Source organism: Rutilus rutilus, assembly GCF_951802725.1.
Source record: "Rutilus rutilus genome assembly, chromosome: 18".
In the NCBI taxonomy this organism is placed as follows: domain Eukaryota; kingdom Metazoa; phylum Chordata; class Actinopteri; order Cypriniformes; family Leuciscidae; genus Rutilus; species Rutilus rutilus.
Window position 1 is genome coordinate 29,751,344 of NC_140231.1, and position 131,600 is coordinate 29,882,943.

Here is a 131,600-nt window from a genome sequence, read left to right on the forward strand (position 1 = left end):
ATCACCACCTTGTCCTCCCACATCATGCACCGAAGACATACAAACACACGATTTTAACAAGTTTGGTAAAGTAGGCTATTCAATTCAATTCAGTAGAATTCAAGCATTCTACTCTCTGTCATGGTGCTTATTGGATCAAAACACAGAATACGAAGGGAACATTTAAAGAGCTGGGTGGATACATTTGACTGAAGTCCTTACCAGCAGTTTAGTTGCTCAAGGGACTGGATATCGAGTTCTTGCCTCAAATAATCTTGGATATTTAGGTTAGATATTTCTTTCCTCCCAGTAGCTTTTAAGGTTCTGTAGGCGATTTGTATTAAATACCATTTTTAAATTGTCCTTGTTACCTCACATATGTCACTAATAAGTGTCTCTTATATCACCTGTTTCTGTGATAGCCATATCTCAGTCTGTAAACAGCAAACTAGTCACAGTCAGAGCAACGGGCCGCCGTTTTTTACCCAATCACAAACGCCCTCTGCCTGTCAATCACTGACATGAGCTTTGTAAGATTTTTGTGGGCGGGGTTTTGAAAAATGTGTGTAGTTGATCAATCATGGCGTCATTTTGTAGGCCATTTTCAATACGTTTTTAGGATAGCAGTAGCAGTAGCACTAGCAGTTTTGCATTCATTCTTATAAAGGCTTGTGCTTAACATTAGTCAAAGAGGCTTTCATGTTTTGTTCTACCTAAACTACGCACACATAGCTATTCCTCAAATGTGACCCTGGACAACAAAACCAGTCACATGGGTAAATGATCTGAAATTGATATGTATCTGAAAGCTGAATAAATAAGCTTTCTATTGATGTGTGGTTTGTTAGGATAGGGCAATATCTGTCTAAGATACAATTATTATCTGGAATCCGAGGGTGCAAAAATATCGAAACATTGAGAAAATCGCCTTTAAAGTTGTGCATTTATGTTCGTGATTGTGCTGCATTCACTCACAAAAATGAATATTTTATATATTTACGGTAGGAAATTTACAAAATATCTTCATGGAACATGATCTTTACTTAATATCCTTATGATTTTTGGCATAAAAGAAAAATCTATTTGACCCATACAATGCATTGTTGGCTTTTGCCACAAATATACCTGTGCTACTTGTGACTGGTTTTGTGATCCAGGGTCACAAAGGTTTTGTGACCTTAAAAAATTCACATTTGAGGTAGGCCTATGTGTGTAATTTATGTTGTAGGGGGGAAAATGTTTGTGTTAATCATAAATCAAACTGCTAATCTAAAAACCAAAGTTCCTTTCAAGGAAATTTTGTCCACTCGGCGGCCATATTTCCAACGCCTCCAGGCAGCTATTTCGGGCATCCAAGACCAAGAATGTCTATATTAGTTCGCTTATGTATTAGTAGCGTGCATACGATTAGGATGATAGCTTTTAGTTTATACAGGCATTTGCAATTACCCACATGTATTCAAAATCATCTTTAATGTAATTATGTGTTAAATTAAGAGTTAAACGTCTAAAGATTTCAGTTATAAAAAGAATGTAATGTTCAATTATTCACTAAATAGGCTATTATTATTAATCAACAGTTTATCAAGTGAAATCATTAGCCTAACTGATAGTTGATGAAGACCCAATTTCGAGGGAGGACCCGATTTGACACAGGCTCCTGGCTTTAGGGAACAGCTTTATTCATTGCTAACTCTGGCTGCATTAACGAAATGTCTTAAATCATTTGCTGCACATTAAAAATAATAATAAAAAAGTACTTTGCACTTTGTACTTTTAAATAGCCAATAAAATAGTCTGACTTGTGGTTTAAAAGTTGAAGATATAGCTGATACTTTGTCTTTATTAAAACTGATTCAGATTTTCAAACTGATACAGAGAGTTTTATTCAAATTGATGTTGACATTGTTCAGTAGAAACAGCTGGAGAACTGTTTAAAAGTAAAATATGTCCCTTCTGGCCAACCCTTACCTGTTAATCATCACCTCAACCTGTTTTTACTTGTCTCTATACCAGCAGCTGCAAGGCCCGACCTCTATTGTAAATTAAATTACACTCCCGTGGGGCAAGTTTTAGCCTACTCATACAAAATTTTGGCCTTCTTAAGAGTACTGAGTGAAATTTGATTATTTGCAGGTATTCAACATTAAAAGCATGATCAGTTTTGTTTTTGGGGTGTTGCAGGGTCCGACTCTCTTCACTGGCAGCATGTTCCTCAAGAAAACATTTATTTTCTTTAAATGAAAGACCATTTAAGGAAAATCTACCAGTGCTGGTCCACTTTAACTTAAAAAAAAAAAAAAGATCATCCCTTTGTCTTTCTAGCAAATGTACACACTATAAAAGGCTTGCAAAAATGGCGAACCTAAAAATGAGCTGAACTTGATCTAAATGTGTCTTTTTCAGCCTTCGTGCAATGAACACAATATGATGTGAGAGCCTCTGGTTATTTTAAGTATATGATTGTGTGTTTTTTTCCCCTGAAAGAATTCAAGTTTACTTCAAAACACATAAGTGGGAAAAAATCTGTCTCTGAGTGGTTTTTAAGTAAAACATTTCCCTGTACCTCTTTCATGATCACTGAAAGCTCCAAAGGTGCCTTTCATCATTACAATAGCACACCTGCGGCTAGTAGAACAGGTGTGGCCACTGCGCTCAGCCTCAAGACACATCTGAACATGTTTACCAATGACATCACACCTATTAGGTCATTTCCTGATTTATTACAGAACTATGGGGAGATTGTAACGGGGAAAAACAAACAAAAAAACTTTGTACATTAAGTTCTTCAACGCAAGCACACATAGATTATCATGCTAGATTTTTGCAGTGTAACTCGCATAAAACATTTTCGTGGCCTTTCTTAAAGGCTTTATTTACCCAAAAATGAAAATTCTGTCATTAATTACTCACCCTCATGTCGTTCCAAACCCGTAAGACTTTCGTTCAGCTTCGGAACACAAATGAAGATATTTTTGATGAAATCTGAGAGCTTTCTGTCCCTCCATTAGCTACGCAACTACCACTTTGACGCTTTAAAGAGTTCATAAAGAGATCGTAAAACTGATCAAGTGAGCGGTTTAGTCCAAATTTTCTGAAGTGACACGGTCACTTTATATGATGAACAGATTGAATTTGGTATTTTATTCACATATAAACATTGATCAGCAAACATAAACAAAAGCTCAACCGAACCTGCATGACGCACAAAAACAAACTCTTACTGAAGCTCAAATGTGCTGCGTAACACGAGAATGACCCTAATTGGTTCTGAATACAAATTCAATCTGTTCATCATATAAAACGACAGTCTCTTCAGAAAATTTGGACTAAACCGCTAAATTAATATGGATTAGTTTTATGATCTCTTTATGAGCTTTTTGAAGCGTCACAGTGGTAGTCATCTTTTCATCAAAAAGATCTTCATTTGTATTCTAAAGATGAACGAAAGTCTTACAGGTTTGGAACGACATGAGGTTGAGTAATTAATGACAGAATTGTCTTTTTAGGGTGAACTAACCCTTTAATATAAATGTCATAGTGATAGTGTTTTGATATTATTTTCCCATAATTCAAATGCAAAATTCTGAATCAATTCCTACATTGAATGGGACCTCCCCGTGTATCTAATTAGTTTATTCAGATACTAATAACTAGGCCTACATTATGCAAGAGCACCACTTTACCAACAACAACAACAAAAAAAAAAACCTTTAGACTATTGCACTGATTAAAAGTAAACCCAAAAAATGTTATCTGATTAGAATTGAATTTTGAACTAATAAATAGAATAAAATGTTATCTTAAAGATTAAACACTAACATTCTCCTAGACCTAGACTGTAGGCCTACTGTAGGCTACATGAACCCTTGATCTCATTTGGAGGAAGAGGAGGTTTGAGTTGCCGCATACAACAGGAAAAACATTATGAGTGTTAGAACATACTGAGACCCCAAGAGGGCGCTAAACACACATAGAACACGAATTCATTCCAGTTTTGAACTCTAAAGAGATTTAATAATTGCAGGTTGAAGCATCTTCCATGAGCCAGCACACCATAGTTTCAGTCCTCTTATCAAAAACGTGTTCACTGAAAAACGTGAACACGCACAGAGTTTAATTCAAAATCTGGACTGACCTATAAATGTCTGGGTGGTCTCTTTACACTGTCTAATTTGAAAAGAAACATGTTTTCTAAATGTTTAAAGTGCATAATTAAATTGGGCTTTGATGTTTAATTTGATTAAGATGTTTATGAGTGTGAATAATAAACAGTGGCGCTACAGCAGACTGCTTGTTTTTCCTGTGTTTATGTAATGCACACAACGTTTGCATGCTGAGAAGTGCTGAGAGTTTGCCAGTAAAATAGCATCAGTGTTCAAAAATAAAAGCCATTTCGTAGACACGGTATCGTCTTTCAGTGCCACAATAAACAATATAACAAACAAATACACACACTTATCCTTATTAAACATGCATACATATCTCATGTGTATATACACACGTGAGTAATTATACACATAAAGAGAGAGAGTTGAAATACGTGGATTGACCTCCTCTCTCTTCTTCATATGTGCATGGCCTACACAAAAGTTTGGAATAATTAAGATTTTTTAATGTTTTTGAAAGAAGTATCTAATGATCACCAAGGCTGCATTTATTTGATAAAAAAAAAAAAAAACATTAAAAATAGTATTATTGTGAAATTATATTTCAATTTAAATGTTATGTGAATATATTGTAAAATGTAATTTCCTGTGGTCAAAGCTGAATTTTCAGCAGCATTACTTTATTACATGCGGAAGCGTATTGCATTCACTTGAGGAAAAATAATCTACTCTGTTTTTATGAATTAACGAGTTAATTATCTCAGAATTACGAGATAATTTTTCATGAATAAAAAGTTTTTGCTCTGTTTTTCGGAATTAATGACTTAATTATCTCAAAATTATGAGATACATTTTTCTTGAAATAAAATGTATTTGCTCTGTTTTTCTGAATTATTGAGTTAATTATCTCAGAATTATGAGATGATTTTTCATAAAAAATATTTGCTCTGTTTTTCTGAATTAATGACTTAATTATCTCATAATTCTGAGATAATTAACTCAATAATTCAGAAAAACAGAGCAAAAACTTTTATTCATTAAAAATGATCTCGTAATTCTGAGATAATTAACTCGTTAATTCAGAAAAACAGAACAAAATATTTTTTTTTATGAAAAATGATCTCATAATTCTGAGATAATTAACTCAATAATTCAGAAAAACAGAGCAAATACATTTTATTTCAAGAAAAATGCTCTCATAATTTTGAGATAATTAAGTAATTAATTCAGAAAAACAGAGCAAAAACTTTTTATTCATGAAAAATTATCTCGTAATTCTGAGATAATTAACTCGTTAATTCATAAAAACAGAGTAGATTATTTTTCCTCAAGTGAATGCAATACGCTTCCGTAATACATGATCCTTCAGAAATCATTATAATATGCTGATTTGCTGCACAAGAAACATTTCTGATTATTTAATAATTTAAATAATCGAATAATTGATCTGATTATTAATATTGAAAGCAGTTGTGCTGCTTCATATTTTTGCAGAAATTGTGATACCATTCAAAAGTTTTAAAGAAATGAACACTTGCTTTATAATTGATAATTGTTCAACAATAATCAAGCAACAACTTGTATGATGTGACACTAAAGACTAGAGTATGCTGAAAATTCAGCTTTGCCATCACAAAAGCAAATGACATTTAAAAATAGGCTATATTAAAATCAAATAAAAAACAGTTATCGTAAAAAACATATTACTGTTTTTAATGTATTTTTGATCAAATAAATGCTGCCTTGGTGAGCAGAAGAGACTTGACCTGCATGAGAAAAAACAATCTGCACATGTGGATTTGTGGCCTTCACCCAGATTTGGATCTGCATGTAAACACCGTTATTCAGTGTGTGTAAGCGAGCATGCTGTTTGCTTTCACATCAAAACGAGAGGAAAACAAGATCCTTTCAAATCAAACGGTTTTCTTGTGTTGTCAGGTTTATTGATTAAGCTGATTGCTTTATAATTATCAGCTTGCAGACACAATCAGTGACAAACCCATAGCGGCCAATCACATGGTATAGTTTCAGTGTTCACGTGATCACAGTGTGCTCAATGAGTCCTTACTCAACAAACCCTCCTGAAACCCATCAAGTCAATGAACTTGCTTGCAGTGAAATGATGAAATAGCTGTACATCTTTTTTTTTTTTTTTTTTTTTACTTGGAAATTGCTTCAACGTACCAGATTCTAGTGCATCAATAATGAAATAAGGTATCAAAACTTAAGTAGTCTACATTTTTGCATGGAAGTTCTGCACTCTAAAGTGGTAAAAAAAAACATGCTGGAATTACATAATTAAAGGTACATTTTGCAGTGTAATCTTCTCCCTTTATTGAATAAATGGAGCAGATATAGCTCACTAAAGGCCGTCAGTGCTGTGGGCTTGCTATGTTATCCAGGCTATTTCTGTGGTCTGGCCTTTAATTCACATGCTATCCTTTTATAGCGGGGTCTGTTGAAGGGCAACAGCAGTCATGGGGCAGTATGAGAGAGAGATATGTTTTATTAACCCTTTGAGGTACGCACCATGAAAAAAGCAAAGGAAAAATTATTTCTTTGCATTTTTTATTCAATTATGATAACAATAACAACAATCAAATTTTTTTTTTTAAATTAGACCCTACAGTATTTTAGATACAGTCCTCTACCAAACGGTTGAGATGTCTGTTCATAATAAAAGAACAAAATTCAGAACAAGTCATATTAAGTGCAATTTCTTGACCAATAAAAAATCTGATGGCTGCTATTGATGGCAAGTGTGTGTGTGTGTGTGTGTGTGTGTGTGTGTGTGTGTGTGTGTGTGTGTGTGTAAAACTTCACCCAAGATTTGATTAGTACAGAGCCCCCCTAGTCCCACTTTGTCAAAAAAAGATAGTATCTTGAGGCCATGAGATAGTATCTTAAGGCCACGAGTTACTATCTTGTGGCCACGAGTTACTATCTTGAGGCCACGAGATACTATCTTGAGGCCACGAGTTACTATCTTGAGGCCACGAGATAGTATCCTGAGGCCACGAGATACTATCCTGAGGCCACGAGTTACTATCTTGAGGCCACGAGATAGTATCCTGAGGCCACGAGATACTATCTTGAGGCCACGAGTTACTATCTTGAGGCCACGAGTTACTATCTTGAGGCCACGAGATAGTATCCTGAGGCCACGAGATAGTATCCTGAGGCCACGAGATAGTATCCTGAGGCCACGAGATAGTATCCTGAGGCCACGAGATACTATCTTGAGGCCACGAGATACTATCTTGAGGCCACGAGTTACTATCTTGAGGCCACGAGATAGTATCCTGAGGCCACGAGTTACTATCTTGAGGCCACGAGTTACTATCCTGAGGCCACGAGTTACTATCCTGAGGCCACGAGATAGTATCCTGAGGCCACGAGTTACTATCTTGAGGCCACGAGATACTATCTTGAGGCCACGAGTTACTGTCTTGAGGCCACGAGTTAGTATCCTGAGGCCACGAGATACTATCCTGAGGCCACGAGTTACTATCTTGAGGCCACGAGTTACTATCTTGAGGCCACGAGATAGTATCCTGAGGCCACGAGATACTATCCTGAGGCCACGAGTTACTATCTTGAGGCCACGAGATAGTATCCTGAGGCCACGAGATACTATCCTGAGGCCACGAGTTACTATCCTGAGGCCACGAGATAGTATCCTGAGGCCACGAGTTACTATCTTGAGGCCACGAGATAGTATCCTGAGGCCACGAGATACTATCCTGAGGCCACGAGTTACTATCTTGAGGCCACGAGTTACTATCCTGAGGCCACGAGATAGTATCCTGAGGCCACGAGTTACTATCTTGAGGCCACGAGTTACTATCTTGAGGCCACGAGATAGTATCCTGAGGCCACGAGATACTATCCTGAGGCCACGAGTTACTATCTTGAGGCCACGAGTTACTATCTTGAGGCCACGAGATAGTATCCTGAGGCCACAAGATACTATCCTTAGGCCACGAGTTACTATCTTGAGGCCACGAGCTACTATCTTGAGGCCACGAGTTACTATCTTGAGGCCACGAGATAGTATCCTGAGGCCACGAGTTACTATCTTGAGGCCACGAGATACTATCTTGAGGCCACAATATACTATCTTGAGGCCACGAGTTACTATCTTGAGGCCACGAGATACTATCTTGAGGCCACGAGTTACTATCTTGAGGCCACGAGATACTATCTTGAGGACACGAGATACTATCCTGAGGCCACGAGATACTATCTTGAGGCCACGAGATACTATCTTGAGGCCACGAGATAGTATCCTGAGGCCACGAGTTACTATCTTGAGGCCACGAGATACTATCTTGAGGCCACGAGTTACTATCTTGAGGCCACGAGATACTATCTTGAGGCCACGAGTTACTATCTTGAGGCCACGAGATACTATCTTGAGGCCACAAGATACTATCTTGAGGCCATGAGATACTATCTTGAGGCCACGAGATAGTATCCTGAGGCCACGAGTTACTATCTTGAGGCCACGAGGTACTATCTTGAGGCCACGAGATACTATCTTGAGGCCACGAGTTACTATCTTGAGGCCACGAGTTATTATCTTGAGGCCACGAGTTACTATCTTGAGACCACAAGATAGTTATAATTTTTTTTTTGACAAAGTGGGACTAGGGACTCCGTAATAAATGCCATTATTTTATATGAAAAAGTTAATAATTGTATTTTATTTAGAAAATATTTTAGTCTGTCTTGTATATTTTTTTTATTAGATCAGATAACATTTTAAGCTGTTTTATGGTCATGTTACAATGTGCCCCTCACATGTTACAATGTACCCCACCTATGGGGCATGTTGTCACATTTCACCTCCATTCTTTCGGGGTATCTTCTTTCTTATCAAGAAAAAAGTATATACTGTATTAATAAAACAAAACCACATAATTGTACTAGACATGTGGGAAATTAATGTGGGGAAAAATAAATACTCTGAACCATAAGTAGATTTACACAAACTGAGAAAGTCAAAAAGTGTTACTTTGTGCCCGCTCTCCCAGAAATAGTGAAAAAATTATATTGATCAAATATTTTTCATCAAATATGTAATTAAATAATATTAAATTAATCATTTTAACAACACTAACCCTTTTGTTCATTGTAAATAGCTCATTTTACCAACATTAGCTAATTTTACCAACATTAGCTAACTTCTCTACCATAAAATGACAACTCAACCGTTTGGTAGAGCATGTTTTGAAAAAATTATTTGACCCTTATAAGACTTATTTTTGTTTAATTAAGTTACATAATTCTGTTTAACAACTCCTCTGAAACGATAATATGTCAACAAAATAGTTTTACCTTTAAAAGTCCCGCCGATATGCGTCATCAAAGGATGAGTAAATTTTCGCTGTGTCACGTGCTGTTTGAAGGAACACTGAAAAGGCATGCTGCTCACAGACACAGTGCCATCTAGTGGATTTTTTTAGCATTGCACAACTACACCAAACGATAGAGATGGCTCATTCAGGTTGAGTTAAGCTTGATGCATTTTTCAATAAAATATAGTGACTTAAAGTGTGGTCTACCAAACGGTTGAGTAGTACCTTAAAGGGTTAATAGTCTCAAGTGCAGAGATTTCCATTAAAGCCAGTAATGCTTGAGTGTGTGAGTTTCTATATTGGAGGCACATCAATTTTAATGTGTGTGTGTGTGTTTGTAATTGGGGATAAGCATAAGGGTGATGTAGTTATGGATGTCTTGAAACGGTATATCTGAATTAACACAAATTAGACTTGAGAGCTACAATGGAAGTGTTTTAGCAAATAATAATGTCATTGTTAATGGGGCTATGTATGAATTTCATGTATTCATTATATTTTTGTTGCCAACAGTTTGTAACAACTTAAAAAATGAGACCTTCCCTGACTTCCTAAGTTGTCTAAGAAAGCCTATACTGATTTTCATGTGAAGGACTCGGGACAATTTTGTCAGGAAAATCAAAAGGAGGTGACGTTTATCCTCGCTCCTGAGAGCCTCTCTTCTGTTCAATGACACACAAAATGTTTCTACAATGTTCAGGATAATGCAGAGAGAGCTGTTCTGTACTATGTAATGTCAATGTGTCATGCAAAGAAAAGGGATTCATTCAAACTATAGTTTCACATAGCCACTATATCTATATAGTCTCTTTAGTTTCAAATATACTTAATCATACTATCATAAGTGTAATTTTAATGACCTCTTCTGTCCACATGACGCCGGTGAATCACAGATCTAGTGCAGACATATCCATATCTGATCAGATACTTTCTTAACTGCTGCTTTCTCACCGCTGTCATTATTGTTGAGTTGTGAGGGAAGCGTGCAGCACATGAAATATTTTTTATCTAAACATTGCTCTCAGCATTGTGGACGGCATCTGGATGTTTGTTAACAGTATATCGCTGCAATTTATTTCCAAAAAATGATTACCCTAAGCGAAGAACAAAAAAGAACGTTTATATAATATAAGAATATCAAGGGTTTCTGAATTCTACATGTAGCCTGTTTATGGCCTGTATCATTTTAAATTAGCTATAATATTTGCAGTAGTTTTTTACGGTATGCTAAAGTGTACTTCTTTTTCACAATGGGAGGGTCAATAAATAATAACAGAAGTTCTGGAGTAAACTGTTCCTTTAAACAGTTTTAGTGTTGTGTTGACACCCAGTGCACTTGCTGCAGGGACAGTTCCCCTGGAGCCCAAGGGCACAGTGGGGATTAGGTAACTGAGCAACTCTTCAGTTCATGAATCAACCTTTAGCAGGGTTAGAACGGAGGACCTTTGGGATACAAGGCAGGATTGTTATCCCCTAATTCATCACCAGGCCTATGATAAGACAGACCTAGTCACATAACCATTCAAACATTTTATGTAAGATTTAGTTTTTTTAATGAGTCATTTTATTCAGCAAGGAGGATGCATTAAATTGATCAAAAGTGACAGTAAATATAGTATATTTTAAAATTAATGCTGTTCTTATGAACATTAGATCCTAAATCCTGAAACATTATAATAAGAAATGTTGAGCAGCAAATCTACACAGACTGATTTCTGAAGGATCATGTGACACTGAAACCCGGAGTAATGATGCTGAAAATTCAGCTTTGATCACTGGAATAAATTACATTTTAATATATATCCAAATACAAAACAATTAAATTGTAATAATATTTCACAATTTTATTGTTTTTGCTGTAAAAAAAATTAAAAATAAATGCAGTCTTGATGAGCAGAAGAGACGTCTTTCAATGACATTTAAGAGAGCGATGTGTAAATACTCAAACACAGCCCATAAATCATCTGTGGCTCAAGGTGATCAAGCCCTATACCAGAGATGTATACAGAGGTCAGAGGTCAAACCCTGCAACACAACCTGCACCTTTGCATAGCTCTAAAATGTCATACCTTGTCATATGATACATAAACTCCCCTTTGGCTGTAGCGTATTTAAGTAAGTCCCTTCTCTCTGGTGTCAATTGGCTGTAAATTTGTTTGTCATAGAAACTCACAGGGGAATATAGTGAAGCCTGAAGGGTGTAAATGAGATTTCTATTAAAAGCAATAGCAACTCTTTTTGCTTAACACACACACTTTAACACCTTTAAAATAAACACACTCTAGAGTATCTGAACTGCATATCAACAGAATAATGCAAACTATATTCAAACTCCCCTAATACATAAATTAATACAGATACTATACGCACTCCTTACAAAAAGTGTCATTACCGTACAATTTACCATGGAAAATGTTTTGGATAATACCAGATTTTTTAAAAGTATTTTATAGTGCTTTTTAAGCACCATTGATGAATATGAATATGGCAATCAAACAGTACCATGGTATCACCATTTTTGTAATGGTCAATGTGGACCATCACACCTGATTTTAATACAATATTGTATGCAATGCTTAAAAGAGATATAGATATGTAAACAAATGCTATCAGTTTGCTACTATCTATTCTGTGCTTTGAACTAAACATTTAGCATCATAGCTCATGACTGGAACACTGTATTGACCAATCAGCATCCCATTTTCAGTGGCCATTTTAAAATGTGCATTGAGTCAAACTGAGTTATCCTGAAAATAAAATAAAAAAAGACCCCAAGAAGCTTAAACTAGCCTTGAGTAGTTTGCTGGTCTTCCAGTGTCTAACCAAAAAAATTGACCAGTCTGACCAGTGAAAACAAACTTGGCAGCAAACTATGGGCACTTTATAGGCTGGTTTAAGCTTTTCTTCTGAAAAGATAAACTAGGTCACCGAAAGCTAAACCTGTTTTAGACTAGAGTCAGAAGTCCGTTCTCTCAGAGGAGGGCTGGGATATTCAGAGATGACCCCCTTTCTATCTCTGTCTGGAGCCTCTTCAAAACTCCTTAAGATGACTTAGTGTATTTACTGTCGCAAGGCAGTTTATAAGTTGTTCAACAAAGAATCCTGAAAAACTTTAACAAACATATGAAGCAGCACAACTGTTTTCAACATAATAACCAGAAATGTTTCTTGAGCAGCAGATCATCATATTAGAATGATTTCTGAAGGATCATGTGACACTGAAGACTGGAGTAATGATGCTGAAAATTCAGCTTTGCATCACAGGAATAAATTACATTTTACAGTATATTCACATAGAAAACGGTGAAGATTAATCGCGATTAATCGCATGCAAAAAGTTTGTGTTTACATAATAAATGTGTGAGTACTGTGTATAATTATTTTGTATATATATAAATACACACACATGCATGTATTTATTTAAGAAATATTTGCATGTATATACTTTATATATTTACATATAATTTATATTATATGTAAATATAAATATTTGTATATATAAATAACACATTTTTCTTAAATATATACATGCAAGTGAGTGTATTTATATATACAAAATAATTATACACAGTACTCACACATTTATTATGTAAACACAAACTTTTATTTTGCATGCGATTAATCTTTTCACAGCCCTAGTTTTTACTGCATTTTTGATCAAATAAATAAAGGCTTGGTGAGCAGTAGAGATTTTTTATTTTTTTTACAATAACAATCTTACTGACCCCAAACTGAACAGTTCAGATGTTAAAGATTTCTAGACTGCATTGCATTTGCTTTGACTGGCATTTAACTGTGTAAGCCAACTGGTATTCATTTTTTAGGCCCTGTTATCTCTCTTTTCTAAGTATGTCAGTTTTCTGACCTTAAATTACTTCTCTTTTGGTCAAATTAATCATTTACAGGTCTTTGGTGCACTGACAAACTCCTCTAGATCTGTTTCTATGTCACACACACATGCATAGCAAATTCTCTGAGGGGAAAAAAAAGAATACAAGGAATGAAATGATGTCATGAAGAAGAATATGAAATCTTGCACTGCATATAGAATGTTCCATCACATCCGACTCAAACTTCCTTTGAACCCATAAATGTTTCATGATCCTGTCCGAGGCCAAAGTCACTGTGTGTTTGGGGAGTAAAACAGCAAATAGTGCTGCAGTCGACTGAAGCAAATAAGCTCTGCAATATAACACAGTCAGTGAAGAGGACATGATTCATTTCCCTTTCATTTTCATTAGGAAAGCAACGCTGAGTTTGTGATTATGGTAGTTTATCATATTGTCCGCACGTCAAGGACGCCAAGAATCAAGCCCAACTGTATGTTCAAGACTTGGCCAAGAAAGTATTGATTTGAGCAAGTTTTGACAATTGTGTCGTGCTTCTGTAATCATCTCTTCGACTTGTGCTGGGAAGATAAACACAATTTAATCCAAAAGGAAGATTAGTGTTCCAGTTTACAATTTTAATTATTTTGGTCATGATCTTTACCCTAAGCCATGATGGTTTTGTAAAAGGCTCAGGTAGTGTTTGGGTTGTGCTGGAGGAGACTTTACAGAGTGCCGGACTCTTGCATTGACAATACAAGATCTTGACCAAAAAATGTGTGTGCCTCTTGATGGAAATATATGTTGTGATGTTATTTCCATCAAGAGGTGCATCAATGTTTGGTCAAGATCTTGTATTGTCAATGCAAGAGTCCGGCACTCTGTAAAGTCTCCTCCAGCACATCCCAAACACTTTCAATGAGTTTAAGATCTGAACTCAGAGGAGCCGATTAATGTGTGGAAATGATTCTTCATGTTCCTCACAACCATTCTTTCACAGTTTGAGCCTGATGAATCTTGACATTGTCATCCTGGAATATGGCCATGATGTGTCTTCCTACATGGATGTTTAAGAAATGAAAAGCTACACACTCCATCAGTTAGGGTTAGAAGAACTGTTGGCAAACATATAACATGTAGAAACATCATAATCACTGCAATAATGATCCAATCATAGACTCTTAAATATTTTCTTTTTTTTTATATATATAACAGTATTTTCCTTAAGTGAAAAATGTAAAATACAGTGAGCAACAAATTGTTAATATAATCATTTACTTTATTGAATTAAGTCATTTGCTGAGTGACATTTACTGATTGACAGTTAAACATACGTTTAATGGTCAGAAACAGTATTACACCTGAATTTCACAGAAAAACAAAAACAGCCAACAGACACATAAACATGTTTAGTCAAAAGAGTAAGCAGCAAAGGTTATTCATTTTAAGGCAGTCGTTGTGAAACAATAAAAATATATTAACTTTTTGTATTTTTTTTTTAAATTCATTGCTACCTAAAATAAAAATGCATAAAATCTCTGTAAGGACTAGAGTGTTTAACATGCAGTTGACAGTGATGGCAAACAAAAATAGAATCAAAGGTACAGCAGCCGTTTAGCTTGTGATTTAGACTAGAGAATGGCTGTATGCAAACAGTCCAGGCTGGGATTTGGAAAGAGTAAGCTGATTTTTATGTCAGCATTTAACATATTAGAGTCAGAGTATAAAGGATGCCAAACTGCTACAAAGAAAACCGTGATTTTTGGCTGGTCGATGTTCTGCATTGCTCAAGCAGTTCACAAAGCATTCAAAGCATACTGGACAATCATATCACAGGCCTGAAAGATACTCTATGCAAGTAAGTTAACGCTAAAGTTTCTAGCAATTCTAGCTTAAAAGTGTTCTGAAATGTGTCCGCCAATTAAAAATGCAGTATAACTACACTGTTCTCAGTGTCACCACAAGGGGCGCTATAGCTGGCATTAGTGCAAATGGACTTCTTCTGCATTCAGTTTTCTCTTTTAGATCAAATACTGTCGAGACAGAGCAACACACTTTAAAAATAAAGGTTCCAAAAGGGGGTTTTCACAGCGAAACCTTTCCGGGGATCAGTTCTTAAAATAACAATTTTTTTTCTTAGAGTGAAGAAATGCAGAATAACTACATGTTGTATTCTCACACTGCTTCCGAAATCATTCTGCATAGTATGAATGTCATGTTGTTACAGTCAGTTGACCTACCAGGTCGCTTCACTGCCATTCATAAATCCTCTCCCGTGGCCTCATGGGATAGTAAAGTGTCGAATGCAGACTTCAGAATCTCGCCGGAATTACATTTACATTTATGCATTTGGTAGATGCTTTTATCCAAAGCGACTTACATTGCATTCCAAAGTACACATTTTTACGTTTTTATTAAGTTTTTGCTTTCCCTGGGAATCGAACCCATGACCTTGGTGTTGCACGCGCCAACGCTCTACTGTTTGAGCTACACACTCTAAAAAATGCGGGGTTGTTTTAACCCAATGTTGGGTCAAATATGGACTAACCCAACATTGGGTTAAAAAATGCAGTTTAAAAATGGACAAATTGCATTTTGGACAAAATCAAAAATGGACAAAAATGCAATTAAAAAATGGACAAATTGCATTGGTTACATTAAAAATGTAACCCAACGGCTGGGTTTGTCCATTTTTAAATTGCATTTTTAACCCAACGTTGGGTTAGTCCATATTTGACCCAACATTGGGTTAAAACAACCCAGCATTTTTTAGAGTGCAGGAAAGCCTGTTTAGGAGTATTAGTAAGTCATCCGGGGACTTTTCACCCAATGTTTTTCCCATACTATGCATTCGGACATACTACACTCTATTGGCGTACTGTTTTTCGCATACTATATAGTAGGGAAGTATTCGATTTCGGACACAGTGTCAGGGTCGCCACAAGGGGTGTTAAAGCTGGAAATTAGCACTTATTGACTTCTTCAGCATTCAGTTTTCTCTTTTAGATTAACACTTAACAAGGTTACATTAGTCAAAGTCAACAAGTGCATAGCTAGAAACCTGAATAACAAATTCAGTAATATTTGAAGCAAACTCCACCTGAGAACTGAGGTTTCTTATATGTGCACTAAGACTGCATATTTGCACCAAACATTCATTCATTCATTCATTCAACCAGGCATCTGAGCACTTGCATAGAGTATGTTTCCAGCCTAAAGTTAAATATAAGAGTGAGATCATGAGAAGATCAGTGTGATTGTTGCAACATTAAAGATTAGAATAACACTGCACACACAAAACATTCTCAGAATGGAGATGCACTTCAAAAAAGATGTTTCAGCCTCTGGAAGCATTAGGATTTTTCCCTTATGCATGAAGGAATTTTTTGTGGATTTTCTCAATTTTGGTACACCGCTGTTACAGGATTATAGTTTTCAGTACAGTTGGATATAATCAACACACATATCATTTATTGACGTAAAAAAATGCATATTTGAAATGTTATAATATTATTGCTATAGTAACAGTTCCACAGCCTCATGCTTTATTAAAACAATTCATTAATAATCAATAACATTCTAATATAATCTTACATACTGTAGTGGATTTCAATAATGCACTAAGGATTATTATTGCTGTATAGAGTTGGAAGAAGATAGTATGGCTGCACGATTTTTATTTTGGGGGGGGGGGGGGGGCGACGACGACGACTAATTGCTATATTTGATATAATTTGCGATTGTGACTTAAAATGTAATTAAAAAAAATTCAGGGATGCTGTGCTTGTTAGTAGGACTGCACAATTTGGCCAGAATTGTATGATTTTATATCAATATTGCTACATAACAATAATAATACTAGAATTATTATTATTACTAAATAAAATGATAAAACATACTAATTAAAACAATAAGAAATTAGAGTATTTAGATAAAATTTTACAACTGTAAAATTACAATACTGATATTTATGGCTGTCCTAATTTTTTTTTTTAAAAACATTAAACCAATCATTTATTTTGACGGATCCCCTCAAAGTTTGTCTTTTGTTGAAAAGCGTTTCTCATCACAAGTATGGTAAGACTGGCGCATGTTGCGTTCCCAAAATACATGTTAAAGCGACCCAAACTCAGAGCAGATGCAGAGATGGAGATCATGTGGAGCAGCCATATTGCGGTCATACTGTGATTTCATTTTTTATATTTTTTTATTAATCGTGCAGCCATACAATCTTAAAAATAAAGGTTCTAAAGGGTGGTTTTTGCAGCAATGCCATAGAAGAACCATTCTGGGTTCCTCAAAGAACCTTTTGATGAATGTTTTTTTAGTTTTTTTTTTAGTGCAAAGAACATAATGGAAAGGTTCCATGGATGTTAAGGGTGCTTCATGGAACCATAGATGCCATTAAAGAACCTTTATTTTTAAGAGTGTAGTAGATAATCACCTCTGAGTTCAGCAACATCCCCAGTACTTGTCAAGATAGACTTCTTCATCTTGGCTAGTTAAAAAGAGATAACGGTTTCCACACTCCTCCCAGCGAGAGATCCTTCCATCTTCCACCAGGACGAACTTCCACTCCACCTGGCTCTCCACGGGGAGGGTGATCGTGTTGGCCCAGAACCCGTCCTTGGCTCTGTGGAGTGGAACGAAACTCTCCCAGGCCCCCAACTCCTGCAGGCTCCCGGTAACAGCCACCAGCTGGCTAGGAGAGTACGTGATGTAGTGAATCCTGAAGGTTACGTTAACCACTTGCGCTAAAGGCGGAACAGTCGCTACTCTTTTATTCGCCGGTTCTTCGTCCTCTTTGGCTAAACCAGTCTTGACTTGGCCTTCTTTTTCCAGCTGCGTCTGTTTTTCTTCGGTGCTGGTTGCGGTTGGCGTAAGCCAGGGAAGATCTCTGAACTCTGATGCACCTACGATTAGCCACTCGTTATTGTCCATGATGGCGTCCATGATGCTGATCTCATTCTTTTCATGATTCTCCTCAATTGACGCATTTTCTTCATTGGTTTTCTTCTCACCAGACTCGCGTGAGAGGCTCACCTGTGTTGAAGACCCAACGAGGAAGGTATTATCAGTGTGGAAACCCAAGTAGTTGTGGAAGTCAAACCTGTTGCTGTGGTTCACCATAGTCTTATTGTCATAGCAACAGCAATCGAAGTTATTTGTTCGTGGAAAACGGCAGTCATGGTGATCTTCAAACTTCTTGCTGGCTTCCTCCACCGCTGACGACTTGTTGTTTTCCTCTAATCGGATCTTACCAGGATTGGATTGTTTAACCGCTTGGTCTGAAGAAGTGACTTGATGATGTCTCTGATAAATGAACTCCTGAGCGCTTTCAGTTTCAGATGGTTCATCGGTGTCTGCACTCAGTCCCGTCTCAGATTTGTCGAGATATTCCGCAATTTCCTCACTCTGGCAATCTAACTGCGTCGATCGCACACTCACATCGGCCACAACCTCATGTCCACCATCATCATCCTCATGCTGAATATGATCCTCACATTCGGTGTTTTCATCAGCATCCATTTCTACCCACTGATCCAGATCGGAATCCGTTTTGTCTCGCATTTCAGGTTCTAAGTCTGTCAGAAGCTCATCTGTAATTTCCTCCAAGTCCTTGAGAGTGCTTTCATTCAGGTCTTTCTCTGATATCTCAGTGGGAAGGAGCATGTTGTCTGTGTCTGAGAGGTTACCGGATTCGCTGCAACGCTTTCCATCCTGACATTCACCTAAAAAGAGAACGAAAATGCATTAGCAGCGTCACATGTGCTTTCAACTGATCAAAAATTTATATGGGAATTCTTTTAGGAAAGAATCTCTTCTCACTCTTTCCATCTTTTTTACTCAAAATGTTATATTGTGGTTGTTGAACACAATTTTTGTAAGTGAAAAATGATTGGTTAATGGGAAAAGTGCACGTCAAAATAGTCAATGTCAATATGACCTTTGGCTAGAAGTAGGTTACTTACTGATAGACCTTGCACAATGTTTAATCATCTATTAATAAATCAATCGAAATTCCTCAGTAATCGAGCAACAATGTAACCGAGCAAATGTCAAACATTTGTAAAGTCACAGCTAAAAAACATGACATGCGAATGCTAGAGCACTGAAAACAACGATTCATATCAGTGGGAATGAGCTTGTGACTTCAGAACTTGGTGTATTAACTAGATTTGCATTTCTAGAAAGAAATACCATTGCTTACAGTGAGAGTGCTCTTACAAAAGAGTGCTGTTTAAGTTTACCTTTCAGGCTTTGGCTCTTTGAAATGAAATGCTGCATCAGAGCTGCTTTTAACTTTGCACTTTCTCATGACATTCAGTTCATCTTGTATTTTGGCAGCTGAACAAGAGAGTCACTGTCAAACTTTCAACAAGACTGTGGAATATCCTAGCCAGCAAAGGATGTTACGCAAACATTCGGACAAGGTTTTTTTTTTTTTTTTTTACCTATATATACTACAAGCAAAGGCAAAAATGATCAGGTTTTAGACATATTCAAGATATAGGCTTCTTTGCTAAAGAATGGTATAGGCCTAGATGATTTAATAAATGCAAGAAAGAAAAGACTAGTCACAAATCATTATGCAAATAAATGCAAGAAAAAACATCTCATATTGACATCTTACAGTAGCTGAATTCAAAGAACACAAACCCAAGAGCTGCAGGTTTGCGGGAAGATACACAGTAGACAGATAGTAGCCTACCGTTCAAAAAATACCTGTCTGTAAAATGCTTTACATTTTTTTTGCATTTATTTGATCAAAAATACAGCAAAAATAGTGCTACTTGTGAATTGCTAAATTTCAGCATCATTACTCCAGTGTCCGGTGTCACATGATCCGAAATCATTCTAATATGCTGATTTTCTGCTCAATAAATATTTCTTAAGATTATCAATGTTGTCAGCAGTTGTGCTGCTTGAAATTTTTGTGAATTTTTTTGTCTTAAAAATTACTGACCGCAAACCTTTAAATGGCCTAGTGTATATTTACACATTTTTGGTGATGAAAAAAAAAAACAACAAAAAAATTACTATTATTCTTTTTTTGTGCCTACCTGTGGTTTTATTGGAACGTTTTAGACATAGCATGACATTTTTTTTAATGTCATTAATTATTTATTAAAAACAGAAGCCTTAAAGCATGACATCATATCCTGTTTGTTGCCGTGTCCAAAGAAATGTTGCATGCTCAAAGTAGAGTGTGACCTAGATTTAAGGCTAAAATTATTTCCAAACATGATTATATAACAATTAATAGCATAATCCATCTACAAAACCCCGCCCTCCACAATTTTTTTTATTATTTTTTTTTAAAGAAAATGAGTAACGTTTCTGATTGGCTAAGTTTTCTGACCGGCCGCTCGCGCTGTTTCTTCGAGACAGCTTTTCGCCGTTTAACCGTCAATGGCTGTCACGTGTGATTTATTTTCCCATTACCGTGATATCTGACAGATAATAGTGATATTTTATGTGTGGTATCCCCCCTCCCAAAAAAAGTCTCACACATGTGCGCACCAATATTTAGCCTACTATGCTTCAACAATTGTCCGTTTTTACCTGTTGACTCGGTAGGTCGATCATCCCTCTCTCTTCTCCTCCTCCGAGCCGAGCTCGCTTCTTCTCCCGCCGTTTCGCTCCCGTTATTCTCGTCAGTCTTCCTGCGCTGACCTCTAAAGGATCGGTAAATGAAGAACGCGGCGCACACCGACAGCATGGCAATGATCCCCACGGCGACTACGGCACCGGAGCCGCCGATCAGATCCAGCAGGGAATGAATATCGCGCCGGTCCAGAGCAATCGGTTTGCTCTTCTTCATGGTCATGCTGTGGGTGCGAACTGAAAGCTTCAGTGTAGATGTAACCGTGCAGGTGTCGCGATCACTTCATCCTCGGCGCCGCGGGCGAAATGACCCTTTGATGCGGCAGAAGATGAAAAGAAGCCCCGCAATCAGGTGAACACACTGCCAATAGGCTCTCTCTCTCTCTCTCTCTCTCTCTCTCTCTCTCTCTCTCCCTCTATTCAATTCAAATGAGCTTTACTGGCATGACCTGTACAGTATTGCCAAAGCATTGGCCATTACATTACATGATTACATTAAGAAAATAATGATTATAATACATAAACAAAATGTGAATAAATCAATAAAAAAATACAAGAATACATTTTTATAAATCAGCAACATTAGTTTTATATAGGCTACTTTAGTATATATGAATTTTCTTTTCATTTTAAATTAATTAATCATTTAATATATATATATATTGACATAAGTAAATACAGCTATGATATTAAATATATATATATATAGCCTATATACATTTATTTAGCCTTTCTTTTCTGCACACCAACCCCCCTTTTTTTGTTTTGCCACCAAATTTCAAATATATTTTTATTTATTTTCTTTTATTTCATAATTATTTTTGTTATATTTTGTTTTTGTATTTTTTTTGGTATTCTTACTTTTGTGTATTTTTTTTAATAATTTCTTTATATTTGTACTTTTATATAATTTTTTGTTTGTTTTGATCCCATTTTTTTCTCCATATATATATATATATATATATATATATTCTTTTTACATTGCAGTTCATGGCTTCTGTAGTGTTACATCTAATATTGTTCAAACTATGCATTTGAATTAAATATATTTATGAATTACATTTTCCTTTTTATGGCTATATATATATATATATATATATATATATATATATATATATATATATATATATGTATGTGTGTGTGTGTGTGTGTTTGTGTGTGTATATTGTGTGTATATATATAATTTTTATTTTGGTAATTTTAGCAAGAAATGTAGAGCTACATCAGAGAAACACAGAACTCCAGCTCTGTCACTAATGTCACGGTCAGTGCTGCTGATATTTTGGGTCTTTCGCTCTGAATGGGACTAAGTCAGTTTAGTCAAAGTTCAGTTATTGATTAAACAGGGAACTCACTTTAGATTTGAATAAAGCAACACAAACATTTCCGATAACCTCTAATTGATAAGACTGTAGTTTGCTTTGGTTTTTTGTGATTGAATAAGAGACAAACACAAGACATTTTTAGCAACTCATGTGATTGCTGTAATAACAGGTGTTTAGTATTAATGTCATGTCAAATGCACAAGAGCAGATTTGAGCACAAACATACATAAACGTAATGATCATTTGATCGTTGTCCCCTTTGATGAAAACTTTTGATATTTTTTACAGCAGTTTTTACTTTACCCGTTTGTTGACCTGCTGATTATTATCCATGAGGCTAATCAATAAGCACTGTCAATCATCATGAGGGTTTAAAGATGAAGATTGTCACTTGAAGCCAGTTTTGTTCAGTTGTTCAGCTTGTAGTTTCTATTTTCTGGTGACTTCTCTGATATACGATAAGACTTTACTACCAATAACAAATGCAATTAATACATTAATACTGTGACAATGTATACAACATAATTATGAAATCAAAAAACAAATTTTGCATTAAGCTGTTTGATGTCAAGCAGATGCAGTGTTATTTTGGTAAAAATATAATCTGCTGCCACCTGCTGATCAATGATGCTAAATGCAGTTTTACACTTTATTTAAACCACTGTTATACAGTACAACAGTGCCAAAAGAAAGTTATTATTATTATTTTGCAATATATCTTTTGAAGTTATTTTGAAGTTATTTAGCATTACTCCAAACTTGATTTCAGAAATTGCCTTGTTTAGTAAAGTATACCAATTTATAAAACATTTATTTACATGTTTCAGCCTCTTCTCTCAGCTTTAGCAGAGGCCCGTCACAAAGGGATTTAATAGCACATCTTTTTGCAGTCCATGTGATTTGAGTAAATTTTGGAGAGCTTGGTTAATCAGGCCAATAAGATATTATTAACTGAAGCGCTTCCTTTTTATTGTACAAATGTGACATTTCAAAGTATCTACTATTTATATATATTTTTACTTTTAAAAAACGTATAAAGACACTGGTTTATGGGTTTACAGTGGGGCTGTGAATATTTGGGTAGACAGAGAATCGACTTGATTCATGATCCATGGGTCTTCGATTCAGGAACAATTTTTGACGATTCAATTTGAAATGATTCACAATAAAATGTGATGCCGATTCGATTAACTATTCGATTCTGCATTTTTTAAAGGTGCATTCACAGGATTATTTAAATGTTTCCCCTAATGTACTAGTCTGGGTGCGAATGAGCCTACACATCGGCCTTCGTGTGGGGCCAAAAAAAACAAAAAACTTTTGTCCATTTTTATATGTTATTTCTTAATGACTCTTATTTTAATCATTTACATAAGGCAAAATTTAAAAAGGCTTTAAAAGTATTGTTAGTTCATGTTAACTATTGTGTAGGAACTTATTACAGTGTTCCAGGTACATAAACATGCACTGCTTCCATTATTATTTTTTATTATTATAAAAAAATATATTGAATGTAGTCTCTCATTCACGGCTATAGAACTTGACCCAACTATGACGACTTCCGCTTCTGAGAAACCCGTAAATGTGAAAGGGTCTATTGTGAGAGAGCTGTCATCTGCTCATGTGTTAGGCCTAGTCCCTGTCCCAAATGACACACTTCATGCGCACTTGCGTCTTGTGGACTGACAGCCGCATACGTGTCCATTAAGTCCACAAGACTGTAGGGTGTCCCATTTGTTAATGATAGGTTTCAGAAGGGTGCTTGCTTGAGCCCCCCTTGCAGGATTTGTAATTGATGCATCAAGAAAACGCGTGAATCTTTACACCCCTAGTTCACAGAGATTATCGTCCGCTAGCCGCTAGCCATCAAAATTTCAAAACGGTTATGATGTAACAAAGTCTCGTTTACTGAAATCATGTGACTTTGGCAGTTTGATTTGAGCCCCGAATCACTGGTTCAAAACGTTTCGCAAAGGTTTCAAAGCTGCACAAAGTGTGTTTAGAAAGCGTCAGTCACTATCGCCTGCCGTCTCATTTGCTCTAGTCTGTGACAGCATCAGAATCGAGGTGAAGCTGATAACTGGTGAATATGCAAATTGGCCCTGCCTCCTTTTCACTAATTTTATGTTTTAAAAATAAATCCAGAAACAATTGCAAAGGTGATCATTACATTTTATTTCAGTGATCGTTACATTTTGTTTAATATTTCATAAAATGTATATATATTTCCTTCAACTAATCAGATTTTGTATATTGTATTAAGTTCCTCACACCAGATCAAATCTTGTACTGATGAAAACACGAGCTATATATTCAGTAAAGAGTGTCTGATTGTAGAATGTGAAGATCTGCTGTATTCAGTGCATCATGAAGTAGGAGAGCAGAGAACAGCAGAGGAACAGGAAGCTCTGGGTGACACTCTGAGCCCCTTTACACAGGTTCCCCGCACAACTTGTTGGGACGCTCGGGGTGACACTCTGAGCCCCATTACACAGGTTCCCCGCACAACATGTGACATTCCCAATGTTCCCAATGCCAAGACTACTAATAAGACTACTAACTGATGTTGCGGCATCACAAAATGATTTAGAGAGACAGCCTTTTACAGCCACTGTCTGACTTGCCACAGTCCCTGATGGAAAAAAAAAGAAAACGGAAGTGGATTCATGAATGAAAGCTGAGGTGTCTAAGCTGGTTATTGGTAGGATGAAAACTGTATCAAATAAGATTTAATTATTTTTTTTAAATCACTTCATCTTCTAACCTGTTGCTGTAGCGCAGCGGTCTTGAATCCCTGAACAGTTCAATACTTTTGAGCAGTTCCTCTGTTCATCACAATAGTAACATTTGTTTCCATTCGGGGCATTAGAGGGATCTACAGGAAGAAGAAGAAAAACAAGCTTTCTTTACCTTGTTCTGGTCTAATTGTGCACACAACATACTCTAGGTGCTCATTTTTCCAATGAAAAGTTGTGTCCTCATAATCTTTTGTAAAACTGGAATAACTGGCTTCTATGTTTAGATGTCTTTGGCCCGTGTTGCATTCATATTTCAGTCGAGCCTCAGCAGAGTTGGTTTGGCGTGGTTCATGTCTGCGGTCTCAGAGGTCTGGTTGTTTGGCACGAGTGTTCAGACGGCAGCATTCACTATGAAGGTAATATGATGTCAAAAAGAATTGCATGCGCAGGGTAAGATTTGTGAAAGTTTACATAAGATTGCAAGCGTAAATTAAAATTGCATGCGCAAGAGAAGATTTTGTAAAGGTGTAAATCGCCTTTCAAGTGTCAGAAAAAAATATTTGCAGCATTTACTGTTAGTCGTAAGTGTAATGCATGTATTGTGAAACTGCAGCTTCGTGCTAACGCAAAATAAATAGGATCTGTATTCTTCTGACTTCCATTTTTTCGCGCTTACACTTTTGGCACGAAGAGGAAGGCGGGTCCACCTTCATGTAGCCAATCAAATGAGCTTATTTCAAATATTTTGCGTTAGCACGAAGCTGCAGTTTCACAATACATGCATAACACTTATGAATAACAGTAAATGCTGCAAATATTTTTTTCTTACACTTGAAAGGTGATTTACACCTTTACAAATCGTATCTTGCGCATGCAAATTTAATTTACGCTTGCAATCTTATGTAAACTTTCACAAATCTTTCCCTGCGCATGCGATTCTTTATGACATCATATTACCTTCATAGTTCACACTTATTCAAATAAACCGCACTAATAGAGCAATTGCACCAGGGGTTTGTTTTAATTGAACCAAACCTGATAAGTGTGAACAAACCCAAATTCCCTTCCGGCTGACGTCACAGTCCCCAATAGAAAGTCCCATGACAAGTATTTCTTGGTTAATGTTATATGACTGTAAACTGTTGACTGTAAGTACAATACCTGAAGCATCTTGAACATTACACAGGTCTGTGTTACAGCAGGAAGAAGAGAACTTTAAACTGCCGATGTTGACGGACCCAGTTAAACAGGCACTTGCTGGCAAACACAGTTTACTTGTCACTGGAGAAGTATTTGGCCCTGCAAAGACAAACTTTGTAATATAATATGACCATTAAATAAAAAATTTTTCTCATTTGAAAAATGTTTAAAATTTAAATATTATATTATGGAATAATGATTTGAGGGAAAGCTAAATTAATTTCAGTATATTATATAGAATATTTTATGCATGCAGTTGTAAATTCTGTCCAGAAAAGTAGTAGCCGTTCTGTGACAACTGACAAGTTCAACATATATTTACATTTTGCAGCACCAATAAATTACAGCAAATTATATAATCTGTTTGAAACATCTGTTTACTTTATACATTTTTGTGTATTGCTTTATTGTATTTAAATGTTCAGTTCTTTTTGTTATAAGAAATACAATAATTAAACCTCCTATATTATGACTATGACAACACTTTTTTGCAACTTATTTAATATCATGATAATACCGTCTGATAAACGCTTCAGCAATTATCGCAACATGAAAATTTTATACTGTCACATGCCTAAATCCAGACTGGACTTACCAGCATATGTCATACTGAGGCAGCTGGCATTTAAACTGGGGCATGTCTTCAGCAGTTCACAAGCGCCCACCTGACACACAAAACAGCTGAGAGAGTGTCCTTTAGTAGAGAGAGAGAGAGAGAGAGAGAGACCAATGATCTGTATTTGTATTCAGTAATATTAAAAACAAACATAATTTGTCTCTGTACCTGCAGTGAACAGCATGAATAGAAGAAAAACTGAGATTTGCAGATCCATCTTTGATCAGGAGGAGAATGTAATAACTTACCTGTTTCAGCACCCATTTTATAGTTCCTCAAAAGAGGAGGATCTTCATGAGAAAATGAAAGTTTAACACAAAGACAATGAAGTAAAAACAGTAGATATGAAATTATTTACTTGCAATATTACTACTTGGACCCAATTCTGGTTCTCTATGTACATACTATTTACTTAGTATAGTAATTACAATAAGTGGGTAATAGGTACTAACCCTGAACCTACCTCTAGACTAACCCTAACCCATGTAGTTACCTTGTATGACCTAGTTACTTTAGTTAAAGTGCACATCATACTGTAAAATAAAGTGCAATCCATAATATCTTTTGTGTTCTGCAGATGAAAGAAAGTTATACACATTTGAAACAACATGAGGGTGTGTAAATGATGACAGAAATTTCATTTTTGGAGTAAACTATCCCTTTAAAGGCCTCTTCACAATAAAATGTGAAAACTATAACAAGTCCTGTAAATTGTTCTAAATATAAACTATAACAAAAAGAAAATATATCATTGGAATCAAGTTCAGAATGATTTTTTCCAACTGATGAATGATAAAAAACATTGACAGCCAATCAGAATCCATCCTGCTTTAAGATTGAGCTCAGCAGAGGACATAAGCGTGCGCTTAGAATAAAAATATTGTTTGCTGTTGTGGACATTAATATAGTAATCTATAGTTATCGTTTCTGGTGTGAAAGGGCCTTAAGGAACTTATGTGTTCACAATGTGACAAGAACAATGTAAAACTTAAAATAATGTTTTCCTTTAGAAATGATAAATGGACCAAAATGTTCAGTATGTGCTGGTGTTGATTTCCTTCCACATTAAACTACTGTGCTCAAAGTTCCATATGTTTTATATATATATTTGTTTTATATTAAGATCTTTAGTTAGAGAGAAAAACACATTTTGTTTTCAGATGGAGAACCTTAAACCATGCCTTAAACCAGTTAAAAACTGCCTGAACAAGGAATCATACAATCCAGACAGGCTTGTTTTGGTTTTGTTTTTCAGTAGAAGGTATTTGTGCTTGCTAATCTTTGGATCTGACTTTCACACACATAATAATGTTTAATAATGTTATTGAGAAACCAGTCTACGAATAGTTCATATTCTCTTTTTACTCAAAGAGACTGTTTGTCTCGCAACTGTACCATGTTAAATAATACATTTAAGCATTAAAATGATTCAACACTGTTTGACATAACATGGAAGTATTATTTTGGGGGTATTTGTACTTTACTCGAGTCTGAGTTCAATTTAAACTGAACTCTTAATTACCTAATTACATTTTCAAAGAATCTTTTTTTTTTTTTTTTACACCTGACAGACTTGATGAATAAGTCTAAAAATGTTCCAACCAGAGGCGATGTTGATGTCGAAAACAACAACAAAACATTTCATTCTAGCTTCATGCATTATTTTTTATCAACACTGTGGGTATATCTCATAAAAAAGCTATTAAAAGTATATCTCATAAAAAAAGCTATTAAAATCTATTAAAGCTGCCGTCTGCAACATTTTTTTGATCATATTCAGTGAAATCGACACTATAATCCGACAGAACAACATAAATAAGGTGGTTTTAGAAAAAAAAACGAGCTTCTAACTCCACCTGGAGCGTATTATTTGTTTTGCAAAAATCCACCGCTCCTGGATCATCGGGTCCAATCAGCGCAGGGGGGTGTGAGATCTGACTGTCAATCACAGGTCGTGCACACGCCACAGATCCTACTCCCCCTCGCGCACGTTACAATCACATGCACACGCCTGAAGTTCGCAAGTGTGTAGTGTGTTGGATTGTACGAAGCGTGATGGCGGAGAGAAAATCTACTAACAAGCTTCCAATTCCTCGGTTATTGCTATCTATCTATGGATAGATTAGCCAGGGCAGCCTACCTCCGAGTCCGTGGTGTTGATCGATGCTGAAGAGACGGACGCGTTCACATAAAATCTGGTGCACACGCACTGACGAGCTCGATGGGAGGGTGCTCGCTGGTAGTGGGGGAGGGGCATGAGAGTTGTAAACATTCAAAATTTTGGCTAAGTCGACCCAATCTGCCAGACTTGCCTACTGCAGCTTTAACTTCAAATAATAGCCCGCGCTTTTATTTTCCCACATCGCTGAACTGCACCGGCTTGTATTTGAGACAGGCGTCTAACGTTATATGAGACAGGCCTTTAATTTAGTGTTGAGACTTCACCCTGTGCTGCAATATACATTTAGTTTTACATTCATTTACAGAAATCAGCTGGTTGAATGAAAATTGCTGATGTTATCGGATTTTCAGGTGATATTCTCAATTCATTCAGTTAACGGACGCTCTGAGGTAAAGTGAATTCAGACTGCAGACTAAGCAACGATTGTATTTAATTGTACAGTACAATCATAACATAGTACAGACATGATCTTAATTCCATAATGTCCTTAAACGTACTTGGTTACTTACGTAACCTCGGTTCCCTTAGAGATAAGGGAACGAGTACTGCGTTGAAAACGCTGTGGGAAAACTCCTTTTCTCGAGAATATTGAAGCCTTTATTTTAAAATGCATTGCAGCTGCACAGTGAGAGCATCCTAGCTCGCACGAGCGAGCTGATTGCAAACGCCGTGGGAACCCAATTTAAAACGCCGTGCTATTCGCCTGTGACTACTCTGAGAATCCAGGGAGCCCCGGGACTATGACAGAGTAGTCTGAATATCACAGACCAGAACGTCGGGAGTGTCTGAGTTATACACTGGCCTGGGTCCATAGAGCCAGGGCCTAGATGGAGAGAACTCGTGCCTGCAGAGCAGGGACCTCTACGTTATAAACCCTTGCAAATGTGGACGGAGCGGACCAGCCGGCCGCCGCACAAATGTCTTCGATAGGAACTCCACTGGACCTTGCCCAAGAGGAAACCATGCATCTTGTGGAGTGAGCTCTTACACCTATGGGACACGGGAGGCCCAGTGAGGTGTATGCCAGAGCAATAGCATCCACTATCCATCTAGATAGCGTGAGTTTCGTGGCCGGCAGCCCTTTGGTGCGGCCCCTCGAAACAGACAAAGAGCTGTTCAGACTGTCTGAAAGAGGCCGAACGCTCAAAATATATTCTCAGAGCTCTGACGGGGCAGAGCGTGAGAGCATCACTATCTTCTCCCGAAACTGGGAGAGCTGATAGAGAGATAACCTGGGCTCTGAATGGTGTTGAGAGCACCTTAGGTACATATCCGTGTCTTGGCCTAAGGAAGACTTTAGAGTCGTTAGGTCCAAACTCAAGATGGGAAGCGCTCATGGAGAGCGCTTGTAAGTCCCCTACTCTTTTTACTGACGCCAGTGCTAACAGCAGAGCGGTTTTAAGAGAGAGAGGTCTTAAATCAGCCGACTGAAGTGGCTCAAAGGGGGGTCCCTTAAGAGCCCGTAGAACCAGAGAAAGGTCCCAAGCCGGTACTGAAGGTGGTCGAGGCGGGTTAAGCCTTCTTGCTCCTTTAAGGAAGCGAACTATGAGGTCGCTTTTACCTAAAGAAGAGCCGGCCACCTGCACATGGATGGTTGCGATAGCTGCCACGTACACTTTGAGCATGGAGGGGGAGCGTCCCGCGTCCAGCAGCTCTTGGAGAAAGGAAAGTACCGTTGGTACTTCGCAAGTGTGTGGGTCGAGGTTCCGAGCTAAACACCAGCTGGAGAACACTGACCATTTAAGGTGGTAGAGGCGCCTAGTAGACGGTAGGGTTGGGCGATATATCTCATGACATTGTTAGGCGCATCTCGTCAGTAAAGCCGGTTCCTTGATTAGTAGTAAATCGCCATCACCTGCTTTCAGATGGAGTGGCATTCACAACAAAGAGCCGTACGTATCGCCTGCGATAATTAATTCGATATGGCTCAGCTTGTCAGTTAACTACGGCTCTTTGTAGTGAATGCCGCTCCATCTGAAAGCAGGTGATGGCGATTTACTACTAATCAAGGAACCGGCTTTACTGACGAGATGCGCCTAACAATGTCATGAGATATATCGCCCAACCCTAGTAGACGGAGCTCTAGCCTCCATAATGGTATTCAGGACACCTTCTGGGAGGTCCTGGGGTACCCGTTGAGTGGCCATGCATGGAGGGCCCACAAGTCGGGACGGGGTGCCAGATAGCCCTGTTTGCCTGCGCAAGGTGGTCGCTCCTTAGCGGGATTGGCAACGGAGCTATCACAGACAGCTGCATCAGCTCTGGGAACCAAATCTGGGTTCGCCAGAGGGGGGCTACAAGGAGGACTGCGCAATTGGTGTTCCTGATCTGTTCGATGGCCTAGGGGAGCATCGAGATCGGAGGAAACGCATAAAGGGGCCACATGTGGACCAGCGCATCCCTACTCTTTGAAAAGAAGATTGGGCAGTGACAGTTGTCTTCTGAGACGAGGAGGTCTACCTCTGCCTTCCCGATGACCTCCCATAACAGGAGAACCGTCTGCGGGTGGAGCGACCATTCTTCTGGGGGAACATTGCCCCGAGAAAGCATGTCTGCTCCTATGTTCATCATGCCCGGCACGTGAGCTGCCCTGAGTGAGCGCAGGTTGGCTTGAGCCCATAGCAGTAGCTGTGTGGCTATGGCGAACAGGTTGTGAGACCTGAGGCCGCCCTGGCGATTTGTGTAGGAGACCACTGACATGTTGTCCGTGCAGACCAAGACGTGGTGTCCCGCCAGATATGGGAGGAAGGTTTTTAGGGCTAGAAAAAACACTCTCATCTCGAGGCAGTTGATGTGTAGGCGTTTCTCCGAGCTCGACCAGAGGCCGGAGGCAGGCCTGCCCTCGCACAGGGCTCCCCAACCGGAGTTGGAAGAGTCTGTTGAAATGACCCTTCTCTCTGAAACCAGACCCATGCTCACACCCTGCTGGTACCAGCTGGTGTTTTTCCAGGGGTCCAGGGCTTGATACAGCGCTGGTCCACCCGGATGTTCTGAAGGGGGGCGCATAGGCCTAGTTGGAGTACTGACGATGCAGAGGCCATAAGGCCCAGCGCCCTTTGAAACGTTCTGAAGGGCGCGAGAGAGCCCACTTTGAACGAGGCAGCGAGACGCTGGATTGAGAGAGCCCAGTCTGGTGAGGGGCATGCTCTCATATGTACGGAGTCGAGAACTGTTCCCAGGAATGTGATCCGTTGGCTGGGGGACAGCATACTCTTGGCAAGGTTCACTCTGAGCCCAAGGCGTTCTAGATGGCAGAGGAGCCAGTCTTTGTGAGTAAGAGACTCCGCCTCTGACTGAGTCAGTATGAGCCAGTCGTTGAGGCAATTCAGAATGCGCATTCCCCGCTGTCTCAGGGAGGAGAGAGCCACATCCATGTTTTTGGGACCCGGCCGTCCGGCCGGCTTGTGAGACTGTTGAAACAGTGTTTGAGTGTAGGGGTGCGGGGTCAATTTGAGCCCGACCAACCCCATTTTCGGACGTTGCCAAAGAGAGTGAGTCATGCGGGGCGGGGCCGGCACGAGCTCGTTCGATTCAGCGCAGCCGAGATTCAAACTCGGGTCTCCAGCGCGAGAATCTCAAATTCCACCACTGAGCCACAGAAGGGGTGTAAATTAGTTTGTTTCTGTAAAATGTGAGTCACGCGGGGCGGGTAAAAAAAATCCTGTTCGATTTTTGAGACATAATTGTTTATTGAATCGATTGTAAAATCGATTTTCCATGTCTAAAGACGTTTCCATTTATAAAGACTTTCTTTATAAAAGGGACATAAGGATTTTCCATGTCTAAAGACGTTTCCAAATATAGGCAAATCCACGGACAACTAACAGGCATTAGGACGAACGTAAAGAGGGCACTTGAGACGCGCACAAGTCAGCAATATTTCGGATGATTTATTGGCGTGAAGTTTCGTGCACAATGACAAACAGGAGTGCAACGTTCTCGAAAAACACTAGGCAGAGTGGACTGCCATAACATCAATGAAAAACATTACTGCAGGCTTCAACATGGCTGTGTTTACAATTAGAAATGTCAAACAAATTTCACCTACGTAGGTGATTGTAGACCGTAGCCCGAATCTGCGTCTGTATGCATGGGACTGTCTGAATACCGGCAGAATTCACATTTTTGTAGTAAAAAGAGACACATTATGCAGAAGTAGAATTTGCTGTTATGTGTCCCAGACAGCATGGTAACATTGATTCAATGTTGAGTTTTGATCCAAACCATAATTTTGGTTGACATCAAAATTTCAATGTTTAAAGTGTGTTGGATCGGCATTGAAATTTTGATGAAAGGGAACAGCACACATGGGTGAAGACAGTGACACTGAACTAACAGTGAGTCTTAGTTTATGAGCACAAGATCTTGCAGGCATTTATCTGTGCAAAACACTGCTGGGTGTATCCCAATCAGTGGGGCGTTTCAGTTCATGATGGGCACTTTCAATGGTGTTACCTCATTTGCTCTAATACACTTGGGGTTTGGTTTAGGGGTGGGCCCTCATGATTTTAGCAAGTCTTTTGAAAAATGGTTGAAAAACACCAATTGTAGTTTGAAAATTGAATTTTCTCAGCACACATGGGTGGAGACAGTGACATTGAACTAACAGTGATTTGTAGATGATGAGCACAAGATCATTCAGGCATGTATCTCTGCAGAACACTAGTGGGTTTTTCTCTATCAGTGGGGCGTTTTCAAACTACAATGGGCATTTTCAACCGCTTTACCTGATTTGCTCTAATCCACTGGGGGCTTGGTTTAGGGGTGGGGTGGTTTAGCAAGTCTGTTGAAAAATGGTTGAAAAACATTTATTGTAGTTTGAAATTGGCCACTGATTAGTAAACGCCCATTTTGGTTTTGCATGCGCTCTTCTCTGTAGTCTAATGCGTCCTCATTAGAGAGAAAACATAGGTGAATCCTATACAGAAGTCTTGTTTGTTGAAGCACCTGACATACTTACATGACTTCTCTAGCACAGTTTCAAACAATGGTGCATCTACATTCTTAAAAAATGCACATTGCTTTAGTAAAGTTTATTACGAATTTCCTGAATAAAGTTCTAACGTCATTTAACACATTTCTTGAAGTGCAGGAGACATGAACATGAGCAAGAAAGTTACACAGCAAACATAGCCCATGTCTTGCATCCGTCAGTGCTTGCATGCAGAGCACATTGCTCCTTTAGTAGAAGATAAAAAAAAAGAAAAAAAAGAAGCACCCTCCTGAGTTGTTCAGCCCGAAATGAAAATTCTGTCATCATTTATTCACGCTCAAGTTGTTCCAAACCTGTATGAATTTCTTTCTTCTACTGCACACAAAAGAAGATAGACTGAAGAATGTTGGCATCCAGACAGTTGAATGGTAGCCATTGACTTCCATGGTATTTATTTTCTACTATGGAAATCAATGGCCATCGTCAACTTTCTGGTTACCAACATTCTTTAAAAAATCAGAAGAAAGAAACTCATACAGGTTTGGAACAACTTGAGGGTGAGTAAATGATGACAGAATTTTCATTTCTGTAAAATGTGAGTCACGCGGGGCGGGTAAAAAAAATCCTGTTCGATTTTTGAGACATAATTGTTTATTGAATCGATTGTAAAATCGATTTTCCATGTCTAAAGACGTTTCCATTTATAAAGACTTTCTTTATAAAAGGGACATAAGGATTTTCCATGTCTAAAGACGTTTCCAAATATAGGCAAATCCACGGACAACTAACAGGCATTAGGACGAACGTAAAGAGGGCACTTGAGACGCGCACAAGTCAGCAATATTTCGGATGATTTATTGGCGTGAAGTTTCGTGCACAATGACAAACAGGAGTGCAACGTTCTCGAAAAACACTAGGCAGAGTGGACTGCCATAACATCAATGAAAAACATTACTGCAGGCTTCAACATGGCTGTGTTTACAATTAGAAATGTCAAACAAATTTCACCTACGTAGGTGATTGTAGACCGTAGCCCGAATCTGCGTCTGTATGCATGGGACTGTCTGAATACCGGCAGAATTCACATTTTTGTAGTAAAAAGAGACACATTATGCAGAAGTAGAATTTGCTGTTATGTGTCCCAGACAGCATGGTAACATTGATTCAATGTTGAGTTTTGATCCAAACCATCATTTTGGTTGACATCAAAATTTCAATGTTTAAAGTGTGTTGGATCGGCATTGAAATTTTGATGAAAGGGAACAGCACACATGGGTGAAGACAGTGACACTGAACTAACAGTGAGTCTTAGTTTATGAGCACAAGATCTTGCAGGCATGTATCTGTGCAAAACACTACTGGGTGTTTCCCAATCAGTGGGGCGTTTCAGTTCATGATGGGCACTTTCAATGGTGTTACCTCATTTGCTCTAATACACTTGGGGTTTGGTTTAGGGGTGGGCCCTCATGATTTTAGCAAGTCTTTTGAAAAATGGTTGAAAAACACCAATTGTAGTTTGAAAATTGAATTTGCTCAGCACACATGGGTGGAGACAGTGACATTGAACTAACAGTGATTTGTAGATGATGAGCACAAGATCATTCAGGCATGTATCTCTGCAGAACACTAGTGGGTTTTTCTCTATCAGTGGGGCGTTTTCAAACCACAATGGGCATTTTCAACCGCTTTACCTGATTTGCTCTAATCCACTGGGGGCTTGGTTTAGGGGTGGGGTGGTTTAGCAAGTCTGTTGAAAAATGGTTGAAAAACATTTATTGTAGTTTGAAATTGGCCACTGATTAGTAAACGCCCATTTTGGTTTTGCATGCGCACTTCTCAGTAGTCTAATGCGTCCTCATTAGAGAGAAAACATAGGTGCATCCTATACAGAAGTCTTGTTTGTTGAAGCACCTGACATACTTACATGACTTCTCTAGCACAGTTTCAAACAATGGTGCATCTACATTCTTAAAAAATGCACATTGCTTTAGTAAAGTTTATTACGAATTTCCTGAATAAAGTTCTAACGTCATTTAACACATTTCTTGAAGTGCAGGAGACATGAACATGAGCAAGAAAGTTACACAGCAAACATAGCCCATGTCTTGCATCCGTCAGTGCTTGCATGCAGAGCACATTGCTCCTTTAGTAGAAGATAAAAAAAAAGAAAAAAAAGAAGCACCCTCCTGAGTTGTTCAGCCCGAAATGAACATTCTGTCATCATTTATTCATGCTCAAGTTGTTCCAAACCTGTATGAATTTCTTTCTTCTGCTGCACACAAAAGAAGATAGACTGAAGAATGTTGGCATCCAGACAGTTGAATGGTAGCCATTGACTTCCATGGTATTTATTTTCTACTATGGAAATCAATGGCCATCGTCAACTTTCTGGTTACCAACATTCTTTAAAAAATCAGAAGAAAGAAACTCATACAGGTTTGGAACAACTTGAGGGTGAGTAAATGATGACAGAATTTTCATTTCGGGCTGAACCATCCCTTTAAAGAAATTTTCATTGAAAAAACCTAAGGTAAGATAAACTTGTTACTTGAATGCTATGTAGTTTCACAGAAAATGAACTGAGATATAGTTAATGGCTACAGCTCAGAGGTGTTTGTTCCTCTTCATGAAGAGTTTAGCTCCAACACCTGCCTGGAAGTGTGAAATTATTTCTGTTAATTTCAGAGTTGATTCAACAGCAGTGATGTAGATTCAACATCATAGTGTAACGTTGATTCAACAATATTACTATTGATTATTTCTGTTAATTTCAGAGTTGATTCAACAGCAGTGATGTAGATTCAACATCATAGTGTAACGTTGATTCAACAATATTACTATTGATTATTTCTGTTAATTTCAGAGTTGATTCAACAGCAGTGATGTAGATTCAACATCTTAGGGTAACGTTGATTCAATATTACCATTGATTATTTTAGTTAATTTCAGTATTGATTCAGCCTTGGTGATTTACATTTACATTTACATTTACATGTACATCACCATTTACATGGTGATGTAGAATCAATCATAGTGTATTGTTGATTCAGTAGCATTACTATTGATTTTTTGTTCAACAGTTTCAACATTAACTGAGGGTGCAAAGTTGTGTGTAATGTTGAATCAATACTATTACCGTTGATTTTTGGTTGAAATCTCAACATTGCTTCACCATTAACTGAGGTTGCAAGATTGATGCAAAAACAACATTACTTTGTAATGTTGAAGCAATATTAACACCATTGATTTGTGATTGAAATCTGAACATTATTTCAATATTAACTGAGGGTGCAAAAGTGACGTTGAAACAACATCACTTTGTAATGTTGAAGCAATATTAACACTATTGATTTGTGGTTGAAATCTGAACATTATTTCAATATTAACCGAGGGTGCAAGAGTGATGCTAAAGCAACATCACTTTATAACGTCATTTCAATGTAATCAGCATTGATGCATCAACACTGACTCAACATTGTTTCAATGGTTACATGCTATCTGGGGTGTTTGTCAGAGCCTGCAGTTGCTGTGTGACGCGTGTTTGCGTGTATCGTGACGAGCTGGTTGCGCTCCGAGAGAAGGCCGTTAAAATCGATTCCCTATTTTCGTTTTCGAAACTTGTGTTGGTTGGTCCGATCGATTGTGCAATCGATTTTCGAACGTAAAGTGACAGCTCTACTTGTTAATGCTGATGGTGAGGAATTACAGTTAAAACATCTCATAATGTACCTCAAACTCATCCTTGCGATGGAGGTTCGGGTTCAATAACTAGTTCTTCTTGTTACATCATCAGACCCGCGCTTGACCATTGATATGGTAAATTTGACTCCATTGTTACTGTCTTTACAGTGTGTACCATTGCTAACCGGTAGAACAATCACAACAGACCTGGCCATCTGGCCAATCAGAGTAGAGTAGGCTTGTGGAAAGGAAAGATTTAGAGAGATTGATTCATCCGTCAAGTCGTTTGAGAATCGTTGAAAAATATGGTGATGTGCAATGAGAAAATTAAAGTGTTTTTTTTTTTTTTTTTTACCTCTGATGCATGTAAACCTGTTGTAAGAGACCTGAGACCTCCAAAATGAAATCAGGACCCTTTGAAATAGCATAATGAGGCCCTTTAAGGAGTAAAGTATTCTTGCAGCAGAACTTCGTTTGTATGTGTGACGGAGGGATTCCTGACGCTGATTTGACTCCTTAACACATTTTATAAGCTCTTCATGAGTCCTCAGCTCCATCATATACCATTATGTTCGTCAAGTCACCTTTATTTATATAGCGCTTTTTACAATACAGATCGTTTCAAAGCAACTTTACAGTGATAACAGGAAAACACAGTAGCTCTAGAAGAAAATACTGTCATTGCTCAGCTGAAGTCAGTTCAGTGTTGATTCATCTCCATTGTAAAAATCATTAGTTATCAATTTAGTTAATTTATCTATACAGCAGCTCTGGAGAAAACTCAGTTCAGTTCTCATACAATGTTGTAAAAGCAGGCAGATCAGTAATATTTTTGAATATTAAGTGTCCCTGACTAAGCAACCCAGAGGCGACAGTGGCAAGGAACTAAAACTCCATCAGAAAACAGAATTGAGAAAAAAACCTTGGGAGAAACCAGGCTGAGTCATACATACAAGTCAAGTCAAGTCATCTTCATTTATATAGAACTTTTAACAATGTAGATTGATGTAAAGCAGCTTTACATTGATAATAGGAAATTAAAGTAACAGAGATTGTTTTGGCTTTGTAGCAGCTCTAGAGTAAAGTTATTGTCCAGCTAAAGTTAGTTTGATTGATTCACTTCCGTCGCAACAATCATTAGTATTAACTTAGGGGCTGCTCACACGACACCGTTTTAAGTTCTTTCTGCGCAAACTTCAAAACGCGAACCAGTGAGAACGCAGATGGCATGGATATGCACATTACGAGTTCAGTCTATAGGTATGCGTGTTTGAATATATGTGCGCAGGCGTGTAGTCCTTCTGTACAAATCAACCCTCAACATACTACTTGTCTGGCCTTAAAATTTATAATACAGAATTTTTTTCGCTTCCACCTAGCCATGCGAACCGGAATTATCCCGACAACGCTTTATCTGTAGATAGGTAAAGGGAGGGGAGGGAGGCCTTCACAGGGGAGAGACTAGGTGACATTTCACGACTGCGCTGTCGTCGTGTCCAGGCGCAGGTCCTTCATCAGATCTGAATACGGCCTGGATCCGGCGGACTGCGGTAAACTTTGGGATAAACAGAGAGACTAATAGTAGCGTAGACGCCATTCTTCTTATGATGTAACGACTCACATCAGGATTTATGGGAAGTGTTCCCGGTTCTGGCTGACCTAATCTATGCAGCCTAACATTGAATTATAAAAGTCTATAATGTGTTATGTGTATGCTAGGTCAAAGAGATGTGTTTTTAGTCTAGCTTTGAACTGACAGAGTGTGTCTGCTTTCCGGACAATGTTAGGAAGACTGTTCCAAAGTTTTGGTGCTAAATAGGAAAAGGATCTACCGCCAGCAGTCGATTTTGAGATCGCAATAGACGTGAAGGACTATAATGCGTTAAGAGCTCGCTCAAGTACTGCGGAGCTAAACCATTTAGTGCTTTGTAAGTAATCATTTATACAATGTTTAATAGGGAGCCAATGCAGTGTTGACAGAACAGGGCTAATATGGTCATACTTCCTGGGTCTGGTAAGAACTCGAGCTGCTGCATTTTGGACCAGCTGTAATTTGTTTATTAAGCGTGCAGGGCAACCACCCATAATAGCATTACAATAATCTAGCATTGATGTCATGAACGCATGGACTAATTGTTCCGCATTTGTCAATGAGAGCATATGACGTAATATAGATATAGTTTTAAGATGGAAAAATGCGGTTTTACAGATACTAGACACGTGACTTTCAAATGAAAGATTGGTATCAAAGAGCACACCCAGGTTTCTAACCGACGACGAAGACTTGACAGACCAGCCATCAAGTGTTAGACAGTATTCTAGATTATTACGTGAGGACGTTTTTTGTCCTATAATTAGAATCTCTGTTTTTTCAGAATTAAGTTGTTAAATTACTAGTCATCCAATTTTTTATATCACCTATGCATTCAGTTAATTTTGTGAATTGGTAAGTTTCGTCAGGGCGTGAAGAAATATAGAGCTGAGTATCGTCAGCACAACAGTGAAAACTAATGCCATGCTTCCTAATGATATCTCCTAAGGGTAGCATGTACAGAGTGAAAAGCAACGGTCCTAGTACTGAGCCTTGTGGTACGCCATACTGAACTTGTGATCGATAAGACATCTCTTCATTTACTGCTTCAAACTGATAACGGTCAGATAAGTATGATTTAAACCATGCTAATGCAATTCCACTAATTCCAACATAATTTTCGAGTCTATTTAAAAGAATGTTGTGGTCGATAGTATCAAATGCAGCACTAAGATTGAGTAACACTAATAGAGAGATACAACCACGATCGGATGATAAGAGCAAATCATTTGTAACTCTAATGAGAGCAGTCTCAGTACTATGGTACGATCTAAATCCTGACTGAAAATACTCGCAGATATCATTTCTTTCTAAAAAGGAACATAGTTGTGAGGATACCGCCTTTTCTAGTATCTTTGACAGAAAAGGTAGATTCGAGATCGGCCTGTAATTGACTAATTCTGTACGATCAAGTTGCATTTTTTTAACAAGCGGTTTAATCATAGCCAGCTTTAAAGTTTTTGGTACGTATCCTAATGACAAAGATGAATTAATGATATTTAGAAGAGGATCTATGACCTCTGGATGTCAGAGTTCTGTCACTTCTGTTTGGGTTACATCTTGGGTTGGTGACAGAGCTCTGGCATTCCCAGTTTGTCCTGTGTTTATGTTTAGTTTGGTTTATTGTGAGCACATGGCTTGTCTTGTATTCCTTGTGCCATGTGCTCTCCTGTCAATTGTCTAGCCCCTCCCATCTTGTTACCTGTTAATTGATTAATCTTCCCCACCAGCTTTGTTCATTACCCTCTTTTGTTTGCTTCCTATTTAGTCTCCCTGTGTTTGCAGTCCTGTGCTGGTTCGTTGTCTCTGTTTCCCTAGTGTTATGTTCCTGACTGTTGCCTGTCTAGTTTTTCCCCATAGGGAGGTTTTTGTTTATAGTTCTGTTTTGTTTATTTATTTATTTAATAAATATCCTTATCTGCATTTGAATCCTCGCTTTTCTTTTTGACCGTCCGTGACAGAACGAACCAGCCAATAGAGGATTCAGCAGAAGAATGGGCATCTTCCTTTTCCCATCTCCCTGCCCCTCCGCTCAACAGATGGAGCAACATGGCAAACTTCTTTTTCTCCATCAAGGGAGTTCGCTCACCAGTTTCTGTTTGTAGCGGAGGGGCTCAACATCAGCGACGCAGTGCTAAAGGACACTTTTAACACCAGCCTTAATGAGCCTGTGCCTGCCTGGGAGATGGGAATGCTGGGGATTCTATCATTCTGGCAGTTTGTGGGGTATGTTTACCATTGCGGATGGGAGGGTGGTCTTCCGCCTCTTGGCCCACCTCCCATTTACCTCACAAACTGCCAAGTCCCCGGTCCTCCGATGACCCCTTCGGGGAGAGGGAGGAGGAAGAAAAGGTCTGAACCATCTGCCTCCTATCCTGGGGTGGAGGAAGGAGCTGCAGAGACCCTAGAGGTGGTTATTCCCACACCGCCTCGCACTCGCCAGCGCAGGAGGAGGAGGGCTCCTGTTGCTTCCCCAAGCCCGGTGGTCCAGGGGGACCCGATTTCGGTGGTTCCAAGCCTGGTGGTCCAGGAGGACCCAACTTCGGTGGTCCCAGGCCCGATTTTGGTGGTCCCAAGCCCGGTGGTCCAGGAGGACCTGACTTCGGTGGTCCCTGACCCAGTTGTCCCAGAGATTTCCACCAACAGTCCTGCCATGGCCAAGAGGGCTCTCTTCACGTTTTATGCATTGGCAGTCCTGCATGCATGGAGAAAGTACATGGGTTCTGCCGATCCAGAGACTGTTCACGTCACGTCTGCCGATCCAGAGACCGTTTCTGATATGGAATCAGAAATTTGTGATATGGTGAATATTCTCATTTGTGATATGGAAGATTTTAGTCAACTGCCTTTTTTTATTTGATATAATATTACTAATCTGGAATATTAAGAATCACAATAGTAACTGGGCTGCACATTTACATTGTGAATCCCCTTTCTGTTCACATAATCCCCTTCATTGAGGCCTTGATGGCAGTCTATGGCAGCCTATAGTCTATGGTACCAATCACGTTAGTGAAGCCTGAGTGACATATCTGTAATCGTCATGGTCATGATTGTATGATCTTCATAAATTATGATAGCCAAAAAAAAACAAAAAAAAACTGCTTTAGCCTACAACATTGGGTCTTAAGTGGCTTGGAAATGCCACAAAAAAAAAAAATATATCTCAGAAAGAGAAAAATAAAAAATATATATCTCAGAAAGAGAGTGCACTATCGCGCTGAGCTGGACTTCCCGTATCAGCTCCGCTTATGAAGCCGGGATCTAATCCTGTTAACATGAAATAAGCCTGCTCCCGAGCAGGTTTAAGTTTGCGCACGTTTCTATGACAGCAAGTCCAGGATGAGCGTTGAAGTACCAAACAATCCAAGATCATGCCAAATCGCCAACAATCAAATCCAGCTAAGTGAGTTAGCGACGTACGAAGAACGAGCCCCTGGACTTGCTGTCATAGCAACAGGTGCGCAAGCTTAAACCTGCTCGGGAGCAGGCTTATTTCATGTAAACCGGATTAGATCGCGGCTTTATAAGCGGAGCTGATATGGGAAGTCCAGCGCAGCGCGATAGTGCACTTTCTGAGATGTATATTTTTTCTCGTGACTCGTGAGATTTTCGTTTACATTATTAAATTGTTGGAAACGCACATTTATTTTCGACTTGTCGGAGTCTGGCTTTAACTACAGCACAAACTGTTTGCATTGCCCTAAGATTATTTGCGAGTGGCTCTTTCCTTTACACTATTGGAGATGCGGAGAACTTGATGGAAAGTGCTGTCTGTCGTGTCATTCGGAGTTTACCTGCCGCTTTTAGGTTTAAAAAACGGTTTTAGGTTTTTTTTTTTTTTGGCATTTCCAAGCCACTTAAGACCCAATGTTGTAAAGCAGTTTTTTTTTAAAGCAGTTTTTTTCTCTTTTTTGGCTATCATAATTTTTTATGAAGATCATGCAATCATGACCATGCCGATTACAGTATATGTCACTCAGGCTTCACTAACGTGATTGGTACCATAGACTATAGGCTGCCATAGACTGCCATCAAGGCCTCAATGAAGGGGATTATGTGAACAGAAAGGGGGTTCACAATGTAAATGTGCAGCCCAGTTACTATTGTGATTCTTAATATTCCAGATTAATAATATTATATCAAAAAAAAAAAAAAAAAGGCAGTTGACTAAAATCTTCCATATCACAAATGTGAAAGCAAAATGGTCAGGATCTGTGCATGACTTAAGAATTTCAGAGATTCACATTTATGCACATTATTTGAAAGTGGTAAGAAAAGTTCCACAATTAAATATCAAGCTCACAGTATTACATACACTTATGCTTATCCTAACAGAACTGCATTTTTTTTCATAGGTGATTATGACATGTTCCTGCAGACAGGTGTTTTATGACCCCATTCCCTGACCCAAACCAGTTACAATGCAGCTCTAGCCAGGACAAGGGCACACAATGAAATGAACTTTGGCTAACTAAAGGTCTGAGGGTTGCACACCTGACAGGGCCTGTGACATTGTTGCATGTGCCATATTACACAACATTGCCAAAAAAAAACCCACTTTTCATTAAATGTTTAATAAAAGACAAATATGCTTAGTTCCTTGAGTTTTATTTCAATTGTTCTTTGTAAAGAAAAGCCAGTGGTCAAGTGCCTGCAACAAGAGATATTAGACACATCCCTCATGCAACAAATAAAAAGGAAAAGTTGGCTATACACTGCCCACCTGTAGGCCTATGTCTCCTCTGTCTGTGCAGACTCTTCTGTAGGCCTTTCTGTACATGTGGAATCCTGCAACTTATATTGCAGCCATAAAGCATACAAGTATAAATTAAGTAAAGTTATTTATGCACTTACAGGTAGTTCCTCCATATGACAGTTATCTGAGAGGGTTTATTCACTGTCCAGTGCAATGGAAACAAATGGACATTACAAAGTCTTATACTCTCTTTCCTTTGGAAAGTTAGAAAATGTCCACTTACTGCACATATTTCAGCCACCACTTTCTTGGGAACAGATACAAGTGTGTATTATGTAAAAGTGCACAAAAGAGGAAAACACAATGTCATTACAATGAACTACACTCAGGAAAAATGTGATCAATAACTCATGGGAAAATATTTTTACATTAACATAAGTTTATCAGTTTTCACTTTCACAAGTCAAAGCAATTCATCATTACTCAAGATTTAACAGTTGAAACGACTATACGGCCTTAATTTAATGCAGCAAAAATTATTTTACAGTGTAGGCTACTAAGATCTTTTTTTTTTGTGTGCCTTTTTCTTGGTTGCTTTTATAAACAGACAACCATTTATTTAACAGTGCCTTTTATAAAAGAGACTATAATATAACAAAAAATTACCATTATGTAGAATATTTTGGTACTTCACTTTTATTTGTTCCCATGTTCTAGTGTGGTGACTCTGACATTACAATGAACAAAGTAATTATGCAATTATTAAAATACAAAAATATTGGCTAATAAGTGATAAAAACTTCTAACGGATTTAAATTGTCTGCTACTTTTTGCCAGCCCTCTCTCCTGGCTTTTGCAGACTTTGAGGTGTTCCCTGGCGTTTTGATTAAACATTAAAATTCCGAATAAACTTCGACTATTAGTTCTTGCTCTGCTGAGGAGAAAAACTGTGCGCGCTCTTTGGCCACGCCGAGCAGCCAAGCAGTGTTGCTGATCAATGTTTCTACTATCGATACATATCCCCTTTTATACCAGCGCATGAACGCGCAATTATCTCAGATAACTCAATCCAGCGATACTAATCATAAACAACAGGTGTGTTCGAAGAACCCAATTAGCCGGATCATGATTCGCACGATGATATCATCTTGGATGTCTCATTTGATCTCGGATGTTTTAAGCAACGTACGAAGAACGGGCCCCAGGACTAATGTATAATTTTCTTTTTTTTGGTCCGAACCAAGAGAACCAAACTATAAGTCAACAACATCTTGATTTTAGAAGCATCGAATGTTGTGTAAAGAGACATTCTTGGAGACCAACCCAAAGAACAGCCTGGGGCTGGATTCATGAAAATCTTCTTAAGGAAGAAGTTTGAGAATGCTAAATATTCATATCCTTGTTCTTAAGGCTTTATCTGTAGATAGGTTAAGGGAGGGGGGGGAGGCCTTCACAGGGGAGAGACTATAGGTGACATAGGCTGACCTTATCTATGCAGCCTAATATTGAATTATAAAAGTCTATAATGTGTTATGTGTATGCTAGGTCAAAGAGATGTGTTTTTAGTCGAGTTACAATATGGTCATACTTCCTGGTTCTGGTAAGAACTCGAGCTGCTGCGTTTTGGACCAGCTGTAATTTGTTTATTAAGCATGCAGGGCAACCACCCATAATAGCATTACAATAATCTAGCCTTGATGTCATGAACGCATGGACTAATTGTTCCGCATTTGTCAATGAGAGCATATGACGTAATTTAGATATATTTTTACGATGGAAAAATGCGGTTTTACAGATACTAGACACGTGACTTTCAAATGAAAGATATCAAAGAGCACAGGTTTCTAACCGACGACGAAGACTTGACAGAGCAGTCATCAAGTGTTAGACAGTATTCTAGATTATTACGTGAGGACGTTTTTTGTCCTATAATTAGAAACTCTGTTTTTTCAGAATTAAGTTGTTAAATTACTAGTCATCCAATTTTTTATATCAGCTATGCATTCTGTTAATTTACCAAAATTATTAAAATACCAAAAGTACAATTGGAGGGTATTTATATTACGTACATAAATATGTAAATGTATTAATTCGCTTTTCACAGCCTCGTTGTGTTTATAATGGCGCTCTTGCAAACTATTATAACTCAAACTTTCAGGGAAAATGTTGTTGGAAGCTGAGTGATATTGTCGTTGAAAGTCATGCAATCGTATGGTTTGTTTATAGTTTAGCTATTGACTTCTGCCAAATTTATTTGTGCTTCAAAATTCATAAACGTTGTGTTCATTTGTGAAGATTATCATGATGAACAAAACAGTATAAGAATCATAAACTTTTTTAGTCGTATACCTTATTTTCTGCAATAATCTAAAAATCCTATTGGGTTTTTTGTTGTGGGAACCAGGGTGATGCGAACTTCCGGGTTAGCCTACGAAAATACGTCATCACTGCAGCTCTCTATTATCACTGCCTCCGTAATAATCTTCTGATACGTGCAGCATGATTAAGTTCAAATTGCTGCATAAGGGATACATCTATTAATGAGAGCGCTTGAAGCTTATTTCCACCATGGAATAAAAAAAAACAATAAACAACCATAAATAAACAACTTTTTGTCTCTCAATTCAACTTTTTTTCCTGGCAATTCTGAGTTAACATCTTGCAATTATGATTTATCACCCTCAGCATGAGGGGAAAAAAGGTAATTGTGACTTTTTTTCTCTCGAAATTATTCAAAAAGTCAGAATTGCAAGATATAAACTCAAAATTGCAAGAAATAAACTCGCAATGTTGAGAAAAAAGTCAGAATTTCGAGATATAAAGTCTGTAAATGTGGAGGATTATATAAAACACAACAACAAAACTGAAAGCCTTTGAATAATACACTTGTGAAGATTCACTCAGTTGTTATAAATGGTCAAAGGGGTTTCAGCTAAACATCATTTGTGTTTTGAGAATTTCTGTTCCAAAAGCAGATACACCCTTTAATGTTTTTAAAAGAGTGTGTAATTCAAGTAATTCCAGTCTGATTGATGAGATTACGCAGAATCTGGTGTGGAAGAATGTGACAGGCGTGTGTAGGTGTGATTAGGTGTTTGCATGCTTTTGTCCCTGGTGTAATTGTATGGTGTCAGCATGAGGAAAGCACATGAAAGGTTGAGTATACCCTTGAGGAAAATGTATGAATGCATCACGGGACCTCGGTAACAAAACAAATAACAAAATAACCATAACAAAACTTTGTACTTTTCATCAATCATCAATGTCATCAATCATATGTCATTAAGTCAACAATCTGGTGCACTTTGAGAGTTAAACATTAAAGGAGAAGTTCACTTTTAAAATGAAAATTCTGTCATCATATACTCACCCTCATGTTGTTTCAAAGCTGTATGAATTTCTTTCTTCTGCTGAACAGAAAGGAAGATATTTAGAAGAATATCAGTAACCAGACAGTTTTTGGGTCCCAATGACTTCCATAGTATATTTTTTTCCTACTATGGAAGTCATTGGGACCCAAAAACTGTCTGGTTACTGATATTCTTCTAAATATCTTCCTTTCTGTTCAGCAGAAGAAAGAAATTCATACAGCTTTGAAACAACATGAGGGTGAGTATATGATGACAGAATTTTCATTTTAAAAGTGAACTTCTCCTTTAAGAGCTTCAACCCATAGTCAGTGCATTGACTTGTACATGAACTTTAAAGGGGAATCAAACCTCTATTGAGTTGTGATATAGTGTCTCAGTCTACATTACACTACATACTACTACTAATAATAATAATGTTATAATATTATTCCTGTCAGTAATAGCCATATACTGTAAAACAAATACAATAAAAATAAATGAAACTTTTATAATTAGTTTTGTCCTAATTTCTATACATGCAAGTGATAAACCTGTGAACTTTTATTTTGATGGAAACTACAGTCGAGCTTTTATTTTTAGCGGAAAACGAGTTTACAAATGCGTCTCATTACAAATCTAGTGAAATGATTTTAATTGAGCACCAGATGTGTGGCTGGACAGATCTCCTTCTAGCTATATAAGCCACCATTAACATTATTGAGGAGTTTTGTCAATTTTTAAGCATGGTTGGTTGAAGCATGTTAACGAGATTCAGTTTTACTGGGTTAAAACTAATGGATAGACTTTTCATTACTCACCACTAATGTTTCAATTTCTGCAACAACACCATTGACAGATCATTGACATATTGCCAATTAATTTTGACTGCAACAATAAAACATACCTTTAGGAAAGACTTTTTGAAAATTTAATGCGGAACTATTAAAGGATAAAGATTCTTGTTGTCAAATAAGAAATTTGATTATTGAGATTAAAGATGACTTCACCTTAACTTCTAATGGGAATAAATGGGAGTATTTTAAATTTAAATTCGGTTTAATAAACAACAAAGCAAAGAACAGAAGCAGAGGGAGTTAAGTTTAGTTCAAGAATGTAATACACAAACAATGACTCAAGATGTTGATATTTATGATTATTTTCTCTTCAAGCTAAATTAGATCATTTGTATTTAATGGAACAAGGAGCTTTTTTAAGGTCTCTTGCAAGATGGTTGGAAGGAGAGAAGAATACGGCATATTTTTGTCAGTTAGAAAAGAGGAGACAGAAGCAATGCAGTTCATAGTTTAATTATTAATGATTGGTTTATCGCAGACCCGAAATTAATATCAGAGGAAATATCCTCATTTTATAGTGATAACTTTACAATAAGTAAATCCACTTCACCAGCTAATTACTCCTCGACAGCGATGCCGTTGAAATACACAGCAAAAATATGACCGCAAAATCGGAAGTTCAAAGACAATATTCTAAAGATGGCTGCGCGCTTGTTTCTCTGGCGCATAAGGTCTATACTGGCAGGAAATCACTGAGGTGCCCTTGAGCAAGGCACCTAACCCCCAATCACTCCCCGGGCGCCACAACAAAATGGCTGCCCACTGCTCCGGGTGTGTGTCCATGGTTTGGTGTGTGTGTGTGTGTGTTCACTACTCTACTTTAATGTGTGCACTGTGCACTAACTTGGATGGGTTAAATGCAGAGGACAAAATCTGAGTATGCATACTTGGCCTTCACATGTCACTTAAGTGTAAGACCACTAGTGAAAATGTTAGTTCATACCAGAGCCGTTAAATATGAGAGTTGCGACACTCTGTGATCTCGCCGCCACGCGGTCACGTGGTTCATGTATCTCTACATAGTTCCAAACAAATCCACATTGCCAATGATTTTAAGCGGGGCAGACAGCAGCAGCTATATTTGCAGCAATTATCGGTATTGACGCATAATGTACATTGATTATTACGTTGACACTTAAATGACTTACATACAATGTCATTTTTTTTTCTTCTGGGGAGTAGCAGAAACACAGCATTAATACGTTTTTGTGTTTAATTTTGGAAGGAAATTGGGTGCTCCCATAATGTAGAATACACCATTTACACCAACGACCATTTGCAGCAGATTTCAGTAATGATGGAGAGACGACATTAATGTTAGCAGTGTGGTCAATTGAAATGAAACTGGAGAAATGGTTAATGAGTGGAAAAACTATGTTCATAACATTAACGTTACTGTTAACGGGATTCATTTCAGTATACATTTACATGTAAACATACTGTACACAGTATAGCCTACATCGTATGCATGTTTTTGTGTGTGTTCTGCTGAATGGTTTGAAAGGATCTAGGGGTACATTAGCCATACTAAAATGAATCCTTTAACAGTATCATTAATGTTATGGATCGTATTTAGGAACATAGTTATTTCATTCAGTAACCATCTCTCCAGTTACACACACACACACACACACACACACACACACACACACACACACACACACACACACACACACACACACACACACACACACACACACACGTGTATATGTTTGTATATAATAATAATATACTGTATATAGATACATACATACATACATACATACATACTCTACCAGCCAAAAGTTTTGTATCAGTAAGATTTTTAATGGTTTTAAAATAAGTCATCTCTTCTGCTCACCAAGGCTGCATTTATTTGATTAAAAAAAAAAAAAAAAAAAAATATTATGACAGTTTAAAATAACTATTTTCTATTTTAATATAAAATAATATAATATATATAAAGTGTAATTTATTCCTGTGATCAAAGCTGAATTTTCAGCATCATTACTCCAGTCTTCAGAGTCACATGATCCTTCAGAAATCATTCTAATATGATGATTCAATGTTGAAAACAGTTGTGTATTTATTCTTTTTTTCAGGATTCTTTGATGAATAGAAAGTTCAAAAGAACAGTGTAACTTTTTATCAATTTAATTCATCCTTGAAGAATAAAAGTATTGATTTATTTTATTTCTTTCTATTCATCACACTCAAAAAAATGCTATGTTGGCTTTAATTAACTTTTTTTTATGTCAACAGGTCCCACATAACTAGGTTACGTTGGATTTATGTAACATTATTTATTTCAATTAACTTAAGTTAATTACATAAGGTTAATCCAATGCCGTTTAGTTGAATAAGGTTAACAGTCTTAATTTTGTCTAAAACAATTAAGTTAATTAAGTTCAATTATCCTAAAATTTATATTTTTACATTCAACCAAAACAAATAATCCAGTATCACACAGCAAAAACTCCAGTGCTAAATGAACTCTCCTGGGAGTTTATATGGCTCCAGACTCAATAGTGTTAAAGTGTTAAAATATGAGTGTTAAATTAACACTCAAGAGTGTTAAAGTTAATGAGCTAATTAAGTGATTCATTGAGTGATGATTGACCATTATTGAAGACACCTGATGTTAACAAGCAGAATCACCAAAGGAGAAAATCAACATTTTTAAGACACCGTTATGGTGATCAGTGTTTGCTTTAGTTGGGCTCTTGACCCTTACATCATTAACATTAGATTTTGTTTGGCTGTTGCATCTGAGTTGTAACTCTCAGATGAACAAAGAGAAACGTTGATCAGGTGGTGTTGGTTATGTTTTGACATATTCATAATGACCTGAATCACTGAACTCATTTAGAGTCTAATCTCTGACTTAAATGTATATTGTTGATTACAGCATCACTGTGATTCTACAGCATAAGATCCAGAATTTTCTAAATAATCTAAAGAATTTCTTAAAAGTTCTTTCTTTTTCTATTTTTAGTCCCCGACTAAAAATCTTTATCCATCTTTTTCGACGACAACAGTCACTAACGTTACTCGTTCCTGCTCGCTCAGCGCTCACGGCGCCCGCGCCCACTCGCGATTTTTAAATTATTATTTAATTCCTAGTTTTAACAACATGAAAAAGACTATTCAAACATGACATTAAAATATAAATATAAAAAATTACAGACATTTCTTGGGGGTGCTGGGCAGGTGCTATGGCTATTATAGGGGGAGCTACAGCACTAGCTCCTCCCTGGCGCCGCCACTGGCCCATACATATTGAAAGCCTATAGTTATCCTTCTTAACCAGCTTAGAAAAGCGCCACGTTTTATTTTGTGTCACCATACTTGGTCGTATAACTACTCGTGCACGCACTGAGATGAGAGAGGTATGTATCAACTCGTCTTAGTTAAGGGAATAATATCCCTTTAAAGCATTTTCACTAACACTTTTCAATAAGGTTCCATTTGTTAACTTTAGCTAAAATGAATTAACAATGAAAATACTTCTAAAGCATTTAATTACCTTGTTAATTAATTGTTCATTTCAACATGTGCTACTACATTATTTATATTTATGTATCTGTTAATATTATTTAATGGACTTGAGCTGACATGAACTAACAACAATGTTGAATTTGTATGAACCAGAGCTGTTGAAAAACAGAGTTACGACACTCCCATAGACTACCAGGGGAACTTTGGAATGCGGATGTAACGCGTGTCGTGGAGCAGCCGATAGTTCCAAACACTGATAGTTCCACACAGAACCCCATTAATTTTCAGCGTTTCCGAAGTACGCTCGCTGGTAAGTTGATGAAATTACTGTATTTGGGACATTTGAACGCATTAGGCGGCCTCTCATGAATCTAATCTAGTCAGTAGTTGTAATTTATGTAGCCAACTTTAGTTAATGTTTATTGGAAGAGAATAGTTAATTGCGGCAAGCTTACGACCAACACTTCACTACCGTTAGCTACCAGTCAGAAATGTGTAAATTCAATACTGAGGTCATAGTTAAATGTGATCTCGCACTACATTGTATTCAGAGTTTTTTTGTTTTTTTTGTTGTCAACCCTATTTACATGACGTGGTCAGAATATTAGAAATACATCTGGATATAAAGCAAATAAGTACAGCAGCAGCACCCCCACAAATAAGACCTCAATGCTAAAATGTGTAAATTAATGTACACCTCTATGACAGTATAAAAAAATCTAAACATTATAGAAAAGCAGAATTTATGGCTGAGCTTTGTACGGTATGTACCTAATGCAATAAAAATATAATTTGTTGGATGAGCAAAATAATCATCCAGCGTCTTCCATAATGTTATTGTGTAAGAATAACCATTTGAATAACAATATTGGTTTATATATATATATATATATATAATTTTTGTTCTCATTTAATTTCAAATTATGTACAAGAGTACAGAGTCATAATTATAGAAATCATGACAAATGTCCAAATAGATATGTACCTAACAGTAGTACTCTCACTTCTATAATCTTAACCTCATGAAAATGTTTAGGAAACATAATGTATGGCGGAATAGCACTTTGGGGAGTACTTCGACTCGGCGCAGTAAAAAGTCACGTTTGTTCTATTGACAGAAGTGAGAGGAAGAGGATCAGGCGTGACTTTTTACTGCGCCGAGTCCAAGTACTCCCAAAAGTGCTATTCCGCCATACATTATAGTTATCCTTTTTAACCCGCTTAGAAAAGCGCCACGTTTTATTTAGTGTCTCCATACTTGGTCGTATAACTACTCGTGTAACTGTTTTTAAATAGGGAAAACGTTGATGTGTTTGGTCACTTCTAAATTCATTGCTGTTAGATACCATTGAATATACTGGGCTAAGCGCTTTCAAAGTGTCGCCGCGCGGCAGAACGATTGAGTGCACGCACTGAGATGAGAGAGGTATGTATCAACTCATCTTAGTTAAGGGAATAACATAGTTTAATATGAAAAAACGGTGGAGTATCCCTTTAAATTTATGGTTTTTCTAATTTCAAACAAATTTCTAATTATTTTATCAGAATAACAATTTCAGCAAAAATAACTGTATATCGAACATTCCATGCTTGCATTTGTAAATTGCAAAAGAAGAAATTGCACAGAAAAAGAGTAGTTCTGTGACGAGTTGAACATCATTTACAGTAACACTGACACAGCATCAATAAATTATAGCATTCTATTTCAATCCATCATACTGGACTGATCAACATCTAGTGTTGCACCTATAGCAGTTGGAGAATCCATTGGAGCGGTTTGTTACCTGGTCACATGAGCTCGTCAGACTTGCACACTCATAACAGTTGAGAGAGTGTCCTTTGGTAATTAAAGAGAGAGAAAGATATCAATGATCTGTATTTGTACTCAGTAACATTACAAACACTTTGTAAAATATATATATATATATATATATATATATAAGAATGAACAGAAGACAAACTGAGATTTGCAGATCCATCTTTGATGAGAAGGTGAATGAATTAATGTCTGTTTAAGCGCCCATTTCATAGATGTAAAAGAGCACACACAATCCTTATTTTAATATAAAATTGCAATGGAATGGTAAAAGGGTGTTGGTACCCGACAGGAGGGCCTCCACTCGAGGATAGAATATGATGAACAAGTCTAAAAATGTAAAATGCACAAGAGCAGGTTTAAGCACAGACATACTGTCACGGATCTATGAAGGAGGACTCAAATGCAGAACGAGTGTTAACAGGTTTATTGACAAACAGTTGACAGATGACAAGATGTGGTCAATTCGTTCTGTCAGAACGAGAGTCGCAGATCCAAACGCAAGCAAGCAGTTTATTGCAGACAAGCAGAAACAGGGGTTATACTCAAAACACCACATATAGCAGGCGGGCAACCAGGATAAACAATCTCAGGAGAGGAAGAGTGACATGGATAAACCCAGCGCGGGTGCAAACTGGAACTGGATGACGAAATTCCAAACGACCTCCAGAAGCCTGGATACACAGACGAGATTGAGGAAATAACTCCACAAGGAAACTCAGGTACAGGAACTGGGTAAGAGAGCACAGACAAGAGTGACGAACCGACACCAAACAATGTAACACAGTAGCACAACATCTAACGAACTGGCAACACATGAGGGAAAGAGCACACATATAAAGGCAGCTAAGAACAAGAGGAACAGGTGAGCACACTCAGGTAAATGAGGACTCAAACAAGGGAGCAGAAAACATGAGGAACAGGCAACAACACCCAGACAAGCGAGGACTCAACTAGACAAGAGGGCGTGGTACAGGGAAACAAGGAGGCAGGAACAGAGAAGCACATGGCCAACACAAACAAAGACAAAGCCATGCGTTTAAGCACAACACAAGCAACACAGACAAAACTGACAGGGCAGAACCCTGACACGTACATAAACGTAATAATCATTTGATCTTTGTCCCATCTGATGAAAACTTTTGACATTTATTACAGCAATTTTTACCCGTTTGTTGACCTGCTTATTATTATCAATGATGCTCTAATCAATAAGCACAATGGGACAATGGCGGAGCGGACGCGGAGTCTGGCAGGTGCTGCTGGAGTTTGCTCAGCCAAAACCAAATATAAGTACAATACTACCTTCAATAAGAATGGTTTTTGTTGCAAATCAAACTTCAAACCGAGAACTGGAACCGGATTAAAGCAATTTACTGGAAATATGGCGTATCGAGGCGGAATGATTATTTACAGCTTAGCTCTCCTGCTGCTTTCGCTCCGTTGCTGCTGGCCTGGTCGAGCTGGCGGTGTTGCGCGGGGAAGCGTTGTTGTCTTCGCTCAGCTGAGGCATCAAGCTGTAGGCCTATATCAAAATATCCTGAGCAATGGAACGGCTAACTTACCAACTACTGTCCGGCCACGCTCTAGGATGAAATCTTCAAGCCCAAACTACAAGCTAACCAGCTACCTGCTAATCACGATCTTACTGGCAGGTGACGTTCATTCAAACCCGGGACCAGTTTGCAAAGTTGAACGAAAGCCATTTTTGCCGGATAGCGTTACACCTCAGCTTGTAAACGCCACTGAACTGCATCAAGGAAGTGACAATCGATCTGTAAGTCCGATCGCAACTCCACAAAACACTATTCTTAACCTGAATGGCTGTAAAGAACATTTAAATAGAATGACGAATAAAAGGAAGTTTGAACTTTTTCAACCAGTAAACCAGTTTAAAGTATTGTGGGATAAAAGACTAAAACCCAAAGGCCTGCTCGGCGGACATTTGAATATAAGAAGTATTGTATCAAAGACAGAGCAAATTGAGGGTCTGCTGATGGATTCGAATTTGGACTTTCTTTTTCTCTCGGAATCATGGCTAACTGAGTTATCACCAAAGACTGCTTTTGCTGTACAGGGATATCATGTTTTTTGGAAGGATAGAAAATCAGGTAGAGGAGGAGTCCTTCTGTATGTTCGTAATCATTTTAAATGTGTGGAGGTTCATCTTAATTCAACGCAAGATCTAGAATGTATTATTGTTACTATTGTGTCTTATCTCCTCAAATGTCTTTTACTGTGGTTGGATTATACAGACCCCCTAATTCTACAAAGACATTTTATGATCAATTGAAATCTGTACAAAAAAGGAATTAATTGTTTTAGGTGATTTTAATACAATCTGGGCGGAAAAAGCTAAGAGATATCAACTTAAAAGTATATCAGATCAGTTGAATCTTACACAAATGATCCTTGGCCCAACTAGGATCACTCAATCAACACAAACTCAGATAGATTTAATTTTTACTAATAAACCTGAAAGAATTACAAAATCATTTAATTTGGTAACAGGTATGTCAGACCACAACCTGACCTTAATTGTAAGAAAGTTGACCAAAAAAAAGGTTTTTATACAGACAAGAAGGCAAAATCTTTTTTAATATTATACCAAAATCCCTAATTGGCCAATTCAGGGAGAAATGAAAGCACCTGGACTGGAATGATGTTATGCAGTCTGGTGATATAGAACAAGCATTTATCTATATGATGGATAGAGTTAATACGACTAAAAATGAATTTAGTAAAATATATATCTTACTGGAGTAAAGTACATCTACCATGGCTAAATGAACAGCTCTGGAAGCTAATGAAGCAGAGAGACTTGGCATTAAAGGCTGCTCTTAAATCTAAATTACCACATGATAAGAGAAAATTTCTGAATTTGCGAAATAAAGTAGTAAAAGAATTAAGACAGGCCAAAGCTAATTATTTTATTAAATTAATTGAGGATTCTAAAGGAAATAGTAAATTAATTTGGAAAAATATTGATCAAATTACAAAGAAGGAGAATAAATCAGTTCAAAATTGGATTATACGGGACCAATCGAAACTAATAGAAGATAAAGAAAAAATAGCTACAATTTTTAATTCCTTCTTCTTGAACTCTGTACAGTGTCTGGCTAGGAAATTTGGTGCTATATCTGGAGTACTAGAACCCATAAACAATGAAACGCCTGTCTTCACTATTGAAAATGTCTCAGAATCTATTGTATTGAAAATAATTGATAATTTAAAAGGATCTAGGTCAGAAGATGTTTATGATACCGATGCACGATTTTCTAAAACTTATAAATAAATTCTTTGCAAACCTCTAACACACTTGACAAATCTGTCAATAACAAACTCCTATTTTCCAAATTGCTGGAAGGCGGCAGTAGTGACACCTATTTTTAAAGCAGGTGATAGGACTCTTCCATCAAATTATAGACCCATAAGTATCCTTCCAATAGCATCAAAAATTGCAGAAAGAGTAGTTTGTGATCAATTAGTTTCTTATTTAAACGAAAGTGAAGTGAATCTACACCCAATGCAATTTGGGTTTCGGAAAAATTATTCTACTGAAACTGCTAATTGTTATTTTCTCGAACAAATTAGAAGTCAACTTGACAAAGGTGGTGTTGTTGGAGCTGTGTTTTTAGACTTAGCAAAGGCATTTGACACAGTGAATCATAACTGTTTAATGTCAAAACTTCAGAATTTTCATTTATCAGATGCTGCCTTGATGTGGATGAAATCATACCTCAGTAATAGAAGTCAATGCACAAGAGTGGCTGATAAATGCTCTTCATTTGCTAGCTGTCCTACCGGGGGTTCCTCAGGGGTCAGTTTTAGGACCGATTTTATTTAGTATTTATATTAATGATCTGCCTCAAGTATGTCCAGGTGTAAATGTTATAATGTATGCAGATGATACTGTGCTTTTTACTCATGCAAGAACTAAAGAACTAGCTGCAAACAAACTGTCATCTGCAATGGTGAAAGTCTCAAATTGGTTGAATGAGTCTTGTTTGTCTCTAAATGTAAGTAAAACTGTATGCACGTATTTCACTGCACGAAAACAAAACTCTGTGAATCCAGATATCATATTTAATGGTGAAGCAATCAGATTTGTGACACATGTTAAATATTTAGGAATAATAATAGACCAACACCTGTCTTTTAAAAAGCAAGTAAAAAGGGTTATAAATAATGTTCAATTCAATTTGAATAATTTTAAAAACATCAGGCACCAGCTCTCTGAATCAGCTGCACTTCTTTTAGTACATACTCTGATTCTCCCTCACTTGTCGTATTGTATAACAACTTGGTCACAAGCAGATGCAACTACACTTAAGCCTGTGTACTCCCTTCATAAACAAATCATGAAAGTGTTAGATAAAAAAAACCAAGGGACTACCATCATTGCACTATTTTGAAAAGGTTACATTTTTTTAAGTTTTAATCATTTTGTATTTTATACTGATGTGTGCCTGATGTACAAAATTATTCACAATCTTGCTCCACCCCCTCTTCAGGGATGCGTGACCCATAACGGAAGTGCAGGTAGGACTCACTAGAGCATCTGTCAGGGGAGATTTGGTACCGCAGTACAGAAAAACAGCCTTTGGGCAAAAAGCTTTGGGGTTGTGGAATTCCTTGCCTACAAACATTCCAAGCCTCAATAGCTTCTCAATTTTTAAAAATAAGCTTAAGTACTGGCTACTATATCACAACAGATCTGCAACCACCAATGACTGTGTTGTACATTATCTGTTTTATATTCTGGTTTTAAATGTTATATTCCTGGACCTGTATGTATTGTGATGTTTTATGTGGTGTATATGTAATGTATGTTATTTTATTTGTTTACCTGCCCAGGGACAGCAGATGTAAACTAGCTATTAGCTAATTCTGGTGCAATTACTTTTAATTGTGCATTGTCCCTGTAAAAATAAACAATAAAATGAAATGAAAGCAATGTCAATCATCATGGGGGTTTAAAGATGAAGATTGTCACTTGAAGCCAGTTTTGTTCAGTTGTTCAGCTTGTAGTTTCTATTTTCTGGTGACTTCTCTGATATATGATAAGACTTTACTACCAACATTACATAATTGTGAAATTAAAAACAACACATTTTGCATTAAGCTGTTTGATGTCAAGCAGATGCAGTGTTATATTGGTAAAAATATAATCTGCTGCCCCCTGCTGATCAATGATGCTAAATGCAGTTTTACTCTTTATTTAAACCACTGTTAGTACAGTACAACAGTGCCAAAAGAAAATTATTATTATTATTTTGCAATATATCTTTTGAAGTTATTTTGAAGTTCTTTAGCATTACTCCAAACTTGATTTCAGAAATTGCCTTGTTTAGTAAAGTATACCAATTTATAAAACATTTATTTACATGTTACAGCCTCTTCTCTCAGCTTTAGCAGAGGCCGGTCACAAAGGGATTTAATAGCACATCTTTTTGCAGTCCATGTGATTTGAGTAAATTTTGGATAGCTTAATCAGGCCAATAAGATATTAGTAACTGAATCTCTTCCTTTTTATTGTACAAATGTGACATTTCAAAGTATCTACTATATATATATATTTTTTTTTACTTTTAAAAAACCATAAAGACACTGGTTTATGGGTTTACAGTGGGGCTGTGAATATTTGGGTAGACAGAGAATCGACTTGATTCACGATCCATGGGTCTTCGATTCAAGAACAATTTTTTTCTAATTCAGAACGATTCAATTTGAAATGATTCACAATAAAATTTGATGCCGATTCGATTAACTATTTGATTCTGCGTTTTTTAAAAGTGCATTCACAGGATTATTTAAATGTTTCCCCTAATGTACTAGTCTGGGTGTGAATTAGCCTACACATCGGCCTTCGTGTGGGGCCAAAAAAACTAAAAACTTTTGTCCATTTTTATATGTTATTTCTTAATGACTCTTATTTTAATCATTTACATAAGGCAAAATTTAAAAAGGCTTTAAAAGTATTGTTAGTTCATTTTAACTATTGTGCAGGAACTTATTACTGTGTTCCAGGTACATAAACATGCACTGCTTCCATTATTATTTAATGTAGTCTCTCATTCACGGCTATAGAACTGGACCCAACTATGACGACTTCTGCTTCTGAGAAACCCGTAAATGTGAAAGGGTCTATTGTGAGAGAGCTGTCATCTGCTCATGTGTTAGGCCCTGTCCCAAATGACACACGTCATGCCCACTTGCGTCTTGTGGACTGACAGCTGCAAACGTGTCCATTAAGTCCACAAGACCGTAGGGTGTCCCATTTGTTAATTCTAGGTTTCTTGCTTGAAGGGTGCTTGCTTGTAGCCTGGTTCTACCAGACTCTCGTACATTTCATTTGTACAGAGAGTCTGGCCTCTCTCCATTGAGAAACGTTTACTTCCTTGTAGGCGGGTTCTCTGTTAAAGTTCAAAACTATTGGATCTGCCCAGAGTCACTCAGGATCTGCCATAGCCAATCGCTAACGTGTGGTCGTAACGTATGTCATGCGCCGAAACCGGCCGGAAACAACAAGTCCGAATGATCAGAGGATTATGTTTAGAATAAGATGTCTGTCTTTTATAAAGTTTATAAAGCGACGAGAATACTTTTTGTGCGCAAGAACAAACAAAAATAACGACTTTATTCCACTATTCATTTCCTTCTCGCTGTGCCTCGAGTCTTTTTTAACGTAGTTTGATAGAGCAGCGCGTCGGTGTTGTACGTCACACGTTGGCTCACTATTGGCCGACGCTAGTCATGTGTGTGATCACATCAACGTCATCGTTCTCAGCCACTCCCTCTGTTCGCTGATTGGTCCTACAAAAAATTGATTTCTGGAAACCTAAGAATATACAGCAGTCCCAGACGTAGTACTGAAGGAAAATGAAATTGAGCGGAAGTGCGTAGGAGGGCGCAGCCAGGCTAGCTTGCTTGAGCCCCCCTTGCAGGATTTGTAATCGATGCATCAAGAAAATCCTTACACCCCTAGTTCACAGAGATTATCGTCCGCTAGCCGCTAGCCATCAAAATTTCAAAACGGTTATGATGTAACAAAGTCTCGTTTACTGAAATCATGTGACTTTGGCAGTTTGATTTGAGCCCCGAATCACTGGTTCAAAACGTTTCGCAAAGGTTTCAAAGCTGCACAAAGTGTGTTTAGAAAGCGTCAGTCACTATCGCCTGCCGTCTCATTTGCTCTAGTCTGTGACAGCTATCAGAATCGAGGTGAAGCTGATAACTGGTGAATATGCAAATTAGCCCTGCCTCCTTTTCACTAATTTTATGTTTTAAAAATAAACATTTTCGTTACATGATCGTTACATTTTGTTTAATATTTCATAAAATCCATATATATTTCCTTCAATTAATCAGATTGTATATTGTTTTAAGTTCCTCACACCAGGTCAAATCTTGTACAGATAAAAACACAAGCTATATATTCAGTAAAGAGTGTCTGATTGTAGAATGTGAAGATCTGCTGTATTCAGTGCATCATGAAGTAGGAGAGCAGAGAACAGCTGAGGAACAGGAAGCTCTGGGTGACACTCTGAGCCCCGTTACACAGGTTTCCTGCACAACATGTGACGTTCCCAATGGCAAGACTAACTGATGTTGCGGCGTCACAAATAGATTTAGAGACACAGCCTTTTACAACCACTGTCTGACTTGCCACAGTCACTGATGGAAAAAAAGAAAGAAAACGGAAGTGGATTCATGAATGAAAGCTGAGGTGTCTAAGTGGGTTATTGGTATATGAAAACTGTATCAAATGCATAAGATTAAAGAAGATTTTTTAAAAATCACTTCATCTTCTCACATGTTGATGTAGTGCAGCGGTCTTGAATCCCTGAACAGTTCAATACTTTTGAGCAGTTCCTCTGTTCATCACAATAGTAACATTTGTTTCCATTCGGGGCATTAGAGGGATCTACAGGAAGAAGAAGAAAACAAGCTTTCTTTACCTTGTTCTGGTCTAATTGTGCACACAACATACTCTAGGTGCTCATTTTTCCAATGAAAAGTTGTGTCCTCATAATCTTTTGTAAAACTGGAATAACTGGCTTCTGTGTTTAGATGTCTTTGGCCCGTGTTGCATTCATATTTCAGTCGAGCCTCAGCAGAGTTGGTTTGGCGTGGTTCATGTCTGCGGTCTCAGAGGTCTGGTTGTTTGGCACGAGTGTTCAGACGGCAGCATTCACTATGAAGGTAATATGATGTCAAGAATCGCATGCGCAGGGTAAGATTTGTGAAAGTTTACATAAGATTGCAAGCGTAAATTAAATTTGCATGCGCAAGAGAAGATTTTGTAAAGGTGTAAATCGCCTTTCAAGTGTAAGAAAAAAATATTTGCAGCATTTACTGTTAGTCGTAAGTGTAATGCATGTATTGTGAAACTGCAGCTTCGTGCTAACGCAAAATAAATAGGATCTCTATTCTTCTGACTTCCATTTTTCCGCTCTTACACTTTTGGCACGTTTTTTTCGCACAAATACGGCCAAAAGCACTGCACTGTGAACAGCAAAACAGATTATTTGCGTAAAATCAAACTTTGTGTAAAAAATAAGCTGTTGCAAATGTCTAAATTACTGGTGTGCAGGGGGCAAAAAAAGTTCCCGAAATAACCCGATTTGTACAGTTGCGTCTTTCTTTTACCTGCGCTTCCAGTTTTGGCACGATTCTCTCACTCATTGAGTTTTGCAAGTGCGAAGAGGAGGGCGGGTCCACCTTCATGTAGCCAATCAAATGAGCTTTTTATTTTGTGATAAAAAAAATCGAATATTTTGCGTTAGCACGAAGCTGCAGTTTCACAATACATGTGTGGCGAGCAGGACGAGGCTGAGGGCCGTGGGCACGAGGCCGGTGGAGTGATTAATGATGAACCACACCTGCACGACGCACCGGTCTCGTATCTCTCACGGAAGAGCGGAAGCACAAAGGAGGAGCGACGACAGTGAAGAGCGAGAGAGGACAGGCCTGAACTTGTGTTGTGTTTTGTTTTATTTTATTGTGACTGCAGTCGTCCGTGAGGGGCTGCTGTCTTTTACTTTCGTTTTGTATTTGTGTTATTTTGAATCATTAAATGTGTTTGAATGTTCGCCGGTTCCCACCTCCTTCTTCCCATAACATCTGAACTGCGTTACACTGGTGCCGAAACCCGGGAGGAAGGAGGGACACGCTGTCGGAGAGCCCTCGCTGCTGAGGGGGATCGCGGTGCTGAGGAGGTCGGGCAGCACGAGGGAGCGATGGCCACCGATTGCTGCCCGAGGCGATGGTGCTGGAGCGATGGAAGATCATGTGGGACGGAGAGCTCGCTGCCATGCTCCTGGGTCGAGGAGGGGTGGCTGCTGTCCGAGAGGGAGCGGAGGAGTCCTGTTTTATTTTATTGTGACTGCAGTCGTCCGTGAGGGGCTGCTGTCTTTTACTTTCGTTTTGTATTTGTGTTATTTTTATCTTTAAATATGTTTGAATGTTCGCCGGTTCCCGCCTCCTTCTTCCCATAACATCTGAACTGCGTTACAACATGCATTACACTTACGGATAACAGTAAAATGATGCAAATATTTTTTTCTTACACTTGAAAGGTGATTTACACCTTTACAAATCGTATCTTGCGCATGCAAATATAATTTACGCTTGCAATCTTATGTAAACTTTCACAAATCTTACCCTGCGCATGCGATTCTTTATGACATCATATTACCTTCATAGTTCACACTTATTCAAATGAACCGCACTAATAGAGCAATTGCACCAGGGTTTGTTTTAATTGAACCAAACCTGACAAGTGTGAACAAACTCAAATTCCCTTCTGGCACGTCACAGTCCCCAATAGAAAGTCCCATGACAAGTATTTCTTGGTTAATGTTTTATGACTGTAAGTACAATACCTGAAGCATCTTGAACATTACACAGGTCTGTGTTACAGCAGGAAGAAGAGTACTTTAAACTGCCGATGTTGACGGACCCAGTTGTACAGGCACTTGCTGGAAAACACTGTTTACTTGTCGCTGGAGAAGTATCAGTTGGCCCTGCAAAGACAAACTTTGTAATATAATATGACCATTAAATCATTTTTTTTTTCTCATTTGAAAAATATTTAAAATTTAAATATTATATTATGGAATAATGATTTGAGGGAAAACTAAATTAATTTCAGTATATTATATAGAACATTTTATGCATGCAGTTTTAAATTCTGTCTAGAAAAGTAGTAGTCGTTCGTGACAAGTTCAACAATTTTGCATCATCAATAAATTATAACAAATTATATAATCTGTTTGAAACATCTGTTTACTTTATACATTTTTGTGTATTGCTTTATTGTATTTAAATGTTCAGTTCTTTTTGTTATAAGAAATACATTTATTAAAACTCCTATAGTATGACTATGACATAACACTTTTTTGCAACTTATTTAATATCATGATAATACCATATACTGTGATAAAAGCTTCAGCAATTATCGCAACATGAAAATTTTATACTGTCACATGCCTAAATCCACACTGGACTTACCAGCATATGTCATACTGAGACAGTTACTTCCACTGGGGCATGTCTTCAGTTCACAAGCACCCGACTGACAATCAAAACAGCTGAGAGAGTGTCCTTTAGTAGAGAGAGAGAGAGAGAGAGAGAGAGAGAGAGAGAAAGAGAGACATCAATGATCTGTATTTGTATTCAATAATGTTAAAAACAAACATAATTTGTCTCTGTACCTGCAGTGAACAGAATGAACAGAAGAAAAACTGAGATTTGCAGATCCATCTTTGATCAGGAGGAGAATGTAATAACTTACCCGTTTCAGCACCCATTTTATAGTTCCTCAAAAGAGGAGGATCTTCATGAGAAAATGAAAGTTTAGCACAAAGACAATGAAGGAAAAACAGTAGATATTAAATTATTTACTTGCAATATTACGACTTCAGCAGAGCTCTAGTATGGAAATTAATCTGGCTCTTTAAGTATACTTAATGGATAGTTAATCTCCAAAACCCAAAAAAATAATAATTCTATCATCATTTACTCACCCTCATGTCATTTCCAAACCTGAAGATATTTGGCCAGGGGGAATATTGCCAATGGTTCAATGTTATTTTGGACCCAAATCCATTCATATTATGGTAGCATTTTATGGTAACACTTTATTTTACAGTGTTCATATGTTACATGTACTTACCATAGTAATAACAGTAAATTATGCATAGTTACATGCAACTAATCCTCAACAAAATCCTAATCCTACCCTAACTCTATAGTAAATGTACCATAGTTGCATAATTTTACTCAGTACTTAAATATATAATTACACTGTAAAAATAACACCTTAAAATAAAGTGTAACCCACTTTATTTTACTTTCCTATTCTCCATGTACATACTATTTATTTACTATAGTAATTAGAATAATTGGGTAATAGGTTCTAACCCGGAACCTACCTCCAACCCTAACCCATGTAGTTACCTTATATTACCTAGTTACCTACATGTAAGTGCACATACTGTAAAATAAAGTGCAATCCATAATATCTTTTGTGTTCTGCAGATGAAAGAAAGTTATACACATTTGGAACAACATGAGGGTGTGTAAATGATGACAGAAATTTCATTTTGGGACAATAATATATAACATCTTAATAAAAACATCTTCACAATAAAAGATATAGATATACAATAAAAGATATAGTCCTATAAATTGTTCTAAATGTAAAAGAATAGCAGAGTTCACACAACTAACGACAAACTATCATTGGAATCAAGTTCAGAATGATTTTTTTCCAACTGATGAATGATAAAATGATAACATTCTCATTCACATGCTAGTGGAATGCTCTCCCCACCGGATTGCAGAATCCCTGGCAACTTTCAAAAGACAGCTGAAAACCCATCTCTTCCGTGAGCACTTAACCTCATTTAAAAAAAAAAATTCTCTCCTTTTTCCTTTAAATCCTCGCTTATCGGGCTTATGCTACTCTGAACAATGCCTGAACTTCGTATTTTGAGCACTTCTTGCGTTGTTTCTTGCCTCTTCACGATGACTCGCTTAATTTAGTCCTAATTTATAAGTCGCTTTGGACGAAAGCGTCTGCTAAATGTAAATGTAATGTAAAATAAAAACACTGACAGCCAATCAGAATCCATCCTGTTTTAAGATTGAGCTCGAGCATTTCAAACAGCAGAGGACATAAGCGTGCGCTTAGAATAAAAATATTGTTTGCTGTTGGGGACATTAATATAGTAATCTTTAGTTATGGTTTCTGGTGTGAAAGGGCCTTAAGGAACTTATGTGTTCACAATGTGACAAGAACTTGTAAAAAAAATTTACATACAGTAACTTAAAATAATGATTTCCTTTGGAAATGATAAATGGACCAGCAAGTTCAGTATGTGCTGGTGTTGATTTCCTTCCACAATAAACTACTGTGCTCAAAGTTCTTTGTTTTATATATTTTTGTTTTAAGATCTTTAGTTAGAAAGAAAAGCACATTTCGTTTTCAGATGGAGAACAGCAAAGTTGGTCCACCAGTAGACCATGCCTTAAACCAGTTAAAAACTGCCTGAACAAGGATTCATCCGATTCAGACAGGGCAGACGAGGCTTGTTTTGGTTTTGTTTTCAGTAGAAGGTATTTGTGCTTGCTAAGTCTTTGGAACGGACTGTCACACACATAATAATGCTTAAGGTACAACTGATGTTATGAAAAAAATGTTATTGAGAAACCAGTCTACGAATAGTTCACATTCTCTTTTCACTCAGAGAGACTGTTTGTCTCACAACTGTAGCCAAACACGTCAAGTGATACAGTACATTTAAGCATTAAAATGATGATGTGATAACGTGACTGATAACATACTGTAATGTACTTTACTTGAGTCATTGAGTTCAATTTAAACTGAAAACTTGTGCTTTTACTTAAGTACATTTTCAAAGATATATTTTAATTTTTTTACACTTTTCAATTTCATTTTGACTACAAGTACTCTACATTTTTGCAGTGGTGTTCCCAGGATTTACGGTCAGGTCGTTATAATTTAACAAAGTTTTTTTGGGTTACTGTATATTGCCTAGCTGAGAAATAAAGTGCAACAGTATGGTTCTGGAAGTAAAAACACAATTAAAAAAACTCCATAAAGAAAATAAATGTAAAATAGCATGTATAAACCTTTTAAGACAGACCATTTATGAGCTCCGAGGTTAAGAAATATGCTTCTGTAGAAGTCAGTATGACTTATTTTTTAACACTAAAATCAATTGGTCATTTTTATTGATATAAAAATTCTTATTTTGATGCCCACTATTAAATGATTTTTATGAAATGTTATAAACCTAAAAAAACAGTTGCCATTTAAATAAACAGGTGTAATTACACTCACCTAAAGGATTATTAGGAACTAGTGTTGTCACGATACCAAAATTATTGTTTCGATACCGATACCATGTCAAGTATTGCGATTTCGATACTTTTTCGATACTTTTCCTGAAAAGGGAGAAACACTCTCAAATATGATTGCTGTGCTTTATTTTAAAACCGGGACAACATTCTAATCATATAACACACTAATAAATGAACATATGAACAGCAGATATATTAAACATTTGAACAAAATATGAAATATCAAAATAGAAAAAATAAATTAGAGCAATGACATTCAAGGTAAAAAAATAAATAAATTTAGCAGCATTATCTCATTTATCATAAGAAAAATAAGAGTTACCAGTAATAACTTTATCTTGATTCTGAACTTTGAATAAAAATATGAACAGCGATTATATTAAACAGTGTTTAATATTGGTAACATATGATAAGCCTCATTGGTGATATATTGACATATGGGGATAGAGTTGTGGAAGGCCTATACTTCATGTTAAACATAAATATATAGCAGCAAAGACAACGTAGGCAGCGTTGACGGCAAAATAGGCTACAGAATTTGGCTACTACACTTGTAAATGAGATATTTATCTCAATGTGATATTTCCCTGGTTAAATAAAGGTTTAAAAAAAAAATAAAAAATATTTCGTTCTGTATTGAGAGGTGCAATATTGGAAAATCGATAATATTTTTTAAATCACATTTATATTGTATTTATGTCAAAACCTAGAGACTTTCAAACATCAAAATGTCATTTATTAATATGTATTCGTGTCAAAATGACATAGAAACATCTTTTCCTATTCTATTTTGCCTGGAAACGCTTCCAACACGCTTGTGTGTCGCGTGAAAAATAGGCGTCAGTTCTATTTCTAGAATGCACGCGTTTTCCGCGCGCGCTCGAGCTGCGCCTGAGTCAGTTAACATGGGAGCCGAAATAAAAACGGACACGCCACGCAGCCAGTGTGTCGCCGGTCTCAAATCTGGAACGCGGTCATTCTTAGAAGTATCGATACTAATACATTTAGGAATCGTAACGATTTTAATTTCCGATTTACTTTTGAAGTATCGGTGCACCGTGCAACAGAGCAAGGTAGGCAAAGTACTTCCATATGTCACTCCTCGCGCCATCTTTTTCTACGAGTCGTGGACCACTAGTGCTCGCACGCAGCCATCTCGCTGTAGTGTTTTGTCACATGACACTGACAGCGGCAGCTTCTTTGCTGGGTGCGTCAGAACACAGACGTCCATAGGGAGGCGTTTAAAAAAAAAAAAAAAATTTTTAAGTATCGATACTGATATATTTAGGTATCGTGACGTTTTTAATTTCCGAGTATCGCGATACTTTTGAAGTATCGGTACACCGTGCAACACTATTAGGAACACCATACTAATACTGTGTTTGACCCCCTTTCGCCTTCAGAACTGCCTTAATTCTACGTGGCATTGATTCAACAAGGTGCTGAAAGCATTCTTTAGAAATGTTGGCCCATATTGATAGGATAGCATCTTGCAGTTGATGGAGATTTGTGGGATGCACATCCAGGGCACGAAGCTCCCGTTCCACCACATCCCAAAGATGCTCTATTGGGTTGAGATCTGGTGACTGTGGGGGCCATTTTAGTACAGTGAACTCATTGTCATGTTCAAGAAACCAATTTGAAATGATTCGAGCTTTGTGACATGGTGCATTATCCTGCTGGAAGTAGCCATCAGAGGATGGGTACATGGTGGTCATAAAGGGATGGACATGGTCAGAAACAATGCTCAGGTAGGCCGTGGCATTTAAACGATGCCCAATTGGCACTAAGGGGCCTAAAGTGTGACAAGAAAACATCCCCCACACCATTACACCACCACCACCAGCCTGCACAGTGGTAACAAGGCATGATGGATCCATGTTCTCATTCTGTTTACGCCAAATTCTGACTCTACCATCTGAATGTCTCAACAGAAATCGAGACTCATCAGACCAGGCAACATTTTTCCAGTCTTCAACCGTCCAATTTTGGTGAGCTCATGCAAATTGTAGCCTCTTTTTCCTATTTGTAGTGGAGATGAGTTGTACCCGGTGGGGTCTTCTGCTGTTGTAGCCCATCCGCCTCAAGGTTGTGCGTGTTGTGGCTTCACAAATGCTTTGCTGCATACCTCGGTTGTAACGAGTGGTTATTTCAGTCAAAGTTGCTCTTCTATCAGCTTGAATCAGTCGGCCCATTCTCCTCTGACCTCTAGCATCAACAAGGCATTTTCGCCCATAGGACTGCCGCATACTGGATGTTTTTCCCTTTTCACACCATTCTTTGTAAACCCTAGAAATGGTTGTGCGTGAAAATCCCAGTAACTGAGCAGATTGTGAAATACTCAGACCGGCCCGTCTGGCACCAACAACCATGCCACGCTCAAAATGGCTTAAATCACCTTTCTTTCCCATTCTGACATTCAGTTTGGAGTTCAGGAGATTGTCTTGACCAGGACCACACCCCTAAATGCATTGAAGCAACTGCCATGTGATTGGTTGATTAGATAATTGCATTAATGAGAAATTGAACAGGTGTTCCTAATAATCCTTTAGGTGAGTGTATGTGTACATTTACTTTGTAAATATATTGATGTTCTAAGTTGTATTGTAATTATATTACAGTCAATAAATATTAAATTGAATATTAATTAGGGCTGTCAATTAGTTAATTTTTTATAAATTTGAATTACTTGTTAATTAGTCGCATTCAACATTTGCAGAGAAAAACAACCAAATGCCTCAAATAAATGAAATTTTCACACTGAAACAAAGACATTTCTTTATCACTGAATCACTGAATAGGCATAAAAAAGTAGCTTTAGTAGATTTAGGGGTTGTATTATATCTGGAATAAATTATGAAACATGAAAACCCCAAAAGGGGAGGAGCCTGATAAAATAATTTAGAGTACCGTTTCTATGGTAACGCAAAGTCCAATTTTGAATAACATTATATTTAAGAGGATACTATATATATATTATACTTTTTAGAGGATAATATTATTTTATAATTGTATGTGACAAATACTAGATTACATGTTTAAGAAGTTTTAGCATGAAAACCAAAGTTTCAATTATTAAAAGTGTGTGCGTCGACTTTTTGTGACAAAGGTCAAAACTCCTGTATGATGTAGATTTTTTGAGGTGCACTCTTGTCATAAATTCATCTATTACTATTCCTAAATAATTTGTAACAAAAAACAGTGGTAAAATATATTATGGAGTCTCAGACCTTTCCAATGATATACAGTTTGTCAAGATTAGATTAGGATTTAATTGTAATATAGTGAAGTAAACTTCGGCTTCCCGCTAGCGGGACGGTGACAGTTAAGAGAGAAATTCCTCTCACTTTTTTATTTTGCTAGGTTACTTCTACTTTTTTAGCATTTGAGTATAATTGTAAAGTTTGAATGTTTTTGGCTAGATACTTGGACTTTTAATTCAGTATCCATATTTTCATTTAAGTATAATCAAGTGCTTTTTACACCGCTGGTTCTTCTCACCTTATTGATGAAAAGGAAATGCAGTCTGATGAATGTAGTCAAAACCCAGAAATGAGTTCCATCGTTATGAATGTTTTTTTTTAAACTTATGCATTTTATAATTAAACTTTTTTAGTATTTCTTTATTGCACACTGCACATCTTAATAGTAAGCCTAAAATGTGTTTAATATCACTATTAGTAAGAATAGTATGATCACTGTATAATATCCAGAGTGAAAAAAAAAAATACTAAATTGTATTTGAAATACATTTATTTTGTGCCAAGTATACTACAAACACATTTAAATATTGATGTACTTAATAAAAATACCCTTGTACTTTTGGTATACTAAATTGGTGTACTTAAAGTCTGCTAAATTGGAACAACTCATTTTGTACCAAAAGTACAATTGGAGGGTATTTATATTAAGTACATAAATATGTAAATGGTTTTGTAGTATACTTGGCATAAAATAAATGTATTTCAAATACATTTTTGTATATATATATATATTTGTTTATTTTTTACTAGGGAAGGAACACAAGCTCAAGATCAGTAATACCATCTTATGATTTTTTAAAAAGCTTTCACTTGTCTTGTAAAAGGCAGTTGCTAACAAGTGGCTAAACTGGGACATAGAAAGTCATCAGCCGAACAGATAAACTCATCTACTCATTCGCTTTCACAGCCTCGTTGTGTTTATAATCATACTCTCGCAAACAATTATAACTCAAACTTTCAGGAAAAATGTTTTTAAACAAAGACTGAAAGAGTTGTTGGAAGCTGAGTGATGGTGGCGCTGAAAGTCATGCGGTCATATAGTTTGTTTATAGCCTACGTTTAGCTTTTGACTTCTGCCAAATGTATTTGTGCTTCAAAACAGTCTTTTCATCATAATAGTAACATGTCTTTCCAATGGTACCAAAGAAACAACATGTTGTTTTTCTAATCTTTCATCGATATGTTTGCCTGTAAAGCAACATTCATTTTCATCTGACATCATAATCAGATTCCACCCTTATTTTTTTTCTTGTTAAATGTTATCTAAACTGTAGACTGTAAAGTACAATACGCATCTTGGGCATTACACTGGTCTGTGTCACAGCAGGAAGAAGAGACTTTTCCAATGCCGAGGTTGATGGAACCAGTTGGACAGCCAACTGATAAAGCACATCTTTTCACCTTCACTAGTCTAGTAGTGTTGACTGAAAAACGTCTCAGGTTACGTATGTAACCCTGGTTCCCTGATAGGGAACGAGACGCTGCGTTTGAGACGCTGTGGGAACGCCCTGCATGATTGCGTCGTAAAGCACGTGTATAATCAGTCCAATGGAAAGACGAGACGTCATAGGCGGGTGACTTCATCGACCAGGAAACTATAAAGCACCCCTGAAACCAGAACATGTTAGCTTCTGGTAAGCCGGAAGCAAGTCGATCAGGGCACCTATCAGGGAACCAGGGTTACATACGTAACCTGAGACGTTCCCTTTCAAGGGAACGAACTCTAGCTGCGTTTGAGATGCTGTGGGAACCCCATACCCACTAAGCCATAATACCAAATGCTCGTACTGTGTGAAGTCCTTGCGCACACCAAGAAGCAAGCAACCTAGCCCCAGGAGTGAAGAGGTCTAGATCATAAAATCTGACAAATGTATGTGGTGAGGACCAGCCCGCCGCATTACAAATATCCTGAAGAGAAACTCCCGAAATTAAAGCCTTAGAGGCAGCCATACTCCTTGTAGAATGGGCCCGAACAGCCAAGGCTGAAGGCTGTCCGGCCGCTTCATAAGCAAGTGAGACAGCCTCAACTACCCACTTGTTCATTACCTGTTTAGATGCAGGGCAACCTTTCTTAGGTGACCCGAAGCAGACAAATAACTGCTCTGATTTACGCCACAGGGCAGCTCTGTGAACGTAAGCATCCAAAGCCCGAACGGGACATAACAGATTAAGTTTTTCCTGATGTGGGGTATTAAATGGTGGAGGATAAAAGGCCTGCAGCACTATTGGGCCCGCAACATTAGTAGGGACCTTAGGGATGTAACCCGGTCTAGGGTGAAGAAATGCCTTCACCATACCAGGTGCAAATTCCAAACATGAAGGATCAACCGACAAGGCTTGCAAATCTCCAATTCTCTTGATAGAAGAAATTAGGGATGTCCCGATCAGGTTTTTTTGCCCTCGAGTCCGAGTCCGAGTCCGAGTCATTTGATTTTGAGTATCTGCCGATACCGAGTCCCGATCCGATACTTAATACATAAAAAAAAAAGAATAAAGAAGAGCGAAAAAACAGATCCAGGATGTTCCTTATTTTTTATTTAATTCACCTTATTTTAACATTCAACAACTCTGTTAACAAACAGAGCACTTCTGTGAGGTAGCTTGAACAATCTAGTAATAAATAAATTCTTCACTTTTGGACTTTAGTGCAACAGCAAATATAAAAAAAGTCTAATATATAAACAAATAGCACCTCAACTTAAAATACCCGGCAGGTATGTAAACAAATAAAAAATAAAAAATAAAAGTGCTACAGTGTTTGCAAAGCCAGTAATGTGCTTTTAGGAACTGCACTCCTAACTCTTACGCCGGTTTCACACTGCACTGTTAGCAGAGCGTGCAGTGCGTATTTTTTCGCCGCCCATGTTAACAGATTAAACCAGGCTTTAGAGCATTCACACTGCGCGCGGAGGCGGCGCGGCAGTGAGTAGCAGAGCAGAAGTGCCGCGATCGTTTCGGCGCCGAGTCTATTTTTGCTGCGCCGCTTTTGCTGAATTAAAGTGACAATACATTGATCATGGCCAAAATACACCGCAGTTTTATCCAAAAAGTGCATTGATGATATCTATTGTGTTTTAAACAGTCAATCAAATGACCAACAGCAATTTAAAAAGAAAACAAATGTCCAAAAACAAACTTGTTGCCATAACAATAAAAACAAAGATGAACCAAAAGTTATATAAATGAAACTATTAATAAAATAAGCTTCTTGACAAGTCTTTTCTCTTAAATGTATTTGAAAACGAAATAAAGCAATGCCAACTTATCCATTATAGAGTACTCTGTCTGTAGCCTACACAACCCGCGGTTCAGCCGCGCGTGACAAACGCTGCCAGTGTGAAAGCAAAACGCGCGTGTCCTGCTCCTGCTCACCATACACACTGCTCCTGCGCTGCTTATGCTCTGCTAACGCGTGCAGTGTGAAAACGGCGTAACTCTGTGCCACCGCATAACTATACATGTGTTAAAAAATAATGAGAATATATATACATATATATCCGAGTCCTGATCGGGAGGTAACGTCCGATTCCGATCGAGTCTGAAAACACGTGATCGGGCCCGATTTCCGATTTCCGATCACGAGATCGGATCGGGACATCCCTAGAAGAAATAGCGAGAAGAAATAAAGTTTTTAGAGTGAGGAACTTTTCTGAAACCTCTTCAATGGGCTCGAAGGGAGCCAAAGCCAGACCCTCAAGTACAATGGCCAAATCCCAAGCCGGTGCTCTAGAGTGCAATGCAGGTCTCAACCTCAATGTACCATGGAGAAAATGAATAATCAGAGGATCTCTCCCAAGAGAAGTGCCCCCCAGAGGGGTGTGGTAGGCCGATATAGCCGCCACATATACCTTTAAAGTAGAAGGAGATAATCCAGCAGAGAAACGGTCTTGCAAGAAATCAAGAACTGTACCAACAGGGCAGTTAACAGGATCTAGGTGACGTTCACCACACCAGGCAGAGAATAATTTCCATTTAAGTTTTCTCGTAGAAGGTGCTCTGGAATGGAGAAAGTCGAGAGACCGGATTCTATAAGCCGGGCTCCCTCAGAGGCCAGGCCCACAGTTTCCACAACTCCGGATGAGGGTGAAATATACCCGTGATGTAACGGGGGCAGGGAACAACACAACGCTTGAAGTCTTGCTTGCTCGCCATTATAGTGATATATATTGAACTTGACAGACAACAATAAATATGACAAGGACAGATATACAGAGAGTGCTTGCTGAAGGCACAGAAGCTAACGCAGTCTGGTTTCAGGGGTGCTTTATAGTTTCCTGGTCGATGACGTCACCAGCCTATGACGTCTCGTCTATGACGTCAGGGCGTTCCCACAGCGTCTCAAACGCAGCTGGAGTTCCCTTGAAAGGGAACATAAATGATACAGGCATGCGCAGTTAAATATTGTTATGGAACATTTATTTATATATGTCAAAGTAGAAAATGATTGTCTATCCAATAATGTATAGACTCACAACTGCAAAGCGGAAGAGAAAATACAAACAAAATCTCCTATATTTATACAGTGAGGTCCAAATAATGTGAGGTCCAGGAGCAGTCGTGGCCTAATGGTTGGAGAGTCAGACTGGTAACCTGAAGGCTGCGGGATTCCTTATAGACCTTATGTAGCCCCTTTTCAGCGCTGTTGTCTCTCGTTGTCTTTTGTCTTCCGGTTTTCACTGCGATCTTACGTATTCTATTTATGAATGAATAGCTCGTTTTAAAATCTTCCCGGTCTACTGACATTTGTTAAGACATCTGCTTTAAACATTACAATCCTCATGATAACTTTCGTTAACTCTACAATAAGTAAATCCACTTCACCAGCTAATTACTCCTCAACAGCGATGCCATTGGAATGCACAGAGCGACCGCAAAAATGGAACTTAAAAGACAATATTCTAAAGATGGCTGCGCGCTTGTTTCTCAGGCGCATAAGGTCTATACTGGCAGGAAATCACTGAGGTGCCCTTGAGCAAGGCACCTAACCCCCAATCACTCCCCGGGCGCCACAGCAAAATGGCTGCCCACTGCTCCGGGTGTGTGTCCATGGTTTGGTGTGTGTGTTCATTACTCACTACTCTACTCTAATGTGTGCACTGTGCACTAACTTGGATGGGTTAAATGCAGAGGACAAAATCTGAGTATGCATACTTGGCCTTCACATGTCACTTAAGTGTAAGACCCCTAGAGAAAATGTTAGTTAATAAAAATTCCACATTATTGTTAGTTCATGTCAGCTCAGGTCCATTAAATAATATTACCAGATACAATCTGATATAAATAATGTAGTAGTACATGTTGAAATTAACAATTAATTAACAAGGTAATTAAATGCTTTAGAAGTATTTTCATTGTTAATTCATTTTAGCTTATAGTTAACTTATGTAAATGGAACCTTATTGTAAAGTGTTAGTGAAAGTGCTTTAAATTTATCTATTAGTTTTTCTAATTTCAAACAAATTTCAAATTATTTGATCAGAATAACAATTTCAGCTCAAATAATTGTATATCGAACATTCCATGCTTGCAATTGTAAATTGCAAAAGAAGAAATTGCACAGAAAAAGAGTAGTTCTGTGACGAGTTGAACATTATTTACATTAACACTGTCACAGCATCAATAAATTATAGCATTATATTTCAATCCATCATACTGGACTGATCAACATCTAGCACCTATAGCAGTTGGAGAATCCATTGGAGTGGTTTGTTACCTGGTCACATGAGCTCGTCAGACTTGCACACTCATAACAGTTGAGAGAGTGTCCTTTGGTAATTAAAGAGAGAGAAAGATGTCAATGATCTGTATTTGTACCCAGTAACATTACAAACACTTTTTGTAAAAATATATATATATTTTTGTACCTCCAGTGAAAAGAATGAACAGAAGACAAACTGAGATTTGCAGATCTATCTTTGATGAGAAGGTGAATGAATTAATGTCTGTTTAAGCGCCCATTTCATAGATGTAATAGAGTACACACAATCCTTATTTTAATATAGAATTGCAATGGAATTGTAAAAGGGTGTTGGTACCCGACAGGAGGGCCTCCACTCAAGTCTAAATGTTCCACGTATGCGGTTGTTAGTTCATTTATCTATACAGCAGCTCTGGAGAAAACAATGTCATCGACCAGCTCAGTTCAGTTCTCATACAATGTTGTCAATGCAGTCAGATCAGTAATATTTTAATATTAAGAGTCCCCTACTAAGCAAGCCAGAGGCGACAGTGGAAAGGAACCCAAACTCTATCAGGAGACAGAATGGAGAGAAAAAAACCCCAAAAAGGTCCAGACCAAAAGAACAAAGAGAACCAAAAAGTGTGAACCCAACCTTAGAAACAACATGATTTTAGAAGCATGGAATGTTATGTAGAAATATGTCATTCTTGTAGATCAACTCAAAGAACAGCGGGGCCGGATTCATGAAAATCTTCTTAAGGAAGAAGTCTGAGAATGATGAAAATGAAAATGATGAAAATCTCAACGCCAGCATTTTTGATAATTTTCACAGAACTTTCATGGCCCACAGAATGTTTTGTTGTATGAATATCTGAACAAACAATATCAAAAGAAAGAAAAGCCTCTGCTTTTAAACAACAACAACAAAACCTTTTATTCTACCTTCATGCATTCTTTTGTATCAACACGGTGGGTATATCTCATAAAAAAGCTACATTTTTAACAAAAAGCTGAGAAAATCATGTCCAGGTGTTGTGCTGAATTCTGACCCTTGCCATGCAGTTTATCACAAGGTTTTGTATTATTTACGGTACTAAATTTAGGATTGGTGGTGTTAAGATTAGGCCAACTGGTAGCGGCTTCAACGAGGGGGCTAATAATTTGGCAGGGAGTCGAAATTTGGCACTCCTGTTGGGATTCAAAAGATAGCTCGAGTCCATCGACACCCCCAAAGCTTGCACAGTCCCATTCCTCTTTATGGGTTTGACATTTCATCCGGTAAGGTTAGGCAGTGTCACAGTGAGGCTCTGTGATTAGAGACTCTTATTATGAAAATGACTCTTATTTTGACACTGGACTGTGAACATACATGCACTTCTCATTGTAACATCATAACATACTGTTCGAATCATAACATCTGTTTTGCACAAATTTGAACACCAGTTAACACAGATGTTTGTCACTGATCATGTGCGTTGTTTAATGTCGATCTTGTCCCCATCATGCCATTTGCTCCTCAGTGTAATGTTTAATGATTTGTAAATTGCACTATGTTGATTTATGTATTGTGTTATGTTTAATGTTTACATATAACCATTTACATATTATTATCAGTGCAGTTTTTGTAGGCTGCTCATTGCTTCTCCCTCTGTGAAAGATTGGGTCTTCTCTTGTTTTAAATTTCCCTCCAGTTTTCCTACAGGTTTGTGTTGTCCTCTATGTTGAATATTTGGGTTTAAAAACAAAAAAAGGCTGTATTTTCCTGAGTTCACTTCTGTATATGGTAGGGTACAACAGGGCTAAAGGCGCTCTGGGGTGAAGGCGCCTTTGATTTTATGTTCCTCTAAACGGCTAAATTTACTTTCCTTTTCTTTTTGAGAGGAAAAGATTTTCCCCACGCAGATTCCAAAATGGGTTCAAGTTAGTTACACCGTGTTGACCAACAGAAAGCTGCTTGTAAGTGACGAACTGTGTCAGCTGTGCTTATTACATTGCTCCTGTTGACAATAGGCAATGGACCTTTATGCCTGCAACATTTCCAAATGTAACCATATATTTACATGTTTTATCCATCAGAGTCAACGGAACCAACTATCCAAACATCAACACCAGATCACGACACTCCGCATAATCGATAATTATCACCTGAAATCTGATAACCTGCACCTCATCATCACACACCCTTTATATTTCACCGATCCATTCCCTTCAGTGACTGGTCTCGTCTATGACAAGCGCCTCAGACTGCTCTCTCGAGTTATCTTCATTGTTGTCTACTTACTCGAAGTCCTTTTCTTCCCGTCATTGCCGATCTTCATCACCCTGGTTCGACTCGTCCTCTTCAGCCTGCAAAGACATTCATCATTCCGTTCAGCTAAGTCTTCACTATATCAACGATCTGTTATCATCGCATCTGCATTCCTTCCCTGCATTACTCTCCCTCTGCACTATAATAAACTTGTTATATTCACCTAAACCTTGTCTGTCCTCTTCTGTTTGTGACATTATGACTGTAAACTGCTCTATGGCAGTAAAGTAATACATGGAGCATCTTGGGCATTACAAAGATCTGTATTACAGCACAAAGAAGATACTTTTCTAATACCAAGATTCATGGACTCATTTGCACAGCCAGTTGGTGAAGAATTAGCCTGGCAAGTAACTCGATCACCATTGGCACGGCTCAATCCGAGGGGCGGGATAAACGGTTGTCTTTCAAATTCCATCTGCACGCAATAGGATAGCGCTACAACCAACCAGAGCGTTTTCCCACCTAGTTGATAGATTAAACTTTTGCCGTATCTGGTCGGCAAAACTCCGAACACATCTTCCTTTTTTTAAGAATGACTTAAGTGCCTTTCTTTGTTCTTTTCTCAAAGAAAATCTTAACTCCAAGTCTTCCAGAGTCGCGGCCAAAGCCAATTCGAAAGACCGCTGTTCGCCAGCAGCAGCAGCCATTCTTTGTTTTCAAGTAGCAGGGAATTCACACGGAACCGTCACAACTCTGTCGTCATTATGTTAAGCCCGCCCCACCGACTCTATACACGATTTGATTGGCCTGACTAGAGTTTGGTCTTTCCAGCACAAAAGTCAACGGAGCTGGTAAGTCCCGCCCCCTTCGCTAACCCCGCTGGACCTCTAGGTTGAAAAATCGTCAATGCAAGTGAATGGGAGAAAATAATTATTTTCTGGTCCCGTTTGAATTGTGCCATGAATGTGAACATATGTTGTCTGTGAATTTTTTATATAATCTTTCGTGTGAAGAATGCTACAATTTAGCGGGTAGAAGTTTGATACGGTTAGACTTTGTGTGAGAGCACTTTGTGGACTAGGCCTACAACTCTTCGCTGCTTCGACGCGTTTGAAACGTCACCACCATTCGCACACGGACACTAGCTCACGGATCCCGCTAAACATGACTGTGTCTTTGGTGCACTTCACCGCCTTCTTTCAGGGAGAGGACAAAATCGTTGAGGTTGGCGAAAACCACGGGTAAGTCAACTTTATGGGGTGACGTCACATAGGCGACATGTAGTCTTTCTCGTTATGTCTCTTCCACAACTGCAAGCCGAAGAATCATACCATATACTGTCAAACTCGTAACATGAAAGATTATATAAAAAATTCACATACAACATATATGTTCACATTCATGGCACAATTCAAACGGGACCAGAAAATAATTATTTTCTCCCAATTCAACCTAGAGGTCCAGCGGGGTTTTACGGAAGGGGCGGGACTTACCAGCTCTATAGCCTAGAAATCTAGACGCACCCTAGCAGCAGCAAAATTTATTTCTGGAAAAACCAAACTCTAGTCAGGCCAATCAAATCGTGTATAGAGTCGGTGGGCGGGCTTAACATAATGACGACAGAATTGTGAGTGACGGTTCCGTGTGAATTCCCTGCTACTTGAAAACAAAGAATGGCTGCTGCTGCTGGCGAACAGCGGTCTTTCGAATTGGCTTTGGCCGCGACTCTGGAGGACTTGGAGTTAAGATTTTCTTTGAGAAAAGAAAAAAAGAACAGGACTTAAATCATTCTTAAAAAAGGAAGATTCGTTGTTCGTAATTTTGCCGGCCAGATACGGCAAAAGTTTAATCTAACTAGCTCCGCTGGTGGGAAAACGCTCTGGTTGGTTGTAGCGCTATCCTATTGCGTGCAGAGAGAATTTGAAAGACAACCCTTTATCCCGCCCCTCGGATTGAGCCGTGCCAATGGTGAGTTACCAGACCTAACATCTTGATGCTAGCTAGACTACCCTGGCTGCAAAATAAATTTTGCTGCTGCTAGGGTGCGTCTAGATTTCTAGGCTAGTGAAGAATACCTAACAAACACAAATGATAATGGAATAACCAGTTCAACTGCACATTCTTGTGTACATTTTTATTCATAAATATAACTAGAAAGTGTTTGTCTTTCCAATAATGTATCAACTCACAGATGCAAAACAGAAGAGAAATGACAAACCTTTCAATATAAAATATGAGCTCCGATATTTACAGTGAGGTCCAAAAGTCTGAGACCACAAGTGAAAATGCTTTCAATTTAGCGTTTTTCTATTTTCAAGCAAATATTTAAATTACAAATTATATTATTAGAATAACAGTGAGGTCTATCTTTAAGTAATCAAAAAGTAGTCCTAAAATGTGTAATGTATTAGATTACGTTACTATACAGTTTTCATCATGTAATTTGAATTCAGTAATGAGAACTTAAGTTAAAATGTCTAAAAAAAGCATATCAGTCTTGTGTAATTTCAACATCATTTACATTAACAGTCGCAGCACCAGTAAATAATACCTGCATCTTCATCAGTAAATTATAATAATACATTTCAATATTGTATACTGTAGCAGTTGTAAAATCTACTAGCATGTTGTCTGTTCACAAGAGAACTGTGCACTCTTACAGTTGAAAGAGTGTCCTTTAGTAATACAACAGAGAGTTTACCTTTTAATGATAAACCCTCTCATTATTCTGTCTGGTACAGGTGAGTTTTAAGTTTTTACAAGCAATAACATTATTTTTTAACATACAAATGCAGCTAATAGATTATTAATACAACATCAACATATTAATACAACACAATTAAACGCCAAAATAATTTTGCATTAAGCTGTGATCTCCAGTAGCCTTCGTGTTTGATGTAAGCAAATGCAAAACTAGGTCTGGGCCCACACAAGATCTTCTGCTGCCACCTGCTGATAAATGATGCTAAATGCAATTTTAAACTTTATTTAAAGGACTTTGAAACATTTTCCAGTTTCAAAAGAAAAAGGAAGTTGCAAGTAGAGTGAACTATGTTCCCATATAACATTCATTTATCAGTAGCAGAAATGTCTAATTGAATGGCTCTCAGTATGGTCAATTTATTATTATTTGCCTATTATTATTGTTACATGTTGTTTTGGTCTATTCGATAGCCTCTCGGTTCTTAAAAGCTGTGGATCGGTCTTTTGTATTAGTTTAGCAAAATACGATACTGGTTCTCATTAAAATGAACAAAATGAACATTTTGTTATGACTTACTCACCCTCAAGTTGTTCCAAACCTGTATGAGTTTCTTTGAACACAAAAGAAGATATGCCTATTTTAAAGAATGTTGTTAACCATACAGTTGACGGGATGTGACGGTGAGGAAATGTTCCCACCGGTTAATTGACGTGTGGATTTTTCCCGTTTTGCATCTCGCTTTTAAAACGCTCATTTGTAAATAAAATACTCAAGGCTGCATGGGCATTCATAACGAATCCGTGTATCATTCGTTCAGTCGTTTTTTGATTTAACATTGAAAGTAGAAAAATGAGAAAACAGTTCCTATTCCGTTTTTTTTTTTTTTTTTTTTACGAAAAACAAGAATTCAGCTTGATTTTTCGTTTTTCATTCTGAGGTAGAAAAATGAATAAACAGTTAGAATATTCGATTTCTACATGTGGGCGGGAATGAAACGCCCCTTTCCTCTGATTTGTCAGCCGAAGATCAGACTGTCGGTTCTTCCTCAGTTGAGAGTCATAAGAGTCCTCTGCTGTGTGGATTTATTGCATTTATTGCAACTTCATTTCATCATTTTTTCCATCAACCAGACTAACGAATGGCTCGACACAACCCGTACTACTTTTGTAATACTTTTGTAAATACAAAAAAATACAGAATTTTCCAAAATTACATTTTAATAGTATTTTCGTGCAGTGAAAGTGGGAGCGGGAACATGTGTGACGTAGCCATGCACACTTACTAGACCGTTGCTGCGTTCCAGTCCACTTTTAGACACGCACTTGCGAACTTCCCTAAGCACTTCCCCTTGGAGGAATCCCTGCCGCCATTTTGAAGTGCGTTCCACTTCGTGAAGTGGACGAGGGAAGTTTATATGGACAGACCCTCGTTCCCTCGATTTTGACCGAGGGAGCGAGTCTGCTTCAAATGTACACTTCAGGCACCTATATGTCCCACAATGCAGTACGATTGTGACGTCACCACATATCTCATCTAATCACCACCACAACAGACAACTCTATGATATATTAATTATATATATTTTTTTGTTTAAAACAACCCAAACACACATAAACATTTGGATGCTGCATTAAACAAATTCTTAAAGGAAAAAAAAATGTAAATAATAAATCAACTCCACAGCTGATTCCAAGTGATCAAGGGCTTAGGACGTTCCAGTTCAGCCCATTGCAGTTTCCGCCAGTAGTGGGCACTCGCAATGACGTACATCCGAGTGAACGAGACGGAGGGAAGTTTGCGAGTGAAGGGCATGACAGTTTTGGACTGGAACGCAGCACGTCTCATTCTAGCGTTTAATTGCTGAGGAGTCGTCTAGCCTACAAGCCTCAGAAGGACTGGAATAAGAAGGATGCAGTCTTCCATTTGAGAAACACCCTAAATATACACAGGCAAACAAACTGAGCAAAATGAAATGCAGGTGAAACTAATCAGTAACTATGGAAACAAACTGGCACACACTAGGAAACTATAGGTCAATTAACAAAGACAGGAAACACAGGTAAACAGAAACAGAACCAATAGGGATGCACAATATATCAGCCACCATATTGGTATCGGCCGATATATTTGTATTTTTAATGTTATCGTTATCGGCCCGATAAGAAAATTTGGCCGATATATTAAAGCCGATAAATAATGGATTATTTCCTTCAGCTGAGACACTTCAGATGCACACTGTTCAACATGATGGTTTTGAATTGCTTGAAATATGATTGGAATCCCTTTGAAAAGGAAAATATCCTCCTGGGACCCAGAAAAAAAAAGGTTTTTGAATTTAGTTTTTTTCCATGTCATCACACTGTTTAGAGCACAATAAACAAATGGTAAAAAAACATTTTTGAAAAATAATATTTTATTCATACGTTATGCTATGTCCTCTGTAGTGGACGCCAGGACTAAGTTGTTTAAAAAATAAAATGACATGAAATTATATGTATAGGCAAAAACAATGGGATTTTTTTTCAATCACCAATAAATTTGGGGGTTTCAGGATTTTTTCAACCAAAATTTGTATAAAGATGATTCTCAACTATGTTATGAAAGAAATAACGGAATGAATCGATACACCATTTTACTTTATGCAATATGTGGGTAAAATGTCCATAAATTAATATTCCCATTCAATGCAATGTATATATAAACTGTATCTAATTTGCACCTTAATGTGTTCTTGGAGCAACATTTAATGAAAAAAGAAGTGTAATAATTGGAGTAATAATTGGCAACATTTTAATAATAATATCTAATATTTCATAGGAATATTGATGTATAATTTATTTCCATATTCACTTGTTGTGTCTCACAAAATGCCTGATAAACATGATTTAAGTCCTGGTGTCCTCTACAGTGGACACGTATGAAATCAATGCCCTGTTCTGTAACAGAAAGTCATTTTTTTATTTGAAACCCCTTAACATTTTCCTGAGATGTTGTTTTATGAAATACAATTTGAAAAGTAGTCCAATTTAAATTATAATTACAATATATTATCATATTTCCATAAGAAGGCTACATTTGATCACTAAATTAATGTCAGACATTTTTAAAGACCAAGGAGAAGTTGTTTTCATGGTGAAACCTCCAAACATTTGGTATCTCTGAAAAGTCCTGAATGTGCTCTTTATAGGACACCCAGGTTGTGTCATGTGACATGTATGATGTCAGAGAAATTCACTAAAATATAATGTCCACTACAGTGGACAAAAGTCTATTCTTGGGTCCCAGGAGGATATAGTTAAGAGCAACATGTCAAATAGGCTTCATAAAATTATAATGAGAACATCATTATATGTGTGATTAGGACATGAGACTTTTGTTTTTGTAATCAGGCACTCAAAAATTGTATAAATTTGGATTTAGACTTATCGTCCAATATATCGGTGATCACCTTTCAAATATAAAGAATTATCGGTAATTGTTATTGTCCAAAATGTTGATATCAGTGCATCCCTAAGAACCAAACCATGATGAAACTAAACCTAAACAGAACCTAACTGTGACAGTGACTTCCTCCATTTAATAGGGAGAAGAAGAATTTCAAGAGTAATTTATGTAACTTTATTTGAAAGAAGGAAAGGAGCAGTTTAATGTCTATCCTTGTATTGTTCACCTGGCTGCGGTTGATATGGGATTTGGAAAGTGATTTGGTAAAAAAGAATGCAATACTTTTTAGAGAGAGTAATTAGTACAGTCTAATTACACTAATAATAACTTTTTTCCTAGAGTAACTTATCCAACACTGATCATTTCTGATTATTATCTTTAGTATTTCTGATCAGTAACAGTGAACAGGAAAATCCTGATTGTGGAAATGTAAATATTGTCCGTACAAAGTCCTGTAAAACTTTTGAAAAATTAAATAATGATCAGTGCTGGGTAGTAACTGATTACATGTCATCTGGATTACGTAATCAGATTCCCAAAATGAAGTAGGCTACTTGTATTACGTTTTAAAATACTCCTAATCAGACTAGTTATTTTTCTATTGATACTGTTTTATGGTGCGTAATTTTAAACACCTTTTACCTTATTTTCATTATTCTCAGGTTAGGTAAAGTAAGTCAAATCTGTCTTAAATGATAAGCATTTGAATTTCCATATACAATATTTAGACCACAGAAGACTTCTCCGTGGTTAGTTCAGCTCAATCTTTTGTAAAACAGAGAGTTATGGCAGTCGAGCTTCTTAATTTCAATTATATATATTTTTTATTAAATACAGGTTAACTAGTTAACATAAAAGGTACTAATATACAAAACAAAAATAAAAGTAAATCAAAACCAAATCATTTACAAGCTTTAACTGCAGGGGGCGCAATAGCAAGGCATCCAACACCGGAGACGTCCTTTACGGGTCAGTGTCTTCCAGTCCTTTTATAGTCCATCATACTTTTTGATATTTGGAAACCCCCTCAGCATGCATTCAGTCCTTTACAGACAATCTGTCCAATCTGAAGTCTTGAACTGTCATAAGTTCTGGACATTCCTTTCAGACCTGTCTATATAATGCCTTTCGCCTCTTCGTCCTCCTTCTTCGGACCTTTTCTTTGTTGCATTCTGTGCCTCGTCCGCAACACATACGACGTTGGACGGTAATGCTTGCATTTTTCTTCTTTCTTAAGCAAAGATCTTTCTAATACATGTTTTGTTCCTCACTATGCTTTTTAATAAATGCTTAAAACATTAAGTGTGCTATGTTTTTCTTTAGAAACCACTTTCTCAATAAACCATTTTACAAAAACAATTGCAGTGTTTTACTTTACTAACCATTTTCCTTATCGATTTACAACAACAATTTACAGTGTTTTTCTTCATAAACCTATTTCTTCATAAAGTTACAATGATTATTACAAGTGTCTTTCTTTATATAACACTTCCTTAATAAATCGCTTAACAACTTCTGGTGTCTTGCTTTATAAAAAACACTTTCATTATGTTACAATTATGGTTTACAATAGGCTACATAAGTGCTTCATACATAAAAAGGCAAAATTATAATATATATATATAACTTTTTAATTCTTTAATATGTATAAAAAAATTCATATATTTATTTAGCCTTTTGTTTTGACAATCTATTTTTATTTGTTTTATTTTCTTTCATAACATATAACATAACATACGTGTGTCCATTAAGTCCAAAAGACTGTAGGGTGTCCCATTTGTTATAGATTTCAGAAGGGTGCTTGCTTGAGCCCCCCTTGTAGGATTTGTAATCGATGCATCAATAAAACGCGTGAATCTTTACACCCCTAGTTCACAGAGATTATCGTCCGCTAGCCATCAAAATTTCAAAACGGTTATGATGTAACAAAGTTTCGTTTACTGAAATCATGTGACTTTGGCAGTTTGATTTGAGCCCAGAATCACTGGTTCAAAACGTTTCGCAAAGGTTTCAAAGCTGCACAAAGCGTGTTTAGAAAGCGTCAGTCACTATCGCCTGCCGTCTCATTTGCTCTAGTCTGTGACAGCATCAGAATCGAGGTGAAGCTGATAACTGGTGAATATGCAAATTAGCCCTGCCTCCTTTTCACTAATTTTATGTTTTAAAAATAAACCCAGAAACAAATGCAAAGGTGATCAGTACATTTTATTTCAGTGATCGTTACATTTTGTTTAATATTTCATAAAATGTATATATATTTCCTTCAACGAATCAGATTTTGTATATTGTATTAAGTTCCTCACACCAGATCAAATCTTGTACAGATGAAAACACGAGCTATATATTCAGTAAAGAGTGTCTGATTGTAGAATGTGAAGATCTGCTGTATTCAGTGCATCATGAAGTAGGAGAGCAGAGAACAGCTGAGGAACAGGAAGCTCTGGGTGACACTCTGAGCCCCGTTACACAGGTTCCCCTCACAACTTGTTGGGACGCTCTAGGTGACACTCTGAGCCCCGTTACACAGGTTCCCCTCACAACTTGTTGGGACGCTCTAGGTGACACTCTGAGCCCCGTTACACTGGTTCCCCTCACAACTTGTTGGGACGCTCTAGGTGACACTCTGAGCCCCGTTACACAGGTTCCCCTCACAACTTGTTGGGACGCTCTGGGTGACACTCTGAGCCCCGTTACACAGGTTCCCCTCACAACTTGTTGGGACGCTCTGGGTGACACTCTGAGCCCCGTTACACAGGTTCCCCTCACAACTTGTTGGGACGCTCTGGGTGACACTCTGAGCCCCGTTACACAGGTTCCCCGCACAACATGTGACTTTCCCAATGCCAAGACTACTAACTGATGTTGTGGCGTCACAAATAGATTTAGAGACACAGCCTTTTACAGCCATTGTCTGATTTGCCACAGTCCCTGATGGAAAAAAGAAAAGAAAACAGAAGTGGATTCATGAATGAAAGCTGAGGTGTCTAAGCGGGTTATTGGTATATGAAAACTGTATCAAATGAATAAGATTAAAATATATATTTTTAAATCACTTCATCTTCTCACCTGTTGATGTAATGCAGCGGTCTTGATTTCCTGAACAGTTCAATACTTTTGAGCAGTTCTGCTGTTCATCACAATAGTAACATTTGTTTCCATTCGGGGCAGTAGGCGGATCTACAGGATGAAAAAAAATTGCTTTCTTTACATTGTTCTGGTCTTATTGTGCATTCAACATACTGTAGGTGCTCATTGTTCCATTGAAAAGTTGTGTCCTCATAATTTTTTGTAAAATTGGAATAACTTTCCAACGTGTTCACACTTGAAGTTCGGTTCTCTTGGTTCTTTTTGTCTAGACCAAAAAATGATACATTTAGTTCTGGTTCGCTTAGCATTCACTTTCTTAGCACCACTTTTCTACCGACACGGACATGGTTCCGGTGCAGGTTTCCGGCCTGTGTCCATTCTTGAACCGTTCTGCGCATTTCTACAACAGAAAAGGGGTTTCTGGGCTGGCCCGGAAAGATCAATTTCAACTCGGTTAAAAACTTGCTGGTCTTGAACAGAGCCAGGGGCCGGAGAAATGCTGTCACTGTCCCTATGGCATTCTCAATGAACAATGTAATAGCTTTGCACTACATTGCTCTTGTGACATCACTTCCTGTTTTTGGCTTAGATCAGGGTTCACCAATCTTGGTCCTGGAGGGCCGCTGTCCTGCAGAGTTTAGCTCCAACCCCAATTAAACACAATTGAACCAGCTAATCAAGGTCTCATAGGCATACTAGAAATTTCAAACAGGTGTGTTGGAGCTGGTTGGAGCTAAACTCTGCAGGGACAGCGGCCCTCCAGGACCGAGATTGGTGAACCCTGGCTTAGATGTTTACATGTGTTTGGCCCGTGTTGAAAAAAAAAAAAAAAAAAAACCTTGCCCTTTGAAACATCTCTTATCAGGCTTATGCTACTCTGAAAAATGCCTGAACTTTGTATTCTGAGCACTTCTTGCGTTGTTGTTGTTTTTGCCTCTTCATGATGACTCGCTTAATTTAGTCCTAATTTGTAAGTCGCTTTGGATAAAAGCATCTGCTAAATGACTAAATGTAAATGTAAATGTGTTGCATTCATATTTCATTCGAGCCTCTCCAGAGTTGGTTTGGTGTGGTTTATTTCAGCAGTCTCGGTCCGCTTGTTTGGCACAAGTGTTCAGATGGCAGCGTTCACACTTATTCAAATGAACCGCACTAATAGAGCAATTGCACCAGGGTTTGTTTTAACTGAACCGAACCTGATAAGTGTGAACAAATCCAAATACCCTTCTGGCTGACGTCACAGTCCCCAATAGAAATTCCCACTACAATTATTTCTTGGTAAATATTATATGACTGTAAACTGTTGACTTTAAGTACAATACCTGGAGCATCTTGACCATTACACAGGTCTGTGTTACAGCAGGAAGAAGAGTACTTTAAACTGCCCATGTTTAAGGACCCAGTTGCACAGTCATTTGCTGTAACGCATAGTTTAAACTTCCCTGAAGGACTAGCGCCTGTACCTGCAAAGCAGGATGAAAAGACAAACTTTGTAATATATGACCACTAATTATTATTTTTTCTCATTTCAATTATTTTTTTAAATTTACAAATTATATAATGGAATAATAATTAGAGGGAAAACAAAATTAATACTTTGGTATTTTATATAGAACATTTAAAGCATGCAATTGTAAATTCTGTCCAGAAAAGAATTAGCCGTTCTGTGACAACATATGAGTTCAACAACATATATTTACATTTTGTAGCACCAATAAATTATAGCGTTATCTCCATCAGTCAGTTATAACAATACATTTCAATCTATCATACTGGACTTACCAACATATGTCATACTGAGGCAGTTGGTATTTCCACTGGGGCATGTCATCTGTTCACAAGTGCCAAACAGACACTGATAACAGCTGAGAGAGTGTCCTTTAGTAATTAAAGAGAGAGATAGAGAGAGAGAGACATCAATTATCTGTATTTGTATTCAATAATATTGAAAACAAACACTATTTGTCTCTGTACCTGCAGTGAACAGCATGAAGAGAAGGAAAACTGAGATTTGCAGATCCATCTTTGATCAGGAGGAGAATGTAATAACTTATCCGTTTCAGCGCGTATTTTATAGCTTATCAGAAGGGGAGGGTCTTCATGAGAAAATGAAAGTTTAACACAAAGACAATTGTGATGAGGTTCAGATATTAAATAGCAAGGAAGGAAGAAGACAGGGGTCGGTTGAACTGGGACTCTCGTTTTATTCACGTGTTGTTATAAAAAAAATTGTTTTAACTGTGTAGGACTACAGATGGAAATTAGCATAGTGCTAAATCTGGTGCAGCCATCTTTTTAATGTAACTGCACATTGTCCTGATATAAATAAACTAAACTAAACTAAACTAAACTAAACTAAACTAAACTAAACTAAACTAAAACTAAACTAAAAAGAAAAGGTGCGCACAGAGCGCGTTCAACGTGCACAAGCACAGCCACAAAACAATCAATAATTCAGAATATTAAATCGGTGATCTTTCTCAGGAAGGCATCAGCAACAGCCCACGAGGTCCCAGTCCGTCTCTCTCTCCACTCTTCTTCTGGTGTTTATTGCCGGATTGGCAGACCAACATAAATGGTGCATTCCCGTCACCTACTGATCTGGAGTGGGGAGTATACTTGGCTTTGGAAGAAATGATAAAAAAAATAAAAACATTAATTCTATTTAAATATTAATTCATGAATTCTTGATTGTCTTGACCCATTTCCTAACAATACTTTTATTGAAATTGTATCAACTTCCATCCATCCATCGTAACTCGAATTAACTGTTGTCTCTCCCTTTCATATGCTGCACTCACAGCAAACACATTTACGTTGTGGCAACGTCTCTGGCACATTGTATTTCTGCTATGGCAACTACGCTGTCCACGTGCTCGCAACATTGTAACAACGTAGAAATGTAAGACGTGACAGGGCTGTAGCAACGTTGTTGCGCGACATTCAGCAACTGAGAGACGACGTTCTGACAATATTTTTATATGGTGTATTTTGTTAGATAATTATATACTTTTTATCGTTTATTGTTTATCTATATTATTATTTAATGGGGCTATCAACACCTGCAAGTGTAGCCAACACTTTGAAGAGTAAAAATGACAGAAGGTTTCGTTAATTCAACTTTATTAAAACTGCATATAATCAAATTGCACTTCCAAAAGTCATAGGCTACATTTGTGAAAAAATAAATAAATAAATAAACGAATATACAAATTTATTTTAAGTATAATAAATAAAACATAAAAAGCAAAGGCAGATCAGAACATTTAAAGTCCCTGTAAAGGCAATTCTACAAAAAAATTCTAAACACATTATAAGTGCTAGAAATGTATTGCTAAAACATGTTACAAAGACTGAGAACTGTGAAGTACTAAATTGTGGAGTTAGACCGTTTAACAGTTTTTCACCCTTGCTGTGAGCCTGATTTTTTGGGCGGGGCTAAAACGGGGGCTCGATGACGCACTGCGACCCCCTGAGCTTGATTGGGCCCCTACTTGATGACGCACGGAGTCACTAAGCCTATCGCTCAATCGCGAGTTACTATCAGACAGCCTACAGTTTGCTAGCTACTATGCCCACGGCTCTGGCTATGCCTTCGTCATGTAAATGCGTATTCCCTGGATGCAATCACTTAGAAAACAGATCGGTGTCCTTATTTAAATTTCCGAAAAATGATCATATCAAGAAGAGGTGGATTTATCTTGTGAAGAGCTAACGTTACCTTGATGGAGAGCTGATGATCACCACCACACCCGCCTCTGTAGAGATCAGGATAGTTTACTTTCGTTGGAGACAACTGGAATTCACTGATAATCCGCTGTTACTGGTGAATGGGGCCGAACCGACTATCTCCCGCTGTCCGCTTCGGCCTTCATCCTCCCGTCGCGCCGACATGCACGAGCTGAGCGCGAGTCATATTTCCCGCGAGTGGGCGTGGTTTCAGCGCAGCCAGCGGACACGCCCCCAGCGTTTGAGAGCTGAGACTACTGCTCATTTTTTCGAGATTTTGATAGCTTATTTTATTTACTTGGCGGCTTTTTTAATCATTGAAATTGGGCTGGGTGCACTGTAAAAAAAAATCCCGTAAAAAAACGGTAAATCTCTGGCAGCAAAGTTTCCAGACGGGTTCCGTTAAATTACAGCAAATAACCATTTCACAAAATTACAGGCAAAAACCGTAAAAATACAGAATTGACTTTACGGTCAAAATTAATTAAATTACAGTACATTACTGTTAATAATGGCTTATTAAACCGTGGAAAAACAGATAAATTATGTCAAATTACATAAAAAGAACATTTAACTTAAAAGGTTAAACTGTAAATTTAGGGTTTTATAAATTTATTTTATAATAATGCTCTGTCTATCTACAGTAATTATCTTTTAATACATAGTTTTTCTGTGTAAAATAACTATGAAGTTATGTATAAAAATGTAATAAGTACATAAATTCAAATACAAAGTTTGTATATTTACAGTTTTATTTTTTTGCAGATCCAGTTTCACAACTTTGACCAATCTCTAATTAAGTACTTAATAATAGCAAATGTAGTCAATTTCTGTTAAATTAACTAAACGTACAAGTACGGAATACCTGCACATTTACAGTATTACTCATTAAACAAACACTGAACATCAAGATACGTGAATGATAGGAAATACAGGCTTAGTATATCATTTAGAACATGTAACAATATCCACATTAAAAGACAATTGCTGTATGCCTTTATACTCTAATATAACTTATTTCAAATATTTACAATTAATTTTATCCAAAGTGACTTAAAATTAAGAGAACAATAGAAGCAACAAGTGCAGCGACAAGTCCCAGTTAGTGTAGCACAGTACACAAGTTCATTTATTTATTATTAAAACAAAGATTTGGTATTATTGGGTCAAGTGTTTATGAAAAGATGGATCTTTAGCAGTTTCTTGAAAATGTGTTAAGTTGGGCAGGTCATCCCACCAGCAGGGAACAGTCCAGGGAAAGGTCAGTGAAAGTGATTTTGTGTCTCTTTGGGATGATGGCACCACAGGGCGCCGTTCACTTGCAGAACACAAGCTTCTGGAGACACACAGATCTGAAGCAGTGAGTTTAGGTCTTGCTGCAGCATCTGGATCAGTTGCAGAGGTTTGACTGATGCTGGAAGAGCTAACAGGAGAGCATTACAATAGTCCAGTTTGGATAGAACAAGAGCTTAGACAAGGAGTTATGTGGCTCCGATAGGAAGGGCCAGATCTTTCTGATGTTGTATAAGGCAAATCAGCAGGATCGCATGGTTTGGCTGAAACCATAAGCAGTTCTGTCTTGGCAAGGTTGAGTTGAAGGTGAAGGAAGAATTTTCCATCAGGTAGGCTGAGATGCGAGCAGCAACCGTCAGATCCTCTGGCTGGAATGAAAGGTAGAGATATGTGTCATTAAGTGATAGGAAAAGTCATGTTTCTAAATGACAGAGCCTAGTTACACTACAAAAAATAAAAATAAAAATATTAATAAATAAATAGATGGGTGGAATCTAACACAATCATGGTCTTACTGTAGTAAAACCAAACCTTGTGCAGCTCCAGTGGCCTCACAAGGATCAAATGAATATTTACATGGGAAAATATTAAATAAAACAAATTAAATGTTCTGCCACTTTTAGTGCAATCATATGGAATCAGAAGACTTGGCCATTACAATATTTTAAATTAGCCTACTTCTTCCCATACCTTGTTTGCCATGATCATTCTGCTTTCCACTTGACCTGAAATCACAAAAAAACAAAAACAATTTTTAACAACTCAGTATTACATTCACACATGTCAGAATATGTTCCACTGGGACAATGCAAAACCACAACTGACTATGATCTGGAAGCTGAGCAGGAAAGGCTAACAGTGATGTTTTGAGCTGAGACACCTAAAGTTAGGGGTGTAACTGTCTGTTCATCTGGATCAATGCAATTTTCATAACCAATGATCAAAAGTATCCTATGAAAAAGGCTACTATGATGACCCCAGGTCATCCAAAATGTAGATAAGTTCATTTCTTCATCAGAACACAAACATTCTTCATCAGAACACAAACATTCTATCAACTTTTATTTTATAAGCCTAATATATGCACATGTATGCATTCTATAGCTAACGTTACGTGTTGGCAAGCAGATGCAGCCAGAATATGCCATTTATCATGTTGTGTTCATATTCTAGTCTCATGTGCCTTCCTGTATCATCAAATACAGTATTTACTGAATTCGTTTTCTTAACAGTCTTGATAGCCACGTTAACCCTTACGAAAATTAACCACAAAGAAAAAACAAAAAAACAAACATGGTAGGCCTATTTGTAGTATAACTGTGGTTATTAAAAATGGTAATAAAAATCCGCCAAAAACGTGGTTACTATAATTTTACTATAATTAAAACCAAGGATATTTTTAAGAGAAGAGTTTTCAGCTTCCAGACAGTGTTTCAAAATGTCCCGCCATTTAAGAGATTGATTTACTGACAGATAGGTCTACTATCGCGTATTAACGAAGATTTTATAGACAATTAAACGGACTTTGATATGTATAACATGTCTACGAAAGCTCGTTTTAGGTCTTTTGAGGTGTGGGTTCAACTGATCTTTCTTAAAACAGATGGAAAATGTAAAGACGCATGCTAACGTTACATTTTCAGTGTTTTGGCCTCCAGCTCTCGCCAGTTAACTGAACATCATTTAAGAATGCTAACATTAGCTTGAAAACTGTAAACTTAACACAAATGTAATATAAAATATCGTTCACATGTAACTTAGTATAATGAGACTCTTACCTCAGCCGGTGATCGGTAGGCATGATGTCCGCTCGCTGTGACGAACAAGGCTCACTGAAAAGGGCGTTATTTCCGAAGAATCCAAACGGACTGACTGACGAGCTCCTGCTCACGGCTGCTCTTGATGAATACGATTGCTTTGAACCACTGTTGATCTCACAATCCACTTCACGAGAGCAGACTGAATTCAAATCTCCCGCTTGCCCAAACTCGACTGATCAGCTAACGTTAACCGTTGTGGGCGGGAGTAAACAGCGGAAATGAATTTGAATCTGCGTCATCGCGCGCGCGCACTCAAACACACACACACACACACACACACACACACACACACACAAAGCCCTGAATGTGAAGCATCGGAGATTTGGAAAAATATTTATAAAATATACATGAAATTATGGGAGAATTAGATTGTTTATTATTATACTGTACTATACTAGATTATTATACTGAGAATAATAATGATCAAAATGAGTATAAAATAAAATGTGAAATAAAAAAATAATTCAGGCCTACTGTAGCCTATGTAGGGTACTGTATGTACAAATCACAGTCTATGGTACAAATACTTTTATTTAACCTTAAAAAAAAAAACTCACTTTAACCCCCACATGCTTAATAATCTGTCTGTAAGGAAAACATATTGAATAGATGCTGATTTCCGCAGTTATACCTTCTTTTCTTTGTTTTCTAATTTCACAGAAGAAATCTGTAAAATCTTACTTAATTTCTGTAAAATTACACATAACTCTGTAAAAATACAGACAAGTTCCTTTTAAAAAACGTAAAATTGCTGTAAAACCAAAATACAAGCAATTACCTGTAAATTTAACAATGGACCTTTAAATTACAGCAAATGCCTTTTATTTTACAGATATTTGCTGTATAATGACAAAACGGTAAAATTCTGTAAAAAAATACAGACAATTACCTGTAAAATTACACTTTTTTTTTACAGTGTGGCTAATAACACATTTTTCGGTGGTATGACAAACTCAGAACACATACTTAATTTTGACTTTACAGGTACTTTAATGAACAAAACCGCGGGTCTGTAGGCCTATATGGCGGACAGTAGCCGAAAGCAGGAGGTGTCACCGGGGAAACATCCACAAATCCAGAGGAGCAAAGAAACGAATGAGACTAAATAGCGGAAAGATCAACCGAAAAACTAAACAGTGCGAGCGATGCAACATTAATCAAATTAGAAATTAAAGTTGTAGGTTGTGTTTGATAGCTGAGGTAGGCTAAACGCAATACTCACGTATCCTTGCTCGATGATGAATGAGAACACAATGAGCCCAACAGGTGGTTGGAATTTAAAAGTCTGATTTTCGCGCTTCAGGGCAGTGACGAGTACATTATGTAGTCCAGTGGTTGTCAAGACACCCTAGGCACAACCTTAAGCAATGGCCCTGAACGGTGGTTCAATGTCAACATTGTGACAACGTTGTAACAACCTTCACCACACAACGTAGTTATAGCAACCTTTTGGCCATGTTGTTAAAACGTTGTTAGAAGGTTGGCTACGTTGCGCCAACGTTCTGTGTTTGCTGGGCTGTTTCTAAATCCCCGCAATTATCACAGTTTCCTGTATCATGCTTCCCTATTTTATAAAGACTATAATTTAATGCAGTGTGACCAATTCTTAACCTTGTAATAATGACATATTTTTTCCTATTTCCATATCTTTTCCTCTCATTTCCAACCCGTTCCTGAATTTGATAAAGATGTCTTCCTTTAGAGTCACTATTCCATATCTTTTGCCATCTTTTACTAATTTCAATTGCTATTAATCTCTTGATTTCTGATTTACTTAATGATACATTAATTTCTATTTGTGGATCTCCACTCTCTCTCTCACTCCGGTTTATAGGGTAGAGTGGGGGAAAACGCCCCCCTGGGGTAAAACGCCCCCCACCTGTTTTTCCCAAAATAACCACTAAAAGTAGTCAATATAGGTTTTTACTGTTGCTATGCACTACGTTGATAACGGGGATATACAAATCTCTACGGAGAAGCTGACACCAGCGACACATTTGAAGAGAAGAGGATTACATGGTAAATGCTATAATTTTCAGATATTAGTAAATAAGTGTTTAAGAGAATATTGTTCTGCAGGATATCGCAGTGATGTATGATAGATGAATAGTGAAGTCTGTAGTTTGAGATCATATATTATTTATAAGGAATATAATTATATATTAATTTTTTTTTTTTTTTTTTTTTTAAACTCATAGCTTGTGGGGTACAACGCCCCCTACGCTGAGGGGTAAAACGCCCCTCCTGGGGGCATAGTTTCTCTATCATAATTACTATAATAACATATTTCTGTCTATCAAATCCTTTGTTTTACACTTAATGCAGTATAACTAGGTGGTAAAATCTAAATATTTGAACAAAACATGAAAAAATTACCTCAAGTGAGCATTAACTAGCTAGCTTGCTAGCACAGTTAGCTCACTGATGGAAGGTAGTTAAATTTGGCTATTTTGGACATTTCTGAAATAAATATTAATATATATACATGTTGATACATTACTTGCCTTTTACCTTTAGAGATTAAAAACTATTGTCTGTTAATTTTGCTGTTGATCTATGAAGCAAACTGGTTGGTAAGAAAGGGGGCATTTTACCCCACCTTGGGGGGCGTTTTACCCCACCGCTGGGGCAAAACGCCCCCTTTGTACAAAAATATTTTCAGTGAAAATACTAATTAATTATGAAGGCTGAGCAATTTTAATATTTGGTGAATAACTCCTGCCATAGTCACTCAAAACCGGGATGGCAATTCTAGTCACATTTATGTTTTGTTTCACTGTAATGTCACATTTTCCTTAAGGGGGGCGTTTTCCCCCACTCTACCCTATCCGGTCTCTCCACGCCAGTTACTGAAACCAGACACAGGTGTTCATCATCTACACTTGACCTACTTACTCCCCGCTCTGTTCCGTCCTCTCTCTCCCGCTACAGACTCCGCAAAACCACGCCCTCATTAAATGTGAGTGAATGTTTGACTATTCTTTTTTAATTCTTTACTGAAAATAATGTCAGAGTCAGTTAGAATAACATTTTTTTTTTTGCATAGTTTACAATTTATTATGTCAGGTAAATGTATCATGCCAATTTCATAATCAGTTCAAAGATAATAGATACAAAACATCAAATGCTCTGGAATAAAGAGAGAAGATGCAAACCTTGACATTATAAAATACATGATGCGAAGTGTTTTGCATACCAGGGGCGTAGCCAGAATTTTATTTTTGGGGGAGCCCATCTTAAAATGAGGGGGCAACTAATATATATATAGCCTAGGCTATAGCAGCCATGATGTAGCTCGGTGATTATTATCTTTTACATGAGTCTACAAGGGCGATTATAAAAAGTGTCAATGATGTCATCTTACTCCGCAAATATATGAAGAGTTTGGTTCCAAAGCTCGACAAACGTTATATATATATTTAGTTCCCGCTAAAAATCTGTATTGTATCTGGTCGGTGTTGAAAAGTCCATTTTTAATGTTACGTAAAATGCGATATCCGCCGTGTTATTCTGTCATGTTTTCTCCCTTTCCGTTTCCCTTTCTCTGCAGAATGCGATACGCTCAACTAATCACAGCGCAGTCAGCGCACCATTCCACGCTTTGTAAACCGTAACGACGGCGCTTTGAATAAACCCGGCATCCTAGTTTTCCTTCTACTTTGTGATCCACACTTTAAAAAAAAAAAAATAATAATAATAATTTTGACGGCATTGGTGACCCTGTGGTGGTTTTTGCGGTGGGGAAGAAACGTAAGCCATCGAAATCTAATCATTTTAGGCTACTTGAGAAGATTAAGAAGATGAGGCACGCGGGAGGAGGAAAAATGCCGCCTGTTGCTTGTTCTCACACGACAGCATCAAACTTATGTCACGCTGACACTTTGACCCCAGGGGATCTTTTGAAAAACTTTCAATTGTTTTACTCAAAGTCAACGAAAACCGAGCAGGACCAAGCCATTTTACAGCTGATCGCCGTAAAAAAAAGTTCAGGAGGTATTTCTTAGCGATGGTGATTTAATGTCGGTTATTTTTAGTCCAGTGCCTGTAAGTTATATAAGATTAGTATTGACCAAGTTCAAAGGTTGTCATATGTGGATCAACTTACTTTGTTGTGTATTTTCAACAGTTAAAATATGAAAAATAACTTTTATGAATTTATTGCATTTTGGGGGGAAACTAATCCTTTTTTATAATAAATATTTGAAAATCAAAATCTGGATTTGAAATTTTTATGTTATTATAACCTAAATATGCTATGTGAAAGTTTGAAACAAAAAATAGTGGTTTTAATCTTTCCACTATTGGTAATAAGAAAACACATTAAATCATAATGGATTTATCGGCGTTTTGAAACCAAACTCTTCATACACAACAGATATAGGCTATACAGGAAATGTGGTCATCACTGGTTGTGAAGGCGGTTCATCAATTGCAAACAAGTCATTGCGCATTGTGCCGAATTCTATCCATAACCGTGAGTAGGCTACCCGCCGTTACTATTTCCAAAAAAAAAAAGAAAAATCTCGGAAACGCTCAATTTGTCGTTTCCCTCTCAAACGTGATTGGATTGTGCAGGCGCCACTGATTGGGACAGCCTATCAGCAATCATCTTCAGCTTTCCACCAAAGTCAACTCCATGGTCAGATTTAGATAAGAGACGAAACAGTGGACGAAACAGTGGATGAAGACGCAGCAGGTCCATCCCGGGAATGTGCCAACCCTTGGCCCCACCTCGCCAGACTATTTCAATTTTCTGAACAAGTTAATGATAGTTTTCGCTTCAAGTGTTTGCTGTGTTTACCAATGTAAGCACTGTGGCAGTAGTAATGCAATATTTAGAAAATGTACTCTTGTAACTCAAGTACTTTTAAAAACAAGTACTTCAGTACTTTTACTTAAGTAGACATATGACTGTAGTACTTTTACTTGTACTTGAGTAAAATTTAGCAAGGGGTATCTGTACTTTTACTCAAGTAATGAAGCTGTGTACTCTGTCCGCCTCTGGTTATATTCACCTAAACCTTGTCTGTCCTCTTCTGTTTGTGACATTATGACTGTAAACTGCTCTATGGCAGTAAAGTAATACATGGAGCATCTTGGGCATTACAAAGATCTGTATTACAGCACAAAGAAGATACTTTTCTAATACCAAGATTCATGGACTCAGTTGGTGAAGAATTAGCCTGGCAAGCCAGACCTACATCAAGATGTTAGGTCTGGTAACTCACCATTGGCACGGCTCAATCCGAGGGGCGGGATAAACGGTTGTCTTTCAAATTCCCTCTGCACGCAATAGGATAGCGCTACAACCAACCAGAGCGTTTTCCCACCTAGTTGATAGATTAAACTTTTGCCGTATCTGGTCGGCAAAACTCCGAACACATCTTCCTTTTTTTAAGAATGACTTAAGTGCCTTTCTTTGTTCTTTTCTCAAAGAAAAGCTTAACTCCAAGTCTTCCAGAGTCGCGGCCAAAGCCAATTCGAAAGACCGCTGTTCGCCAGCAGCAGCAGCCATTCTTTGTTTTCAAGTAGCAGGGAATTCACACGGAACCGTCACAACTCTGTCGTCATTATGTTAAGCCCGCCCACCGACTCTATACACGATTTGATTGGCCTGACTAGAGTTTGGTCTTTCCAGCACAAAAGTCAAGGAGAGTTGCTAGACTATAGCCTAGAAATCTAGACGCACCCTAGCAGCAGCAAAATTTATTTCTGGAAAAACCAAACTCTAGTCAGGCCAATCAAATCGTGTATAGAGTCGGTGGGCGGGCTTAACATAATGACGACAGAATTGTGAGTGTGACGGTTCCGCGTGAATTCCCTGCTACTTGAAAACAAAGAATGGTGGCTGCTGCTGGCGAACAGCGGTCTTTCGAATTGGCTTTGGCCGCGACTCTGGAGGACTTGGAGTTACGATTTTCTTTGAGAAAAGAAAAAAAAGAACAGCACTTAAGTCATTCTTAAAAAAGGAAGATTCGTTGTTCGTAGTTTTGCCGGCCAGATACGGTAAGTTTAATCTATCAACTAGCTCCGCTGGTGGGAAAACGCTCTGGGGTGCGTTTCCCGAAAGCATCGTTGGCCAACTATGGTCGCAAGTTCCGTCGTTACCAATAGAGTTCAATGGACATTGCGATGAACTTGCGACCATAGTTGGCCAACGATGCTTTCGGGAAACGCACCCCAGGTTGGTTGTAGCTAGCTAGACTACCCTGGCTGCAAAATAAATTTTGCTGCTGCTAGGGTGCGTCTAGATTTCTAGGCTAGTGAATAATACCTAACAAACACAAATGATAATGGAATAACCAGTTCAACTGCACATTCTTGTGTACATTTTTATTCATAAATATAACTAGAAAGTGTTTGTCTTTCCAATAATGTATCAACTCACATACACAAAACAGAAGAGAAATGACAAACCTTTCAATATAAAATATGATCTCTGATATTTATACAGTGAGGTCCAAAAGTCTGAGACCACTAGTGAAAATGCTTTCAATTTAACGTTTTTCTAATTTCAAGAAAATATTTAAATTACAAATTATATTATTAGAATAACAGTGAGGTCTATCTTTAATCAAAAAGTAGTCCTAAAATGTGTAATGTATTAGATTACGTTACTATACAGTTTTCATCATGTAATTTGAATTCAGTAATGAGAACTTAAGTTAAAATGTCTAAAAAAAGCATATCAGTCTTGTGTAATTTCAGCATCATTTAGGCTACATTAACAGTCGCAGCACCAGTAAATAATACCTGCATTTTCATCAGTAAATTATAATAATACATTTCAATATCGTACTGGACTTACTATCATATAATTTTACACTATAGCAGTTGTAAAATCCACTATAGCATGTTGTCTGTTCACAAGAGAACTGTGCACTCTTAACAGTTGAAAGAGTGTCCTTTAGTAATACAACAGAGAGTTTACCTTTTAATGATAAACCCTCTCATTATTCTGTCTGGTACAGGTGAGTTTTAAGTTTTTACAAGCAATAACATTATTTTTTAACATACAAATGCAACTAATAGATTATTAATACAACATCAACATATTAATACAACGCCAAAATAATTTTGCATTAAGATATGATCTCCAGTAGCCTTCGTGTTTGATGTAAGCAAATGCAAAACTAGGTCTGGGCCCACACAAGATCTTCTGCTGCCACCTGCTGATAAATGATGCTAAATGCAATTTTAAACTTTATTTAAAGCGCTTTGAAACATTTTCCAGTTTCAAAAAGAAAAAGGAAGTTGCAAGAAGAGTGAACTATGTTCCCATATAACATTAATTTATCAGCAGCAGAAATGTTTAATTGAATGGCTCTCAGTATGGTCAGTTTATTATTATTTCCCTATTATTATTGTTATATGTTGTTTTGGTCTATTCGATAGCCTCGGTTCTTAAAAGCTGTGGATCGGTCTTTTCTGTATTAGTTTAGCAAAATACGATATAGGCTACTGGTTCTCATTAAAATGAACAAAATGAACATTTTGTTATGACTTACTCACCCTCAAGTTGTTCCAAACCTGTATGAGTTTCTTCTTCTGTTGAACACAAAAGAAGATATGCCTATTTTAAAGAATGTTGTTAACCACACAGTTGTTGACGGGATGTGACGGTCACGGTGAGGAAATTTTCCCACTGGTTAATTGACGTGTGGATTTTTCCCGTTTTGCATCTCGCTTTTAAAACGCTCATTTGTAAATAAAATGCTCAAGGCTGCGTGGGCATTCATAACAAATCCGTGTATCATTCGTTCAGTCGTTTTTTGATTTAATATTGAAAGTAGAAAAATGAGAAAACAGTTCCTATTCCGGTTTTTTTGTCTTTCTTTTTTTCCAAAAAAACGAAAAACAAGAATTCAGCTTGATTTTTCGTTTTTCATTCTGAGGTAGAGAAAAATTAACAAACAGGGGGGAATGAACGCCCCTTTCCTCTGATTTGTCAGCCGAAGATCAAACTGTCCCGTCATCGACAAAACGTTGCACAACGTTTTTTAAACAGAAACGGTGATGCGTTGAACACACTGTTCTGATGACGCAAGAGTTGCAACTATGGCAGCTGAGAAGGCCATTCTTTGTGTTCTTTGTAAATAATTTTCTGAGCCTGATGAAGTCGGTGTAAATATGAGTTTAATACTACAAAATATGCCCGATGTTACAGTTACTGCACTTGCCGCCCAGAACAAAAGAGAACATCCCAATCGAGTGAAGGGATTGCTGAAACTGAAATGGAAGCACACATCTTACCTAATTCAGACTAAAACACATCTATTTAGCCTCACATACTGACTTTATTTGTAGTTCATGCTGTTTTAATACCCTGTATTTTCTTTCTCATTTTTAGGAAAAGCACTTAATTACCATTGTTTATTTCTATACCAAATGTCATACACTTTTAATGAAGCTAAAAATATAAACAACTACATCATTATGTTGATATCCTATTTTTTTACAATAAAACTTACGACAAACATGTCTTCTAATATCCTCAGTTGTTGCGTATACCGAGCTGCATCGAACACATTTGTAAATTACTTTCCTTGAACCCATTGTGCGAGTTCACTTTAATACCGCGTGCTTTACATGTTGCTGCTGATTGGACTGCAGTTCTGACACACCCACCAAACAAGAGAAAACCTATCTCAAACCCCATTGCACACCGGTGCACGCCGTTTCCAGGAAACATGACGTTCAACCCGGAAACCGTAGCAAAACGTTGCGCACCGTTTTGAACTTGAACGTGCCCCAGTTCTTCCTCAGTTCTGCACTGCTGAATAAGAGTCCTCCGCTGTGCGGATTCTTAAAGGGTAACTAAACCCCTGGTCAAAGCATGACTCCACCCACTGGCAATATTTGAAAAATTCTGGAAAAATGGGCAGAGCCCAGCGGAGGGGGGCGTGCACCTGGAGTCTCTCTGTAGGCAAGGGCGTGGTTAGCTGTTACCCTCTGACGTCACAGGGTACCACAACTTCCAATAGGAAAATTCAACTGCAGTAGCCACTGTTCAACCTGAAGAGGGCAGCAGTCAGACGTTTTTACACCATATATTGTAAAATTAAAACACTTTAAACCTAAATGTCAAAAAAATTACTTGAATCAATGAACAGCATTAATAAAGCCCCATTTACAGATCATTAACTAAAAAAAATTGTTTTAGGGTTTAGTTATCCTTTAACCATTTATTGCAACTTCATTTCATCTTTTTTTCCATCAACCAGACTAACGAATGGCTCGACACAACCCGTACTACGTCTCATTCTAGCGTTTAATTGCTGAGGAGTTGTCTAGCTTACAAGCCTCAGAAGGACTGGACTAAAAAGGACGCAGTCTCGGTAGGATGCAGCCTTCCATTTGAGAAACACCCTAAATATACACAGGCAAACAGACTGAGCAAAATGAAATGCAGGTGAAACTAATCAGTAACTATGGAAACAAACTGGCACACACTAAACTATAGGTCAGTTAACAATGACAGGAAACACAGGTAAACAGAAACAGAACCAATAGGGATGCACAATATATCAGCCACCATATTGGTATCGGCCGATATATTTTTATTTTTAATGTTATCGTTATCGGCCTGATAAGAAAATTTGGCCGATATATTAAAGCCGATAAATAATGGATTATTTCCTTCAGCTGAGACACTTCAGATACACACTGTTCAACATGATGGTTTTGAATTGCTTGAGTTGAAATATGATTGGAATCACTTTGAAAAGGAAAATATAGTTAAGAGCAACATGTCAAATAGGCTACATAAAATTGTAATGAGAACATCATTATATGTGTGATTAGGACATGAGACTTTTGTTTTTATAATCAGGCACTCAAAAATTGTATAAAAAATTTGGATTTAGACTTATCGTCCAATATATCGGTGATCACCTTTAAAATAAGAATAATCGGTTATTGTTATCGTCCAAAATGTTGATATCAGTGAACCAAACCACAATGAAACTAAACCTAAACAGAACCTAACTGTGACAGTGACTTCCTCCATTTAATAGGGAGAAGAAGAATTTCAAGAGTAATTTATGTAACTTTATTTGAAAGAAGGAAAGGAGCAGTTTAATGTCTATCCTTGTATTGTTCACCTGGTTGCGGTTGATATGGGATTTGGAAAGTGATTTGGTAAAAAATAATGGAATACTTTTTAGAGAGAGTAATTAGTACAGTATAATTACACTGGTAATTAGTAACTTTTTTCTAGAGTAACTTATCCAACACTGATCATATCTGATTATTATCTTTAGTCTTTCTGATCAGTAACAGTGAACAGGAAAATCCTGATTGAGGAAATGTAAATATTGTCCGAACAAAGTCCTTTAAAACTTTTGAATAATTAAATAATGATCAGTGCTGGGTAGTAACTGATTACATCTGGATTATGTAATCAGATTCCCAAAAATTAAGTACTTATATTAACTGTTAAAATACTCGTTATCAGACTACAGTTATTTTTTCTATTGATATTGTTTTATGGTGCGTAATTTTAAACACCTTTTACCTTATTTTAATTATTCTCAGGTTAGGTAAAGTAAGTCAAATCTGTCTTAAATGATAAGCATTTGAATTTCCATATACAATATTTAGACCACAGAAGACCTCTCTGTGGTTAGTTCAGCTCAATCTTTTGTAAAACAGAGACTTAAGGCAGTTGAGCTTCTTAATTTCAATTATATATTTTTTTTATTAAATGCAGGTTAACTAGTTAACATAAAAGGTACTAATATATAAAACAAAAATAAAAGTAAATCAAAACCAACACCAGAGATGTCCTTTACGGGTCAGTGTCTACCTTATAATAATAATAATAATAATAATAATAATAATACATTTTATTTATAATGCGCCTTTCACATACTCAAAGCGCTACAGCATACAGAACGAAATAGTCAAACAATCAAACATTGCAGTAAAAAAAGAAGTATAAAAAAATACACAGTTTATAAATTAAAAGCTTGACTAAAAAGATGTGTCTTAAGAATAACGCCACTTCTCCAACGCTAACTTGACCGCCAACAACTCTCTGTTACCAATGATATACAATGATAACACAATGAGTAACCACACCCACACACATCAGAAATGAGACAGCCGATTCATGAACCGTGACACAGGCAGAGTACACATATTTAGATTGACATAGTCATTAGGCTGATGCCATGTTTCACAGAGGCATAAGAAGTCAAGTTTTTTTATCCAAAACAATGTCACAAAGTGAAGCCGCTTTGTTGTTAAAGGAGAACTTGGTAGCTTTTTTAACTTAATAAAACTGTCTAGAAATCATTTGGATGGTTAAACAACCTGTTCTGGTGATATTGGTGACTTTCCCCGCTCCCCCCAGCGTTCCCAGGCGGAAAACCAACCTTGCAACTTGTTCACTACCGTCCCGGCAAGATAGAAATTGGAAGTCTCGTGAGAAGCGAGAACTAGAACGAGAACGAGCGCGAAACACAAATTGCTTTACGGCAATTCGACATAAACACACACGCATGTATGATGTATTACCAGATTACCCACCTCGGTAGACATAGCTCCACGCGATACAGTTGGCTTGCTCCGATCAAAACAAACGCACATGAGCAGCGGTAGAGAAGGGGAGGAGGCCGCCGCAAGTGAGTTTTTTACGACCGTGTTGTGAAATATACGCCCCACCACAGCTGTAGGGGGAGCTCGTGGGGAAAACATGCGACAACAAAAGGGAAAATCAGCGAAGAAGTGACTAGAGTTCGCTAGAGTTGCCGAGTTCGGCTTTAATAGAGCGAGTGTTCAGATGTGCAAACCTGATTGTGTCAAGACGGACACCACAGCTGGATGGAGTAGTCGAGTAGACTTCTGGAGGTAGGAGAAATTAGCAGAGCAGACATGACGCGAAGATAAATGACGACGATCCAGACGCCTCTGAGACCAAACTGTGTTTATATCTGCTCCGCTAGAATGCAGGTTCCGGCGGGAGCCACGATGAACGTACTTTGGCCGTCGGAAAAGTTGTAACGATCGCAGTTGTATTTCCAAAACACCAGTGGCAGGGGCAGAAAATGACGAAGCTGTAAAAGTTCCGTGGCACAGTATTTTATCATGCAGTCCGGGAGGTATAAGTGAATCTTGCCGTAGACCCCAAATAATGCCAGTATAAAAACAAATAAAATCCAGCAAAGCTGCATATTAGCAGATATCAGCCGATATAAAACCAGTCAGCAGCACCTTAAAATAAACAATTTAACGCGGTGATGGAGAAGGGCAGCCACAGTGCGCCAGCGTCCTCTCACACCAACCAATGAGGTCATGTTTGAATGTTTGACATTCTTTTCCAGTCCTTTTATAGTCTATCATACTTTTTGACATTTGGAAACCCCTTCAGCATGCATTCAGTCCTTTACAGACAATCTGTCCAATCTGAAGTCTTAAACTGTCATAAGTTCTTCTGGACATTCCTTTCGGACCTGTCTATATAATGCCTTTCGCCTCTTCGTCCTCCTTCTTCTGACCTTTAATTTGTTGCATTCTGTGCCTCGTCCGCAACACATACGACGGTAATGCTTACATTTTTTTTTCTTTCTTCAGCAAAGCTCTTTCTAATATGTTTTGTTCCTCACTATGCTTTTTAATAAATGCTTAAAACATTAAGTGTGCTATGTTTTTCTTTAGAAACCACTTTCTCAATAAAACATTTTACAAAAACAATTGCAGTGTTTTACTTTATAAACCATTTTCCTTACAAAGTTACAATGATTATTACAAGTGTCTTTCTTTATATATCACTTCCTTAATAAATTGCTTAACAACAACTTCTGGTGTCTTGCTTTATAAAAACACTTTCATTATATAAGTTACAATTATGGTTGACAAAAGGCTACATAAGTGCTTCATTCATAAAAAGTCAAAATTATAATATATATATTATAATTTTATTATATATATATATATATATATATATATATATATATATATATATATAATATAACTTTTTAATTCTTTAATATATATAAATAAATTCATATAATTATTTAGCCTTTTATTTTGCCCATAAATTTCAAATCTATTTTTATTTGTTTTATTTTCTTTCAGAACTATTTTTGTTAGAATTAGTTTTTACAATTGGTTTATATTTTTACTTATATATCATTTTTAATTCAACTTTTGGGCGTTTTTTTTTTTTTTTTTTTTTTTTTACATTGCAGTTCCTGGCTTCTGTAGCGTTGCGTCTAATATTGTTACTACCTCTAAAAGAAAAAGAATGCATTCGAATTAAATATATTTATGAACTACATTTTCTTTTTGCCAATATATAGGCTATATATATATATATATATATATATATATATATATGAATACATACTGTACATACATACACACTGTCACGTTTTTCATGGACTTTTAGTTTGTTTTCATCTGTTCTGTCTAGTCTAGTTTGTCTTATTAGTTCATTCTGTTCCCTTGGTTACCCTCATTAGTTCAGTTCTATCACCTGTGTCTTGTTAATTAGTATATCAGCGTCTAGTTAGTCATTATCTTCATCACCTGTTTTGCATTAATTTTCTCTGTGTATTTAAGTTCCTGGTTTTCACTCTTTCAGTTGCCGGTTATTGTTTGTGTAAAGTGCACTCTGTTTGTGCATAGCACACTGTTTCGTGTATTCGCCTGTTGGAATCTATTGTGAGAATTAAACCTTTGTTATTATTTGTATCTTCGTGTTTGCCGCCTTCTTCATCTACCTGGAGACGTTACACACACACACACACACACACACACACACACACACACACACACACGCACACACGCACATATACATATATATATAATTTGGAGACTATGAGCATATGAACCGTTGTGCCATGCAGCTTATATTTATATGAGCATATGAACCGTTGTGCCATGCAGCTTATATTTATCACGCAGTAAAAATGCCCAAAGTCAATCAGTCAGTCTGTGGATGAGAGTCCTAAGTACTTGTTGGAAATGTGTCCTGCTCCACTTCACACACTCTGAGGGAAAGGAGAATTATAGAATGACGGGACACTCGTTTATTTGACACTTTATTCAACAGGAAGAAAAGCTCATTCCTCACGTCATTACGCTATTTTACATCATTGCAAATGCGCAATCCTTTCAGTTTCGGTTTTCAATCCGATCAAGTGTTTACATGTCCTCTCGATCAGATTAGTAAAGGAATAAACCACCCCTTTCAATCCGATCGAAATTTAATTCGGATCGAGCTCAATCGAGTTGAGCCGTCAATCATTTGGTTGCATGTCGTAGCCAATGTTTGTGAAAAACGCCATGCAAATTAATGCGAATTGAATTGAATTTGATCACACACTCAGCTGCTTTGAAACAATGTGTATTGTGAAAAATGCTAAACAAATAAATGTGAATTGAATTGAATAAAAATTATTAGATTTTGATTAGTTTAGCCTGTTGTCATGAGACTGCTCGATAGATCCTTGGCTTAGATCATGCAGAGAACATCAATATCAATTTTGCCATAATTGACCAAACTTCATGTCTGCCTTTGGGATTGAATAGAAATCCTACTTTTTCAAACTCCTCTTAGACCGTTAATTGGTCTGATGAAAAACACTATAGCCTACAAATAAATTTGAATTGAATTTGCTCGCATACTCATAACTGTACAACTTAACTGTATTTTTTGAAGTGATTCCAATCTTTAAGCTTTAATATATCAGCCAAATTTTCTTATCAGGCCGATAACAATGACATTAAAAATATGGTGGCCGATATCGTGCATCCCTATGTCTTAGTCTGTGTGTGAATTACACAGCAACCTTCGCATAGCCCCAAACCAAATTTCAGTTTCCAAAATTTCTAAACGATTATGATGTAACAAAGTCTGGTTTACTGAAATCATGTGACTTTGGCAGTTTGATTTGAGCCCAGAATCACTGGTTCAAAATGTTTCGCAAAGGTTTCGAAGCTGCACAAAGCGTGTTTAGAAAGCGTCAGTCACTATCGCCTGCCGTCTCATTTGCTCTGTCTGTGACAGCTATCAGAATCGAGGTGAAGCTGATAGCAGTGGTGAATATGCAAATTAGCCCTGCCTCCTTTTCACTAATTTTATGTTTTAAAAATAAATCCAGAAACAAATGCAAAGTTGATCATTAGATTTTATTTCAGTGATTGTTACATTTTGTTTAATATTTCATAAAATGTATATATATTTCCTTCAATTAATCAGATTGTATATTGTTTTAAGTTCCTCACACCAGATCAAATCTTGTACAGATGAAAACACGAGCTATATATTCAGTAAAGAGTGTCTGATTGTAGAATGTGAAGATCTGCTGTATTCAGTGCATCATGAAGTAGGAGAGCAGAGAACAGCAGAGGAACAGGAAGCTCTGGGTGACACTCTGAGCCCCATTACACAGGTTCCCCGCACAACATGTGACGTTCCCAAAGCCAAGACTACTAACTGATGTTGTGGCGTCACAAAATGATTTAGAGACACAGCCTTTTACAACCTCTGTCTGATTTCCCACAGTCCCTGATGAAAAGAATAGAAAATGGAAGTGGATTCATGAATGAAAGCTGAGGTGTCTAAGTGGGTTATTGGTATATGAAAATCAAATGCATAAGATTAAAAAAGATATGTAACGCTGAGGTTGAAGCAGAGGCAGAAGCCAGATCCACTTTATTAAATAAACTCAAAACTTCACAGATTCAGACATAGGCTCGGACATGGAACAGAACAACATACAAAGTCAAGAACCCACAAACACTGACACTAGACACAGGGTTTAAGTACAGAGGCAGACAAGCTTAACAAGATAACAAGAGGGTGTGGGTATAGGAAACATCTGTGGAGACTAATAGACATTAAACATGATGGGGAACTAAATATGGAAAAAAACAGGGGAACACAGACAGGAATCATAACACTTCTCACCTGTTATTGTAATGCAGCGGTCTTGACTCCCTGAACAGCTCAATACTTTTGAGCAGTTCTTCTGTTCATCACAATAGTAACATTTGTTTCCATTCGGGGCATTAGAGGGATCTACAGGAAGAAGAAGAAAACAAGCTCTCTTTACCTTGTTCTGGCTGACGTCACAGTCCCCAATAGAAAGTCCCATGACAATTATTTATTGGTAATGTTTTATGACTGTAAACTGTTGATTGTAAGTACAATACCTTGAGCATCTTGAACATTACACAGGTCTGTGTTACAGCAGTAAGTAGAGAACTTATAACTGCCGATGTTGAAGGACCCAGTTGTACAGTCACTTGCTGGAACACACAGTTTAATTGTTGATGAAGAAGTATCGGTTGGACCTGCAAAGTAGGACGAAAAGACAAACTTTGTAATATAATATGACCATTACATCACTTTTTTCTCATTTAAAAAATGTTTAAAATGTACAGAATATTATGGAATAATGATTTGAGGATAAAGTAAATTATTTCAGTATATTATATAGAATATTTTATGCATGCAGTTGTAAATTCTGTCTTGACAAGTAGCCGTTCTGTGACGACTGACAAATTCTAGCAAATTATATAATCTGTTTAAAAAAACTTGTTTACTTTATACATTTTTGTGTATTGTTTTATTGTATTTAAATGTTCAGTTATTTTTGTTATAAGAAATACAATATATTAAACCTCCTATATTATGACTATGACAACACTTTTTTTGCAACTTATTTTCAATATCATGATAATAGCGTACACTGTGATAAAAGCTTCTGCAATTATCGCAACATGAATATTTGATACCGTCACATGCCTAAATCCATACTGGACTTACCAGCATATATCGAACTGAGGCAGTTATTTCCACTGGGGCATGTCTTCTGTCCACAAGAGCCCAACAGACACTCATAACAGCTGAGAGAGTGTCCTTTAGTAGAGAGAGAGAGAGAGAGAGAGAGAGAGAGAGAGAGAGAGACACATCAATGATCTGTATTTGTATTCAATAATATTAAAAACAAACATAATTTGTCTCTGTACCTGCAGTGAACAGAATGAACAGAAGAAAAACTGAGATTTGCAGATCCATCTTTGATCAGGAGGAGAATAATAACTTACCTGTTTCAGCACACATTTTATAGTTCCTCAAAAGAGGAGGATCTTCATGAGAAAATGAAAGTTTAACACAAAGACAATGAAGGAAAAACAATAGATATTAAATTATTTACTTGCAATATTACTATTTCAGCAGAGGGCTCTAGTATGGAAATTAATCTAAAATGGTAGCACTTTATTTTACTTTCCTGTTCTCCCTTTATATACTGTTTACTTACTATAGTAATTAGAATAACTGGGTCATAGGTACTAACCCTGAACCTACGTCTAACCCTAACCCTAACCCATGTAGTTACCTTATATTACCAAGTTACCTCAGTTAAAGTGCATGTACTGTAAAATAAAGTGCAACCCATTATATCTTTTGCGTTCTACAGATGAAAGAAAGTTATACACATTTGGAACAACATGTGAGTAAAGGATGACAGAATTTTCATTCTTGGAGTAAACTATCCCTTTAAAGGCCTCTTCACAATAAAAGGCAAAAACTATATCGATTTGTCCTGTAAATTTTTCTAAATGTAAAAGAATAGCAGAGTTCACACAACTGTAACGACAAGAAACTACAGTATATCATTGTAATCAAGTTCAGGATTATTTTTTTCCAAATGATGAATGATAAAAACATTGACAGCTGTAAGCCCGACTCAGTCGGCCCAATGGAGGCATCCGATCAGCGGGGAAGGTCTCTGCGCGTTACTGTCTTTCCTCGTGGCAAAGTAATTTGATTAAATGAAATAAATTTTTTCATATGTATTATCTCGTTATTTCATCTGACTCAAGGTTATAATGATATCTGTGCATCATTAAATGTGAGTGCATGTTTGACTATTCTTTTTTAATTCTTTACTGAAAATAATGTCAGAGTCAGTTAGAATAAAATCAATTTTTTAGCATAGTTTACAATTTATTATGTCAGGTAAATGTATCATGCCAATTTCATAATCAGTTCAAAGATAATAGATACAAAACATCAAATGCTCTGGAATAAAAAGAGAAGATGCAAACCTTGACTTTATAAAATACATGATGCGAAGTGTTTTGCATACACTTCACATCACGGGCTGGTCTGGGTTACAGAATCATGCTGAGCCTCTTGTTGCAATTCATTATATACCCAAACCAAGATAGAAACTCCTTTCACATGGAAACATTTGCTAACAATGGGAATTTGCATTCAAAGTTTACTTTGAGAGCAGGAGGCCATTTACCTGGAAGACGCACCCTCCTCTTTATGCAAGTTATCTCTAAACTCTTAAAAACTTTATTACCTTTTGTTTTACTTCTTTGGGAATGAGACCTTTGTACCAGTCGCACAGAGACATTTCAAATGATACCAAACATGTGTAATACTATATGATAATTATTCACATTAAACTATATAGATTCTTGGGTGAATTTTGGTGATCTCAGCATGAGAGAGAAGGAATGGGGAAGAGGGCAAGAGATGTAGATTAGGATGATTCTGAGGTGAGACTTGCGTCTCGAATGGTCAACGTGATCTCATGAGAATACGTGTGTATTTTTACGTAAAGTGTAATTCTACCATATGTACATTTACTTACGTTTTATACACACAGAAACGTATAATACTGACGTATTTACAGCACTAAAACGTAAAATATTTACGTATTAACAGCACAAAAACGTAAATTATTTACGTATGAATAACTCTACCGACGTATTCTTATTTATGCATATTAAAATCGTGGCATTAATGTTTTGACTCTATTGCATTCAAATGTCTTATCAATTACGTTTTCAGTCGCATTTAAATGCAGTTTACTCAAGAAATAGGCTAATAACAGTTCGTGCCTTCTGCTGCAAACTCGTTTCGGAGGATTAGATACACTTTAAAACCTTAAAAATACCTTATTTAATCGTTTAACCATTTTGCAATATTTAGTTTATTTACAGTGAGACACAAAATGCGTTTTGTCCAATAGAACAATAATACACCAAAACCCAACATAAATTCACAAAAGACATCAATTTTATTAGCTTGATATAATCCAAATCTTTAGAATCCATACGTTTGCAAGAAAGATATCCACATTCAGCCCTTTATCCAGCGAGTGATCTTCATCTCCATTTCACAGGCTATCACAGCAGCGCAGTCCGTAACTGTCAAATCCCGCGCTCGTGATGAATTCAAATTCAAAAATTGCGCCCTCAAGAAGCGTTACGACATGTTTTACGGCAGTGATATCAAACGCTCATTGGCTCTGGCCTATGTTCGTCACAGATTGCTACATGCCGTATTTCAGTCGGTAAACTACATTTGAAATGGAGAAGCGCGCGCGCCTTCACACAGAGCGAAGCCGGATTAACATTTTCATGGATTAATAACTTAAATTCTGCTCTGTGCCTCATTCAAAACTATTATATACTGACAGAGAGGACTGTGACTGCAACACATCGTCATGTGAACGACTTTTGGTACCGGTTTTGACATTTTCGCAATAAATAAATTATTGTGATTACACGTAGTAGGCTATGTTGTTTTTCTTCATAATTGTAGCCTATGTAGTTTAAAGAAATTGTTATGGGTAGGTTTAGGGGTAGGAGTAGGATTAGCTGCTAAAAAAATATTTGAATGCTATATTGTTAATAAAATTGCCATTTCCTTACACATCTCTGTACGTTTTATCCTTTTTATATTCAGTATAAAATTGGTAACGTTATGTTTAGGTTGGGAGTAGGGTTAAGGGATCTTCCATTTATCTATAAAACAGTAAAAGGTCAATTATACAGATATCTTAATGATATGAAAGATTCGTACATATTTTACGTTTTGTAGCTGTAAAAACGTAATAATGTTACGTTTAATTGTTGCAAATACGTCCATATCATACGTTTCAGCATCTATCCAAAACGTACAAAACGTACGTTTGCTATCTTTGGAAATGACGTATTAATACTATGTATTAACAATGAGACCAGGCTGGAATGGTGCACAAGAGTGAGTTCAAATGTTAATTTCATTTGTTCTCTCAGAGAGTTGCCCTCTCTTCCAGTTCTTCCAGTTTCTCCAGTCTTACACAGCCAATCAGAATCCATCCTGTGTTAAGATTGAGCTCGAGCATTTCAAACAGCAGAGGACATAAGCATACATTAAGAATAAAAAAATTGTTTGCTGTTGTGGACATTAATATAGTCATCTTTAGTTATCGTTCCTGGTGTGAAAGGGTTAAAGGGTGAAAGTTAAGTAACTTAAGTGTTCACAATGTGACAAGAACAATGTACATAACTTAAAATAATTATTTCCTTTGGAAATGATACATGAAATAGCAAGTACAGTATGTGCTGGTGTTGATTTCCTCCCACTATAAACTGTGCTCAAAGATCCATATGTTTTAAGATCTTTAGTTAGAAAGAAAAGCAAATTTTGTTTTCAAATGGTGAACAGCAAAGTTGATCCACCAGTAGACCATGCCTTAAACCAGTTAAAAACTGCCTGAACAAGGATTCATACGATCCAGACAGGGCAGACGAGGCTTGTTTTTGTTTTTTGTTTTTTTCAGTAGAAGGTATTTGTGCTTGCTTAATCTTTGGAACGGACTGTCACACACATAATAATGCTTAAGGTACAACTGATGTTATGAAAAATGTCATTGAGTCTACGAATAGTTCACATTCTCTTTTCACTCAAAGAGACTGTTTGTCTGACAACTAGCCAAACACGTCAAGTGATACAATACATTTAAGCATTAAAATGATGATGTGATTACGTGACTGATGATAACATGGGAGTATTATTTTGGTGTATTTGTACTTTACTTGAGTCTGAGTTCAGTTTAAACTGAAAACTTGTGCTTTTACTTAAAGCTGCAGTCCGTAGTTTTTCCTCTTTGTCGCCATCTCTGTTCGAAATCTGCAATTGCAGTTATTCGCGGAATTATCAACTTTACGTGGGTTGTGCCTCGGCATGGCACAGCGCGGATGAATCTAATGTTTTGAGGAGAATGTGCGGCTGTCAGTCGGTGTGGAGACTGACATTCGGAATCACAGATTCAACTTTTGGAAGTATGACCAACATAAGAATTTTCACCTTAAAATGTCGTCTGAACAAGTAACATCCACTTTTGTTCTGACCAACCAAGGGGAAAAAAAGCATTGTGTAAATCGCGCTGATTAAATCTAACGATCACTTATCATATCACGTCAAACTGTGCAAATTATACTTTGTTCTCAAATTGTTAATGTTAACAACATCAGCATTGCGTGACTACACTTAATGTGTATTAAGGCTACCTCTAGTTCAGTTTCCATTTCTGTGCAGTCTAATTTCTAATTGTCCTACCGTAAAACTTCAAATAATAGCCGAGTCCCAAATAGACACCTGTCTCTTTTACACGCCTGGTGTGACTACAGGTTTGGATTAATAAAGGCCTGTCTCAAATATAGGCCCGGTCTGTTTTTTAGTTTCGGGTTGTATTTAATCTTCTAAAACCCATCAGATCGTCTGTTTAAGCCGGTTCTATGGTGCAGATTGCACACGCAAGAGAGCCCTGCGCATCTGGGTGAGAGCTGTTAGCGCAAGCAAGGCAGGCAGAGTTAGCGGAGGCCGGAGAGGGAGAAGTGGAGGAGAGCGAAGAGGAGGAGGAATTTGTCAATGAACTTGTAGTTGAGGATTGCGGTGATGATGATAGTGATGAATAGGGTCCTTTTGTATGCCATGATTGCAGTTGTTTTACAGGATAGCCTTCATTCTTTCTTGTTGATGTGTTTCAGGCAACTAGTTCAAGCAGTAGCAACTAGTAGAAGCAGCGCTGCGTCGCGTCTATGATAACTCGAGGTATCGCACACTGGACGCGCACTTTGTCAGTTTATGGCCAGCAATATTGTTATGTTTAAGGATATTATGCAATTAAGATCATGTCTGTACTATGTTATGATTGTACTGTACAATTAAATACAATTGTTGCAGCAGTCTGAATTCACTTTACCTCAGAGCGTCCGTTAACTGCATGAATTGAGAATATCACCTGAAAATCCGATACATCAGCAATTTTCATTCAAGCAGCTGATTTCTGTAAATGAATGTAAAACTGAATGTATATTGCAGCACAGGGTGAAGTCAGTATACATTAATGACGATTTGAGACAATGTACACTCATAGAGAATAATGTTTTGGAATTTGAAAGATGTGGCACTGCGCTTCTCGTCTGGTGTGCGACCCCCTTTATAGACATACGGAAATATAGTAGGCTAATTCTTACATTATTAACTGATTTGTTAAACACAAACACAGATTTGGTAACCTCCTACTGTCATGCTTTCCGTCTATCAGCCTATGCTATTTGGATCATTATCTCTAGGCCTACACTCAATGAACAACATCTCAACACTAAATTAAAGGCCTGTCTCATATAGACACCTGTCTCAAATACAAGCCGGTGCAGTTCGGGCGATTTGGGAAAATAAAAGCCCGGGCTATTATTTGAAGTTTTACGGTATATTAATGTTCCTCAGAACTGGTTCTTACCTGTCCAGCAGAAAAAAAGCCGTCTCTGCGACCGTTTTGAACCCCTTCTAAACACGGAGTTCACCACCACAATGACGCAAAGACATGCTCGAATTTCCCGCGGAAATCTACCAGTACCACTGTCTGGAATTAAAAACATTATTACAAGCTTACACTCTATAACAAAATACAAAATAAAATAATTCTGTGGCTTAGTTAATTTTACAGTAATATTAAATTTTATTAACTTAAAGGTGCTGTATGTAGGATCCAGCGGCCTCTAGCGGTGATGTTTCAGATTGCAACAACAGCGCTCGTGCTCGTGAAAAGCAATAAAGTTACAACTGTAGTCTTTCAGATCAGATAACGTTAGCAAATGGTCGGCGTTAGCTGGCGAACTAATGATGTCTAACTTGAGCCAACTAAAGCACAAAATCACAATATATTTTACATGCTTTGAAGTATTGTTAGCTTACCTGTCCAAAAGGATGAAAGCCAACTCAGGGTCTGTTTTTATACCTAAAACAAAGCGGAGGTCTCTCCATAATTCAAACGCTCTGTCAATGTTGATTCGTGTTTTCGTCCTGAGTCGATCCGATTGACGTTTGGCCTGACGAGCTTCAGCAGATACTTTTCTTTTTTTTTTTTTTTTTTTTTTTGGAGTTTGTGTTGGAGTCTGTGTTGTGCTGGAGGCAGGTCGTTTTTTGGTGTTATCAGACTCCGTGTCGTTAGCTGCAGTGCCGTCGCAATAGACTGTATATATAAAACAGAGAGGCTCGGGAGCGCGCATGCACGTCACATCCGGTGGATTTCGCAGAAAATCCGACCCGGAGACTTCACATAAAAACAGGAATACTGGCCTTCAGAGGTAATAGCAAAACGCGAAAAGTGGATCATTGTAATGTGTGATTACAACCCCTTCACAGACGGGCAATAAAAAAAGGATTCATTTTATAAAAAAAGTTACATACAGCACCTTTAATAAAATCTCAGAATATTGTTTACTTTAAAGAGAGTTAAACTTACTAAAATAATTGACTAAAAATCCAACAGTTAATTTTATCTAAAATTTACAGTTATATTAAAGTTTTTTTTCACTAAAAGAATTTTGTATTTGACTAACCAATTATTTATTTATAATACACTTATATACTTAAAATATTTGAGAATGGAGAACTAAACTGATCTGTTTTAAGAAACAAAATATATTACTTAATTCAAATCAATATTATTAATATATAAAACACTTAAGAAATTGAGTAAGTTAACTCAATTAGAACAATGCACCCCTCCCCCACCCTCTGACATGACGTCAACGGTTGACTGAGCGCGGGCTGTTTGAACTCTCCAGTCCAGAACAGTTCTCTCTTCTCAGCGTCGCAGAATTGGTGCATTTCCTCTGTGAAATTCAGGTTTGTGTATCTTTTATTTTATCTATAAAATCATTACTGTGCTTTAAATAATTTTACTGAATGCAAAACAACATACAGAGGCGTAATGTGACACCTAAATGAGAGTTGTGCCTGTCTTTTCGTGTGATTGAAACGCCTTGCATAAAACACACGACTTTATTCCTAATGATAATGAATATAATTAATTTGGATGATAAAATGTCCTCAGAACTGTGCACTGTTTGTTTATTGGCAGGTTATGGAGTCAGTCGCTTGCAGTATCTTTCGGCTATGAGTGAAACAGGACGGTGGTCTAAAGTTCGAAGTTCACCCGCAGAGCACGAGTCCAGCACGAGAGCCAGCGCTGATCCGGTGGAAATGGGATAACAGACTGGTTGATTAGACTTGAATTAGGCTACATACATGTTTAAATGTTTCATTTTTACTTCTAAAATGTTTGTTAAATGAGTTTAAATGTAGCCAATATTGGATAGGCTACATGTTAAAACAGTGTAAAATATGTTGTACTCATCGACAATAAAGGGCAATGTTATGTATACTGGTGGATGTATGGAATACTATTTTACAAAAGTTTAGAGGAAATGAAAAAAAAAGTTAATAGCCTATTACTCATACATAAAAACAGTTAATATTACTCATAAAATATTAGTTGTTAAATGTTACATTATTTCTACTCAATTTTATTTGTTAATGAACCAGATGCAGTTACTCAGATTTTCTTATTTTTTTTTACTTGCATTTACTCAATTCATACAGTATATTTAATTGATTTCACAGCTTTAAAATTTACACTTAGTGTAACTACACTTAGTTTTAGTGTAAAAATGTTTCACCAAAAAAAATTGAGTAAATCATAGTTAAACTTTTTAGAGTGTACCGTTTTGAATCGAGCTAAGGCAAGCAGATAGGTTTGAACACTGGCTGGTTATGTACTTGCTCAAAAAATTAGATAATTTTTAACCCAAAAAAGTTATGGACTAAAGCTTTAATTACATTTTCAAAGATTTTTTTTATTTTTACACCTTTCAATTTCATTTTGACTACAAGTACTCTATTCTGTTATACAAGTAGTCATTATTATTTAACATTAAGTTAAGTTTTAACTTAATAGTATTTTATTATTTTTTTTGGGGTTACTGTATATTGCCTAGCTGAAAAATAAAGTGCAACAGTATGGTTCTGGAAGTAAAAACACAATAAAAAAAATAATAAAAAAAACTCTATGAAAAGAATGAATGAAAATAAATGAAAAGAAAATAAATTTAAAATAGCATGTATAAACCTTTTAAGACAGACCATTTATGAGCTACCAGGTTAAGAAATATGCTTCTGTAGAAGTCAGTATGACTTATTTTTTTAACACTTAAATCAATTGGTCATTTTTATTTATATAAAAATTCTTATTTTGATGCCCACTATTAAATTATTTTTATGAAATGTTATAAACCTAAAAAACAATTGCCATTTAAATGAACATTTGTAAATACGTGTACATTTATTTTATATTGATGTTCTTACCTGGGAGTGGATAAATGGTATTGTAAATATATTAAAGTAAATAAATATTATATTGAATATTGAATAGGGCATGTCAATCAGTTAATTTCTTTGTAATTTTTAATTACTTGTTAATTAGTCCCATCTCAATATTTGCAGAGAAAAACAAACAAATGCCCCAAATAAACGAAATTTTCATGCTGAAACAAAGACATTTCTTTATTGTTGTGGAAAAAAATCACTGAATAGGCATTAAAAAGGTAGCTTTAGTAGATTTAGGGGTTGTATTATATCTGGAATACATTTTGGCCTCTGCATCACATCTCGCTGTTCAAGGGTTCAAACACATTCTCAGGCCCTGTTTATAAGATGCGTTTTGGTCGATGCTGCTTTTTAATTGTTGTTCTATAAAAATGTCTATATAAATCTATATAAATGCACTATTCAAACTCAAATGTCATTCAAGAATGCTTTGGAATATAGACCTAAGTTCGGTCTTGGTTTAAAGAAAACACCCAGCCGATGATTATGACTGCCGCTAGCGAAAGCGGTCATATAGGGATTGTCAAAGTTATTATTATTATTTTTTTTTTTTTGTCATCTACTGAATTTTTCGTCAACGATACCAGGGACACCGAAACCCGAAACACCGGGGAACATGAAATTTGGTGGGCATGTAGCCCCACTAGACTACAGTTTTTCCTAAATAACTACCTGAACCGTGGCACCGAGGATGAAGACATTTTTATGGTATGTTGGTCTTAAGGGCCCACATCAACCTAGCCCATAATCACTCATTAGTGATTTGCGCCCCTTCCCATAAAAAATGAAAATGCAATATTATTCTGCTTTAATCGCCCCTATCTTCAGTTGAGATGTTCAGAACTGCACCATATTTCATGTGTATGATTAACTTGACATCCTCTGGGGGTATGCTAAGTTTCGGTAAAAAAATAAATTAGGGTAGGGTAAAAAAAAAAAAATTCATTTATGTGCACATTTAGTGACTGTACACTCATCGGCCTGTAGATGGTGCTGTTGAGCGAAGGGTTGCTGGTTTAGGATGATACTGTCACACACACACATGCAGGAATACAAACAAACGCAAGCATGCACACACACTGACATCCACCTGCACAGACACACACACAAACACACACACGCGCACACACATGTACGCACGCATACATACACGCACAGACACACACACACACACACACACACACACACACACACACACACAGACACACACATACACAGACAGACATGCACATACTACTACTTTTTTTAGGTATCAGCCATATACCCGATTTACCAATACCCAATGTGTTATGCTTGGGCAGTATACTAATGAGGTGGGTGGGACATTTCATGCCATGTTAGATCACATCCTGAGAGTCTACGCTTTCAGAAAATATATAGTTTATATAGTTGAATCAGTTTTCTCTTCATGGTACAGACCAAAATGTATTATGTGTACACTTTCTTCACCTAAATCCATAAAATCCCATTCATTTCAATGGGACATTTACTTAAGTGTTCTACTAGGTACAGTGAGAATGAGTTTAATTTTGTTTAGTTTTTTTTTGTTTAAAAAGCTGTTTGTTGTTACCAATGTAGCATGAAAAAGACTTGCTTGAACACAATAAGTGTGTTTTTGAAACTCATTTTTATAATACATTATGTAGGGAAACCCACTGTTATGAATGTGACATTTTCACATTACGGATGTTATGTCTAAACTAATGACTTTTGATATAAAACTTAAATAGTAATAGCAAATAATTACAAAACTCTAAATTATCCATGATCCACAGGAATACTCCAGACAGTCTTTTAAAATATACAACTTATATACATAAACACGCAATACAGCCAAATTGCTCCACGTCATTTATTTTTGTGGAAAGCCAGTGCAGGCCTGAGCGGCGGTCATATTTTGTACCGCCATGCGGTACATCTAGTTACTGAAGTGAAAGTAGAAATTGACTGTACTTAAATATTTTTTACTCCAAAATTACTATAAAATCAAAACCATATATCTAACCAAGTTGTGTTCCAAATTTGAAGTTGATATCACAAAAATGTAAGTTCCCATGAGATTTTGTTTAGGCGTAATACCAAAAATAGCCACCGGGTGACATACATTCCATTGAATTTAATTGTATGCATTCTGCCATAAAAAAATTAAAAAATTAAAAAATTCTGTCCAAATATCACTTCTGTCACAAAATATGGAACCTTGAGACTCAGACCTTTCTGACAATATGTGTTTTGTCAAGATTAGAAAAGGTTTTGATCATAAATTATGAAACATGACGATCCCAAAAGGGGAGGAGCCCGACAAAAGAATTTAGAGCACCGTTTCTATGGTAACGCAAGGTCCAATTTTGAATAATATTACATTTAAGAGGATACTATATATTTAATACTTTTTAGAGGATAATATTATTTAATATTGACAAATACTATTATATGTTTAATTAAGAACCTCTAGCATGAAAACCAAAGTTTCAATTATTAAAAGTGTGTGCGTCGACTTTTTGTGACAAAGGTCAGAACTCCTGTTATGATGTAGATTTTTTGAGGTGCACTCTTATCATAAATTCATCTATTACTATTCCTACATAATTTGTAACAAAAAACAGTGGTAAAATATCTATTTAGGAGTCTTAGACCTTTCCAATGATATACAGTTTGTCATGATTAGATTAGGATTTAATTGTAATATAGTGAAGTAAACTTCAGCTTCCCGCTAGCGGGATGGTGACAGTTCAGAGAGAAATTCCTCTCACATTTTTATTTTGCTAGGTTACTTCTACTTTTTTAGTACTTCTTTGTTGCACACATTGCTATTAAACACATTTCTTAATATTAAGCCTAAAATGTGTTTAATATCACTATTAGTAAGAATAGTATGATCACAATATACTAAAATATATTTGAAATACATTTATTTTGTGCTAAGTATGCTACAAATACATTTACATATTTATGTACTTAATAAAAATATCCTCCAATTGTACTTTTGGTATACTAAATTGGTGTACTTAAAGTCTGCTAACAAGTGGAGGGTATTTATATTAAGTACATAAATATGTAAATGTATTAATTCGCTTTCACAGCCTCGTTGTGTTTATAATGGCGCTCTTGCAAACTATTATAACTCAAACTTTCAGGGAAAATGTTTTTAAACAAAGACTGAAAGAGTTGTTGGAACTGGAAGCTGAGTGATGGTGGCGTTGAAAGTCATGCAATCGTATGGTTTGTTTATAGTTTAGCTATTGACTTCTGCCAAATTTATTTGTGCTTCAAAATTCATAAACGTTGTGTTCATTTGTGAAGATTATCACGATGAACAAAACAGTATAAGAATCATAAACTTTTTTAGTTGTATACCTTATTTTCTGCAATAATCTAAAAGCCAATGGAAAAATCCTATTGGGTTTTTTGTTGTGGGAACCATAGATATCATATAAAGGCTAGATGTCTTAAGGCGGAGTCACTTCCGGCATCACCGGCGGCCATCTTAGGACAGGGCTCTGTGAATTAAGGTGAGTGAGCAGCACGCACACAAATCCTCTTATCTCGCTGAAATCTGGACGGATTTACAAACGGTTTGGTTTCTTACAAACGTTATTAACGTGGCTATAATTCTGAATGCTTAAACATTTTGAACATAATTATTCATATGTATACAGTATAATAGCTACATCTCTGACGTTTATAACAAACCAAACCGTTTGAAAATCGGTAGAAAATTGAGCAAGTTATGGTTATTTAAAAGTACATGCACCATGTTATGAGTGAGCGAGCACCCTGTCGTAAGATGGCCGCCGTGTGCGGATGTCGAGCTCCATTGGCCAGCAGCGCGGACGAGACATCTAGCCTTTATATGATATCTATGGTGGGAACCAGGGTGATGCGAACTTCCGGGTTAGCCTACGAAAATACGTCATCACTGCAGCTCTCTATTATCACTGCCTCCGTAATAATCTTCTGATACGTGCAGCATGATTAAGTTAAAATTGCTGCATAAGGGATAAATCTATTAATGAGAGCGCTTGAAGCTTATTTCCACCAAGGTAATTGCACATTTTTGTCTCTCAATTCAACTCTTTTTCATGGCAATTCTGAGTTAACATCTTGCAATTATGATTTATCACCCTCAGCATGAGAAAAAAAAATGCTGAAAAAAAAATGCCTTTTTATTTTTTTGTAAATTATTCAAAAAGTCAAATTATAACCTCAAAATTGCAAGAAATAAACTCGCATTGTTGAGAAAAAAGTCAGAATTTCGAGATATAAAGTCTGTAAATGTGGAGGATTATAAAACACACAACAACAAAACCGAAAGCCGTTGAATAATACACTTGTGAAGATTCACTCAGTTGTTATAAATGGTCAAAGGGGTTTCAGCTAAACATCATTTGTGTTTTGAGAATTTCTGTTCCAAAAGCAGATACACCCTTTAATGTTTTTAAAAGAGTGTGTAATTCAAGTAATTCCAGTCTGATTGATGAGATTACGCAGAATCTGGTGTGGAAGAATGTGACTGGCCTGTGCAATGTAATTTTGGAACTGTTCTATTGAAGATGTTCAACAGGCGTGTGTAGGTGTGATTAGGTGTTCACATGCTTTTGTCCCTGGTGTAATTGTATGGTGTCAGCATGAGGAAAGCACACGAAAGGTTGAGTATACCCTTGAGGAAAATGTATGAATGCATCACAGGATTTTTGTAAAAACTATGGTGGGTGGACCTCGGTAACAAAACAAAAACCAAAATAACCATTACAAAACTTTTTACTTTTTTTATGTCATCAATCATATGTCATTTAAGTCAACAATCTGGTGCACATCTGGTGAGAGTTCAACATTAAGAGCTTCAACCCATAGTCAGTGCATTGACTTGTACATGAACTTTAAAGGGGAATCAAACCTCTATTGAGTTGTGATATAGTGTCTCAGTCTACATTACACTACATACTACTACTACTAATAATGTTATAATATTATTCCTGTCAGTAATAGCCATATACTGTAAAACAAATACACTGAAAAATAAATGAAACTTTTATAATTTGTTTTGTCCTAATTTCTATACATGCAAGTGATAAACCTGTGAACTTTTATTTTGATGGAAACTACGGTCGAGCTTTTATTTTTAGCGGAAAACAAGTTTACAAATGCGTCTCATTACAAATCTAGTGAAATGATTTTAATTGAGCACCAGATGTGTGGCTGGACAGATCTCCTTCTAGCTATATAAGCCACCATTAACATTATTGAGGAGTTTTGTCAATTTTTAAGCATGGTTGGTTTAAGCATGTTAACGAGATTCAGTTTTACTGGGTTAAAACTAATGGATAGACTTTTCATTACTCACCACTAATGTTTCAATTTCTGCAACAACACCATTGACAGATCATTGACATATTGCCAATTAATTTTGGCTGCAACAATAAAACATACCTTTAGGAAAGACTTTTTGAAAATTTGAATGCAGAACTATTAAAGGATAAAGATTATTATAGTCAAATAATAAATTTGATTATTGAGATTAAAGATGACTTCACCTTAACTTCTAATGGGAATAAATGGGAGTATTTTAAATTTAAATTCGGTTTAATAAACAACAAAGCAAAGAACAGAAGCAGAGGGAGTTAAGTTTCGTTCAAGAATGTAATACACAAACAATGACTCAAGATGTTGATATTTATGATTATTTTCTCTTCAAGCTAAATTAGATCATTTGTATTTAATGAAACAAGGAGCTTTTGTAAGGTCTCCTGCAAGATTGTTGGAAGGAGAGAAGAATACGGCATATTTTTGTCAGTTAGAAAAGAGGAGACAGAAGCAATGCAGTTCATAGTTTAATTATTAATGATTGGTTTATCACAGACCTGAAATTAATATCAGAGGAAATATCCTCATTTTATAGTGATAACTTTACAATAAGTAAATCCACTTCACCAGCTAACCAGCCCTTGAGCAAGGCACCTAACCCCCAATCACTCCCCGGGCGCCACAGCAAAATGGCTGGCCACTGCTCCGGGTGTGTGTCCATGGTTTGGTGTGTGTGAGTGTTCACTACTCACTACTCTACTCTAATGTGTGCACTGTGCACTAACTTAGATGGGTTAAATGCAGAGGACAAATGCAGAGGATGGGTTACCATACTTCACATGTCACGTAAGTGTATAAGACCACTAGAAAAAATGTTAGTTAATAAAAAATCAACATTATTGTTAGTTCATGTCAGCTCAGGTCCATTAAATAATATTACCAGATACAATCTGATATAAATAATGTAGTAGTACATGTTGAAATTAACAATTAATTAACAAGATAATGAAATGCTTTATAAAAGTATTTTCATTGTTAATTTATTTTAGCTTATAGTTAACTTATGTAAATGGGACCTTATTGTAAAGTGTTAGTGAAAGTGCTTTTTTTTCTAATTTCAAACAAATTTCAATTTATTTTATCAGAATAACAATATTAGCAAAAATAACTGTATATCAAACATTCCATGCTTGCAATTGTAAATTGCAAAAGAAGAAATTGCACAGAAAAAGAGTAGTTCTGTGACGAGTTGAACATCATTTACATTAACACTGTCACAGCATCAATAAATTATAGCATTATATTTCAATCCATCATACTGGACTGATCAACATCTAGTGTTGCACCTATAGCAGTTGGAGAATCCATTGGAGCGGTTTGTTACCTGGTCACATGAGCTCGTCAGACTTGCACACTCATAACAGTTGAGGTAATTAAAGAGAGAGAAAGACGTCAATGATCTGTATTTGCAGGGACGGACTGGGGCTAAAAAACAGCCCTGGACTTTCTCCCAAATAGGCCCATCATCCGGCCATTCGCCTCTAGCCGTGTGGGACAGACACTAGCCAGGATGTCCTGATACTATGCCACAATACTGTAGCCTATCAGACAAGGTATTCACAGCAAGTAACATCTCAAAACCAATGATGATAATTGGGGTTGTGTTTATTAATGAAGCCTCAGCCTTCAAATAAAAACAAAAAATGTACAATGCCATAAAATACAAATAATGAAATGTCACTGGCTACAGTAACCCAAATTACACAAACTTGTAATTATAAAACATATAGTTAGGCTACTGTATACCAGGGATCTCCAACCTTTTTGTGTGCAAGGGCTACATCTAGAAGGAATTTTTATTTGTTATACTCCAATATTTATTATACATAACATGGTGAAGCTTTTTTACTTTTCACCATCATATGGGAAATAATAAAATATCTTGATATTCTGGTTCAGACTTAAAAGCGTTTAAAAAAAATCCTGAAAACTTATGAAAATTAATTTTTTTGTTTAGTTTTTTTAGGTTTTTTTTGTTGATTTTCTATAAACCTATTGTACGTGTTATCAAAAACAGTAGCCCAAACATTTAGTATAAATATAAATGAAAAAAAATAATAATAAACTGCCATAACTTCTAAACAAAAACATTACTGCATTACATTTAATACATTTATACATAACTGTATTAATATAACAGCATTTTTAATAGTTAATTCATAGGTTTTGGTGTGTAATGTCTTCTAACTGGTTTGTTCTCGGAACAATGTTTCACCTGTTTTTTTTGTTTGTTTTTGTTTTTTTTGCGTCAATATGTTGAGAATATCAGCGCTGTTTCATCTGGCTTTTTACAAGCTTAAATCACATAGTCATTTGTGGTTTATAATAGAGATAGAGAATTCTGCGCTGAATTGAAATGCTTCTCAGTGGATCGCGCAGCTCTGAGTAATAATGTTCGCGTGATCGAGATCAGCTTTGTCCGCGATCGCTGTTTTTTGGGCCGAGCTGATAATGCGCTGCTCAGATCAAACAAGTTTTGTTCCGCTTTTTAAGCGTTTGCCATTTGATGTTTCTCATACGCAACGCAAATGACAGCGTACAATCAAAGAGAGTTGGGTAATTTTGTAGAGGCAAAAGTTCAAATTGAAACGTTTAGTTGAAAAGGTCGCAAAATTATACCATTTATTCGAAGTCTGGAACCCCGACGGCAAGTTGGGGCTATTTATAGAATGTGTTTAGCGGGCAACTCACAGGCACCACGTTGGAGACCACAGCTATTCAAATATAATGTAAGCAAATTTAAAAGAGCAGCCTTATAAAATGGCTATAGGCCGACTCTTCTTCCTCAGTTGTTGTTTTTCACACGTAGCATAAGTGATCATATTAGTGCCCCTGCTGTTGGCCTTTTAATACTGCTTTATTAGACTTTTTTTTTTTTTTGTGTGCCGACGGCCCTCGGTTGGACGGCCGTTCTGGACTTTTCCAGAACGCACAGATTGTCAATCCGTCCCTGTGTATTTGTACCCAGTAACATTACAAACTATTGCATTACAAACATTACAAATATTTTTGTACCTCCAGTGAAAAGAATGAACAGAAGACAAACTGAGATTTGCAGATCCATGTATTATGAGAAGGTGAATGAATTAATGTCTGTTTAAGCGCCCATTTCATAGATGTAAAAGAGCACACACAATCCTTATTTTAATATAGAATTGCAATGGAATTGTAAAAGGGTGTTGGTACCCGATAGAAGGGCCTCCACTCGAGGATAGAAGTCTAAAAATGTAAAATGCACACACTGTAAAAACGAACTTTTTGGTATAGTAATATATATTAAATTAACCATCATAATTTTTACTTTATAAAATTAAAATTCAATGAGAACTAGAATTTTCTAAGTAAAATTTGAAATATCTACACATTTAATTCAAGTAATAAATTAACTGGTTGGAAAGAGTAAATCTTATTATATATTTGCTTGTAATATTTAAACATTTTATAGTCACTTCACATAAACATAGTAATTTTAAGTAAATTTTAATCGAAAAAGTATAGCGCGTTTGAATCCGCACATGCGTGTTTGGACAAGACAGTCTAACTGCCACTTTGGGTCAGACGGATTGACGAGCTGCTGCGTGGCTGCTTTTTGTCGTGTTTGAGGTAAGTTTGTCTTTCTGTTTTACATTTAATAAAAGATGGGTCTGTGAGGATTTTGATTGATGATTCTTGTTTACTTGACTCAATATACATTATCGTATAACTGCCCGCGGTCTTATAACATGGATCTTATAACATGGCCTCGTATTAGTGTAACGGGTCTGGGTTAACTTATCCATATTACATTAACGTTATAACCCCGCCTTTACATTTCACTTCCTACATTAGTTGACGGATATTTAATCGGAAAAGTTTTCAATAGTTTTATAGATTCACAAAGCACTGTTTTTCGTGTAAAAAATTCAAACTGATTGGATACCGTTGTAACTGCTAACGTTAGCTTGCTAACATTAGGCCTTAAAATTAACATTAACCGCTTTCCTGCTGTAACGTTAAGTAACGTTAACGTTATACTGTTGACTATGGAAAAGTTTGAATTTTCTTAATGAATATTGCCCAGGAAGGTCTACACATAAAGCTACAATTTTTCAATTGCACTAAATCGTGCATAAATGAGGTCTCAAAATAAGGTCTGTGTTTCTAAAAGCATCGTGCGCTAAGTTAATCGTAGAGATAATACTTTTTTTGTAAGTGTATGTGTTCATTCTGTTGTGATAATGAAGTCACTTTCTATTTTTGTTTCTCAAAAGATTTATATTTTTTCTTCTAAACTGTATGCAGGAGGACAGCTGCAGTGACATCACTCAGCACATCATTCAAATACTGGTCGTCCATCCATGGTGCTGATGGAGAAGATCCAATTGATGCATCCATCCTTCTTAAAGGAGAACTCCGGTCAATTTTAATATTTTTTTGTAAATTTGAAGTGCTGTCAGTACAGATAACAACGACAAAAATTGGTGTTGCCTACACGTGTTATCCTTTTTTTTTTTTTGCTGCCCTGTTTGCACCCTGTTGACTTAAAGGGATACTTCACCTCTGGGAAGATGATTGTGTATTTAAAATAGGTCATTTATGTAGAAGAAATGTGAAGAAATTTTTTATTTTGGAGCTTTCTAGACTGAGAAAAGCCAGAAAATGTATTTTTGGCTTATGTGGATGAAAGACAACAACTCCCAGAATGCACTTGCTTCGCTGCCCTAGGAGGCCACGCCTACCGTTAAGACAGCGCAGTTGAAAACAAGGTTAGGCTACAAGTGAGTCTCCGTGAGGAGTCTGCCTGGGATTTCGGGATCGCCCAAAATGTCCGGGATTCGGCTTTTGCGTTCTACAGTCGCCATTCATTATGTTTACTGTGGTGAGCAGGACGAGGCTGACGGCCGCGGGAGAACAGCGCGAGGCCGGTGGCGTCATTACTGAGACGCGCCGGTCTCGCAACGGAGGTGCGGGAATTTTCTTAGCAATGTTAAAACGCACATCAACCGATCACTTGTTTAGCGTTCATGTAAACACTACATTCAGATTCACCGATCGGAATGAATTCAGTTAGATTGAAACATGAGGTGTGCATGTAAACAATGAATGGCGACCGCAGAAAGCAAAAGCCGAATCCCGGACATTTTGAACGATCCTCGCCCGCCGGACATGTCCGGGAAAAGGAGGATGGTTACCCATACTTACTCAGCTTTCTCCTACTATTCAGCTTTCTCCACAGAACAAGAGCCTGCTAGCTTAGCTTCCAAAGAAAGACGGCTGACACTGTGTGTACATTCTGTGAGTAAGATCCCACCCTGTATGGGCGGGCTGAAAACATGCGGAACAACACCATCTACTGGCTGTAGTCTTTAGCCTCTGGCCAGAAAATCCTCCGATGACGCAAAATGACGATTTTTGCGTCATCGGAGGATTTTTTCCAGACAAAAAATACATAAATCTCTCCTCTCAGGGGGATATGAGGGTGGAAAGCATGGTAATTCGAAAATACTACAGGTTTTCTACTAATACAAAGCTTAATGCTAAATCCTGAAGTAACCCTTTAAATGGGGCACGTTTTAAACCTGCTTTTAGCCTCTTAACATACTTGATGTGTCATTACAAGTGCACAGCTAATGTGAGTGATTCCTTCAGAGTGAACACGGGTGAATCTGACTGCAGTAGATCATAGGTAACTCAGCAACAGTGGAGAACTCGACAATCGTCTACTGTGGACTTCGAACCGAAAACAGGAAGTAAATACAGGTATGTGCACTGGCTGAATTAACATCACTTTTATCCATATCTTTCACATCTACTGCAGTCAGATTCACCCGTGTTCACTCTGAAGGAATCACTCACATGGCTGTGCACTTGTAATGACACATCAAGGATGTTACGAGGCTAAAAGCAGGTTTAGTACTTGCCCCATTGAAGTCAACAGGGTGCACATTTTTTAAAAGAGGATAACACGGTGTAGGCAACACCGATTTTTGTCGTTGTTCTCTGTACTGACAGCACTCCAAATTTACCAAAAAATGACCGGAGTTCTCCTTTAATCTTTACCCAAAAGTTCAAAGATTAAGGATGAAGTTGTATTAAATGCTATGGTATGATGTAACTGTTTAAACATTCAGCTGTTCATGTTTTAATACATTAAAGTTGTAATGGTATTCTTTAAAAGTTCACTATTTCAGAGTGCTGTTTTGAATGTTGAATGTTTTGCATATATATATATTTTTTTAATACATTTGTTATGTTTAAAACAAGGGTTACAGTATAATTCTGAAGTTTTACTGAATTCACCTGTGTCAAGAGATGACTGTGAATGTTCATTTTTGTATGAAGAACATTTTTTGATGACTGAAAAATAAACTGTTTAATTGTATTTTAATTGTGTGATTCGTGAAAAATATAGAGAAAATGTTAATTTATTTATGTTCATGATTATAAAAAAGAAATTAGCAATGTTTACATAATTATAGGGAGTATTATAATTTCATAAAACTAAGTAAATGAAAACAAAAAAACTTAAATAAAATCTACTTATTTACTTCATTAAATGGTAAGATTTACTTAATAATTTCATAAAAGCAAGCTTCCTAATTATAAAACAATAAATAAACTTTACTTAATTACTTTAAATAAATATAACTTCTAAATGAAATGTAAATAGGTAATTTTTACTTAATTTCTTCATGAGCGTTACATTCAATACTAAGTAAATTTTACTTGATAATGACACGTAAGTTGTACTTGATATTATAGCAGTAAAATT

General features: G+C 37.1%; 4 protein-coding genes across 5 annotated transcripts; all 4 read right to left on the minus strand.

Moving 5' to 3' along the window:
• Positions 1 to 13,103: 13,103 nt before the first annotated feature.
• On the minus strand, positions 13,104 to 21,282 carry stbd1 (starch binding domain 1). 2 transcript variants are annotated; one of them, XM_084386765.1, is made up of 3 exons: positions 20,842 to 21,282; positions 17,720 to 19,007; positions 13,104 to 13,856 (listed from the first exon to the last, which is right to left on the minus strand). In XM_084386765.1, the coding sequence occupies exons 1-2, from the start codon at positions 21,104 to 21,106 to the stop codon at positions 17,728 to 17,730; spliced, it is 1,545 nt and encodes a 514-aa protein (XP_084242891.1). In that variant the 5' UTR covers positions 21,107 to 21,282; the 3' UTR covers positions 13,104 to 13,856; positions 17,720 to 17,727. The 2 variants fall into 2 exon arrangements, with proteins under 2 accessions (XP_084242891.1, XP_084242890.1); XM_084386764.1 differs by lacking the exon at positions 13,104 to 13,856 and having other exon boundaries at positions 16,970 to 19,007; positions 20,842 to 21,278.
• Positions 21,283 to 24,359: 3,077 nt separating this feature from the next.
• Positions 24,360 to 26,836, minus strand: LOC311277894 (urokinase plasminogen activator surface receptor-like). Its single transcript, XM_084388374.1, has 4 exons — positions 26,742 to 26,836; positions 26,108 to 26,245; positions 24,973 to 25,083; positions 24,360 to 24,840 (listed from the first exon to the last, which is right to left on the minus strand). Exons 1-4 carry the CDS (start codon positions 26,752 to 26,754, stop codon positions 24,566 to 24,568), a joined length of 537 nt encoding a protein of 178 aa, XP_084244500.1. The 5' UTR covers positions 26,755 to 26,836; the 3' UTR covers positions 24,360 to 24,565.
• Positions 26,837 to 60,388: 33,552 nt separating this feature from the next.
• Positions 60,389 to 78,066, minus strand: LOC311276552 (uncharacterized protein). The gene is made up of 5 exons (XM_084386248.1): positions 77,962 to 78,066; positions 63,861 to 63,953; positions 63,233 to 63,373; positions 61,162 to 61,272; positions 60,389 to 61,022 (listed from the first exon to the last, which is right to left on the minus strand). Exons 1-5 carry the CDS (start codon positions 77,996 to 77,998, stop codon positions 60,829 to 60,831), a joined length of 576 nt encoding a protein of 191 aa, XP_084242374.1. The 5' UTR covers positions 77,999 to 78,066; the 3' UTR covers positions 60,389 to 60,828.
• Positions 78,067 to 86,254: 8,188 nt separating this feature from the next.
• On the minus strand, positions 86,255 to 89,789 carry LOC311277777 (uncharacterized protein). Its single transcript, XM_084388203.1, has 6 exons — positions 89,141 to 89,789; positions 88,949 to 89,044; positions 88,489 to 88,629; positions 87,146 to 87,256; positions 86,645 to 87,007; positions 86,255 to 86,531 (listed from the first exon to the last, which is right to left on the minus strand). Exons 1-5 carry the CDS (start codon positions 89,187 to 89,189, stop codon positions 86,691 to 86,693), a joined length of 714 nt encoding a protein of 237 aa, XP_084244329.1. The 5' UTR covers positions 89,190 to 89,789; the 3' UTR covers positions 86,255 to 86,531; positions 86,645 to 86,690.
• Positions 89,790 to 131,600: the final 41,811 nt, after the last annotated feature.

What these genes read in the sequence shown, in the direction of transcription:
- stbd1 (XM_084386765.1), bottom strand. Translation starts at nt 21,106, where the DNA reads ATGACCATGAAGAAGAGCAAACCGATTGCTCTGGACCGGCGCGATATT. An exon ending in TCGACCTACCGAGTCAACAG is followed by an intron (nt 19,008 to 20,841) that starts GTAAAAACGGAC and finishes TTCTCTTTTTAG; the next exon opens with GTGAATGTCAGGATGGAAAG.
- LOC311277894 (XM_084388374.1), bottom strand. An exon ending in TAATGTTCAAGATGCTTCAG is followed by an intron (nt 25,084 to 26,107) that starts GTATTGTACTTA and finishes TTCTTCCTGTAG; the next exon opens with ATCCCTCTAATGCCCCGAAT. An exon ending in CCGCTGCGCTACAGCAACAG is followed by an intron (nt 24,841 to 24,972) that starts GTTAGAAGATGA and finishes TTTTTCCATCAG; the next exon opens with GGACTGTGGCAAGTCAGACA.
- LOC311276552 (XM_084386248.1), bottom strand. Translation starts at nt 77,998, where the DNA reads ATGAAGATCGGCAATGACGGGAAGAAAAGGACTTCGA. An exon ending in CGGGAAGAAAAGGACTTCGA is followed by an intron (nt 63,954 to 77,961) that starts GTAAGTAGACAA and finishes TCTCTACTAAAG; the next exon opens with GACACTCTCTCAGCTGTTTT. An exon ending in TCTCAGTATGACATATGCTG is followed by an intron (nt 63,374 to 63,860) that starts GTAAGTCCAGTG and finishes TTGTCTTTGCAG; the next exon opens with GGCCAACTGATACTTCTCCA.
- LOC311277777 (XM_084388203.1), bottom strand. Translation starts at nt 89,189, where the DNA reads ATGGATCTGCAAATCTCAGTTTTCCTTCTCTTCATGCTGTTCACTGCA. An exon ending in CTTCATGCTGTTCACTGCAG is followed by an intron (nt 89,045 to 89,140) that starts GTACAGAGACAA and finishes TAATTACTAAAG; the next exon opens with GACACTCTCTCAGCTGTTAT. An exon ending in CCGCTGCATTACATCAACAG is followed by an intron (nt 87,008 to 87,145) that starts GTGAGAAGATGA and finishes TTTTTCCATCAG; the next exon opens with GGACTGTGGCAAATCAGACA.